Genomic DNA, 130448 nt, shown 5'->3' with positions numbered 1-130448 from the left:
CAGGCAGGCTGGGTTACAAGCCCAGCGCGACTCCCCGGAGCCGGTGGATGGAATCCAACGTATGCCTCGCGGCGGGCGGGTTCCCCCACAGTGACGGACCAAGTATGCAAGCCATAGTATGAGGCAATGGAATGAACGAGCCAGCGACTAACAAAATGAATAGGTGAGTGTCGACTCACAAATGCAAGAGTAAAAGGTAAAACTTACCCAAACCCAGAGGCCCGGTCATCTACTAGGCTCTCAAAGACTAACTTCTCCCCATCCCGTTCTCTGTTGGCATGCATTGCCTCCCGCATTTGCTGCAGTTTTTTCTTGCGTTCGGGGGAGTCGTGCATTTGTCCATTTCTTCCCACGAATACAACTTCGTCCTCGGAGTCCTCGTCTGACGATGCTGGGGCGTCTGCCAGGCCATCCTTCTCGAGCAAGAGTTGTTTTTCGCTCCATCTCTGGATGAACTGTCGGATGTCCTCTTCGATATCCTGAAGCATACCCCGTGCAGCACGCGCATGCTTCAGCTTGAGGCGGAGATCCTTCGGAATACGATGCTTCTCCCCCTTTGTGCCCTTCGCGGTCTGCTTCGATGAAGTGTGATCTATGTGCTTGTAATGGACGTCCCAGAGAGGAGCGAGGTAGTAAGGCATCGGGTCATGTCGAGTGTACGTAGGCTCCACAGCCCAGTCCCTGGAAGATGGTGGTTCGGCCCAAGGATTGTTCAGGAGGCGATCTTTTATGAAAGGGTCCGTCAGTACAACACTGTCGAAGAAGCTCGCCACTCGGGATCCGAGGTGCATAAAGTCGCGTAGAGCAATCCCTGATAAGCGTAACGAGTCGGTCAAGACGTACCATTCTCCCAGCGTTGCCTGCGACGACTTCCATCCTTGCCCTTCAGCAACGCCTCGCGTCTCTTCAAACTATCACGACGGAGAGGTTCTCGACGCCGGAAACTGACCGAAGGGACTTGCTGTGTCTGGGTGGAGGTCTGACCCAGGAGTTTGACCTTCGGAGCAGATGTATTCCCCGTGTTGGGGACCGAGTCATCCAGTGGGATTGACAGTGTGACCGTGGTCCCTCGCAAGGCGCCGCGTGTGGAAGGTGACTCCGGACCAGCACAACGCTGGTCGGCCGTAAGAACGGTATCCGAGATGGTCAAATTCTCCAGATGCGCAGCCGCCTGTTCTGACCAAGCCGATATTGCCCGGGCTTGCTGCGGGGACAAAGGTCCCTGGGTATTCGATTGAGGGCGCAAAGTCGGATGAATGGCCATGGCGCAAGAGACAGACCTCGGTAGGATCGCTCGGAGTCTGGGGTTGGTGGAGAGGGGGAATGAGTCGTGTAAAGGTCGGCGGAGAAAAACACGTAGAGCGTGTCGCGATTCGTATAGAGTCTACCTCCCTTATAGACAACCACTGTAAGCGGAGTTGAGAAAGGAGCGAAAAAGGAGGAGAAGGCGGGGGAGGAACTGAAGGCCAGAGAAGGAGATAAGAGAGATACGGACCAGAGTCCTGGATCGCTCGCGCTGGCGTCCCGGTCGCGTCCGGCGATTCTGGAATATTACGGGTTGAGTCACGATGGGGCACGAGTCCTGAACACTGGACCCAATTGGGTAAGGGGTCTCTAGCCCTAGCCCTAGGAAACTTTAACCGGGGTAAGGTTTCCCAATCAGGATTTGTAACGCGACACGAGTCAGTGTGATTCATCTATGATTGAATGTGAGTCGTATTATGAAGTCAACCTTGTTTGGATACCATACGGAGTTCCCATACGGGCCAGCAAAACATCCATTACGGTTATCTGGGCTCACATTGGCCAACCCCTTTTGAGGTAAACCAATATCACGCTTCATGCGAGAGACAATCCAATAGACTTCACAATCGCGGTGTGCAATGTAGACGACGTTTCGACTCCAGAGCTGCCAGGTTTGGTCATAATATAAGGACCCCCTTACCGCTAACATTACGGAGCACTCCGTGTGTTAAACTGCCCAGTTCTACGGAGTACTGCACAGTGTATGCTCTACCTAAGTAAAAAAAGACCCTGTCAACGGGGCACGGACTACTGTCTTTTTGAGGTGGGACTACAGGGCGCTATTCAGCGTTCTTTCAAGCTGCAGGAACAGCTCCTTCAGAACATGAGACAAACGAGACAGCCCCGAGTGGAAGCCCCAATAAACGATTGCCTGATCTGAAAGGGAGCTTTGAATGAATCAATACCTACTCCGTAGAACTCCCTATCTGTATCCTGGAAACTCCCTTTCTTGCTTTCTTTCTCTCTCTCTCTCTCTCTCTCTCTCTCTCTCTCTCTCTCTCTTTTCTTTTCTTTTCTTTTCTTTTTCTCTTTTGAGCGATTGAGCTTCTTCTACGGAGTACTGGAGAAAAAATAGATGTCAAAGTCAAGACCAGACAAGACATAGTGGATATTTCCCGGGCGGAGTTGATGTGTACAGCCACTTACTCTGTACAAGCTCCTGTTATTTCCGACACGGTCGCAACGCGGGGTGAATCAAAAGATTATTAATAGCGTTCAGGTCTTGGCCGGTGGAGTCGGGACTTCAACCTGTGATGGCCTTGGATTTATTTGGACAGGGAAATGCAAGTAGTGTTTGTATATGACACGGTGACATGTTTAAAGGAGAACTTGACTAGTAGTAAATGACTAGGAAACGAGGAATGACCATTCAACGGTCTTGAAAACGCCATCGCAGTATCTTGTTTGTATGCTGTGACAACCTCAACAAGTGCAGTTTGTGGTAGCATGTTGATAAATAACTAATACAATTTCGGCATGACTTTTGGACCCTACTGAGTACTCTCTGACCAGTCCATGTCCAGTGTCCACTACGTAGTACATTCTCTTGTCTCCACCGGAGCGGCTAATGTGCCTGCGCCTTCTGTCATTAAGTTTGGAGATTCTCAATTTAAGTGCCCTACTTTTTGTGCTACTACTACCTTACCTTACCTTATGCCTGCTAGTCCTTCTGATCCGGAACTTATAAGTATGATACGATGTCACCCCTAAGCGTATCTCTGACGCATGAAAGATCCGAACCCCGTCTCTCGTGCTGAGTTTAGTCGATCGAAAACCAAGCTATAAAACCCCATTTACATCCCCGCCATCATTGTTGTTAGGGTAGTAGTCAGCAGCGCGTGACTTGCACTCTGCTCTTGCTTATCATTTCCCTATTCCTCCAACTCCTGTACTCACTCGATCGATCGATCATTTACATCACCGTTGGAGAGAGCGGGTACCTCCAGCACCCCCTTCACCGTCCATCGAATACTTCTCTGTATACATATTTTCTCCCTTCCTTTTCTTTATTTTGTGATATAGTCTTTTATTCTCTAACAACCACGGCCCTCCCCTACCCCCTATATCGACGGTCATTTCATTGTGACGATTTCTTCGCAATCAGAATGAAGCTCCGAGCAACTCTTGCGCTGAGCGCAACGGCATCCGCAGGCGTTTTAGCTGCCGTAATCCCACAGCAGGCACTGCTGAATAACCCACAAATCCATCACGAAAATGAAAAGTATCTCATAGAGCTGGCACCCTATCAAACAAGATGGGTGACGGAAGAAGAAAAATGGGCTTTGAAATTGGTATATTCCCAAGATTCGGTTCTGCGTTGCAGACGGTTCGATTAACACTGGTTTAGGATGGCGTGAATTTCATTGATATCACCGAGGAACGAAACCCCGGATTTTACCCCACACTGCACCAAGCTAGTAACGTCCGATATCCCTCGAAGATGGAACATGTCGATGAGGTTGTCGCCTTGACCCACGGCCTCACTAAGGCCAACATGGAGCGGGATCTGGAGAAGTTCACCTCCTTCCACACGCGCTACTACAAGTCCCAGACCGGAATCGAATCGGCGACGTGGCTCTACAATCAAGTCCAGACGGTTATCGAACAATCTGGGGCAGCGGAACATGGCGCGACCGTGGACCAGTTTGCCCATTCATGGGGCCAGTTTAGCATTGTGGCTCGCATTCCAGGTAAATCGAACAAGACGGTCGTATTAGGCGCCCACCAAGACAGTATCAATTTGTTCCTTCCGTCTATCCTGGCTGCCCCGGGTGCTGATGACGACGGCAGTGGAACGGTCACGATATTGGAGGCGTTGCGTGGTCTGCTGCAGTCAGACACCGTGGCCCAAGGTAAGGCGCCGAATACAATTGAGTTCCATTGGTACTCTGCAGAGGAAGGTGGCATGCTGGGCTCCCAAGCTATCTTTTCTCGATACAAGCAAGAAAGACGCGACATCAAGGCGATGCTCCAGCAGGACATGACCGGTTACATCCAGGGGGCTTTGAATGCTGGTCGTAAAGAAGCCGTGGGCATCATGATCGACTATGTAGATCGAGGTCTGACACAATTTCTCAAAGACGTGGTTACTGCAGTAAGCCCTCTCAATTTCCCTACTTCTACTCATACGGCCTCGCTGACAATGTCTCCCAAGTATTGCAATGTGGGGTATCTAGAGACGAAGTGTGGGTACGCTTGCTCCGACCATACATCAGCAAGTAAATATGGCTACCCCTCGGCCATGGCAACTGAGGCTGAGATGGAGCACACCAACAAGAGGATCCACACGACAGATGACCGGATCAAATACTTGAGCTTTGATCATATGTTGGAACACGCGAAGTTAACTCTCGGCTTTGCTTATGAGTTAGCGTTTGCTTCGTTTTAATACTGGGCAATTTCTCTAATTTTTAACCCTGGGTCATGATTCACGACTTATCTCTAACAGTCAATGTGTGCCGTACTCATCCTAAGAACATTGATCTTAATCTACTAAACTACTTTCAGGATTAGCCAATGACTGATGAGAAATATGGCTAGGACTATGCAATTCAAGAATAGACTAGTTCTCCAACATACTCATTTTGTACACTTGTAGACTAATGCTTAACACGCGACTGGATGGATGGCAACTTCAGGCATTCAAGGGTTCGTCACGTGCCCCATGCCATGCTTGTTCTTCCCTTCTTACTGCAATCTCTACCAGTGAGACGATTATTGAAATCGTATCCTACATGAATGGATTTGAGCGCTACCGTTGCAGTCAAATCATTTCTCCCCATGATACTTCCATCATCATCGTAATTGCACAGGATCGTGCAACATGCACCACTTTCGGCATTTCTTAAGATCGATCTTCGAAGTGAAAAGCTGAGGTTGGTGGCTCAGTTCTGAAACTCTTGGAGCCGTCAATGATCTCACAGGTCTTCACACCCTTCTTTATTAGATAACTTCCATAGCGTGGCTATACTGGAGACCTTAGTACTCTGCCATTGGTTTTCTCCATCAACCACTTCACAATGTGGTCTATCGTTGGATGACTCCAGGTAAGGTTCGGCGGGACTAGCACTCCCAGACTATTTTGCAATCGCCCACGTAAATGGACGGTCATCACGCTGTCCATCCCCAAATTGCTCAATGGCTCCTGGCTGGACACCTCGTTGGTCTCCATCTGCAGCACCCTCGCGACACACTCTCGTACCTGTCTACTAAGAGTATCGAACCGGTCTGCAGGAGTCCGAGGCGGAGTGAGTGAATCGCCGGAAGCACTCAACGTGGGGCTTGGTGGTGGAGTGAGGATTGCGGAGGCATTCTGGGTAGCAATATCGAAGAGCAGCGGACTGGGAAGTGCTTCGTGCTTCTCTAATGCACGGCTCCGAAGTACCACAGCGTGATCAACGTCGTATTTGGAGACGTGCATCCAGGCCTGGAACGCTTCGTCCTGTGAAATATCCGTGATTCCCTTGGTGGCCAGCTCTGCCTTAACGAACTCGGAGCCAGCCGCCATTCCTATTTCGCGCCAGCTCGTCCACTGTATGGCGATAGTGTTATCTCCCTGAGAGCGACGATAACTTGCGAGAGCATCGAGAAATGCATTGCCGGATGCATACGATGCTTGCCCCGGAAAACCAAAGAATTGGCCACACGAGGAGAACAAGACCATGAAATCTACTGTTTTCGGCGGGAAGAGTTTGTCTAAAGTGAGTGAACCTGCAATTTTTGGTGCGAGGACACGCTCGAAGGCGTCTGGAGTGACAGACAGGACATGTTCATTGTGTAGAACCCCGGCTGCGTGTACAACTCCTTGAATGGGAGGGAGGCACAGGTCATCGATGCGGTTGGATAGTTGCGAGGCTGCGTTATGAGAAGATATGTCGACAGCGATTGCCTGAATTGTGGCTCCGCGAGACTCCATTGAAAGGATTTTTTTGATTGCCGGTGCTAGTGGCGAGGCCGAGTGGATAAGAGCGGCCCAGTCTTTCCGACGGGGGAGTGTACGACGAGAGACTAGAATAATTCGGCGTGCCCCTTTCTGGACGAGAAAGTCTGCTGTTGCTAGGCCTAAGTCTCCCAGGCCGCCAGTGATCAAATAGGTCCCAGATGGACGAGGAAGAAGCGAATCCTGTCCTGAAGGTGGCAGTACTTTGGTGCGTGGTAATGGACGTAGACGTGCAACGCGTGGAATACCGTCCGAGATCCGGATGATATCCCCATTCTGAACATACTTTATGATCGCCAATGGAAATACTGGCATTTCCACATCGATTAAGGCCCCCCAGTTGTCGGGTACCTCCGATGAAATGATGCGTGAGAGCCCGTGCAAAGGCGCCTGGGCTAATGAGGTGGCTGTTTCGGCCTTTATCACATGCTGCGTGAGTACAAAGACCCTGATTGAAAGCGCAGAAGAGGAGATAAACTTCATGATGTTCACAAGATCAAAGGCATAGTCCCGAGACGCAGAAGGGATGCTATCAGGACTGGGCACACGCCCTGGGATATAGGTAACTATCGTGTCCTTTTGATGCAAGACGTTTTCACTCTCTGTAAGTTTGGCCAACTCTTCTGGAGTGGTTAATACGCTGACTGTTTGTTTTCCTTGATCTATAGAAGCCGCATACTCATTAGCCAGACCCCCGTCTCTTGAAATGAGAATAACATGGGTGATCACCAGGGGGCTCTCGCTATAAGTGGCGGGTGGCCACGCCAACTGATGCACAAGGCCTTCCAGGCCGCCTGTGTCCCCGGGCGCACCGTTAATTTCAGAAAATCTCATCGAATTTACTTGAAGAAGGACAGTCCCGCTCTCATTGCAGATACTGACATGTGCCGCATAATCGCTGGCCGTGGCTTTCTTGACATATAACCAGGCTGTTTTAGGAGGTGGTTGTTCGACTAGGATTTTGACTTCCTTAACGTGGGCAGGCATTCGAAGGCGGGGATTGTGGAAGAATAGCGTTGAAGCCACTGATGTTGCCGAGTCTAAAATTGGTGCCCATGAACCTTCATCCCAGGGTACTTCGCCACTGCCATTGTTGGGGCTCACATCTACCCGGGCGACCATCTCGTCCAAATCACCATGATGCTCAGTGATGACCCATGGGAAGCCCATGGCCGGAACCCCGACAGAAGCAAGGTAGTCAATGCTGAAGTTATCTCCTAACTTGTTGTTAATACGGGATTTGACTGCCTCAATGTCTATTTCCCTGGTTGTCGGCTGTTCATCCCGTTCTACAGCCCAGTGGCTGGTCGTGTGCGTTAGCCAGCCACTGTCGCCTTCGGCGCCGTTACCTTTGACAAGGCGGGAACATAGTCGGGACTGATTCGACTGGACAATAAATTGAACCTCACGGGGCTCACTGGTAGCAACAGGTACACGCAAGCAAAAGTTATACAGCACTTGGGCCCCAGTCCCTTGAAGAAAGGTGTTCACTAGGACTGCGGCTGGGATAATCTCACAGCCATGCACGGGATGGCTACCCGGAAATGGCTTTGTCTGTTCGTCAATCCTGGTCTCGTAGATGATCGTATTATCACCCGCGATGCTAGTTCTATGGCCGAGCAAATTATGTTTGTCGACGTCATGCATTCTGGTAGGTTGCTCAGACCGTGCATTGACCTGCCAGCATATCGGCCGGTGGTTCCAGGTCGTTGTAGGTACATTAGGGGCCCAGGGACCTTGCATATGCTGACTCCAGTCGATCTTGGCCCCTTGGCAATGAAGCTGAGCCATGCTATAAAGAATGGTTCTCTCTGCTGGTGTGTCACGCAACATAGTGTTGGTAACGGTAAAGTTCCCAACGCCAATATCGAGCAAGGTCTCCTCAATTGAATGGGAGACTATACGGTGTGAGGAAACCTCCAAGAAGAGTCTCATCCCATCCTCTGCAGCCGCAGATATGGCTGAAGTTAGCTGCACTGGGTTGATCATGTTATCCAACCAGTAACGGATGCCGCGATCCATCGTGCTGCGCGGATCGCGTGCTGAGGTAGAATAGATTGCTACCTTTGACGGCAAGGGAGAAATACAACCATCCAGGGCTTCTGCTAGAGGATCCATAAGCTCACATAGTACTGGGTGATGAAACGCAATATCGGTGTCTACGTGGAATGTTTTGACGTCTTTGTTGTTCAGATTCAGAACGAAAGCCTCGATCTCTTCCTTTGGCCCTGAGACCACGCACGAAGACGGAGACGAATTGATTGCTGCTACAAGGTTATTGGCATTCTGGGTGCTGATCTCAATCGTCACTTGTTCGAAGGGGGCACGAACTAAAACCATGGCTCCAGCTCCCATGAAACGACGGTAGAGCTTCGCACGCCGAGTGACAATGAGGGTTCCTTCAATTGGAGTAATGCACCCCGCAGCGACTGACGCTGCAATCTCCCCAACTGAATGACCTATGACTGCACTGCAACTCACACCTAGGGAATGCAGCACCTCACTCAGTCCTATTTGCATGAGGTAGGTCAAAACTTGGACTTGATCTGAGCCATTGAGTACTCCCACCTCCATGGCCTGAATGGCTGAGAAGCCCATCTCTTCCTGTACAAGTGCTTCCACCGATTCAATAACACCACGAAAGACTGGATATTTAAGGAGGTTTTTGGCCATATCTGTCCACTGGGCGCCGTGGCCTGAGAACACCCATACCACAGGCCGGTCATCGCCTTCTGGTATTCCACCAGACGTTGTCCACTCTGTAGGCGTCTGGCAGGCAAACGCATCCAGTTTCCCGGCTGCATCATCATGACTTCCGACGACAAACGCTGCCCGATACTTATGGTGGCTTCGACGTGTTCCCAAGGTGGCTGCCACACACCTTAGATCATTTTGCTTTCCAACGGTGGACATCCACTCAGCCTGTGTGGCTGCCTGGGTTTCAAGTGACCTTCTCTGCGGCGCTGAAAGAAGAAGGACCTGCGTCACCTTCGGCCATTGTTCCTTTGAGCCGATAGATGGATCTGTTTGGATATACTGCTCAATGATTCCGTGAGACACCGTACCGCCGTATCCATAGGAACATACGCCGGCACGGCGTGGATTACCCGAGCTAGGCCAGTCTTTAATCTCTTGCACAACCCGTAACCCCTCACTCCAGTCCACTCGGGTGCTTAGTGTCTTCAGATTGGCTTGAGGGGGTAGGATGCCTTTCTGTACAGACATGACCGCCTTAATGAAACCAACAGCACCTGCGCCTGCTTCAAGATGTCCAACGTTTGGTTTGACTGAACCAATGTAACATGGCTTATCTGGACTTCTACCTTTTCCATAAACAGCTGAGATGGCGGAGACTTCTGTTGGATCTCCTACTGGCGTTGAAGTCGCATGGGCCTCCACGTAATCGATAGTTGACGCGTCAACTCGAGCTACGTCTAGTGCCTTCCTCGCTACCAGCTCTTGTGCCTTCTGATTTGGGGCCATAATACCATTTGTGCGCCCATCCTGAGCAACCGCTGTCCCTTTCAGGGCAGCTAGGATGTGGTCACCGTCCTTGACTGCTTCTGCCATATTCTTTAGAATAATCACTGCGACTCCTTCACCACGACCGTAACCGCTGGCTGCGTCATCAAACGAGTGGCAGCGGCCATCGGAGGATAAAGCACCGGCTTTATCAAGTACACTCGTTAGACCTGGACCGAAAATAGCGTTTACTCCTCCTACAATGGCGACCTTGGACTCTCCACTCAAGATTGCCTGTCTTCCCAAATGAATGGCGACCAGTGAAGATGCGCAAGCAGCATCTACTGCAGAACTTGGACCCATCAGGTTGAGATGGTAAGATATTCGGTTAGCAACGCCACAATAAGCGGTCCCTATCCCCATCCACGGCTCAACGTGGGGCAGGTCTTCGAGTAGCAGCTTTCCATAATCATCAGAATTCACGCCCATGAAGACAGCAGCGTCGGAGCCGGACAGGCTACTCAAAGGAATACCTGCATTCTCTAACGCCTCCCACGTCACTTCTAATGCAAGGCGCTGTTGGGGATCCATCTGCTCCGCCTCCTTGGGCGAAATACTGAAAAAGCTTGCGTCAAAATTCTCCAAATTCTTCACAAAATAGCCCCGACGGGGCAATGTACCGATACTCCTTGCGTTCTGTGCGTTCCGCTGGTATGGCTCCCACCGCATACTAGGTATTTCACTTGAAGCGTCGACTTTTTCGAGGATTGACCGCCACAGTTCTTCAGGGGTGTTATTGTTCCCGGGTAGACGACATCCCATACCCACTACCGCGACATCGTGTGAAAAATCCTGGAAGGTATCAGCACACTAGTCCTTGATATGACCCGTTTACCCGACGGGATGAGTTCTCACGCTGGTCTCCATCTCGACTCCCGTTATATAGCCTAGAAACAAAAGGACGTTGCAAACTTCAACCAACCAAATATATATAGGGATGTCCTGGGCTGATGCTAGTGTTTGTTTGAATGTAATGGCCCTAGGTGATGGACCGCGTATTGATGAGCGCAAGGAACGTTGGATAAGGGTTGTGGAACTATTCTTGCAACATTTTATATATGGTGTAAGCCTTGACCGAGTCGTGTGCGTTGAGAACCCAACACAGCTCAGCGGTGCAAGAGATTTACAGGCTAGATATACAAAATTCGTGTCAAACGGATTTTAGCATCGTTAAGCTGCTGCCTCCTTGCCGCCTGGTGCGAGGATATTCACTAGTCATGAGTACATAGTTATCTTAAAGTTCGCATGATATAGACTCCTGGAATCAGGGCGGACCTACCCAGCACGAATAAAAAACCGCTATGCATGGGAATGCATGCAGCTTTAGGTTTGCTTTTGTCTCTGGCTGCAGCCAAAGTGGCAAGACAAAGAACTATAGTCAGTACATAGTCAATGGACCATTAGAGTCCCTTCAGTTTATCATGCTATAGGTCATATGAACCAAAATTTGAAAGCCAAGCGAAAACCACGAGTACTGATCTTTCCCGAGAGCCGCCTGAAACCAGTTTGAACGTATCTCACCGACAGTTAGCCATCCTTTTCCGACACTTACTCGGTGAGCAACGCAGGCAAGGAGAACAGGAGGCTAGCCTGCCACCACGAGAAGCAAGCATAAGCATAAAGAGAACATCGATAGTGCAAGGTGATGGAAATAGAATAAAGCACAAGTTCTAACAGATGCGACGTGCCCTTCATGTAACTCAGGGAAGTGTTCGGGCCATGATATGTCTCGGTCATGATCGGCTTATCTGACAGCTATGCAGTGTTGTAGTACATGGTTCATATGATTGCAAAACCCACGCTCCGCTGATACGTGTCAGGCAGCCATAGATCCACACCAAAGGCCACGGAGGAGTAGTGGTATAATCCTCGCGCGAACGGGTCTCTTAGCAGCGCTTGTATACCTAGGGAAGGATGCCATTGACCGATTTCGGGTTTAGACGGTTTGAAAGCCATCAGCGTGGAGCATTAGGTGGGGACCACCTAGCGTATGCATCAGTACGTGAAAAGAGAAGGGAATTTCAAATTATTGAGGGGACCTTTAGATTCGAACTTTATGCTAGGCCTAAGCTGCATAATCCTTTCTTTGTTGCGTATGCGGGCAATCGATTTTGATCAGGCAGCAAAGGACCACCGATGATGTATTAATTGTGCAAAATGAAACAGAAAAAAAGACGACGAAGGGAGAATCAGATGATAAAAACGACAACGGGGAACAAAGAAAAGGAGCACGGACCACCTGTACTATTGTAGAGTGAGGCACTGATAGTCGATTTCGTCTATGCATGAGGAACCCTGACAACAGAGGCCAGGAATCTCCCTCAGCTAAAGATTCGTGGGAATTCTTACCGTATTATGCAGCGGAACAGGGGCAATGCAGACTTCGTGTACAGTGAGACATCTAAATTAATAGTTCGATCAAGAGAGGAGTATGTGGAGGAGGTACTTTTACTAGTTGTCTGTACCTAAAGGGACCACTACCACTAGTACGAAGTACGGAGCCGTTAGGTTATGCATGGGTCATGTGCTATGTATGCCTCGCTCAAGTTCACTCTGTTCTGGTCTGGTTTCGTCTCCACCACTCAAACTTTGCTTGCAACTTCTCACCATGTTTTGTCCATAGATGACACACCTACTTTTAAAGGGGAGCGATGGCCATTCGGTCATCAAAGCTTTCCTGACTGTTGCCTGAGTAGGAAGGAAGTGCATCCAATCTAAACAGTGAGTTCTTCTTCTGGACTCCTAATGACCTCTTAAGTTGACTCTGATAAATCTCCAGGGGCCAACGTACTCAAAGCGATGAAACTCTTCTGATCTAGCGTTATGTTGATACTTATCGGAATATTATGCCTCTACATTGGTCTTTATGTGGCCCGGACGCATTGGAGGCTAAGGCACTTTCCCGGTCCGCTTGTAGCACGGTTTACGGACCTAGGAAGGCTTTGGTGGGTTAAAACTTCTCGCTCGCACCACCACCATATGGACTTACACAGTCGCTATGGCCAATATGTTCGATTAGGACCAAGTATGATATCTATCTCGGACCCAGATGTCATTTCGCTGGTATATCCGATTCGCCCAGGGGTTCCAAAGGTGAGTAAGATACAAACACCTTGCTTGTGTATCAAGAGATGGCATTTGTGCTGATGTGGATGGGTCTGCCAAGAGTGATTTTTACCGGTCAATGATGCCATATACCAGAAAAGGCCGCTCATTGCCGCTTGTGTTCAATACCCGGGATGAAGCCCTTCATAAAAGACTCAAGACTCCTATTGCACACTTGTACTCCTTGTCAAATATCCTGACATTCGAGACCTTCGTTGACCAGGTTCTTGAGATCCTGTTTCGCCAGTTTGAGGAGCAATTCGTTCCCGGTCAGGTGGCCTTCAATCTCGGAAACTGGTTGCAGTATTTTGCATTTGACGTGATGGGGACTATGTCCTTCTCTCGGCGATATGGATTCCTAGAGAAGGGGCGAGATGACACTGGTCTGCTTTCGGCTATTTGGGGTTTTATGAAGGCTGCTGCACCGGTGAGTTTGAACAACCATGGCAGCCATAGAACAAGCCTAGCTAACTTGTAATAGGTCACGCAGATGCCATGGGTTGATTTGGTGTGGAATAAGAACCCCATTATCGCTCTATTTCGGGCTACACCAGCACAGCCGATTTTGAACGTTGTGCTGTCAAGGATCAACGAACGACGAGAGGAGCTCTACAATACCGAGAGTAAGTTGGAGAATGTAAATGAAAGGGATTTTCTATCCCGGTTTATGCACATCCAGTCGAACAGCGATACTATTCCGCCCTGGTGAGTGAGTCGTGGAAATGATGTTCGAGCCTGACTGACCCGACAGGGCTGTGACGGCGTGGTCATTCTCTAACGTGATTGCGGGCTCTGACACAACCGCCGTGGCCATGAAAACACTGTGGCATAACTTACTCTTGCATCCAGTGACTATGCGTCGCCTACACAAGGAACTTGTCCAAGCCCAGCAGCAGTCGAAGCTGTCTTCTCCGTTCCCGGCATGGAACGAGATTTCCGGATTACCGTACCTCAATGCTTGTGTCAACGAAGCACTCCGGATACATCCACCATTCTGCCTTCCCTTCGAACGAATTGTTCCTGCAGAAGGGATGACTATCGGCAGCCATTTTTTCCCCGGTGGGACAGTGATCGGTATGAACCCTTGGGTAATCAACCGCCATCGGCCAACATTCGGCGAAGACGCGGACGCCTGGAGACCTGAAAGATGGCTCGAGGATCCAGCTCGCACTCGACAAATGGAGAACACTCTTCTAAGCGTGAGTTCATAATGCTATTCTCGACACGGATGAAGAGTAACGGTAAACTGTCTAGTTCGGCGCTGGGAGGCGAGTGTGCCTTGGGAAAAACATTGCGCTGCTAGAGCTGAAGAAGCTCACTTCTGCTCTTGTGCTTCATTACGAGGTCTGCAATACTTCCCGTGCCCTTGAAAGATTTGCGAAATATATCTAATTATGTACAGTTGGAGATCGTAAATCCGGAGCAGTTCCAGTCCCAGAATTTCTTTTTCTTCAAGCAAGAAGGATTATATGCGGCGGCCAAGAGACGGTCGGCAAGTTCGCCAGAGCTATATGCGGGTGATGCCCTTCCTCATTAAATCTTGCACTAGGTGGGACTTGAGGGGTTGTGGATCGATGAGAGTGGCGTGGGTCTAGAAGCTGCTGGATAGACACCGCTATTCTTTGGCGAGAAGGAAGTCGCGTAAGGAGTAGGTAGTAAGTATACGCTCTACACTATATGGGAAGGTGGATATATATGTATCATACAATACCGTACAGTACACAGATAGAAAAGATCGGATCATGATGACGCTATTCCCAAAACAGAAAACGCTAGACCAAACTTGGCCGACCGCAGGGCAAGGTTCCAAGTGACTCAATTCATCGCCACTACATTTCACACCGAGCCTCCTCGGAGGCATCATACGTATTATTGGAACCCGGGCTTTTTCTATTGAGTTGATTTTACCCAATTGACAACCTAAAGCTGTCAGTTCGACTGGAATTTTTTGCCTTTCGAGAGTCTGGATTCAGAAACCGATCACTAGGTAGACGCTCCCAGAATATACCCACCGTTCTGACTCGCTAAGCTTTGAGATAGAATTGGCACTCAGTGGTGTCTGAGATTTGCATTCACTATACCCACAGGATTCTATTGTTTCTGGGTACAGACTTCGACTGTTTCCGAACTGCTGGACAGTTGATTCTGGCCTTGACCTACACTTTTGAGGGACTCATTGTAGTAGAGACTTAGAATTATGGAGCCAATGCACCCGTACACGAAGGAGCTCGAGATTGCTTGTCTAACGGTGCAAAGAGCTACCCTTTTGACGAAAAAGGTGCTCGACGCGGTCGACAAAGGGGCCTTGGACAAAAGCGACTCGAGCCCTGTGACCATTGCTGACTTTGCTGCCCAAGCATTGATCATTGGGGCAATCCATCGGGCCTTCCCCGACGATGACATTGTGGGTGAAGAAGACTCCAAGGCTCTTCGGGGGAACGAGGCCTTGCTTGAGCGTACGTGGGAACTCGTCTCCTCCATTCATCTTGACGATGAGATGAGTGAAGCGCTCCTTTACTCCCCGAAGAGCAAGGAGGAGATGCTTGATTTAATTGATTTGGGTGCCCGCGGCAGCTGTAGCCGGGAGAACCGTTCGTGGGTTTTGGACCCGGTGGATGGCACCGCAACGTTCATCAATGGACAGCAGTACGCGGTCTGCCTGGCACTCGTAGAGAACGGGGTCCAAAGGCTCGGCGTCTTGGGGGGACCGAATCTCAACCTTGAAACGGGCCGCATGCACGAGGATATTGTGGACCGGGATGGGTTTGGGTATCAACTCTTCGCCGTTGCCGGTCACGGTGCATTCATGCGGAAGATGGGGACCGGGACCCTCTTGCCGGCTAATCGCATTGATGCCAAGCCTCAGATTACCGACCCTAAGGATCTTGACTTCGTGGATTGCGTGGCGGCCACCTCCTCGAACATTGTGGCGCATGAACGCCTTGCGTCCCACCTGGGTGCGCCGTGGCCACACACGACGGATCTTTGGGCGGCCCAGCTGCGATATGTCGCCATTGCGGTCGGTGGCTGCAATACATTGATCAAGATCCCACGCAACGCATCGTATCGATCGAAAATGTGGGATCATGCAGGGGGGATGTTGATCGTGCAGGAGCTAGGCTGTATCGTCAGCGACCTTGCCGGCAATCCGGTGGACTGCGGCCTAGGCAGGACCCTGGCCGGTTGTTATGGAATGATAGTGGCGCCGGCCTCCATCCACGGACGGCTGGTTGAAGCCGTAAAGCAGATTATGTAGAAAGAATATTTGATTCCCTAAGGAGTTTACGTTGGGGCTATTATGTTTGCACTTTTCTTAATTTCTATTTCTTATTGCATCAAGTTACAGTATGACGGTGTAGAAAAAATTTTTTATTGGTTTTGGGACGCGCAGAAAAGTTTGCTAGTACGAGTATAAATCACTAGATGAGGGAGAGAGCATGACGGGTCATATTTATCACCACATTTGGAAAGTAGAGATCGACTGAGGTGGGGTTTTGGGTTTATGCATATCTTTATTTTTTTTTTTTTATTTTTATTTATTATTAATTTTTTTTACCGTGTATTTAGTGATCTGAATTTTTCCCTAATTTTCCCTAATTTTTTTTTTCCCTGGATCTTTTGTTGATGATGGCATGATCTCTTCATGACCAGGCCCATGACGTCATGACCCATGTTTGTCAAAACGACGTGTAAAAATACAATACGATCATGGCTGAGATGGAAGATGCAAAAGAACTGAGAAACAAAAAACAAGAAAGACAGAAAGAGAGACAGAGCAAGAACCTGAACAATAACTATACCAGAACGGTTCAAGTGCGTGGTGAGAAGGTTGAACCTAAAACCTAGAAGTGAGGAACTAAGGTAGTCAAAGTGGTGACATTTGGTGAGGGTGAACGTCAGAAGATCTGATGAAATGCGGGGGTACGACTACGGAGTTATTATTCTTACTACAACGACTACTTCGTACTAGTAACTATCAGTGACCCTATTACTACTTTCTTATATTTTGAATCCTTCGCCCCGTGATATTATTCTGAGACCTCCTTTCTCATCCCTCCTTACCCCCGCACGTCGTACATACTACTGCTACTAATACCATCCGACATTACCAGTAGTGATCCATATCTCCTCCCAGTGAGTAGTAGTAGAGACGGTGATGGCTTCTTGTAAGTCGTGTTCCGGAGAAGGCATCCGCCATTTCCACCCCCTGCTAACCATATCACACTGATCAAGACAATCCATTTTCCCGACAAGAGTCGCACGGATCCTATTCCCTGGGGTCTTATCGTTTGCTGGTGCCTTTGTCGTGGTTACTGGTGGTGGTGGTCGGGATCTACTATACCATCCATGCCCCCGCCGATGTCAAACACGGCCATGGCATCTTCAACCAGGCCAACCACCATATCACGCCTTTCAGCCAGAGCACAACGGTTACTGGGATTTACTGGTACGTTTTATCGCTTCGGTTTTTTCTTTTTCCTGTACTATTTCCTCCGGGTCGGAGTAGTTAGTTATATGTTCCAACCTCCACGGAAATATAAAAGACATAAAACTGACGGATATCGATCGCCATAGGATCCTTCTCCTCATCTCCCAACTCAGTTATGTCTACCATCTTTTCCATAAAGATGCCTCGATCGTGACGGCGACTGCCAACGTGGGTGCGCATTTTATTCTGAACAACCTGTTCATCTTCGCCTGGATCCTCCTCTGGACTCGGGGCCACTTCTGGGGTTCCGAGATTATCCTGATGGCCCACTTGGTCAACCAGCATACGGCTTACTGGAGACACCGTGCATTGCCCCCGCTGGTTCATTTGTCCGCAATTGCGGGGCCCTTTGCCTGGACGCTAATGGCGCTGTTCTGGAACGGTGCTGTCGCCGTGCATAGCAACTCGTTGCCGGCGAGGATCGTCGCCAATATCTTCATCTGGGTGATCTTCGTTATCGGGACCACTCATATTACAGTGGGACAGGATGATCTCTTAGGTTACTGCTTGAGTTTCTTGTTTCTTGGTGAGTAATACATCGTCCCGTAGGATTGGTATATAGATGAACGGCTGACCCCAAATGCAGGACTGGCACTGAAACAAATTGCCGTCAAAACCATCGCCCTGCAGTGGATTTTTGCCTTTGTAATCTTCGCGGTCTTCCTGGCGGAGTCGCTCTATATCACGGGCACTAAATATACCGGCCGCGACGTTCTGTTTCGCAGACTCACCCACCCAGAAACTGCTGACCGGGAGCGCGAACCGTTGCTCAACGAGCAGTCAGGAGGAGCGGCGGCGGCGGCTTGAGGGTGGGTCACCCACCAAGCCCTTGTTTCCACGACGGTGCCGTCAGGCGTCACCTAAACCTGTACCCCAAATTGACCTGTTTAGTTTTGTTCTGTTCGTCTTAAATCAGGTGGATGCGATTGGAATTGGACGATGCACGGAGCCTTGAACCCCCACTCTTTTGTTCCACTTGAATTTCATGTACTCTGTTGTTGTGTCTTGTGCTGGAAATTGATCGTCTCCCAAACCATTAATATTGTAATAATTGTCGGTGAAGGCTGGATTGGTTTTTTGTGGATTTCGCAAGAGGCTGTTTTTATCTATCTATCTGTCCATCTATTTATCTATTTATCTATTTTATTTAGTTGTGGTCACTGCCGCCGCTAAGGCATAAATTCAATCTAATCAGGTGCTCCACCCGTGATTGTTTTGGTCTTGTAGTACAACTTCATCAGTCTAATGCGATCGAACATCTGGACCAGTGCCACTCAAAACACGGACCAACGGAATGAAGACACACTGACTTGGATTAATCTCGTTAGTCTTCAAATGTCTCGGGGTGAGGAAAGGGCACTGAGGATATTTTGCAACCTCCACTGCAAGGACGGCTGACGATTTGGCTCCTACAAGCGCCCGTTGCCTGGGCGACGGCAGCGCCTCCACGTTGCTCCATTCATTGCGATCGGACTAACAGGCCGGTATCCATGGGAGGTCGTCAGGTACGGGGCCTGGATTTAATTGACTAAATTTCTCCCTCCTTCGACGCGTGTGATATTGACGTCTGCACCGCGATCGTGGTTTGTTTATGAACAAGCCAGCACCCAGCCGATTGAACCACCATCTAAGATCTTGGAGAGAGCTTCGCATATAGACACTGCCTCATAGTGATTTCAGGAGTCTTGTCGTGGCGACTTGAAACATTCCTGGTTTGTTTACCTACCCTGGAACAAGATCCAGAAAGTCTCCTGCTGTGAGTTACATTCTTGAAACCCCATTTGGAGTGAAGTACATTGCAGACCCACAGAACTGACGACTTGTTGGTACCCGTATTCTAGGTTATCGCTGCAGACTCCAATTGACGTTGCCCTGTGATCGGGGTGCTATCTCTGCACGACAGACACGCCCCCAGCCCCCACGCGCCCACTAGCTATCCATTGATCATGAGAAACTGATCCCGCAGCGTCTGTAATCATGAATCCCAACTCGTCGCACATGTATCCGGCGGCGCCGAACAACGAGGAGGAGCCTCCAGCATACGGCTATGGAGGTTCGTACATCTCCGAGCACGAATCCCCTCGTCATGCTGCGCCGACCATGCGACTACTGCCTACGAGCACCACAACGATAGATGATGGCTTCAGGGAAAGCGTGGGAAATACCTCGGCCTACCACTACGGCGAGGCGTATGAAGAGGACGAAGATTCTCCGTAAGTAATGCACCTGTCATGTTCTGCCCGCATACCAATGGCTTCGTTGGAATCTGGCCCAACGGTTCGGTTGCCCAGGTTCCTCCCTCTTGTTTTGTATCGAGCCAATGATGACTCTGGGTGCAATCATTGCAAGTCGTCCGCTGGGGGAAACAAGGAAAGCCACTGAGATACCTTGTTCCCGTACAGCTGACGATATATGCACGATTGCCCCTCTGTTGTCTTTCATAGCTGGGAAAGGTCTATGAGCTCTATACACGAGTCTCAGACTATATCCCGAGGATTATTTCACCTGCGTCTTCCAGAATGGCGCGACAGAGAAGAAAGAGATTTAACGCTCGTATCCCTCGTAATAGGACAGACCACCACCCGAGGCAATTTTCGAACCGGTACTATCAGTATGCAACGGAGGATGCGCCTTCACGACCAGCTTCCAGCATGCGGAACGCTCCGAACATCCCGCCACCCGCAACGTCGGTAGTAGATGTGCCCGAGTACTCATCGCGCCCTGGTTCCCCAACCCGACCTTGGTCTCCCAACCACGTCGGCGAGTGGGCTAGGGCCCCAAGACCCCCATCTGTTTTGAGCTCGCAGTATGAGCGAGCCGACCTCAATGGTAGTCCACGCCCGGGTACGCCGAGCTCGAGATATGGAGGCAGTCCACGACGACCGTTGCCACCAGCCCCGTTGTTCACGGCTCCACGATCTACGATGGGTGAGCAGGATACGAGCATCGACATTGGCGATCCGGACGACGATGTGTTCGGTGGCGGCGGAAGGACGATTCACCGGCATGGCCAACATAGCAGTGTGCATTCCTTCATGAGCGAATCGACCGTGATCACGGACGAAAAAGAAACGATGAATAAGTTTGATCTGGATGAGGACGACGAAGCGACGGGAATGGTGGACCCGAACCTGCATTACGGACCTGCCCCAGAGAAGCAGAGCCGTCGAGGCGTTCGCGAGGCCCAGATGACCAAGAAAGAAGTCCAGCTGGTCAACGGTGAACTGATCCTGGAGTGCAAGATTCCGACCATTCTCCACAGCTTTTTGCCGCGTCGAGACGACCGAGAATTTACCCATATGAGGTATACCGCCGTGACCTGCGATCCCGACGACTTTACGCAGCGAGGATACAAACTGCGACAGCAGATCGGTACGACCATGCGTGAAACGGAACTGTTTATCTGTGTGACCATGTACAACGAAGACGAGATTTGTTTTACTCGGACCATGCACGGCGTTATGCGAAACATCAGTCATCTTTGCTCCCGCTCGAATTCGCGAAACTGGGGAAGAGACAGTTGGAAGAAGATCGTGGTTTGTATTATTGCAGACGGCCGTAAAAAGGTCCATCCGAGGACCCTTAACGCACTGGCGGCTCTTGGTGTATACCAGGAAGGCATCGCCAAGAACGTCGTCAACCAGAAGCAAGTCAATGCACACGTCTACGAGTATACCACCCAGGTATCTCTCGACTCCGACCTGAAGTTTAAGGGAGCCGAGAAGGGCATCATGCCGTGTCAGGTTATCTTCTGTTTGAAAGAACATAACAAAAAGAAGCTCAACTCGCATCGTTGGTTCTTCAACGCTTTCGGTCGTGCCCTCCAACCGAATATCTGTATCCTTCTAGACGTTGGCACTAAGCCTTCGCCTACTGCCATTTACCACTTGTGGAAAGCGTTCGATGAGGATTCAAACGTGGCCGGAGCCGCTGGTGAGATCAAGGCAGGAAAAGGCAAGGGCATGCTGGGCCTATTGAATCCACTGGTTGCAAGTCAAAACTTCGAATACAAGATGTCGAACATTTTGGACAAGCCTCTGGAGTCCGTGTTTGGATACATTACCGTGCTGCCTGGTGCGCTGAGTGCCTATCGCTTTTTTGCGCTGCAGAACGATGCCGAGGGCAACGGGCCGTTGAATCAGTACTTCAAGGGAGAGACGCTACATGGACAGGATGCGGATGTGTTTACGGCAAACATGTATCTCGCCGAAGATCGTATCCTGTGCTGGGAGCTGGTGGCCAAGCGAGAAGAAAGATGGGTCCTGCGATTCGTTAAGAGTGCGGTGGGAGAAACCGACGTTCCCGACAGTGTTCCGGAGTTCATCTCGCAACGAAGACGATGGTTGAACGGTGCTTTCTTCGCCGCTGTGTACTCCATCGTCAACGGAAAGCAGCTGTGGAAGACCGACCATTCCCTGCCGCGAAAGATCCTCCTCCAGATCGAAGCCGTCTACCAATTTGTCCAGCTCCTTTTCACGTATTTTGGATTAGTGAGTTGTCTATGATTCAAGTGTGAATGGGGGTTAAATACTGACATGTGCCAGGCCAACTTCTACCTAGCGTTCTTCTTCATCGCCGGATCACTATCGGACCCGAAGATTGATCCCTTCGGCCATGGCATGGGCAAATGGATCTTCATCATCCTGCGATATGCCTGCGTATTGGTCATGTGTTTGCAGTTCATTATCTCCATGGGGAACCGTCCGCAAGGGTGAGTGATCCTATCCATATGGCACGACCGTTCTTCGCTAACTATTCGCAGAGCCAAGAAGTTGTATCTCTCGGGAATGATCGTGTATAGCATCATCATGGTCTATACTATTTTCTGTACGCTCTACCTGGTTATCCTGGAGCTGATCGCGAAAACCGGAGGGGATTCTGATCTCCCCGTAAGCGACGGGCTCTTCATTAACATCGTGGTGTCACTTCTTTCGAGTGTCGGTCTCTACTTCTTCTCCTCATTCCTCTACCTGGACCCGTGGCACATGTTCACGTCGTCGGCGCAGTACTTCGCCCTCTTGCCCAGCTACATTTGCACGCTGCAAGTCTATGCGTTTTGTAATACACACGATGTCACATGGGGTACGAAGGGAGATAATGTGATCAACACCGACCTGGGTGCGGCGCGCATCATCAACGGGTCTATTGTCGAAGTCGAAATGCCATCCGAGCAGCTCGATATCGACAGTGGCTACGACGCAGCACTGCGCAATCTTCGTGATCGAGAGGAGGTGCCCGAGCCCCCAGTCTCGGAAAGTCAGCTGCAGGAGGACTACTACCGGGCGGTCCGTACCTACATGGTCTCGATCTGGATGGTTGCCAACGTGATTCTCGCCATGGCGGTGTCTGAGGTCTACGGAGTGGACTCGGGCGGCACTAACATCTATCTCGCCATCATCCTGTGGTCCGTGACCGGATTGGCGTTGATTCGTGTGATCGGCTCGACGACATACGCTATTCTGCTTGTGGTGCGGAAGATTGTGAAAGGAAAAGCCAAGTTCGACGCGGGCAACCTCGCTCATGGCACTGGCAGTGCGACTTCCAGTGCGGTCAACGGCAGCGCAGTGCGGTATGGCGGCGGCGGCACGTTTAGGGATAAGTTCACCGAGGCCAAATGGGGGATGAAACAGCAGGCGGGGAAGGTAATGTTTTGGCGGAAATGATTTATGTTTTCTATGCTTTTCTGCCTTTTTTGATGAAAATATTGTTCATGCCTACGGTTACGGTTTGTATGTACTGATTGATGATGGGATCTATGGTATAATGATGTAAATGCACCTCTTCAACGATCTTTTCCTAATCATGAGAACCCGTATATTACTCGCCTTTATGATTCAATGTACAGTCATATCTCACCAGTATGCATGACCCAGACCAGGTCACCGGTCAATCAAGCTCTGAGTAGTTGTGATATTCACAATCTAGCCCTTCCTTCCAGCCCCCGAACCACCTCCTCAACCACCTTCGCCGCCGCGATAGTCTCCTCATCCTTGAAATGTTTCCCGACAACCTGCAAGCCCACAGGAGCCCCTACAAACCGACCAGGATCAACCCACCACTTCCTCCATTCCCTCTCCTCCACCTCATTCCTCTCCATCCAGCCATCCTTCTTCTTCCCCTCTACATCCCCATCCTCAACCACCATCCCAGAAGGAAACACCACCGCCGGCAGATCAAGAACATTCCACACAGCCGTATAATTCCAATATTGCGCCTCATACAAAACGGGTGCAACGCCCACATAGGCCGGACATAGAATGAAATCCACCCCCGTCGCTTTCATCCGCGCATGGTATTCATCTCTGTATTCATCGCGGGCGACATTCAATGCCCATGCTTCGGCGATGGATAATGGTGTCGGGTGTGCGTAGGAAAAGGCCCATTTTGTTAGTGGGAGGATTGGTTCGTTGGTTTGTGATATTAGTGTTTTTTGGGAGGTTGCTGTGTCCGGGAAGTAGAGTTTTGACTGCATTTATTTATTTTAGTTTGCGTTTTTGGTTGGTGAACGAGCCTTTGGGATTGCAACAGAGTTTTTTTTTTTTTTTTTTTTTTTTTTGGATGTTTGGGAAGTGTAGATGGAGGTAAGGAGAAAGTAACAAGGTGACATACGATTATATCCCAGCCGTGGGCGTGTTTATATGGCTCCCAGTCTACGACTTTGATGCCGGCTGCTTGGAGTTTGGATTTGGCAGCTTTGAGTGCTCGAATGATGGGAGGGTGCGGACGGACCGTTCTGTTCGCTCGTTAGTAGGGTGTTATCTCTATGCGCTGAAACATCTGAAGATAGAATGAAGAAGGGAAAGATGTGTACCCGTCATCCCACATGATTCCCACAGTAAACTCTCTGTCTTCCTTCACCCTCCTCCACGGAAGAGGAACCAGGGAGGTCTCGATATCCCACGGCTCCGCATCAAGAACCACTCTCTGGAACAGCTCCAGATCATCCAGACTCTGCGCCGCCAAAGGCCCCACAACACCGAGGATGGCCTCCTGGCCGGGCTCGGGTGCCTTAATCCCTGAGCAGGGGTTCCGTCGCATTGTCGGCCTGAATCCATATGCATTGCAGAAGGCCGCGGGAGCTCGGATCGAACCCCCGATATCCGTGCCTATGCCTAGCGGGGCGCATTTGAAGCCCATTGATGCGCCTTCTCCACCGGATGAGCCGCCCGGAGTGAGGTTGCGGTTGTAAGGGTTTGTCGTGGTGCCGGTGAGGTTGTTGCTGCAGCAGAGGTGCTATAGTAGTTAGATATGGTAGGGGTGTTGAGTTTCTGAGCAACTGGCAGTACATACCATGAGGGACTGGGGTTGATTTGTCCGGACGTGAAAAATGGCGCCTGCTTTGTGAAGACATTGTAGTATTAGGGCATCCTCTGGCGCGATGTCATTTACCCTGTGCTTGTTAGTGGGTTTCTTTGCGATGTGTAGTGAACTTACCATGCTACGTAGCCGCCATTGCAGGTCAGGTTCTTGATACCGATATGCTCTTTCACGCTGATTGGGACTCCGTGCTGTGGATGTTAACCTTCAGTTCATTGTAGTATCTGACATGAGGAGACATACCAAGGGTCCAACTAACTTCCCCGTCCGCTGGTAGTAAGCGTCCAGCTCTTTGGCCCTGGCAATGGCTTTGTCTGCCATGAACTCCGTCGCAAAGTTCAGCTGTCCTCATCAGCACATCCTATAGAAGCTCAGCAGATAATGTGTAGGATAATGCGTACCAATTGGTGTCCCAGAACAGCCCTCTTCAGGAACGCAACCACCACCTCCTCGGCACTTAGAAGTCCAGCCCCCATACCGGCAACCAGGGCCGTGGCGGACATATCCGTGATGGATAGTTCTCTATTGGTGAACAGTCCGCTGGATCTGGGGAAATCAGCGACATTCTTCTGGTCCGATGGGGGTAGTTTGTCTTCGGGGAGAAGCCATTGTGTCGGAATGGAGTTTTGTAGGATGGTTTTGGCTTTGAGGGCTTCCGTTTGCCAGGTGGACATGGTTTCAAGTTGTTGGATGGATTACTTGGTGTGGAGATGGTGATGGTGGAAGGTGGTGGAGGTGAAAGAAGATGGAATTCGAGGGAGGAATGTCCCTTTATAGTTACTCCTTCCTCCTCTCTTCCTCCTCATTCCATATGTATGTGTAACTTGTTCATACTCCGAGACGGAATTATGGTCCAATGAGAAGGGGAGGTGGTTGGTATAGTAAGAGAAGGATCCCCGCAGGCGATAAGAGTTTAGAAGATGGTGGAGAAGCTTCGGTCTTATCTCTGGCATAGACTCGAGATCAGATCCTGGACCGAGTCGAGAGCACATTCGGAAATAAATTGTCCTTCCATGTCGCTGGCGGAATTGGTTCCGCCCCTTCTATCCTTGGGTTCAATTTCATGACTAAAACGAATTCTATCCGTCGCGTGTGCTGGTCCAATTCTATATACGCATGCTAAATAACAAGATTCGTGATACTCGAGTCAAGATCGTGAGATGTAATGTGGTTGCCCCAGAACCTCAGGCCTTCGATTCCTTCCTCTCGACACAGGATGCCGCGATCCTCTGCCATTTCAAGCTCTTCTGCCGCAACTCCCACGCTCCATTTGAACCGCTGTGCTGTCTCCTGTGCGGTAATCGCACGCCCGAACTGGCGCCAATCCCACGATGTAGGTTCAGCTGGCGGAATCTGTTGGAGCTCTAAGAGCCAGTCTTGCAGCTGTTGGATGGTTTTCTCGTCGCTCCAATCGTACCGCTGGACAACGAGCAAGCCGCTCTTGAATCGGCGCAAGCGGACTGGTAGTCGTAACGATTCCCACAACTCGGCTGCCCTTTGGAAATCAGCAGGGCTCACCAGCTCCACCCCGTTTCGGGACCGATTGAAGAGGGCCCAAAGATCGATAAGACTTATAATCCCACCTTCCTTCTGCAGGATGCCCTTGGTATCATCGGTAAGGTATTCAGCGAGATTACGAGATAGCTCCGAGAGGTATAGGTTCTCCGAGCCCGAGCTCAGCATATCCTTCGTCGTAACCATGCCCAAGGCTGCTGCTGATTCCGAGAGAAGCGCACTGGTTTCGCTTGAAGTCTCATCACCCATACCTGACTCTCTGGCCAGCGTTTCCGCAATCGTGACGATTTGCTTCGCCGATGCCATAAGTGCTTCGAGGTCTTCGAATGCGTTGCCAATCACAACCTCATTGTTGCGGCGAGCTTCCAGTCCCCGTTGCTCTAGGCCTGCAATTCCGGGAGCGGGGGACCGAGCTGGGGTAGACACCAATCCATTCGTGGGTAACGCTGAATTCGGCGATGGCTGTTGTGGGACGGGTGGGGCATTGTAGAGCAGCCACTTTCTCTGGACCAATGCACCTTTCAGTCGCTCGTAGAAAGTCTTCTCGCCACCTCCGCGGAAGGATAATTTGATGTTGTCCGAGATCTCAGTGTTCTTAATACTGCCCTGTAGTTGGATAAGTGGTGCTGGTGATTCGGCGCGATGCTGATTACTGTTGGGAATATCTAACAAACCCGACAATGAAGCACCGCATATTTCACACTCGTGGAGAGACGGATGATTCACAAAGGTGCACCTTGGACATGATACCAGGGACTGTGCTGTATCCTGACCACTGCCTTGAGGCGCTGAGTTTATGGAAATCCCCTCGTGGGAAGATGCCGCAGCGGCGATGGCCGCCTTTAACACCGTTGTGAACGGGGGCTTGATACCGCAAGCCAGACAAGGTGGTATGTTTGTCGCCGTCGCTGTGGACGGGTCGAAGTTTGAAGGTATGGGATTGGAGAACGTGCAGATCGGGCAGATCCATGTGGCATTCACCAATGTTGATGCTGATGGTTTCACTAATGGCGCGGAGTTCTGTACCCGAGGAGACTGCGACCTTGATAGACTGTTGTTTTTCGAACCGGAGCTGTTCTTGGGTGGTTTGGGGTGCAGTGTAACCTTGGGGGAAGATTTGAGGAAGCCTGCCTAAGATTTGGGTATGGATAAGCACTAGACAGGACTAGAAATCCAAGAGTAAGATATTCATACTTGATATTCAGCTCTATCAATATCTTTTAAGTCGATAGCGACGGAGTGTTTGCGTGGCTCCTCCACCGCAACATAACAAACACGGTGGGAAGTGAGGTATGCATGGCCGTCCTGATAATGTGGGATCTTGTATTTGCTACTCGCACAGATATCAATCAGTACAGCTACAGGGCCGGTGGAACCCACGGTCACTCACCCCTCGTACAACCCCACCGCATCCTGAACGAAGAGTAGAGTCTCATCGGGTAACAGCGAGGGACGTAGTGCTGTACTGAGATCCAAAGGCTTGAAGAGCATTTAGTAGATTGACCAGCATCTCTCTTATGACTTCAAAACTTGTAAAGAGGTGAACGAATGACTTATGGATGTCTTATCTTGTCGGTGGAGGAGATCGTACAGATAGGTATTGATGTCAGATGCCGGATAAAGAAGGCGGTCAAGGCAATCCGCGCCAAGCATCTCCGCCACGAAACGTAAGCGAAAAAGGAACGTTCGTCCCTCATATTCCATCTCGACATCTTCATCTGGCGCCCTGTACTTTGCTCCCTTCCCAGCGTCTTCCTATACGCAAACACTTCGTCTTCTTCTTTTTTTCACCTTTCTTTTCCTTTTTTCCTTCCTCCTCTCTTCTATCACTTTCTCCAGCTTTCCCTTGTGTAGGAGTGTTCTGAGCATATCCCTGTCACATCAGAATCCCGTAGTTTTATACACAGTCAAACTATCAACTTTTCCTCACTTCTTTATTGCCTGTTTGCTTAGACTTCTTTCTCAATAATGAGTTCGGGCATTCCACCATGGCGTGTGTCTGCGTCAGCCACCGCAACCGCTCAAACATATCCCACACATGGTATGCTTCCCTCTCACCGGTCAATGTGGCCAAGGTTGGTTAACCGTATGATAGCGACCCCAGCGTATATCCCAGTTCAAGCACGCCGTAGCCTTGCCCATACAGCCGTGGCGAGTCCCACCCCAGCCCCAGCGTCGCAGCCGTCGGATACCGAAGCCGCTCGCAAACGAGTAGAATGGCCAGCCCCAGTTCGCTTGTATGTACAACGAAGTTTTGCTCCGGAACATCAAATGTCCTCAGTTAGCAGAGAGGAAATGGAATCGAAGTTAAAGGCCGTCATTACTGAGGCCGCAGAGAATAACAAACTGGATAAAATTGATTGGGCAAGCCTGCCATTGCCCCAGGTCATGGTCCAGAACGAGCGCAACCGGATCCTGGCCAGCCCAAATGTGCCGGCTTGGAGCGCTGTTACTGCCCAGAAGTATGAGAGCTCCTCCGACGCCTCGTCGAGGAAACGGAAGTCGGTTGAGTACAACGGGGACGCGAACAGCTGTCCACCATGGAGACAAACTAACAATCACAATGCATTTGAAGACCGAATCACTTATTCCCCCACAGACAAACGCCAACGGATAGATCATAAGAACACAAGTAAGTCCAAAGCTAATCTGGAACTGCGGAGAAAACGCTTCGAGGAACCACGGGCTCGATATGGTTCCTCGCCATCGTCGCGCGATGATTCCCCCTCTCCTAGTGCAAACCAGGGCCCTGTTGTCGGACGGTGCCAGGATCTGGAGAAAAACTATTTCCGTCTGACGTCCGCGCCAAACCCGGATACCGTCCGCCCTCTGCCGGTCCTGGTCAAGACACTGGATCTGTTGAAGAAAAAGTGGAAGAGAGACAACAACTATAACTATATATGCGATCAGTTCAAGTCGCTGCGGCAAGATTTGACTGTGCAGCACATTAGGAATGAGTTTACTGTCAGTGTCTACGAGATTCACGCGCGCATTGCGCTGGAAAAAGGAGATCTTGGTGAGTATAATCAGTGTCAGACTCAGCTGCGCGCGCTGTACGCACAGCAACTTGGGGGCCACCCTACGGAGTTCAAGGCGTATCGTATTCTGTATTTCATCCACACCCGCAATTGGACGGCCATGAACGATGCCCTGGCCGATCTAACAGCAGCAGACAAGCGAGATCCTGCTGTCAAACATGCCTTAGACGTCCGCTCAGCTCTTGCGCTTGGCAATTACCACCGTTTCTTTCAACTCTACCTGGACACCCCGAATATGGGAGCTTACCTGATGGACATGTTCGTGGACCGAGAGCGACTGTCTGCGCTGACAGCCATTTGTAAAGCGTACGTGATTGCCCGTCGAGATCCTCCCATATGCACGCTGACCACTTACTTGATCACAGTTATAAGCCTGATGTAAACATCCGTTTCATTACTGAAGAACTTGGTTTCGAGTCTGACGAGCAGAGCGCACACTTCATCCTGGACCATACGTCGGAGGACTTGCTCCAGGAAAAAGATGGAGCGGTGAGGCTGCTTACCGGAGCGAAAGCCGCACAGCTTTTCGAGACCGCCAAGGCTGATGCTCATCGGATTGTCGACATCAAGGGTCAGATATGAAATCCTTGAATGGCCCATAGGACACACAATCGGGATACGGCATGTCAATCACCCCATATCCACTTTTCATATCTGCTCTTGGTGGTTCTCATTTTCTTTTCCCCCGTTCTGGGTTTCTTTTCTTTCCCCCCTCTTTTCTTTTCTATCTTTCATTGTTCGACTCTTCTTTTTGGAGCGCCCCTGCGTCTATATTTTACAGCTTCAGGAGATCTATACCCATTTCGACCGCAAAAGCGTTGGTAGTGTTGCTGAATTCGACTAGGCAATGTTTTTCTTTGGGCAGGAGCTGGAGGGAACGAATGATATCTGGCATTGGATTTGATTAGTTCTTAGCAATCAGAATTAATAGCTAGGCGATTTACGTGTATACCTTCCCGACCGTAAGCAACGACAGTACTCCGGTAGATGATAAGATCGATTAAATGCCTCTTTTCATCGATGACCGTGGAGGTGGCCCCACCGGGTGAGGGAGTGGGCCGCCGAATATTTTGGTCCGTCGGGTCCCCGAGAACATCGGCAGACGCCACGATTGACCTTGCCGCGAGGCTCAGGTCTGTCCGTACCGGGAGGAGGAGGAGGAGGAATGATCTGGACGAAAGATACTATTTTCCCTTGTGAGACACACACCGGATACTGTTATCTTTGTCTCTGAATTATACATTCCTAGTCTTTGCACGCCCTGTTTCTCACCAACGGTGTGCTCAAACATTGGAAGTACACCCGGGGACCCGCAACGAGGTTCTCGAACGTGTCCGGCCCACATGGTCGGGCAAAGTCCGTCGACTGAAATTACCAGGACGTCTTCTGGAGAAAGACAAGTCAACATCCGTCCACTGTCAGCACGTTCGTACCTGGATATGTCGGCTGTAAGCTGCCAGATCCTTGTCGATGCATGTACGCATTGTCTGATTTTGTTCTAGAATCATTTCGACGTCGGTGGATTATCGTTTCCGACGCAGTCACTTTGCTCTCAGTGATCTCCGAGTATGTGCCTTCCTGGATTGAATCCCACGGATTTACTGAGAATGACATCTACCGAAAGATTCTGCTACTAGTGTCGAGTCTATTCTTCTCTTGACCTAGTTGAAAATTTAAGGTATGTGCTGGTGAAGGTAGGGCTGAGCTTTCCGATCCGATTTCATTTATATGATACATCGATTCCATTTCCCCGACTTGCTTGATCTCCCATGAGTCATGCCAAGTGAAAAAAAAGTCGAGATGGATGGGTCTGACAGCCGCACGAGGCGATGAGTTAACTGACGTCCAAATTGGACCTATCAAGTTTGTACCGCTGCTCAGTATTCAAGTACCTCCTTCTTCGGCGTACTAGTCAAGGAGCCAGTGGGGCCTGTTCAGACATTTTCTCCTGTATGGTACTTTGTCAGTGATTCGTACCTGGCGGTCAGTCGAAGGAGACCAACGCCTGCCTTTCAGCTTGGATGTCCCGAGATAAACCAGCAAACTCCCTCGAGATTGGTAGAGTCGGTCAGTTTTGACACACTAGTACAAAGTCTGTTAGGCCTTGACATCATTAAATAGGTAGTGTATCGCGAGTAGCTTTGTAAAATGTAGATCCTGATCCACGGCCACGGGGCTGGGCTGTGTCCTCAGCTCTTGTGTCCACGATCGAGGGGGAAAATCCTTCATAGCCAACAACCCAACTGGTCGGTATGCAGTCGCCCTGCAAGGGCACTGATCGCCGGAATGACTCAGGGCATGCATCGGAAGCATAGACGAAGCTTGAGCTGGGAGGGAGCTATGCATGCGACCTACGAGAACTGTATGGAGTCGACCCGGTTGGGCCTGCATCAGTTGGACTATTTTGGGCTACAGGATTGGACAAGGGGTCCTGACTAAGATAGATCGAGATGGGATCCAGTCGGTATGCATCTTCAGCTGTACGCTGTATGGAGAAGATGGTGCGGATTCATGTCGGACGTCAATCCCGGACCTTAATTTCCCTTTTTCTTCTTTATTTTCACTTTCTCACCAATTTAGGTTATCCTCTTACATCGTCTGAAAGTTAAAAAGATGCGGGAGGATGTTTTAGAGTGGAACGAAAGGGTTTGGAACCAAGAAAGGATGATAGGTAGGAACGGGGGAGTTGGAGAATCTGAGGCTAAGTGAGCTTAATTGGCGACTATGATGCTGAAAGAAAGAGATAAGAATCTCTAGTGTCGGCACACATGACTGATACGTGTCGATCATATAATCTATTGATCAGGGTTGACTTTTGCGAGCATCATTCTTTGTTCGGGCATCTATCGGGATTATATTGACTGCCTCGATCATTGACGGGTTATGTACAGATTACATACCATGAATGAAACCGAGGGAAAGCACAGACTTGGAGAAGTCACCCATGGCAGTTCAAGACTGAACACACGGACCACAACTTGGAACTTGACCCCCGCTGACTGAGGTCTGGTTCATCTCCAATAAGCTGCCGAGGGTGTGGCAATTCCACATGGGGATCTCCATCTGAACACGCGGTACGCAATGCCTTTTGTTCTTAGCGTCCAGAGATTTCAACACTGGTACGGATCCTTCTTTTCTAGTATGTTCGTTCGTTCCAATATTTCACAAGGAAAGGGTAAACTTCCTGGACGGTCAACCAACAAGGTAAGATGTCGGGGACAAGGACCGCTGCCCAACCGCGTTGATACCAGGGATTGCCGGTTGGACTTCTTGGTCTTTATTAATTTTTTCTTTTCTTTTCTTGTTTTTCCTTTTTTTCTTTTCTTATTTTTCCCCTTTCTTCTTTTTTCGGACAAAAAAAAAACAAAAAAAAAAAAATAAAAGAAAGGAATAATTAAAGAGCGTACGAGGACGAGTGAAACTAGCAGGGCTGGAGGGAAGCAGACTAAGGCAGCATCGGGAGTATCGACATCAAACTAGTGGGTTTAGTTGACGCAGCAGGAGCCACGGGGAGACTCTCCCGTCTGGTCAAGGAAAACACTAAAATCGAGGGTAATTTTAGGCATGCAACGGTCTCGGTTGGATTCTTGAGGCATTATTCAGTATGTGCTTTTTCTTTTTCTTTTTATGGTTTGGATGTTTGCTCTTTGGATTTCCCACTCGGATTTGTCTTCAATTTCTTGCCTCTTTAATTTCCCTAAGAAATTTTTGATTGAAGAAACCAAGATTTCCAGTTTTTAAAGTTCATGGATTTCCTTCCAGAAGGAAAAGAGAAAAAAAAAAAAAAAGTTGTTCATCCATACGATAATGTGAGTTTTTTCAAACGGATCCCACGTCTCCACCCAACCACACTGACTGTACCCGACGGAGTAGATCCATACAGTGACTAACTTATTACTACTTACCGTTCTCTGGTACCGTACCACCAATCAATCCAACGTGCTTGGGATGTTGCAGATGTGTTAACAGTAGTTGACAGTCGACGTACAGCCTTTTTGTTCGCTTTTTCCATCCTTCTTTTTTTTTTTTTCTTTCTTTTTTCTTTTTCTTATTCCTTGATTTTGATCTTAGCTTGACTCTTATTTTGGGAGTTCCCAGAGCTACCTCCCTGCTTCTCCCTTTCCTGCTTTGCGATCTATACATCCCCGTACATACATCTTGCAGAATAGGGATCCATATTATCAACCCAGTCGGAGGATTGAAAATTCCCGCCACTACGAACCCACGAAATTTGGATACAGCATACAGAACAGAACAGGAACAAGAACAAGAACAAGAACCCCACGGTCCCATTTTCCCTCACCACCACCACCACCCCCATCCACCTTGAATCGATTTACAGCCACCAGGTGCCTTTCCCTTGGGTTATGCAGAGAAACGCAGGAATAGCATTCCAAGAATAACAATCAAAAAGAAGAAAAAAGTGGTTCCAGTCTGGGGCTTTCGAGGACAACCCCAGCTGTCACGCGTGGACTGTCAGCTCCATCCTTCATTGTTACTCGCCCCATCCAAATTCCTCCTACTCCGTAATATCAGGGGCGGGCGACACAAAGCGGGCCCCTCGCTGCTTTTTTGGAGTCGTCGCAATCCAGAACGTCCATTCAGATTGGTTCACCCAGCGGTGGTTGTAAGATCTGACAAACGGGCGAAAAGCAGAAGAGCGAGAGAAAGACAGTCAGTGTCGAGCGAGCGAGCGAAGTTCTCCAAATAGAACGGAAAAAGAGACCATACGATTGGCATCCATACATACTCATACATACTTACATACGTACATACAGTACATGCGCCTCTCTCACACTCTCACACTCTCACTTTGCTCACTGATACTCTCCATCTCTTAGTTCTTTCTTTTTTACTATTATTATTCGCCTTCCCCTCTCGATCTCCGAAGTCTTCCTCTTCATATCATTATTATTTTGACCCTCTACATTCATTCATTCGGGTTCCCTCTCGCCGACTCCCCTCTACACATTCCTTTTCTTTGTATTCGACCGTCGGTCGCCATCGCCTGTCGTCATTCCTTGTTGGTGGCGCAGATTGGGTTTTATAGCAGGCAGATCCGTTGTTGTATATCTTCGTCTCTTCGGCAGTCCTCAAACCTACACGACTTGACAACCATTGGATTTTTTTTATTTTATTTTTACTTTGATTGTATTTTCTTGTTCTATTTTATTTGGACTGGGAATTTTTGAGTTAAAGTTGTTACCGTTGGGTGAACATCTCTCTCATTCTCTCTCTCTCTCTCTCCTACATCGGATTTACTAGTTGGTCCGTTTTGGCAGCAGCCATGAAGGTATGATGGATCGCATTTCTCCCCCCCCTTCTTGTTTCAAGTTCTCGCGCTTCTTCTCTTCCCGCCCCTCGTTTATCTCGATTATCGCTTGGAACCATACTCCGTACATCCCCAATTTTTTGGTCGGTCGTTGAAATCTCCGATCAATTGATTAATTAATTTGTTCCATTAGGCCCTCCGACGCTCCCTCAAAGGGGAAAAAGACCCCAAACCCCACCACCACCACCACCACCATCATCTTTCCATTACACCAAAGTCAGCGATCGCAATCCTGCCCCCGAAAAAGGTGTGTATCTCGCATGTTCTAATCTTAGTTTTTACCCTCTTCGTTACATTTCTGTAATTGCCTGTGTTTCTTGCCATTCATTTTGCTTCCCCTGTTCGGTCCTGCCTTTCTTTTTTCTTTCGTCCACCCACCCCCATTCTCTCTCTCTCCTCTTTCTCCTTCCCTCGGCTTTACTAGTCGGATCGTCCCCCTCCTTGGCAAAAAAAAAAAAAAAAAAAAAAAAAAAAACAAAAACGACTAATTGATCAACCACCCTCCTGGGTGGCGCGCAGGTCATCAAAGCTCTTTACGACTACCAACCAGATCCTGGCAATACACAGGAATTGGCCTTCAGCAAGGGAGATTTTTTTCACGTTATCAGCAGGGAGGACGACTTAGATTGGTACGAAGCGTGCAATCCCCTCATCCCTACCGCTAGGGGGTTGGTGCCTGTGTCGTTCTTTGAGGTCATTGGCAAGAACGAAAGAAATAGCGCCGGCTCGCTGGACCTTCATAAGAAGAAGGAATCCCACGACTCCGGTTTCTCTGATCGAGCTCCAGTTGCCTTCCCTGGTCCCGACTTCGTCAACGGTTCGCCGAATCATAACCCTCCCCCCGCCTTCCCCAGAATGTCAACTTTGGGCAAGGGCTCGAGCCCCATGGTCTACGGTGTCGTCCAGTATGACTTCCAGGCTGAGCGACCCGATGAATTAGATGCCAAAGCCGGCGAGGCCATCATCGTCATCGCCCAGTCCAACCCGGAATGGTTTGTCGCCAAACCCATCGGTCGCCTGGGTGGCCCGGGTCTCATCCCGGTCTCGTTCATTGAGCTGAGGGACATGCAGTCGGGTCAAGCGGTGACGGATCCCCTGGACGCCGTACGCCGTGCCGGAGTACCCAAAGTGGAGGAATGGAAGAAGATGACCGCCGATTACAAGAATAGCAGCATCACGCTGGGTAAAATCGACTCCGCGGCGGCGGCGGCGAATAATGTGAACTCGGTGACCTCCGGCATAGAGAAGATGTCCATGAGTCATCAGAGCACTGCCCATTTGAGCCAGAACGGTAATTCTTATGTGAGTCGCAACGCTTCCCCTGCCACCCCGTTCAGGATACCGGGGGATCGCCGTGCTAACCCATCCTGTTAGGGCTACCACCATCGCAATCCCAGCAAGGGTTCTCTCGCACAACATATGTCTCACCAGTCGATGCAAAGTTACCAGCAGCCCCTGGTGGCCCCGGTCGCCGCGTCCATTCCTCGCTACTGCTTCGACAACGATAAATACTGGTACATCATCGAGGCGAAGATGGAGGACGGTCGCTGTTGGGAACTCTCCCGATACTACCATGACTTTTATGACTTTCAGATCGCCCTCTTGACGCAGTTTGAAGAAGAAGCCGGGAACCGAGGCAAGCCACGGACCTTGCCGTACATGCCCGGTCCGGTCACCCACGTTACCGATGCGATCTCCAATGGCCGCCGCCAGAACTTAGACGAGTATATTCGGAAACTGCTGAGCATGCCTCCCCACATCTCCCGGTGTCAGTTGGTCCGGGAATTGCTTGCTCCTCGCGCCGGAGACTTCGAGATCGACCCCAGCGCGTTTGGAGAGGATGTGCGGTTCTCCGGTGGGTCGCACCACTCCGCGCATGAGGCCCCCCGCAGCGCCTCCCGCCAGTCCTCGCAGGCCCAGATCAACCCCTCGCACGACCGTAACTCGCACCAGCGGGCCCAGGCGTCGATATCGCACAGCAACAGCATGCCTCCCCCGATGAACCGACAGGCCAGCTCTCTGACCCAGGTCTCCAGCTCGAGCAGTGGCGCACTGAAAGTGAAGGTTTCCTTCCAGGGTGACCTCATCGCGATTCGGGTCCCGAACGACATCAGCTTTCAGCAGCTGCGGGAGAAACTTATGGATCGCCTGAAGATTAATAATGAAATCGCGGTGCAATACAAGGACGAGCCGTCGGGCGCCTACGTCGATCTGGTCAGCGACACCGATCTCGACACGGCCATCCAACGCAACTCCAAACTGACGCTATTCGTTGAGCTCGTCTGAGGCTCCTCTCCGGATTTACCATAGAAACTTGATTCCCGTGGGCATTTTGCGATAGATTTGTTGATTATCTGCATTGACATGCCTGTTTTCTTCTTTTCGACCTCCCCAGGGTCCTGGTGGACACGGTGCAACGGTGTTATGGTTCCTTTCTCTTATGAGCCATCGGCCGATTCTACGGAGGCTGATGGATGATAAGAATGTGATGTCCGACATGTTTATGCCATTATGTATCTCTTTATCGTGTTTGTTGTCTTGCATTTGGTTTTTTTTTTTGGGCTATGGTTGATTGTGATTTTCTCATACCCTTTTGATGCACAGTCGATCCCATGTACATAACTTGTTTTACATATACATATTGTATGGTAGGCTTCATAACCTACTATTTTACTCATTGACTCGGTTGCTTGTGCCGACGTAGACTCATTCATCTGATGGGCATCCAGGTACCTTCCAGGAAGCTCCAACTTGCTCCGTGTAACTTTCTCCGGTGAGCGATCAATGCCTGATCCTCAGGTCAGGGTAATTACAAGCTCTGAGATATCCATGGTCTCAATTGCTTCTCAATTCCGCCTCAGTTGTCAGTCACCGAGCACTTGTCAACTCGAGCCGCGAGCGATGTCATAGTCTAGAATGCACTCCAAGCGGCCAAGCCACTGCATTGAATGGGATTTCGTCTGATTCCTGCCTCATTGAACATTATGGGTTAATTTTTAGATACATATATCCAGACTGAGGCATGTTGTCCTTCTATTCTATTGCCAAGCACTTGCGTCAACGCTTTGTGTGTGTGTGTGTGTGTGTGTGTGTGTGTGTGTGTGTGTGTGTGTGTGTGTGTGTGTATGTAAAGAGGGTGGGTGTTGGGCCTCGTCACCAACACATGCAGTAAGCAAGGCTTACAAAATATGACCAGCGAAGCAGGTAAACGTAAGGCAGGATTCCCGAGTACGCTTCAAAAGTCTTGTTTTCCGCTCGGCAAGGATATATCTGCTCCCAAGCAAGGTGTGTAGTGAAGCGAGGCGTTTATTTTTCATTCTACACTGAATCAACTTGACCAGACTTGCCTTTGCTGATATGCATCTTGTCATTGATACACGGATGGAATAGGTCTATCTACACATGAAGGGCATACATACTCTGGTCGTAGAGACCTTACATCTATATTTCTGGAAGCATTCCGTGCATACGGTTCCCACCCACTGAAGCCGTCACAGTCTTGATACCCTCATGTCATGGGTGGGTTTGTCTTTTTGCAATAAAGAGACGAGGAGATGATGGTACCTCTATACATATAGTGGTGCTCCTTTTTGGACCAGGAGGTCTTATTGTACCAAAGGACACGATATCAGTGAGACTCTTCTCAGCCATTAATCATCTTGATTTACTGAAAATATATAATTGAAGATAATTACATTTCTCTGTGCTATAGGCCTTACCACTTCAATTATAGATATCTTAGCATTAAACTGTGGCATTACTCCAGTCGGTTTACTTATACACAAGGCTGGATAACCCAGTCAACCGCCCAAACAAACAACAACGATATCCGCAGAATCGTCGACTCACTCCACCTTAACCTCCCACTGCGTCCGCCTAATAATCGCATGCTGACTTCCATCACTGTCGATACTTCTCATCTCAGCATCGTCAATGGGACTATTCCGCTGTGTCTTCTGTTTACCCACCCCATCACTCAGTCCCCCTGATACTGTTGTGACAGTCTGACATGGTCCTCTGGGGTTAAATCGAGATTTTGCACCGGGGAACTCCTCCTTTCCTACTCTGGAGCCTTGCTCCATCGACTGAAGCGCATAGCTCCCTGCCGAGCGAGACCGACTGTAGTACGTGCCGCCCGGCTCACAGTCCATATGTGTTGTGGCACCCATGTTCAAGTCGAATACCTGGAGGAACTTGCGAAGACACGGAAATGTAGCCGACATGAGGGAAAAGTGCATTGCCACTTCTGTAACTAGGACGGTGTCGGTGATTGTGAACGTCGGGTCGGCGGCGTTGTCTCCTGTCGTGCTCTGCTGGAGGAATACGAGACGCACAATGATGGGAATCGTTGCACTTGATGATGATGGTTAGTGGCGTCAGAATGTGGACGGTGGATACGTACAGCAACTGGAGGGAAAAGGCCATGACCACGGTTATTTTGGTGGCTGAGGCCACGCGTAGATCCCACACCATGAGAATGACAATGCATGGAAGGAGAAGCTCAATGAAGATGTTTCCCGCCTCAACTGCCGTCCATTGGGCAAACTGATCGCATTGTTAGATACAGCCCTGGTTCAGTAAAGACGACTATCATACCATGCTGCCACAATGATCCACTGCCCCGACATTCCATGGCATGGGAAGTTTGCATTGGAACGCAATCAGGAACAGCGAGATGACGCCCCAGAGAAGGATGAATCCGGTTAGAAGACGGCTCGCTTTCAGGTGGAGTTTTGTCCTGGTGAGACGCGCGATGAGGAGGGAGATTGAGACCTTGGACGCACAGACGACGACAGGATACAGGAGCCAGGCGATGTAGATGCCCTAAGACAATGTCAAAAGTCAGTTGCCAAAATAACTTGGCCCACAAATACTTGGCTTGCTTACCTTTAGTCCAGATTCGACTTGATCATCGGTGAGCAAAGCTTCTTTCTTACCGATCCCATTTCGCACTGCTTGGAGAATCACGGCTGTTTGCACGGTCCCAATGACCTGAATATCATCTCGTCAGCTGGTGATGACTGGATTGCAGAGTGTTTCATGTTTACCGTCCCGAATACGGCGGCTACATCGTCTAAGCCAAAGGGAGGATTCAGCTTCAAGCGGAGATACACCCTGATGCCAATGATGAGAATTGACCAGCTCAGGCCAATGAGAGCCGCAATAATGATGAAGGCGCTATGGTCATCTGGTGTCACCTGGACGTAGGAGTCTCCATCAGCGTTGCTGGACGACATCAGGAACGCACATTCCCGGAGTCGAATCAATCAGAGGATCAATCCAGCAATGAAGACCCGGAGAGCCAGACGAAAGCATTATCTACTTCTCAGCAGGCCACCTCTTCTGAGCCAGGGGATATCATCCAACGTTCCAGATGGGGAAAAAATGAACTATACTAGTGAAGTTTCTCTGGTGCGGTCCTCCGGCATCGGGCTTTGTTCACTGTTGGATACTGGGTCCAAGGCACGACTAAAGTGCCCATTGGTGTTTTAGTCGAGGGGGATTGAAATTAAGGTGAAAAGGGACCCTTTTCCGATGTAACTCTCTTTAATTTATGCTCGCCGAAGGAATACATCCCTGCATCTACATAATACATAATAGCTGCAAGACCCCTAACACTGCCAGTGCCATGGGCAGTAGGCGCATAAACTTCGTCGGTTGGACGTTTCCCTAAAATGTAATAAATGGATATCATTTCAATGCTTTTTCCCTATAAAGACCTGTCTTTCTTATCACTTCTCCGTTTGTTCTTTCACTGGTATTTTGTCAATATTCAAAAGCCAACACGGAGTCGTAACGACAGCCGTTGGACCAGAGACAGACAACCCACGACAAAATCGCCCCCATGTCAGAGAAAAGACTTACCTTGACGGGAGTTACACATTTGTCACTAGGATCTTGGCTCGGAAGATTTTTGCACGGCAGATCCCATTCGTGGCGGGGCGATCCTGTATCTATTAGTAGTTAAATGCAACGTTATACGGGTTAGTGAGCCCATTCGTGCCCTAACTCGCCGGCCTAGACTGTCAAAACCGTTTTGGCGCAACCTTGACAGAAAAGTTCCACTATAACCCCCTGTCCAAACCCTTCATCGTTCCTTATAGTTTCCTGCACTATTTACGTACATGTTTTTAGCCCCGTTGTGATTTGAATTCGGAACTGCCAGAGAAGAATGTAAAAAAAAAAAAAAAAAAGAGCAAACTCAACAACACCCTCTCTCTCTCTCTCTCTACCAACTCACCCAGTTCTCTTACCTTCGTTGTAGGCCCTCTATCTCTCCGTCAATATGTTATCCAGTGGACAGCTGGAATTGAAGGAGGTCGGCTCGGCCCGTTCTCCACATGTAGAAGAGAGAAATGGTTCTCTTGATCCCGACTTGTCCGACGATGTTAAGACAGGTTTCACCGTGAACGATCAACGGGACATGCAGCGCATGGGCAAGAAGCAGGAGCTACGGGTCTGTATATCCTGGGGCGTATGGTTTTCCGATAGTACTGACTCAACATATAGAGGAACTTCCGCATGGCCAGCACCATCGGTTTCACGACTTGTGTCATGGGTACATGGGAGATCTTATTGACGTACACTTCCCGTCTCACACGTTTGATTCAGCATTGGAGGCTAATGCGAAGCCAGCTCCAATACTCCAGGTCTGACAGCTGGTGGACGACCTGCTCTGTTTTGGTCCCTAGTATGGGCATACTGCGGGCAGCTTTTCATCGTGCTCTCCATGGCGGAGATGTCATCCATGTAAGCAGAGTTGCTACTCTTTGAACTCTTTGGATTGTGATCTAACCATGTCTAGGGCACCTACCGCGGGCGGACAGTACCATGTAAGTCATGTATATAAAAAAGTAACTATTAGACACCGCTGACATGTGTGCCAGTGGGTTTCCGAATTCGCTCCTCGGGCCTACCAGAAGTTTCTCAGTTATGCCTCTGGTAAGTACATTGTAGATGAGTCTCAACCATGTTCTGTACTGAGTAGGATAGGATGGCTCTCAACGATATCCTGGCAGAGCATCGTCGCCCTTGATGCTTACCTGGCTGGAACGATAGTACAAGGTCTCATCTCATTGAATGATGACAGTTACTCGCCAGCGCGCTGGCAGGGAACATTGCTTGTTTTTGCTGCAGCGATCGGCATGTCGTTATTCAATATCTTCGGTGCGAAGCATTTGCCCTTGGCGGAAGGGATCTTCGTTACCTGTCATTTCTTTGCTTTCATTCCAGTGATTGTCACCCTGCTTGTTCTCGCTCCAAAGGCAAAGGCAGAAGATGTCTTCACTGGGTTTACAGATTATGGTTCCGGATGGCCATCTGTCTCATGGACAGTCATGGTCGGCCAAGTATCTTGCATGTTTGTCGTGTTAGGTGAGAGCTGCACCTTGGAGTTTCAGACCTTTTGTAGCAGCTAATCCTTACGTTCTACCTTTCTAGGTTCTGACTCTGTTGCACACATGTGTAAGTGACATTTGGCACATCGTACAGAGCTTCTTGCTGATATATCGATAGCGGAAGAGATTGAAAATGCCAGCGTCATCGTTCCAAAGTCGATGATCTGGGCGTTCCTCCTGAACATCCCCTTCGCCTTTGGCCTGCTCCTCACCTATCTGTTCTGTATGCCCGACGTGCAAAGTGCTCTCGACTCTCCCACGGGATTCCCTTTTATCCATGTCTTCCGCCAGGCAGTTGACAATACTGCCGGCGCGACTATACTTGTGGTGATTGTGCTTGTCTTGATTGTCATGATCACGATTAGCTCTCTGGCATCGGCTTCGCGTCAGACATTTGCCTTTGCCCGCGACAATGGCCTACCTTTTTCAAACTGGCTAGGAGAGGTAGGTCCTATCCTAACCCTAATCTAATGTCTAGTTGTTGTTCGTTATAACTTACACATAGCATTCTTTAGGTTAACCCACGACTACACATCCCGGTCAACTCTATCATTGTCACTTGTCTCTTCTCGATGGCAATGTCTCTCATTAACATTGGCTCTACCGTCGCGTTCAATGCCATGCTCTCCCTATCGACCACTGCGTTGATGGCCACCTATCTCATCTCCATCGGTTGTATTATTGCGCGGCGCATTTCCTGCGATCCACCGCTTCCACCCTCCCGATGGACACTGGGACGCTTCGGTATGCCCGTTAACATCTTGGCCATGGTGTATGCCAGCTGGTCTTTCTTCTGGAGTTTCTGGCCCAATGCGTACGATGTCAATGCTGAGAACTTCAACTGGGCGTCGGTGTTGTTCGTGGGACTGATGGGAATCTCAACGATTGTGTATTGGACATATGCGAGGAAGCACTATGATGGGCCGGTGGTTAAGGTGGAGGGAAGGAAGTTCCAGTAGTCTATCTGAGGTGGGGACCAAAGTCTCACAACTGGGGAAGTCTGGGTCGTGTTGATGGGATGTTCATGAAACTGATATCGATGGTCTCGACTAGGGGTTTAGTGGTACACGTATGATGCACATTTCCATTTATTCTATTCGCTTATTTTCGACTTCTTCAAATTTAATTATATTGTAATCTGGTTCGAGCCTTTACTACTCTTATAAGATCACACTCAGATTAGGATCACTGGCCCCTCAAAGAATTGAGATTGATCATTGCAACCACCCCTAAGCCTATATGAGTAGACTACTGTGACTTGGATAAAATGAGACTTTGTCCATCGGTATGATTTTCGGCTCTGGTTCAACGTGAATTCAAGTGCGTGTTCTTGGGTTGCTAGATTATTTACACCAGGAATCAGATTCCGACCTTCGCTTTTCAATACATAAACAACTGGCCTACCACCAAAGATACGATGGTTATCATATATGATGACTCTTAAGAGCCGAGAATGGAAGTTTAACCTGAGCAATTGTATTTTCTCGTTAACATCTAGGATGCGTCACTGCCCTAAAATCACTCTGAAATCACTAGTCTCCCAGCAAAATCGAAAGCTAGACCCAGACACATTCGCCATGGAAAGTTCTTGGTTTATAGGAACGAAAATTTCGCTCACTATCCGACGAGCTGTCTTGGGAAAACGGTCATCAGCAGGTTGGAACAGACGATGAAAGTCAGCTAATGAACATCTGTGTGTGTAAGTGCGTTTGTGGATATACCTCGACATGTTATGTGAGAAGGAGGTGCTGATGACGAGGCCCATCAAAGGCAAGGTTTCTGGATGTGAGAATATCCGATGAAAGGTTATCTTGAAAATAGTTTCAGGGTTTCCCAGGGCACATCCTGTCATACAGATTACTGTTTATCAAGACATTTAACTGTCCTTATGGTAATGCGGGAGGGGCAGCAGAGTTATGTCACCTTACCCTGATCCGTGTTCTCTGAGCTAAACATGGGTAATCTGTAGGAGGGATTCAGAGTCCCAACCTATGAGAGAGGCCTTATAGCTCAAACTATCGCCCACGAGGCAGATATTAAGCGAAGACCCTAAAGAAAGAGCCGAATAACTACTGGTTGTGAAGTATGTACAAGAGATGAGGCTTACAAATGGAGGATGAGTGTATCAATCAAGGTAGCATGGATTGGGCTTGATGGATGGACTTTGCTCTTTGTATGCATGTTTTCTTGTACGGGTAGAAGTAAGAAATAGTCCATCTGTTGAACCTGATACTTACTGTCTCGATATCTCAGCTTCCCGTTGATTCGTTATCTAAACCAAGTAGTCCGGTCATCACGGTGTCCTTGGGGGGTTTTCTCTGTTGCAAGACGACTGATTGGAATCGCCTCGGAGGCGAATCACCAGTAAAGCTTAGAAGGAACAAAGAAAGAAGATAATAATATATAAATAAGTGACGTTGAATTCTTCTCTTTCCTTTCACTTCCCTCGATCGTCGGCTAATATTGTTTTGTCCATATGGGCGACACAATGGCTTCCTCTCCCCCATAGGTACAACAAGCACGACACTCGCGGATTCTTCTCTCGATGGGAGGGGATCCACTGGACCTAACTGCGAGAAATCCAATATCCCCAGGATTCATTTCTAGTCTTTGTCTCTGAGAAAACCCTACATCCATTCGTGTCTTAACCCAGTGGAGAGCTTGAAAAGCGCTGCTTACGTGCCTTACCCTTAAAAGAAGGCTAGCCCTAACCAGGACAATCGAGGCAAGGTAGTCCTCGTCTAGTCCTCAACTGCGTCCATGGTCAACAAAAGGCACCGGTTCAACCGACCCTAAGGAACAGAAGGTACTGACTTGCTCCAGGTCGAATTCGGAATATATCAACACAAGAGTAGCCTATTGCATAGATGCATTAAAGTAATAGAATTCAATGCTTTATACCGTGAATGAAGAAAAATACTTCTAGACTCCAACTGTTGGTAACTTTTTGAGTCACGTCGGGTAGTTGATCAGCGGGGTACTAGTCATTGCCTGAGTCATCGGCCTTGGAAGTAAATCGATAAACAAGTCTAGAGGTGAGTAAGAAGATGGGCAAGAAGGGACACTAGTAAGGAGTACGAAGTAAGCATAAGCAAGCAGGTAAGCAACCTGCGTTAGTTAAACTAGCGCTGTCCGTTCGGTGACTCAAGGTGCACGTGATGTAATCAGGTTCATGATTGATGGAATTAATTTAATATGAATAGATAGACAAGCGATCACCTGACGCACAGTCAATACAATCAAGGCTTCCCTTTGTTCTATGACTCAATCGATCTACTGCCTCCAGTCAATCGGAGCCCCAGAGATCGATGATCTTCTTTTTTTTTAAATCTACCGCTATATACAGTATCCTCATATAGAAGGTATCTACCCAGTTGGGAGTGTATTCGTCGGTATCCAACAGTTCAGCTACAGGTCCCAAGTGCACATTAAACAATCTCTCTACTGCCCTGTCTTCTAACACGATATATCTACTTCTCCTTCCTACCAATCTTTACATCTAGTCCTGCGGCAAGATGTCGGACACCCCTGAAGGTATTGTTGAACACACCTACGACAATATTACAGAATGGTACCTGCAGTGGGCGACGAGTCAGAAATCACCGCGAGAAAGATATACCCAGATGCTCCTAGACAAGCTGCAACCGTCACCCTCTATTCTAGAGCTTGGTTGCGGTCCCGGAGTTCCTATTTTGAAAATGCTTCTCGACCACGGCGCTCAAGTGGTCGCAAATGATATCTCAACTAAGCAGCTTGAGTTGGCTAAGGCCCGTTGCCCCGGGGCTAAGCTGGTTGCAGGCAGCATGACTTCCCTTACTTTTGAGCCTGCGAGCTTCCATGGTGTAATTAGCTTCTTTGCGCTATTCCACCTTCCACGGTCGCAGCTGAAGGCGATGCTGACCACGATCTATGATTGGTTGAAGCCCGGAGGTGTCTTCGTTTTGAATCTTGCGACTATCGACGAAGAAGAAATCCATGGCGAATTCCTAGGACATGGAATGTTCTGGAGTAGCTATGATGTGGATCAGAATCGAGCAATGTTAACAGAAGTCGGATTTGAGGTCTTGCAGGTGGAAGTATTACAGGCTGGCGATGGGAAGTTGGAGGAGGATGATCCAGACTATGATACCGAGTTTATGTGGGTCATGGCACGAAAGAAAGAACCTTCTGACGATCCAAGCAGTGGACAAGTAGTGTGATGGCGCTCTCTGTGTCTGTTCTGGAGTAGCCCGGGTTAGAAGATAATCGTCATCCGTGACAACACTAGAAACCCAGTATATTCCTATCTAAAGGTGCTCTAGCCCTCCTTCTCAATCTCGTGGTCCCCCAACTAAAGGTTCAGGGGCTGAATAGGTCCAGCTACTGTAAGGAAATAACTAAATCATGCATGTCAGGAGCCCTGACTGACCAACGCCACGCGAAGTGGCAGAGATGGAATACACATAGGGGCTTCCTGGCGATACTTTATGTTTTTAAAAAAGGATCATCATCATACAATTACACTAAGATGGATTATATCTCAGGATCAGGCTTGTGTCAATTCATCAGTTCTTTACATACGTCTAGCTCTCACGTCATATGCCATGTCTCTATATTCTTTCCCCTTATCCCGAAAGGTGGCACCAAATTATATACATAGTATGTTCCACACACTCACTATGACGAGAGTTTTGACACAATTTTCTCAGCCAGAGCCAGTAAAGAAGGGGCATTGACGATATCCAGAGTGCTCAGCGTAACGTCAAGCTTGTGTCGTACCCAATTGCGCAGCTCAACACCCGACAACGAATCAAGTCCATATGACATGGGTGACTTGCCCGGCTCTACCTCCTCGCTGAGTCGCAAAATGCGTGCAAACTGCAAGCAAATGACTTGGATGCAAGCTTTTGTCAAACTTGTAGTATCGGCATCTGACTTGTGCAACGATTGTAGAGCGCGAATTCCTTGGTCGATGTCGTCGCTGCCGCTGCCACTGTCCGCGCCTCCCTTGCGTCCAGCGCCACGGAAAGACCACAAATGGCTAAAGCGGGGGTTGAGCGAAGTGTCCGATCCGTCTTGCGGATATGGGTAGGCAATTCCAGTTACTAATTGAGCAGAGGTCTTCTGGTTGATCGGAGCATGTCTATCTTGCTGCAACACGGAGTAGGTGAAGATGCGGCGTAACATGCTTTCGTTGATAGGGATCCAGTGGGCTCTGTTGATCTTCGCATCCAGACCCGTCTCGTCTTCGGCAACATATCCAACGTCTTCGATCAATCCAAGATCGACTGAGTTGGCACATAGACCCTGGCGCTGCCGCCAGCTGGCGAAAGCATCAAGGAATGTGTTGGCAGCGGCATAGTTGGCTTGACCTACACGACCTGCAACGCCCGAGGTACTTGAGAGCATGGTGAAGAAGTCCAGAGGTTGCTTCAACAGCTCTTGAGTGGCATTGTGCAGGTTCCAGGTGCCCTCAACCTTGGCATAGATTGTGTTCTGGTACTGTTCCTGGGTCATCGACTCGTAGCTCGTGTCCTGCGCATCATGGTGTTAGAAGTTGACCAGTAAATATACTTGTTCGCCCCTCCCCTGGGGCTATAGGCACTTACGTTCAGCGCCATGGCTGCCTGGACAATGCCACCAATCCTTGGAAAGGTGTTTTGCACCAAACCTTTCACGAAATCCATGTTTCCAATGTCACCCTTGGCCTCAGTCACCCGGCATCCATACGACATGCAGTCTCGCACAATCTCAGCCGACGCCTCATCACTGATACCGCTGCGATTGCTAATGACAATGTGTCGAGCACCATGCTGTGCCATGTGCACAGCCAGCGTACTGCAGAGGCCCTTCAGACCTCCCACAATGAGATACGAGACATCTGGAGATAACCTGAGTCCACGGATGGCGGGTCGTGTGGGCACAATGATCTCTCTGTCATTCTTGTTTGTTATCACGACCTTACCAATATGACGTCCAGTGCGAATGAAGGCCAGGGCTGCGGGGACTTCTTCAAAGTCGTACGTGGTGACCGGATGAATCGGTTTGATGTGACCTGCGTTGATGAGAATAAAAAGTTCAGTCAGGAGCCTATATGGTCTACAGTTAGCGCTCGGTTTGCTAGACAGAGAGAGAGAGAGAGAGAGAGAGAGAGAGAGAGAGAGAGTGTGTGTGTGTGTGTGTAAAGTCGGAGTGAGACAAACCTTGCTACAATTTTCTCGTTGAAGTGCTTGGTGTAAGAGAGGTCAATGGCTCGGAATGAACAGTTCCTGTCGAAAGGTTCCATGGCCAAAGTGTTTCGGTCCACAATATCTCTCTTGCCGATCTCGACCATGGTGCCACCATCTGCCATAATTCTCCACGAAGCATCAAGCAGTTCCCCAACCAGTGAGTTGACAATGGCATCGACGCCGCGACCATTGGTCTCTCGCATGATTTCGCTTGCGAATTTGGTGTTCCGAGAAGAGAACATGCGGCTTCTTGGGATGCCGTATTCTTTTTCCAAAAATTGGCGCTTCTCCTCCGTGCCCACGGTCACGTAGATCTAAGTAGTAAAACACAGGACGAGTTAAATTGGACTCATCAGCATGAGACTTGGCTTGGGCTTACCTCTGCCTTCTTGTGCCGAGCGAGCTCGATGCAAGCGATACCAATGCCCCCCGTTGCAGAGTGAATGAGGACAGACTGCAGAACCGAGTTTTTGTGTGAGCGTGAGTCGTCAAAACAAACGATTCAGTACCAAGACTAGCTTACCTGGCCTTCTTGCAAACCTGCCAAGTGATACAAGGCGTAGAGAGATGTCAAATATACACATGGAATAGTGGCAGCATCCTCGTAGCTCATCGTATCCGGGATGACGTGGCAGCGGTCAATATGGACTCTGATACGGTTTGCGTGACTGCCTTGCTTCATCATACACACACGATCGCCGACATGGAACTTCTTCACTGCTGGCCCGAGCCGTCGAACAACACCAGCGCACTCGTAGCCGAGGCTGTATTCGTTATCGGGAACGATCCCCATGGTCACGGCAACGTCCTTGAAGTTGACACCGACCGCCATGATTTCAACCTCAATATGGTCCTCTTCAACTGCGGGCTCAGTTACTTCTGTCTCGCACCAGGTCAGACCCTCGAGTGTGCCTAGCTGCTCAGCTCTCAGTTGCACCTGCACCTCATTACCGTGGAATGATTTGGGAATGACCTCCAGCCCTTGGGTCTCGGCACGCTTGAACTCATTGATGGGCACATCGGGAATGACTCTCTGGATGTGCAGGACGCCTTCGCGCTCCATGAGTTCGCTTTCCGTCAGCGCACCTGCAGCCAACAATCGAAGCACTTGATCGATAGCGAGCTCCATTGCACGGCCTGTGCTGGACTGCACGTCGAGGATGGTGAGGTTGGCGCCATGATCTTCTCGGCGAGCCACGCGGAACAAACCGTAAACTAAGGCATGATCGGGATCGGTTGCAGAGGACTGCGCTCCCTTTGTGACCCAGAGTAGTGGGTTGCCGGAGCTGACCAGTGCCTTGATGGCATTCCACTGATCTTCGTTCGCATATCGAAGCAAGGGGCCTGTCAATTCATCCAAGACAACAGCGATTTCGCCTTCTGCGAGCTTCAGGAACGGAGCCGAACGCTCCTCTACGAGCCAGCCTGCCGACTCGAGGCTAGATCGAAGCGACGCCGTCAGAGCTGAATTGGCACCGTCGATCAATCGAGGGACCACAAGCGTTCGCTGGCTGGTAGATTTGATCTGATCTGCTCGAGTCGGTGCCAAGAAATAGGCCGATCGTCCATCCTCAGTGGTGTCTCCAAGCTCGATGGGGCCTGCAACATTGTTGTGCTTGAGGTAATCGTGATTCCAAGCAGCTGAATCGATGGAACTGGAAGCCTTTTCGTCCTCTGATCTGGAAGATCCTGCGGCTGAACCCGCCGACGCTGTGTGCGACGTTTCGGCGGTGGTGACATGCTCGAATCCATCCGATTCGCCTGCACATCCATCCTGCTCTGCGGTCGCCGCATTCTCATCCCTCGCACGCACTACAAGCGTGCAAGCATTGGCAGACAGCAGGGGAAGAATATTGTGCAGGATATCCTCGGCTGTGGATGCCGTTTTAGAAAGTTTGATCAAAGCCAGGTCGTAAGGCTCTGGAGATGGCGATATGCCGAGACCCTGTTCGTCTGGGACAATGAGGAGGAAGGCGCTGTTTTCCTTGCCTTCGTACTTGGCCGAGACGCTTGCCAGAGGACTGCTGTTTGACGCGCCGAAGTCGTACTGAGTGTAAGATTGTCTGTACGCCGCGTTGCCAGAATCAAACCACAAGCACGACGAATCTTCTTCGTCGAGATTGACCTCCAAGACCCTCAATGCGGGATTCTTGTAAGCAATGAGATCGATGACTTTGTTGAGTCGGTTGCCTGAGGTTACAGGGTCAAGGTGCAGCATCTGGTCCTGCGTCAAGAGCGAGACATCTGGTGCCCAGCTAATCTGGTCAAACGTGTGAGGGTCCGGATTCGGAGGCACATCCAACTTGATGTAGTGGAGGCCAGTGACACGAACCATCAAAGCACCGCTTTGGGAGTCGAAAACGGAGCTACTGGCGACCCAGGATTTGTCCTGGTCTAGTCGGCCTCGTTCCGAGTATACAGAGCTGGCATCCGCAATAGCATGGTTAAGTTCAGTGGGAAGCTTGTTGATGATGACCTCGTCGACGATCGTTGGGATCATGACATCTCTGACATTGACGATATCTCCTTCCATGTTTGCGGGGATGGGAGTCTGGAAGCAGCCATCAAGTGCAGCTGGATGAACTGGATAGTAAGACTGAGGCGAATGCGCCGACTCTGGCGGCTGCATCGTGAGGAGCACCCGACACGCACGTACACCACTTCTCGACTCCACCTGGAGCATTCTCTTGAAGGCAGGTCCGAAGCCCATACCGATATCTCTGGTAGCCTTGTACCACCGCTCGACCGGGACGGTGGATTTCAGGGGTGTGAGATGCTGCGAAACGTCGTCGACGGCATCTTGGGTACGAATCAGACCGAAACAATGTTCCGCAGTAACGTCTGCCTCAGACGTGGAAGAAATGCGGAATTCATGCCAGTCCTTGCTACCGGGGACTGTGGTGAGGGTGAGCATCATGCGGACGTCCTTGTTCTCCTCGACCACCATCGCTCGTTGGAAGCGCACATTGCGGAAGCAATAGCTGAGCTCGTTGGGACTTGCGGGACACTTGTCAGGGTTCAGGGCACGGAGCTTCTGGAAGAGTGCTTCGACGGCTATAGTCAGGTAACCAGCCGCGGGCATGATGGCATCGCCTCCCATCTGATGCTGCATGATCCATGGTACATTGCTGGCGTTCAGTCGATTGCGCCAGACCGGAGTGTGCCAAGGAGCGCCGAGCACTTTACTACCCAGGAGGTCGTGAACAGGGAACTTCCTGAATCGCCAGTCCTTGCTCGAGGCGCTTTCATGCCAATACTTGACGGCATGATTCCATGAATAGTTGGGCAGGTCAACTACAGTATGTACCGTTGTGTCGTTGTACCGATTTACCACCGCAAGGTCAACGTTGCCGCCTTGGATGAAGAGCCGGCCGGCGACATCAAACAGCGACTTTTTAGCATTGGCCCCGCGACTCCATGCAGTGGAGTATGTTATGTGTCCTGCATTGGCCAGAGATTTCAACAATTGCGCGACCGGGCCAGCCAGAGCCCCTGCCGGCCCCAGTTCGATTAGGATATCAGGAGACTCTTGCTTGATCATCTCCTCCAGTGCGGCATCAAAACGTACAGGAGAGATCATGTTAGTTTTCCAATACATGGATCCCGTTCGCGTCTCGTTCTTTAAGCCTGACACCGAAGAGTACATTGCTATGCCAGATTGAGAGCCATCTTGGCGTCCAAATTCTTGGTCGTTGTCGAGAAGCTTCTGGTAACCTTCCGCAGCAGCAGCCATGAATGGGGTGTGATACGCCATGTCAACTAACAAACCCCGTGCAAAATGGCCAGCTGCCTTGAGCTCCGTCTCGATTGCTTTGAGAGCAGAGGTTCTACCCGAGATGGTGAGACTGGTAGGACTGTTATAACATGCTATGTATGCATTGCCGGGGTGCTTCTCCACGAATGGCGCAGCTGCCTCGGCACTGACACCAACAGCAAGCATACCTACATCGGTTTCCATCTGATCACTGATATTCTTGGCCGCTTGGCCCCGGTAGAAAGCGCATTTGATACAATCTTCACGCGACATCCAACCAGCGGCGTAGGCCGCGGCGCCTTCTCCGGATGAATGGCCGAGAACGCTGCTTGGCTTGATCCCCCACGATCTCAATACGTCCACAAGACACACCTGAAGCGCAGCGACCAGCGGTTGTGCCAGGTCGGGTTGGCGTACATGTTCGGCAGACCGATCTTCCGTCAACTCGGAGACAAGGGACCACTCGGGTGGATTTGGTAAGGATTGAAGAACCCTATCCAAGTCTTCCAGCGTGGAGCGAACCCATGGAACAGCCTCCACAAGGGCCCTACCCATTCGAGGCCATTGGGCTCCTTGACCTGTGAAGAGAAATGCAACGTTGGGTACCTTGGGGCTCTTCTTGGCAACGGTGAACAGATTCTCGTGAAGCTCCGTGGTTCGCGTAGATACGAACGCTCGATGGAACAAGCGTGTACGACGTTCGGAGAGGGTATATGCCACATCTGCGAGATTGACTTTCACACTGGGGTTTATTAGATGAGCGCAGAGAGCTCGGGTGTTTGCGGCAAGGCTCGCGCTGTCGTTTGCAGAGATAACGAGAGTATATATCTGATTCGCTTCCTCGTCGTCGTCGTCATCATCATCATCATCATCGTCCAGTGTGAAGTCACTATTTGCATCGCGATATGAATATACATGGTTTAATCTGTGTTCTGCCTTGGCCACCTCCACTATCGCATGCGCGTTGGTGCCGCCGATGCCGAATGAATTGACAGACGCTCTCCGTAGCGCGTCCTTAGGCCATGGGATTAATGTTCTTGTAGCCCTCAACTTGTTTCCAGCAAAGTCAACTGTCAGGAGTATATCAGCAAAAAAAGGATTCCCTGAGTGTATCCATTTGTGGTCGGGGGTCAGTCATATAAAACTCACTTTTGGGGCTCGGGTTAACGAAAGTGGGATTGCCGGGAATGACCCCCTTCTCGATAGAGAGGACCGCCTTTATGAGACCCGTCAAGCCAGCAGCTGGCTCAGAATGGCCGACGTTACTCTTGACAGATCCTATGATCAACGGACTTTCGGCCGCTCGGGTCGCAGAGAAGACAGATGCAACTCCCTCACTTTCTGCGGCGTCACCTGCTTGCGTTGCTGTTCCGTGGAACTCAAAAAAGGCAGTCTTATTGAAGTCAGTGATCCCTGCGTTCGCATAGGCCGCGCGAATGGCCATCGCTTGAGCCTCCGCGCTTGGACTGGCGATGCCCATCGTCCTTCCGTTATGGTTCGCGGCCGTACCTAGAACCACGGCACGGATAGGGTCCTTATCGCGAATGGCATCCGATAGTCTCTTCACAATGACTGTGTTTACCGCCTCAGCCTTGACGTAACCGTCAGCAGCGGCGTCAAAGGTATGGCACAAAGCCGTAGGCGAGTGTGCTCCTCCAACGCCGCCAGCATCAATCAGATGTTCTGGACTCATGTACACATTGGCCGCGGCCACAATTCCCGTATCAATTGTACCTGCCCGCAGAGCCTGACAGGCAAGGTCTAGGCCGACTAGACTACTGGAGCAAGCGGTGTCAAGGGTGATGCTAGGTCCGTGAACATTTAAAAAGTGACTCAAGCGGTTGGCCAGAATGGTGCGTGCAATTCCTAGCCCATGGCCAGGCGCTCGGTCTTCGGGGTCTCGAGCACCCATGTCTGCATAATCTGAGGCGTAGTTGCCAACATAACAGCCGACAAGTTGGCCATTGATCTTATCGAGGGGAATGCCAGCATTCTCTAGGCCTTCGTAGACCACCTCCAGCATTTGCCTCTGCGCAGGGTCCATCGCAGTCGCCTCGGCAGCTGGTAGCTCGAAGAAGGTTGCATCGAAGTCCGCCAAGTCAATATCTTTGAGAAACATGCCACCGGGTTGGCGCATGGTCCGGGGTTTCAATGACCCATCATAATGAGCCGCATGGTTGAATCTTGACTCTGGCACCTTGTTGTATGCAATCTCGCCTCGTTCCAAAAACTCCCAGAACTTGTGTGGCGAGTAGTTACCACCTGGGAGGCGACATGCAAAGCCTACAATAGCAATAGGCTGTCGACTGTCATGCATTGGTTGGGTCATGTTGTCCGAAAAACAAAAGCAAAAAAAGCTTCAGAAAAAAAAAAAAAAAAAGGCAAGGTTAAGGAGGTGAAGATGGATGGAGGAGGAAGTATCGGAGCAAGCAAAAGATAATGATGTGCCTGCTTTAACTAATGCGTACAAGCAATGTAGTGAGTCTATTCGACCTTGATTAACCATAGGGCATCAGTTAGGGGCTGCGCAGTTGACTAAATATAGAAGGAAATATAAGGAAGACAAAAGTTTTCACGCTGATAATATGGTGTAAATAATAAGGATTCTACAAGTGGCGGGCCCGTAAGGCTCTAACGAGTAAGCAAGTATTACTATTCCCTCTCATTTCACTTTTTATAATCGGTCAGAGCTTTACTCTTATCGCTAACGATCTTGAATGACAACAGCGCTTATTAGATTGACCTCGCATAAGCTACATAGGGTTGCGCTGTGCTAAACCCGCCCGTTGGCCATGTAATCGAGCGGGCCACCTTAACGCCTTTTGGCCGCGGTCGAAACCCTTAGCATAGTCAACCACCAGCCATGCCAGCAAATGCGTAGGAGAATTCAAACTATTCAGCTGAAAAAAAAAAAAAAAGAAACATGCAAGTTTTGTGAGGTTGCATGTATATATAATGTGTCCTGTACAACCAACTCCTATCCTGTCTGTTTAGCCTTGGTCTATCACGACAGAACATCGTTCTTACCTACAGTATATATTCAACCTACTATCTAGGCATGACTAGATAGTCTACAATAAACGGCAAGCGACTAGACCCTAATTTAGAACCATTGAGAACGTACCGGCCCAGCTACCGCTCGGTATAGTGATTAAACCAGTTACTTCCAGTCTGTGTCAACAACTCTATGCTATAGTCACGCTGTGTTGAGGATTCCACACCGTACACCAAAAGCTGTGGTAGAATAAGTTGTCTCTCTTCTTAATAGATCAACTCCAAGCGCAAGTAGAGGATCAGGATATAACCCACTTGAACGAGGAAGCTAGGTAATTAAAACAGTCAAACAATCGGAGAGTAAACGTTCAATCGCAGATATAGGCCCGCAATATGACTCCCCCGGCCTGAGCGATGTAAGTGACTACAATAATGTTTGAAAAAATAATAACTAAAACAAAAAACAAAACATACAACAGGAGGGATTCGCTGGTGGTCACCCACCCAACTACTAACCTCCCGGCGTGTGGCTTAAGTACGGCTGAGCGGACGGGAAGCCCTGTTCTCCACACCCTATGGTCGTATGTACTAGTTCAGTACTGGTGGGGAATTATATTTTGCATGGAGTCACTCCATAAGTGGACTGAAAAATGAGGAGGATCTACTTGTGCAATAAATTCTATCTCTAGATAAGCGTAGTGCATGTCCCCAGCTGTCTCCATGGTTGAGAATCGGCCAATATCTCAGTAGCAAAGCGTAGTACAGCTCCTATCCAGACTGTTGGAGAGTGTTACAGTTCGGCACGTATGTATGGACGATTATTCCACATTCTCAATATGAATGTCTGGTTCCTCTGACCTATCAACTATTCTGCACTACATATACGAATGTAATGGATAGAAACGATCTCAAATATGCTCAGCTCGACGCCGACTAATGTTAAATTCGGCTTTGAAACGGAACCCTAGTGGTCAACTCAAGTTCCACGTCGCGATAAACTAAAACCTCGCTTTTCTCACTGGTACAAGAAGTACCAGGTGTTAAATGTGACGATCCAAAGTTATTCACAGAGTGGTTTAATGTACCATACCGCCTTCATGCGTCCGGCCAGCTTAATCACGGCTGCCGCCTTTCTGCTTCTTGACGCTGTACCACCCCATACCCCAAGCAGAGAAGATCATTGCGATGTAAGCAACTGCTGCCAGATAGAACTCTCTCGTAAAGCTCAGATTGTAAGCTTTTATGACGCCAGGCAGTTCTCCGGGCTGTACCACATCTCGTAGACCAGCAGCCCCAGCATCAATCACAGTTGGTATATCGACTGTAGGTGCAAATCTCTTGAGACCATCTACAAGGCTGTAGCTGAAAATGGCTTGGGCAAACATGAGGAACATGGAACCGCCGAATGATTGGCAAAATGCTACGAGAGACATCCCCAATGGAATCTGTTCGGGTGAGAGGATATTTTGCGTCGCCACCATAGGCTAAGAGCCTGTCAGCTTCGGTCCAACAGGATGCAATAAGGATATAGCTTACCATCGTTGTACCGCATCCTCGCCCAATTCCAGCAATAACCTGGTAGCTGATCCAGGCGGCCGGGCTGGTCTCAGGTGTCAAGGTCGACATCAATACTGACCCGACAAGGCCGAGCATTCCGCTTGCAAGGACCCATGGAAGATAATATCCCATCCTCCCGACTATATAAATCTCAGTAATCACAGCAGGCCGTTTAGCTTTCGAGCTATGAGAAGAACTTACCCAAGACACCAGATACTGCAGCCAAGAGCATTTGACTCCCGATACCTGGAGAGTTATAAACCCCACTTGAAAGTGGAGATGTGCCTTTAACAGATTGAAAGTACATCGGTAGATAGTATAAGTAGATGAGCGCACAGCCCTGTAAAAGAAATATGGTCAAGCAGGATGCCCAGACAACCCGCTTGCGCAGCATCGAGTATGGGAACATGGCATTCTCACCAACTACGAATCTTTCCCACCCGGCAAACAAAGTGAAGAGAAGGATTGAAGCACCTAGCAGTCCAATGATGACAGGGCTCATCCACTCATAGATGCTTCCACCCCACTGAAGGGTCATGAAGAGCGTAACGGTGAAAGCAGTGAATAAGACGAATCCAATTGGGTCAAGGCTAAAGAACACGGCCAACTTTGTCTTTGCTGTGGATCGAATAAAGCCATCCGGGATGTAAAGGCTGGAAAGAATGATGGCTGAGACGGCGCCAATTGGCAGATTGATGTAGAAGCCTAGTTCGCCTGGTCAGAATTTGTTAAGTAGGAATGATACACCAACTTACACCATCGCCAACCCGCATATTTCATGAGCAAACCACCGAGGACTGGCCCACCGACCATCCCGAGTTGGCCAACTGGTGTAGGGAGTTGTTAGTTCTGGGAGCCGAATCCGAGTTTACTATCCGGTTGGAGACATACTTAACAGCATGAAACCAATGAGCGCTAGATTCGATCTGCTTAGCTTCAAGGACATTTGCTATTTTCAATTATACGCTTGAGCCTGTCTTACCTGGACGTTTATGCATTGGAGCAATAGCAGCGATTATGCTGAGTGCTCCATTCAGTAAACCAGACGCCCCTAGACCTGCGACGGCTCGTGCAAGAATGAACAACTTGGTGCTTGGTGCTATGCCACAGAGCAATGAACCCAACTCGAACACTGTGAGAAAGGTGAGGAAGGTATACTATACTATACATTAGAAGATAATATATAAGTTACCTGAAGTTTTTGACTTGCCTTTAGACCAAATCGCAGGTAAAGCTTCCCTGTCAATGGTTGCATGGTTGAACTGAGGCTTCTGTTAGATGTCTACCTTGGGCCCCCTCGTAGAAACAAACTTACCTTGCCAACAGGTATGCACTACCGAACCAACCGATGTCTCCTAAGGAGTGGAACTCGGTCGTGATTTGCGGGATGGCCTAGCTCGTTCTTCGGTCAGCTCATAGCCAGGTACATTGAGTAGTTCTTGACCTACAGTTGGAAGAATGGACATGTCGAGCATAACCAAAAACGAGGTGGCGGTCAGGGCAGCGACGACCAATACGACTTTGGCATTTGTGACATCATCATTCTCATCTTCATCTCCATCTTGAGGGACATCTTGTCCCTGACTGGAGGGATGTTCCAAATCGGAGTACCGACCAGTATGGAAGTCCTCCTCGTCCTGGACGATGCCCTCTGGACGTGGGATATCCAGTGATTCCGATGAAATAAGACGTTGGCTCTCCATAGCGCAGTTCATTCCAGTCTGGCGAATAGTCCGTAGCAAACCGTTGATGGGCCCTTGTCGAAGTTCCTGGTCGAAAAGCCCAATGTAGACAGACCTCGTTGTCGTATGGCTGTTGTGTGCAGAGCCTGGAGAATGTCGATAATGCGCTGGTGGCAGAAAGTAATCAACTTACAGTCCAGCTTACGAGTACATGTAGGATTATGTCCCAGATCAAGGTTAAAAGCTGATTATGCAACGGGTCTTCTGTCATCGTAAGGCATAAGCATTTGTGATTGCGGCTTAGATGATAATCCTGGTAATACCTAGCATAGATTAAGGAGAAGTAGCCTCCTATTTCGTTAGCCAAGCACTCCTACATTAGCATCATCAGCAGTAAGACACGCTCCGTATTGCCTGCTCTTTTAACTCTCACATCTATAATATTACTGAGATCCAGCCTTCGGTTCTGTATAACGCCAACAACAACAACGCCAACAATGGACAGGTCCATTGCCATTTCGGGTCCTCCTTTCGACCTTAAACTGTCGTATTGGGATCGGACTTACCCACCAACACACTCCAAACGAATGCTATGTTTCGCTCTTCCAAAAGACGTAAACAAAGAACAGGTTGTGGACCAACTGCATATTGCGCTGCACCACACTGTACAGCGAGTGCCCTTTCTCGCAGGATCTGTGGTACCAAACTCAGAACAAGAAGGCGATCGTCCTTGGCTGCGGAATATATCACCAAATGGACACGCTTATCTCGACGTGAAGGACCTCTGTGATCAGATCTCCTATGCCGACCTCGCCAAGGCAAACTTTTCTCAGGATCTGTTTGATGCTGACCAGCTCTGTTCTTTGCCACAAGTTATCTACATCCAGCAAGAGCCTGTTGAGGTCTGCCGTTTTCGTGTCAACTTCATTCAAGGCGGCGTCATCCTCGTAATACAAATTCTGCACACCGTGATTGACGGCACCGGAGTGACTGAGTGTGTGAAGATCTTCGCCGAGAACCTTCGCAAAGCCCATGCAGGCGAATTCGGACATCCTTTGCAAACAACCAACGAGAAATGGGTCTCAGATCGGACTGCCTTGGTCTCAGGCGAGGGCAGAATGGGAGACATAGAGAACCATCCCGCGTTCACGACGTCTGCATTCGCTCACGGCAATATCACAGGGGTCGAACAGGCCTGTAGAACCTATCGCATCAGTCGCGATGCTCTGGTAGAGCTAAAGAAGGCTGCATCTCCTTCGTTCCCCCGTGATGCCGAGGATTGGATCTCCACGGGTGATGCCATTGCTGCGCTGATCTGGCGAAGTATTTTGGTTGCTCGGCATCGTGCAGGAGCCCTCCCCGCTGACGCTGTCGCCAAATTTGGCCAACCAGTCGACTGCCGTAAGCTACTTGAGCTACCTAAGCCGTACTTCGGGAATGCGTTCTACATCATGCGGAGCGATATGCCATTTGATGCGCTCAGGGATCCACAGACTGGCCTCCGTGCCGCTGCCCGCATTCTACGTGCGGACGTGAAATCCGTGACGGCGGACAGGATCCGAGATCTGGTTGCCTTTATGGAGAGAATCAGACTGGAGAGCCACACCCGTCTGAGCTTCCAAGAAGATTTGGCCTCGTCTGCTATCGTATACACCAGCCATTTCAAGTTCAATATCCATGAAATGGACTTTGGTCCGGCTTTTGGGGACGGCCGTGTGAAGGCCTTTCGCCACCCGGCACGAGGCACGATAATAGGATCAGTGATCGTGATGCCAATGTGTTTGGATGGTTCATGTGAATTCATGATTACAGAGTCAGCCGATACTCTGAGATATCTCGAAACGGATGACTTATGGACTCGTTATACAGGTAAACAAAACAGTTTGGGGGTTGTCGGTCGTACGGCCTTGTCTCTCCCAGAGCACACGGCGCTTTCGGATGGTACCAACGCACATTCTCAATCTCAGCCCATGCCCAACGGCACCAATGGATCTATCGTGAAAAATAGCTGCCCTTTGACACCCATGGTAGCAACAGAACCAGAGCCAATCCAGCCTTGTCCCACGATCCTGTATAGCAGTGTCGAAGCACCACATGGTGGACAGATTGCCATCATTGAATTGAACCGCCCCAGGGCAAGTAACGCCATTTCACGGCAGCTGCTCCAGGAGTTGGACCGGGAGCTCGATTGCGTCTACGTCAAGGCAAGCCAGAGCCAAGTGAGAGCCGTCATCATCGCCAGCACAAACGACAATGTCTTCTGCGCTGGAGCGGATCTCAAGGAGCGGAGCAACATGAGTGGCGATGAGACTATGGACTTCTTAACGGAGCTCCGCCATGTCTTCTCCAAGCTGGCATCGCTGCCCATCCCATCGATTGCTTGCGTATCCGGTTTAGCGCTCGGCGGCGGCTTGGAACTGGCCCTCTGCTGCCATCTCCGGGTGTTTTCCGGCCATGCCGTGGTTAGCTTGCCAGAGACTAAACTTGCCATTATCCCTGGCGCCGGCGGGACGCATCGACTACCGCGAGTTGTCGGCCAGTCACACGCGCTTGACATGATCCTTACTGGTCGCCGTGTCAAGGCCGTGGAAGCCGCTCAAATGGGCTTATGCAACCGGCTTGTGTTTTCTGGTGAAATGGACTGTGCGGATTTGGGCGCGGTCAGAAGGCTGACTCTCGCCAATGCGTTGTCGTTGGCTCATGATATCTGTGCTGGAGGCCCCATCGCTGTCCGTGCTGCCTTGAGCGCTCTGGCTATGGCCAATGAAGAAGCTGAAAATGCTGCTTATACCTCGGTCCTGGGAACCAGCGACCGCGCCGAAGCTCTACATGCATTTCAAGCCAAGCGTTCGCCACAGTACTTGGGGATATAGACACCGGAGCCAACGAGAGAGCGCCGTGCGTACATAGGCAGGAGACATAGTAGGCTGGCTTGGATGATTTGAGAGACTGACTAACGTATCCCAGTGATCTAACAGGGCGATTGTTACGTCGCCACAGCATGGGCATGGTCCAGAGAACAGACGGGTCGTGGAACGCATCCACCCACGCTCCATTGGATATACTACGCGCGAATGAGGGGAGCACCATTGGTCAAACATTCATGTATGTTATTAATAAGAGTATACCTTATCAATAAGAGCATCCCATAGTTGTATTACGTTCCTATAGTTCAATTATCGTAGGAGGTTAGGGTCTATCATAATAATAGCACATCCATGCGAAGTACCAACGAGATATAATTGTACTAGATAGACAATCGATAGCCGTTATACAATATCCTCTTCACGTGAAACCGAATCAAAGAACTCTATCATCGCCGACATGTTCTGCGTGAACTCCTCTCCTGATAAGATATCCATATGACCTTTGTTCTTGGCCAAGTAGAATTGTTTTGGACACTTGAAGCTCTCAAACGCTGCCAGTTGATCCGCTGGCAATGACATTGTATCATTCTCCGGCACAACCATCATGATTGGCTTGTCGGTTAACATCTCCTGCAGGAAGTCTTGGGGACGGAACAGCGCCAGTTTGTGGAATGTCTGAAGTGTGATGCGATTGCGGTACCCATAGCGCTCGACACCGAGTTCCATCAACGTGTACGCTTCCTTGGCGCCTGCTCCCCCGGAGCCACCGTAGCCCGCGGGATTTTCCCCGTTACTATCGTAAGGACGGAGGTAGAAAGGCTCATTGCCTCTGATCTGAGATTGACGGTCCTTCATCAGCTGTGTGAACAGCTTCCTGCGCTTGTCCGGCCGAATGAACTTGAAGATGGGCGCGACCATCAGAACGGCCACCACGCGAGGATCAACGGCGCCAGCGCATGCAGTCACAGTAGCACCGAAGGAGATCCCCCAGAGTAGGATTCTCTGGGAGTCAACAGACGGTAGTGTGCTTGCGTAGGTGACGACATCTTGCCATAACCAGTGTCGTTAGTCCAACTGCCAAGCAAACAAGCTCGTAACCATCATGACAGTAGACATACCTGAAATGTCCTCAGAGTGCTGCCACGGATCAGGCTGGTTTCTGGGAACACCCTCGCTGCCTCCAATGCCTCTTGGATCGTACAGAAGGACGTTGTAGCCTGCTTTGTGGAAGGCCTCGGCTGTCTCCTCAAGACTCCACTCTTTAACGCAATTGAGCTGCGAGAGAATATTCAGTTATCAGTCTTGCTGTACAACGGTAACATCTTTTCTCCACGGGAACCTACGCCGTGAGTCATGACAATTATGGGCGCGGGGCCTTCGACCTCCCACAGCCATGCTTCTAGTGAAATCCCATCAATGGTTTTGCAATTAACTGTTCGACGGCTCGTAGCTGGAGACATGGTGGACTTCAAACGAGGAACCTAGCTTTTTGAAAATCCTGACCCGTTTCGCTCCTCATCTGCAGTGGGAAGCACTCATAGCTTTTGTCTTCTGCATCCCACATTCATAGGGAAATGTAGTAGGCTGCGATCGTCATAGGAATAATCAAATGGCTGAAGTAATCATCCTGCATGTAAGCAGTTCAAGCGTACAAAGTTGGCACCCAAAGGTAAGCAAAGGCTTTCCAGCCGCATCAGCCATACAAAGCTTAACATAAGACTATTCTTACAATTACCTATAGGCTAGTTGCGGGGATTCAATAGCCAGGAGTGAGGGCGCAAACCATTTTAGGCACCACCGCCGGTAGCGATAATCTACAACACAACAGGCCTCATTTTAAAGATGGACACCATTTCTTACATAGAATATTGATGATTTGCAGTCGAGGCCCTATCCCAGTTTAAGAAGTGCATTATTAACAGCAGAGCTATAGACAGAGATTACACGTACTACAGAGCAGAGCCGTAAAGCCACATCATCTAACCCTACCCTGTAATGGACAATAGACAAAGGAGCACCCAGCTTGACATAAGAATACAGATTTTAAGATTCTAGTCCTCAATAGCATCCTCGAAGTCTGTGGAAGAGGAAGGGAGGGTTACGTTAACTCGTACAGGAACGAAGTAAATCACATGAATACCTTACCTCTACATCAAGGCGAAATCTACACCCTATATTTCGATAGCTTTCTGCTCTAACCTGAACATACTGCCTTTGTATCGACTTGTAACCCATTAAAATGAGGTGTATCATGTAAACATCTACTGCTGTTGACAGAAACCGGCCTCTACTGTGTAAAATGCAGGCTAAGTGTGCTGAAATAACTGCATCACTACGCTGGCTGATATACAGTTGTTGTTTGTCCACAGCGGGATGCAACAGGAAACAAACAATAATGCATCATAATTCAAAATCTTACGCTTCAATGTTTGGTATGAAACAGGTTTACTGTCCTCTATAGGTAGTCGTGGCGGAGCTACAGGCAAGTATGTTATCCTAAAGCTTTCTATAAGCAGCCATGATTTTATAATCCTATTAGATCGTTTTCACTCCTTTCCGTAAGGAATGGCACCTAAAGACCTTTTCATAATCTCCGGCTTATCTCAGGCATAAGCGTATTCGGACGTGCCAACATATCTCATTAATATCCAGCGCATGGTAGCGAATAGCACTTATCGAAACACGGGGATAAATAAACCAATATCAAATATCAAATCTTGACCAGAATCCATTTCCTTCGATTTTAACAATGAATATCGAATTTTGATCTCAATACTTTCCTTTTTCCCCTTCCTCCCCTTCATTCCTTCTGCCTTGTTACTGGACACAACGGTAGTCTTGAAGATGCTACGGAAAACGCATACGGGGACATGGTTGCCGGCGTGGGTGCCAGAGTCTACTTTGGTCTTGTCGCTCCTCCTCATCATGTGCTCGTTTGTACAGTCCTGTGTATGTGTCCTAGCAAAATTTGCCGTGTGCAATTCCATCGAGAGACCGAGATTAACAGAAAAAACTTAACAGACGGTTGGCTACGACACTGCATTGCTCAACGCGCTCAACATCCTGCCTGCATACAACAACTACTTTAGGCTCAGCGCAGCAACGACAGGCCTGAACACCGCTTCTATCTTCATCGGTGGCATTCTAGGACCTTTGTTCGCAGGCACGATGGCGGACAGGCTAGGGAGAAGACTAGCTATCTTCTGGAGCAGCCTGGTTGCCATAATTGGTGTTGTGCTGCAAACAGCTTCTCAGAATATTGCCATGTTTGTCGTTGGCCGCATTATAATCGGACTCGGAGCAGCTTCTTGTGGGATTGCTGGCGGCGTGTACCTCTCCGAGAGTTTCCCTAGTCGATTCCGAGCATGGGGTGTAGGATCTCTCAACGACTTCTACTGGATTGGTGCAATCCTGGCGGCCGGAATTACCCTCGGGACTGGTACTTGGACCAGTTCTTCCTGGGCTTGGCGAGTGCCGTCGCTCATCCAAGGCCTCTTCTCTCTGCTTTGCATTCTCATCTTGCCGTTTGTCCCGGAAAGTCCGCGTTGGCTTCAGTACCAGGGCTACTTCGACGAGGCTCGCCTCGCCGTTGCACAAACGAATGCCAACGGCAATATATCCGATCCGGTGGTGATAAGCATCTATGAAGAGATTGCGGGTGCCCTGAAATCGGACAAGGAATGCAAGAGCTCCATCGTAGAGATTTTCAAGGATCCGATACTGCGGAGGAGGTTCCTTATCGGAACTTCTGTTGGACCCATGTCCACTGTGGTTGGAAATCTCATCAGCCTTTTCTATCTGGGGCCGGAGCTCAGCATGGCTGGAGTCACCGACAGTCGCGCCCAGCTACATATCAACCTTGTTCTCAACGCTTGGTGTCTATTTTGCTGCCTGTTGGGCACCTTTCTAGTCACCTCGTGGGGTCGGCGTCCCACAGCTCTTGTTGGCCAGAGCCTGCTTATCGCCTGCCTTTTCATTATTGGAGGTCTAACGAAGGTGTACGCGGACAATGGTCCGAATGACACATCTACCAGCCTTCTATATGGGAATGTAGCAGTGATTTTCCTCTTCCAGGGATTCTACTCCCTGGCCTGGACACCGCTCATCTATCTCTACCCAACTGAGGTCATGAATTATAGTATTCGAGCTAATGGTGTGGCTTTCTCGGAGTTTATGCTGAGCAGCCTAACGTAGGTGGTGTCTTGTCCCCCTGTCCGGCGCATGGTACTAAATACAAGAGCAGACTCCTCCTGGTATTTGTCATGCCAATCGCCTTGGAGAATATTGGTTGGAAGATGTACATCATCAACGGAAGCTGGGATGTCATCGTGCTTCTGATTGTGGTAGGTAAAAGAACACTGGCCCACCTACAGCGGTTAATGACGTTGTTTACAGGCATTGTTTTGGGTTGAGACCAAAGGCAAAACTCTAGAAGAGGTCGACACTATCTTCGAGCGAGGGAGTCCGCACTCAAATGAGTCTGACATTGAAGCCCGCCGTGGACAGAAGACCATTCATGTGGTCGAAGTTACACTTCAGCAGAACCCATCATAGGTCCACGCCTCCTTTTGGACCTAACGCCTAATTGACACAGATTTTCAGTTTAGTCTCCTACAATCTAACCTATCTTGAGGTCTATATGGATAATCTATAGATTGTCTATAAAAATCAATTGTTATACGAAATACTGGTCTGAATCTATATAAAGCCATTTTAAAAAAAAGAATTAAAGACAATATATTAAAATATATAATATATCTGTGATTCCATTCCCACTTGGGTCACCGCTATTGTGAATATATTTGATACCGGGACGTGCTTCTCTGATCATTCGAAAGTGGAAACCGTTCAATCACTCACTGAATAACTTCAATTAATTAGCGAACGGATTTTCTTGAGCAGAGGGATTCACTAGAGCAAATGAGGTAATGAGTCTAGTAGCTAGGTCCAGCTAGGTCCCGCGCGACCGCGTATATGCGATATAAGATTTAATGGAGCTAGTAGCTACCGTCTGGCTGTTCGGCCTAGCTGCCTTAGTGGACTCTAGTCCCTACGATTACCTGGATAAAAGTCTGCTTTATATCTATATGAAATATAGTAATTCAATAATCAATCATTACCATGTTAGTATTATTGCACCTATAGGCGTACAACTAATCTGTTTACTCTCGATATACGTACTACTGTCCTACAGTATTCAGTTACTAGCGTTGGTCTCAACTCTCTTGACTCTTAATCAACCTAACTGGATAAGTATTCTATGAAAATCCAGCCCAAACCATATCAATCAACTCGTGAGTCGTGAGTCGTGTGAGGGGGGCTTTGTTAGTTGTAAAGGTCCAATTTCACACAGATCGAGCACCTTTTTCCACGTGCTACAGAGTATTATTTTTCTCAGTCCATTCGATTCTTCTCACGTCATTTGAAGTACATCTTGCGTAGGGTCTTGCCCATTCTAACCTCTTTCCAGCATTGTCCTCAGTAAATGAATCTCCGGCCGATTGCATTGCTTTCCAGTTGCGAAAGAGGAGTTGAACTGAACGAATAGGGATCCTTGGCAGTAATCTACTTTCGTACTAATCTGAAACAGGAAAAGCTTTAACCTTGCCGAACACGGTTAGCCGAACCCCACTACTACTACTAGTAGTAGGCAAGGTCAGCGAAGGCGGCGCAGATATTAGCCAATCAGAAGGCTGCCTCACGAGTTATTCTTCTGGTCACGAATATTTGGAAGTGGGGTGATCCATAACTTGTAAGATTGATTACCTTGTTGTACCTCCCGCCCTGTCTAGATATATATAATTGGTTAGTATATTATATGTAAGTTAATCACGACGAAGCCAATTAGATAAAAGCTAATAAGGGCGGAGGGTATAGGCAATTCAACCTTACAGGACGTTCCGCTTCAAAAAATATCCGTGGGGCCAGAAAAGAGTAAAAACAAAAATTCCTCCCCAGCTGCTTTTATCTCGACTCTCTCAACTCGCGACAGTTTAGGATTTACTACTACTACCAGTGGAGAGTAAAATGGTTAAATAGCCCCTCATCTAGCCTTAATTTGACACGGGGATGTGCAGGTGACTAAACTATAGCGCCATTTTCAGTAGAATTTACCCGGGATTTTACGCGACTTCCGTGTTCTAAAATTTATATATTGTCCGGTGCTATAGACTTACCCTGCCTAATATGGTTAGTTATAGATACTTAGGTTAGTCAAATAGCTGTCTGTATATCTATTTTAAGATTGTTAACTATCTTATAACAATGAGAGTTTTTTTTTTTTTTTTTAATCAATCTCTTAAGCAAAAGTGCCCTTGGGGTAGGACGGTTCATCGTACCTTGGATAGTCCTTTTGCCCGATACTATAGCGTGGGTCGGGTCTGCGGAAGGAATCCGAAGGATCAGATTCCCCGGCTGACAAGAAAATCATTAGGCGGTGGGGTTAGGCCGCAGAACGCTAGGCGACCTGTTATCTTTGGGGGCTAGCGATGCTGCTAATATAGACCACGTATATAGACTATAGTGGCGCATAGAGCCGCCACCCTAGAAGGTTTGTTAGTATAGGAGGGAGGAGAGGGAGGAGAGGGAGAGGAAGTGGGGGGGGGTTGGGTTATGGGACGGTTCACTTTACCCTATACAGTGAGAGAGGTTCAGGTTGAGACGCCTGAAACTCCAGTCTTTGACTAGATAGTGTGGCGGTTGGTCACCAGAACGCTCCCTCGTGTTGACGCCGTGACATTGAGTGTCACAGGTGGGGTCCTCTTGAAAGTTCCCGAAGGGGATTGCATTAGCAGGGGTCAGAAATCGATAGAAATTTACATTTTAAAGTTTCTATGTCTTAGAGAGTAGGGTGCCTTGAAGTGTAAAATCGGGAGTGGAACTGTCAGAACCACTGTGCCCGTCTCAGTGAGATCTGCCTACAGCGGGCAAAATTCATACAAGGAAATGGTAGACAAAGTTACGACGATAAATCTAACGTCATTCAATGAGCTCCGGTTGAGGAAGGGCGATTCTAGACTGAAAGGAACGAGTCTGAGTACGGAATAGTGCATGAAACTAGGCACTAGGGAGTAAGGATTAGGCGATGACGCCGGTTGGTTACAAAGTACCATTCTCAGGAATACCAATCTAGTCTTATCTTAGTACTGGTTCCATACAGTCTTTATAATATAAGAGTACTCTGACTAAGAATAGTTATAACTAACTCTCACTTGGAAGGGTGGCTACACACACGGAATGTTGGCTGTGCACACGTGGATCCGGGCTGTACCTGCGGCTGAGGGCTACAATGACATGCCCCATACTTCAGCATAACTGTTGGAGCACGATGCGTGGCATGGTAAACCAATGCCACCAATCCGCATTAATTCAATTTCTTATATTTTGTAGCTTTTTCTGCCGGCGGAATGGTTTCCTTCACTGAGTCTGCTTGAGCTGCTTGTATTTACTTAGTCTATACTCCGCATAGTCGATCTAGTGTACTTAGTCTGCTTACCTAGAGTGGAGTGTGGATGTGGATTGGCGGCATTGGCTTGCCGCAGTGGGGTCGCTCGGGCGGGGGATGAGCTCGCTAAGAATCCATGCTCATGCGTTTATCATTGCTATGAAAAATATATTAGATAAGCTTTAATTAAGCATTTGATAGGTAAAGGCATAGTAATTAGTGGTCATGGGTTGAAGGAAGTTCATTTGTCATTGGTTCTCACTGTACCAGGGGTATAAGGTGACCAACGCAGGGAGGGACACAGTTTGGGCAATGGGGGCCAATCCCTTCGTCTCAACTGCATACATTAGCGAGGACCTTGTCTCTGAGTAAGATTTGTCCGTCCAATGAAACATACTCGTCCTGCCTCGAGTGAGGCCGAAGAGAACACACCGAGATAGGCCGGACATGGTGTCGGCCAGTCGAATTTAATGACAGGATACCTCTACCTCATATGGCTCCCATGTACCGAAAACTTCCCAAACGCTCTCTGCAGAGATTGCCATATACGAATCGTAGCCCCATGGCGCCGAAATATTCTAACTCCACTGAGGCGAAGGAGCGTCGTCGCGAGCAAAACCGACTGGCTCAGCGACGATTTCGACGTTAGTGAGATCCACAACTCATCCGTCTGAGGCTCTTTGGGCATTGCAAACGCAAACTGACTTCTTGATACTTCACAACTAGAAAAGCACTATCAGCAGAAGACAATCGGACCTGAGCGTGTGCGGACTCCGAGCCCGAACCCCCTCCCCGACGGCTCGGATACTCAAATCACCCACGACAGCCTGCGTAATACACCGGTTGTATCCCGGATGACTTCCATCAACCCCGCTACGCAGGGTTGTGATCCGGGCCTCGACACTGTGAACACAGCCATCTTCCTGGATTCATTTGACTTCAGTGCAGCCAACACTCTCTTTGCTTCAGAGCTCAACTCCGTGGACCCTGCGCTCCAACTCACCCCCGCCGCATCAGACTCAGCCGTGCAACTCCCATCAGCGGTTCCTTCAGACGATAGCGGTGGTAGCGAGGCGACACATTGCAATCTTGGGGGTGATGCAATTAGAAGGGGGAATAGCAATCATGGCAAGACTGTGGGCAAGTGTTGTACTAGTCCATTGCAGCGGGCAGTACAAATGGGCCACGGCAAGATTGTTAGGCTATTGCTTGAACATCATGCAGATTACAATGAGAAGGACCCCGAAGGCAGGACACCTTTGATCAATGCCACTATTGCTGGATTCGAAGATGTCGTCGATCTGTTGCTATCACACGGGGCTGGAATTGAATATGTAGACCACCAGCATCACTCTGCCCTACATTGGGCGGTAATACATCGCCAAGATCGGTTACTTAAAAGACTCTTGATGCATTGTGCTGGGAACAGCAAGGTGATTAATGAATGCACCAAAGACGGGAGAACACCCCTCCTGATTGCCATTGATGCAGGTTTTGATGCAGCAGTGGAGGCCCTGCTAGAGTCTGGGGCGGATGTGCAATGACATCTAGTTAGAGATAAGTTAGCAACAACAGTGCTTTTATATACTAGTACACCCGTATAGTTTCCATTGAATCGGTGATATGCGGGATTAACGAGTAGTCTAGGCCTGTACCTAAATAGTAAAGGGTGGAAGGAATAGTAAATTATGTCTGATTCTTCATATTTTGTGGCCTACGTTGCCCAAATACTGATTGTAGATCAGCTAACTATTGTCAGAGAAATGGATTACACTGATCAATAGACCCGACCGAGCATGTCAGACAAGGACGTCAGGATATACTGAGCATATTAAACAAGGAGATGAGGGTACACTGAGTACAGCGTCCTTTAGGAACATATTAAGTATGCGTAGTATAGATTATAAAGGAACGAGCTTTTTATATTCAAGTTAGTTTTACTGCCTCTTATTCTCAATGTATAAACCCGCCCACCTTTTAATATTTGTGCCTTCATCTTCTACCGAGCCTTTCCGGAGTATCCATAAGACTTCAAGTCTTGTGAAAGGTTGATATGCCTTGTTTGACAACTATCGGCTAAGCAGGCGGCTATCTAAACCGTCTTTGTAATATCACCATTCTACGGCTGACAGTCAGCACAGCAATGCTTGACGTCGTTAGTTGACGATTCTAATAGAATACTGTAGTCCGCGCACCTAGGCGTGCAAATATTCACCCCTAGAGTCATTAAGTTAGTTTAAGTTGGTTTAAATACTGAACACTATTAGATGGAACGAATTGACATAACAATTCCCAATGTTTCTTGGAAATGACATCTATTTCCTATCTAAATATGCATAACAAGCACCAGACACATCAGGCCAGAAATTGCTAAGGTAGGATAGAATAACCATTATACTTGATTTTATCTATAAACTTTAGGTTCTATAGTCTACCTTAGGAGAAAGGATAATAATCCTTAATAATGCATGATTACTTGATACTCCACATTTCAACGATTACCGATTACCGATTACCGATTTATTGATTAGATCCTATATTGATTATTTATCAGTAATAACCAGTAATCAGAATTAACTTGGTTACTAGGGTATCTATTAACTTATAATAAGCATAACAACCCTTAGGGCTCAAAGCAGGGCCAAGCATAACCCCAGACACCCATGCAACTAGAAAGCACATGTATGAACTGTAACACAATAAATAATTGTTACCTGAATAGTATTGTTATTATTATTATTGTTGTTGTTCTTGTGGGTGTTATTATTTGATCGTCGGTATCATAAATGTTTCTAGAATTTTATTTACTGCATAATTGTTGACGACTCTGTTAGGCTAACCTGTCCTTTAGTCTTGATAGATATCTATCGCTTGATAATTCCATTATTGATGTTAGTCTTGATCCGTACCATATTTTGGTAGCAAAAGAAGATGAACACATGTGTCATGAAGGCAGCGATAGCGCATTTGGCCATTCTATTTTCATGCGTGCCTCATGCCTCGTCAAGGCTAGCTGGCTCGTCTTTTGGACTCCCAACTTTTGACATCTTCAATGTGAGCGCATCAGTGACTTTTGATTACATTGTTATTGGAGCCGGCACAGCTGGAATCCCCGTGGCAGTTCGCCTGGCTGAGGCAGGCAATACCGTCGCTTTGATAGAAGCCGGCTCTCTTCACCACCTGGGAAATGGCAATTTCAGCCAAGTGCCATTGTATGCTTCTGCCTTTCAGCACACGTATCCAGGCTCTATGATAAATCCAATAGTCGACTGGAACCTGACTACTACTCCGCAAGCCGGTTTGAACCGACTCTACCCACAGGGAAAGGCGGTTGGAGGGACATCTACTCGGAGCCATCAAGCCTTCACGTTTGCCCCTAAGAGCAGCTACCAGGAGTGGGCAGATGCCGTAGACGACCAATCCTACACGTGGGAAAACTTTACTCCTTACCTAACCAAGCCCATCAACTTCACCGTTCCATCGTTGTCATACCGCTTCTCAAACAGCACTCCAAGGTCTCCGCCTCATTGGAAGAGCCATACCTCGGGCCCGCTGCAAATCACATTCAGTAATCATGTGTGGCCGTGGGCGACTTGGATCAGGAAAGCCCTCATTGGACTAGGTTTCGAAGAAAATCGGGATGGCTTCGTCGGTGGCTCGCTTCACGGCGTCGCCCATCAGCTTTCAACTCTTGATGCCACTTCTTTCACCAAAGAGACGTCAGACAGTAGCTATCTCAACCGATTAGGTATAAACAATGAGAACCTTGTTGTTTACACCAACGCCCTGGCGACCCGGATCCTATTCGACGCTTCCAAGACTGCGAACGGTGTCGAATTTGACTATGGCGGTCTGTTACTCAAGGTATCTTGTCGGAAAGAGGTCATTGTGTCAGCCGGCGCTTTTCATTCTCCACAGCTCCTCATGCTTTCCGGGATTGGGCCAAAAGCGACGCTGGAGCAATATGGAATCAACGTTATTTCTGATCTTGCCGGTGTGGGTCAGAACCTGGGTGACCATGTGTGTGCTGGAATCAGTAGGAAGGTCAGCGTACCTACTACTGCCGAGCTTCAATGGAACGCAGATGCAGCTGCACAAGCTCTGAAGGACTATCAATCAAGCCCGCCAAGAGGCCCGTATACTACGTACGCAGCTGATCTGCTTGCATTTGAGAAGTTGCCCCAGAGATACCGGCGGAATCTACGAAGATTTACACGCAACTCCCTTGATAATATCGACGCCGACAGGCCCGAGTTGGAGTTCGTTGCCTTATCAGCATACGGCGGTCCTCATTCGGGCTTTCTTGGGAGCCCTGATGGGCACAATTGGGCAACCTTGGCAGTCGCGCTGGTTTCCCCATTCTCCCGTGGCAATGTTTCCATCATATCCGACAGAGCACACGACAATCCTATTGTCAATCCAGCTTGGATGAGTGACCCCCGCGACCCTGAAATCGCCCTCCAAGCTTTCAGACGTTTGCAGGACATCCTGAACAGCACATTTCTTGCGCCTGTGTTGGTCGGTCATGAAGCCTTTCCACCTGCCTCTGCATTGGAGACCGACTCGCAGGTCCTGGCATTTGTACAGAACTACGCCAACCCGCTTTTTCAAGCTTCGGGGACAGCCAAAATGGGTCGAAAAAGTGATCCGATGGCCGTGATTGACTCCAAAGCTCGAGTATTTGGGGTCAAAAATGTTCGCATTGTTGACGCATCCTCGTTACCGATACTTCTACCAAGCCATATTCAGGGAACGATTTGTAAGTATCAGCCACACTGTTAAATGGAGGAAAGTAAAGCACACCGAAGTATCAATTGCTAACAAAGGTATTTAGATGGACTGGCAGAGAAAATTGCGGATGATATAATTCGCCAGGACAAGTATGACATCCCTGGACCAGAGCTATATTCCCCTGATGCTATTCCTGGACAAGTGCGACTAGGCATGCATAACTGATGAGCATTTGATATTTGGACACGCTACTTCCTGCGTTACCCCAGTACTCTATTATGATAATCACACAACTTCTATATAAGATATAATAGTTTGAAAGAGTGCCGTTCACTCAGCCGTTACACCCTACATAATCGGCCTTCTGCGTCTTCCTGCCAGTAAAGGTCTGCACCCACGGATGTATGCTGCCAGAGCGTGAAGTCCCCGTCATACTTCTTCTTGACTTGAAGAAGCCTTTCATAGTTGCTACCATAGTAATCTGACTTCCAGTCGGGATTGTCATATGTCGCTTCGTTAATGTAAGAGCCACTTCCTGGAGTCAGGGCTTTGACCCAATCTTGCCATGTATTTACCTTGGCCTGAATGAGTTGTAGACCTTGAACAGTTGTGTTGTCCGGGAACGAGATGGCAGCACTTGAACTTAAAAGAGCGCCTCGCCAAGCTGGGAGCACCGCATTAGAGCCCGGACTCACACCAACATTGACATGGGATACGTTGTTACTTGTGCCACCGACCACAGTCACACCACCAGGTAGTGTTTCGTCTTGAAGAATGTCCCGATACACGTTCAGTAAGTCTGTCAAATTGTCCCGAACAACCGCAGTAGGTACTAGTCGACTTCCAATGGTGTTGTTTGCAGGGAATGATGCATCGGCCTGGCTGGGTGGAACGAGCGTGTCGTATAGTTCAACAAACGATGGCTTCACGATGGTTTTCTTGCCAACAAATGTCATGTTGAGCTCTTTTATGACTTGATAAAAGCCTTGAAGGATTGCATCCATGTCTGCCACGGTACCACCAGGTAAGGTTGCCGCAGTGAGCCGGAAGTATTCATTGCTGAAGAGCCACGATGCCGTGAAGCCTGGTATAAGATTGAACCGGGGACTCAGCTGGTACCATGTTTGGATCGCTGACCAGAAAGCCGTGGAATTCGTATTCACAAGTGAAAAAGTAGTGCCCGTAACCTGACCATCGGGGTGTGCTTTGATGATCTGACTGAGAACCACGGCATAATTGCCCGACCCGCCGCCGCTGAGTGCCCAATACAAGTCCGCATTTGTTGATGGCGTGGCGATCAAATGCCTGAGATCAGTCGTGACTACTTCATATTCGAGCACGTTGTCTGCAGCCAATCCGTATAGTGAAGCTAGCTGGCCATAGCCTCCGTTCTGGGAAAACCCTCCCGCTAGTCCTACACTCGGGCACAGGCCGCCTGTTACTCGCAGGCCATGCTTTGCCGCGATCTCCTCTACCTCATGCGACTGCATACCGGCTCCAATCTTGACAGCAGAGCCCGAGTATTTTGAACTTGTGTAGTTCTTGATGATTGCCATGTCTCGAAGATTATGTGTCCATAGTGCCAATGAACCCTTCCCGCTGGAACGTCCAAGATAGTCGTGACCAGTATTCTTGATGGATAGACGGATATTCTTTTGTTGTACGAATTTGATTCCCGCTATGACACTCGCAGCATCGGTGACATTGATAGCGTACGAGGCAACATTGTCTAGGGTGCAGGTATTGTTGAGAGAAGACAAAAAAGGATTGCATGAGTTGTTCAACCAGAATGGGGACATGACATTTACTGGATCATCGTAGCTACAGCGAGAGTAAGTAAGCATTTCACCGCAGACACCGAGTGATACTTTAAATCATCTCCATGTATGTATGTATGTATGTATGGTACTTACTACAAACCGTCGAGACCCCAGGCTTGTTGAACCTCGCTGCATTTGGCGGGATCCTCATGCGGTCGGTAGCAGGACTGGGCCAATGGCTCTCCACGCAGAAGCCTGCCCCCGACTGTAACATTCAAAGTGTCCCAGTCTGCTCTGTTAGGCCATTCCTTGTCGGTAGGGAGGTACCGGCAAGATGTATTGGTAGTATTGCGTTGGATTGGCGCAAGTGCAAGGGCAGTAGAGCACAACCACCAGGCCATTCCAAGAACTACGTAAAAAGAAACCATATTCCTGTTTTCCTGTTCTGAGAGGAGATACCAAGTGAGAGAAGCGAAAACACAGTTACTCGGGTGGGCAAGATGGTAAGCTCCTTCTTTTAAGGAGGTTTCAGTTGAGACCATTTATCTGAGTACATGACTATATACAGTAATAGTTTATGAGGAACGAATAGGTGTATTGATTACTTATCTGGCGTAAGCTATTCAAAGCTCACATAACTAAGATCGGGGGCCAGAGGCTAAGGATTACATCTCATATTGATTACACTTGTCATATCAATGAACGCACCAGGAACTGTATACTGTAGTATACTCTTTCAATGCTTAGCATATGGCCTTTCTACTTTAAAGGGATTATGCATGTTTAATGGATTCACGTACGATGAGATTCAAGTCCAGAAAGTATAACCTATTCTACCTCCGTAGCCATCCCCAAGATTAGACTTTGCAGCTTTGCCTCTGGACGGGATCCATCAGTCCAGTCTACGTGGCCATACCCAGCAGACTTTAACATGTTTGCCCAAGCTTGTGGTGATTGCAAAGCGTGCTGCCGCCCATCGCTGAATCGCCACCAGCCTTCGAACAGACCGAAAACCACGTCAGCCCATGGCATTTGCGTGGTCAACTCGTGAAAGATGAGAAATCCATCCGGACGCAGCATCTTGTGAATGTTTTTTAACGAGGATGGGACGTCTGTTGTTGCATGGACGACATTGGAGCCCAGGACGATGTGTTGGCTGCGTTGCAGCTCCAGCGGTGGTTTTCTCTCGATATCGACGACTTTGTATTCAACGAATGGGTATTGCTTGAAGGTTGAGGAAGCTTGTGTCACCAAGCTCGGACTGATATCTGTCATCGTGTAAACCGTCGGAACGCCCAGCCGAGCCAGAGCCGGTAGTAGTACCGAAGTTGTTCCTCCTGTTCCCGCTCCAATTTCAAGGACTCGCAAAGGCTCGCCTGAAGCTGACCAGCCGCTGGCTACCTCCTCTATGAAAGCCCTTAGCGGCTGCAGGAGGCTGCTTGTCGCGTCGGAAGTGGCATAGAGCTTATCTAGGAGCAAACGACTTTCAGCGGACTGAAAGAGCAACTGCACCGCATCGACCTTTCCGGCGAGGCAGTTGCCGTAGCTACCCCCAACTGCTTGCATGAGCTTGATTTCTGCATCCTGGGCAGCTCTATCACGCATAAGGCTTTCCAGTTGGGAATCAATGTCTCTGTCAGGACAGGGCTTGGAGGTACGAGTGACGAGCTTGCCGTCATCTGCAATCAATCCAGCTCTATTCTCCAAGATGAGATATATATGGTCCACCAACTTCTTGTGCTCTGCTATCGGTTGGACACGTTCAAGCTTGGATCCAGATGCTGCCGATCGGATTGAACAGCCCAGATCTTCCAAGGCATTGCAAAAGATCGCAATCGCGATCTCCTCTGATCTCGGGAGGAACTCAGCAGAGTAGGTGTCAAGATTGTTGGTAACAATAAACTCGTCGGTCCGACCTTTAATATCGGAGAAGGCATCCAAGATAGCGTATGCATCTAAAGACATGATGAAGTGTGACTGTTTCAAAATATAAACCAATGTAAGTTAGCCAGACTCGTAACGAAGAGACTACTACGGTACATGAAGTCAGTCCTATGAGAGCACGCACATATAATAACCAAATCGTACGCACCCATTACATGTAAGACGTTGATAATAATCGACCCCATTTCTGTCTTTTTCTTTTTTTTTTTTTTTTTTTTTTAGACTGATAAGCTTAATATTACGTAGAAACAAGATGACTGCATTGGTCCAGAATTTACATATAATCTTGGCTAATGTATTCCTGGATTTCTTATTACACCTATAGAGCTCATAGAGACGAAACAGGACCAGGTCGAATTGATATCTCTACAACATTAGGGCTTCAAAAAATCGGCCCTTGAGTTCTGTGGCAGGCAGGTAGGCATGATTAGACTTAGGGTAAGCAAAGACCACGTAATACGAATTTATGACCATATAAGCAAGTTTATATAATCGTATTCCAGATAATGTTCAGGTCACAGAGAACTTGTTATAATATATAGAGATGCACGTTTATGACAGGCGGAGGGTAAAAAAAAAAAAATCATTAATCACTGAATATTGTTCTAGATCATCTCCCTTGCAGTCATGAGCCGCAAAAGCGTTCTGATCACTGGCTGCTCAGATGGCGGCCTCGGCGCTGCACTGGCAACCGCATTTCACGAGGCCGGTCTGCACGTCTACGCTACAGCTCGAGACGTTTCCAAAATGGAAAAGCTCTCGGCGTTAGGTATCGAGACAATTGCGTTAGATATCACATCATCGTCATCAATAGCAAGCTGTGTCAGCAAGCTGCAGAGTCTTGATATCCTGGTCAACAACGCAGCAGTCATGTTGACCATGACAGCCGCAGACGTATCCGTACCAGAAGCCAAAAAGGTGTTCGACACCAACCTTTGGGGTACAGTGCAGATGTGCCAGGCATTCTTACCGCTGCTCATCAAATCCAAGGGCATGATCGTCAACCATACATCCATCGCTTCCATGCTACCTGTCCCTGGAGGAGCAGCATACGCAGCCTCAAAATCTGCTCTGGCTATGTACTCTGCCATCCTACGAATGGAAGTCGAATGCCTCGGGGTCCAAGTCGTCGATCTAAAAACCGGAACAGTTGGACCAACCAACCTTATCAACAACAACTACACCAGGACCGTGTCGTCAACCTCAGATTCGGATCGCTCCATATTGCCTGCGAGCTCACCTTACCAGCTGGTGAAAGACCTGCTCGAACCGATCCTAAGGCAGGATAACTTCAAGGGCTCAGGCATGCCACCGGCGGAGTGGGCGAAGCTTGTGACACGGGACTTGTTGAATAGCGCACGACCGCCACCTCTTATCTTCAGAGGGCACTATGTTATATTGGCCAAGATCGCCTCTTGGCTTCCCTTCGGCGCGATGGATGGAGTGGTGAAGAAAACAACCAAGTTTGATCAGGTGGAATCAGTGTTAAGACAGGTGGCGTAGCGTAGCGAGACTCTACTATTGAGGGTAATAGTACTTACGTTCAGTACTTAGTCAAGGCTGAGACTGTTCTACACCGAATGTATTGGCCAAATCCCCGTTTTCACATATTTAGATCGATATTATTGAAGAAAAAATGTAAAAAAAAAAAAAAAAAAAAGAATATGGAATTAAATCTTATATTCATATAGATAATTAGTAGATCCGACTCTTATATGTTTAAAGCTTTAGTTAACTTCTTGAATAAACAAGCTAGGGGGAACTTAGTAACAATAAATATCTCCAATTAAATAAATAAATAAATATATATATATATTTTTGGGCTTTGAAATTTAATACCTTATTTTAATCTTTGTAGCCTTTTTTCACTCTGCTATATAAGTACTTCCATAAATGAGAATAAATATAGATATATAGATATTATTTGCTACAGTCGACTGTAGAAGTTCTCAATAGTCACATATAAATAATATAATTCTATTGTTGTCACGGGCTTGATATAGAATCAGCCCATGCGCCATATTAAAACCACTAGCTTCCTTTGCATACGATCCCGGTCTGCTATGCAGTATTGAAACGGCCCGAAAAGGGGCCGCCTGGCCGTTTAGTCCTTTCCCTAATTTTGAATATCTATTGGATAGGGGGTTCCCAAGGTATTCAGGGATGATAAAAGATATCAGGAAAGACAATAATCAGTGTAGTAGTAATGTATTCTACTATTCAGGCAATGATAGATATTTCCCTTTCGTCTTGCTCACGTATTCTTAGCTAGCTGAGAGAATATTTATCCTGGATACAGTGAATAGTAGTTCTAAAACTATAAACATTGCGATTGGAATTAGTAAGATTTATTATGAAATAGGCACCAGGTTATAGCTATTTCGATTCTGGAAAATGGCCAATACTTATTTTTCCCAGGGACTGTAAGATAAAGGAATAAGCCCAAATCAAAACATGCCCAGTTTCTTCTTTTCAATTTCCTGCATCGTGAAGACGATATGTACATCTATCATGCCGACAATCCATCATGTGAATTGATGCATGGCGGGATTCATGAAGCTGAGGTACAAGATATATAAAATACACAAGAGCCATAAAGTCAAAAAGATATATACTGTGCCGTTACTTTACAGAGTGTGTTGCTAAGCGGTCTATCAAAGGCCTCAAAACGCTGATAGGTGGAACACCTCCGTTACTGCTGTCTAGAACCTGGAGGCGAGGATAAAAGTGCGACGGTGAAGACCAGAATGTGAAGAGAGCAACCCATACCCATCCCACAGCTTTAGACCACCAGCGTGAGCGGGGTTCATGTGAGGCAAAGGCAGTCTGCACGAGGTCCTCCAAGAGAATACCGAAAGCCTGGGTCACGAAGAACCTCGTGGTGCCGCTACGATCCCAGTCAATGCCCCAGGGATACTCTTCCGCGAGAAGGTGTATAACTGCAGACATAATGAATGTCAGCAAGAGGTGAAAATAACGCGCGATTGCTGTTCTTTTGCTCAATCCGAGGACTGAGTAGGTGATGTAGTAGGCTGGGCTTCCACTTTTCTGACGCAAGGTTTGGTGCCAGAAGATACCCCAGAACCGGCGTAATGTATATGTTTGGCTTAAAGGTCCGAATATAGCTGGCCAGCGATGAACATCTTTAATGCCGGTAATTACGCCCACGATGGCCAGAATATGGTGCATGACTCGAATGGAGTAGTACGTTCCTAACCAGAACCCCAACAAGGCCTTGAGCCTAAGGGAGATCTCCTCCCCTGATATTTGCTGCAATCGTGACAACAGCCGAACCCTGTCCCATGCGAAATTCAACGCATTTTCTTCTAGTCTCCCTCCTTTTGGCAGGCTCAAAGCGTCGAGGATGAGTATTTCAGACGTTAAATAGAGCACAGTCTCGATAAGAAAGCGTCCACGGCTCGGCACTTGTTCAAACCTTGGAGTGCCTCTGACCTCCCAAGGGGTACCCGCTGCTCGCCACGAGGTGACAAGTGAAGTACCAAATCGTAATCGTGCCAACACATCCCCAAAGCTCGCTGTGGCTCTGCCTGTGCTGCCTTGCTTAGGTTCCGATCTTAGATTACGTTGTCCTCCTCTGGCGGAGGTCGGCCCACCGGCCAAGTATGACCATCGACTGATGCAAGCACAGTCTAGATATTGAAAGAAAACGCCAACTGTATTGAAGTTGACTAATCCGTGGACAACAGGGTGTGGGATTGCATCATTCAGAGGAAGGGTATATAGAGTAAGTAGGAAGAGTAAAGGGAGTAAAGCTGGGCGAGCGATGGAATCCACGGCGGTAAATCCCAAAACCCATATAGCAACAGCATGCTGGAGTGTATTGCAAGAAAGCATGAGTGGTATAGACATGATGATGGTGATCAAGCGGAATATGTGAGGCTCGACGTGTTACATTTCGTTGGCAGACATATAGCAACATTTTATTATCAGTTGAAATTAGATATCGAGGTCTGATGACATCAGCACGGTAATCAATACATAAATCTTGAGGTTTTTCCTTCCTTCAGGCTATCAGGAATGACTTGTTTGAGATGTTTATTGACCTCCAATATCCAAGCACACCGGTCTTTCTCGCTGCTTCTAATAATGGAGAGTATTCAGATAATTAGGAAGTACGGAATATAAAATACATTATTGTAATACATCAATTGAAGCGTTCCGAATGCTTAATTGGGTACAATTTAATTATATTATATGACCCACAGAAAATAAGTCCCATAAGCAATCGCGCTTCCTGTAAGCATACTCTCAAAACGCTTACCAAGCCGGATAATTGAATTGCGCTTCTTCACCTTGGCTCGCAAAGTGAAAAAGGAAATAAAAAGAAGAAAGAAAATACAATCCAGGTTACCAAACGGCCGATCTACCAAGTAGCAGTATGCCAGCTCCATCCTCCAAGCCGGAAGGCCGAATCGGAGACGCAACACTCTCGCCTAGGACAGACTCACGCTTCAATCCCAAGCTGGTGAAAGCCTTAGCGACACAAGGATGGGACAACAACCTTCCAATTGGCATCGCCGACGAGAACTCGCCATTTGACCAACTGACAAGGGAAATGCGAAGCCAGCACTATGGCTTTTCAGAAGGCTTCGCTGCGTTACCAAACGACCTACCACAGGACGCGAATGAGCCTCCAGTAGACCGGAAAACCTTGGTTGCGAAAGGCGTCGATGGGAACGATGTCAGATTGTATGTGTTTCGGAAGTCTGGGACGCAGGGTCAGGTCCTGCCGTGTGTTGTTTATAGTTCGTATAGTTGAAACCACTTGAACAAGCCAACAACTGATTTTTTTTATGATAGTACATGGCGGAGGCATGACAACTCTCGATACTTTGCGACCTGGCAATATTCGCTGGCTTACCGATTTGGCCCAGCGTGGCGTTGTATCCATCGCCATAGATTTCAGGAATGCCTGGTCAGAACATGAGTACAATCCCTTCCCGGCTGGTTTGAATGATTGCGCAGAAGGCGTCAAATACATTGCATCGCACAAAGATGAGCTCGGTGTAAGCAGTATCATCTTGGAGGGCGAAAGTGGTGGCGCAAATCTGTGCCTCGCAACCGCGCTGAAAGCAAACCAGGAAGGCTGGGTTAAAGACATAAGTGGTGTTTATGCCTACTCACCAAATGTCTGCAATGTCTATGGCTGGTCTGCAGAACGAATTGCAAGCGAATTTCCGAGTCGGCTTGCAAACGACGGATATATGCTCGATACCACCGGTGCTGGCGCTATGCAAAGCTATTACGCACCCAATGTCCAGGACCGGACCAATCCGTTAGCATTTCCATATTATGCGACTATTGAGATGTGTGAAGGGTTGCCGCCACATATCATTAAGGTAGATGAGCTAGATCCGCTGAGGGATGAGGGCATTGCTTATTATCGAAAGCTCTGTACGGCAGGAGTGGACGCAATCGCGAGCGTGAATCTAGGTGTGACGCATGGAAGTATGGTCTTGTTTAGACGGGCACTTTCTGAGCTTCATAGTGCTGGTATGCGTGAAATAGTTGGCTTTGCGAAAAGTCTGTAGAGGAAGGTTGGTGGATTAGAAGAAACCATCATTGCTCAGCTTGTACACAGTGAATGGCACATTAGCAGGCCTATTACCACAAATACAGCATAAATAGGGACATAGTCAAAGTATTTGATTCATATGGCAGCATAATCGACCTTGTCAACCTGAGAAGGCGTTATGAATTACCCTATAGAGACGCCTATGGTGTCAGGGCATTTTTAGGTGCTCGAATGGGATGATCTTTCGTTTGTTAGAAATCTTAAATTGCTGAAAGACTAGATGTGCATTTCTAATTACTGAAACTGATCTTCTGTAAACGTACGTAGCACGTTTTCGGCCTGTTGGTCACTATCAAGCTGGAGTTATAATCCGACAAGTTCTTCGGACAAGGCAGAAGCTCAAAATTCCACACGAGCAGTGCAAACAATACTCTCATGTTCAGATACGCCAGTCGCTTTCCGCAGCAGGCTCGAAGTCCCAGACCGAAGGCCAGCTGTGGCCCTGCTCCCGGATCAAACCTGTCGTCTTTGATCCAGCGTTCGGGTTTGAAGACAGCCATGTCATTGACATTCCAGTACTTCGTCTTTTCTCCCGCCGCCTCGCGGCTTATCTCATGACGGCATGTCTCATCAACATCGAAGCCAGGTTCCATCATGCTTGCTCCCATTGTCAAACATGCAACGTTGGTTTTTTTAGGGATATGATGGCCAAGAAGCTGCGTGTCGACCATAGCTTGGCGATCGACAATTGGAGTTGTGCCGCCACACCGATGAATCTCTTCAAGAGTGGCTTCAAGGTAGGGCACATGTGTTCTGACAATCTCTTCAACGGTTGGGTTCCGATCCTCTGAGATTGCGGCTACAAATGACGCTCGTAGGGCTGCCCGTAAACATGTTGTCACTCGGGGGTTGTCAGCCAGGAACTTGACTCCCCAAGACATTGCTGTGCTGGTGGTATCCATTCCCGCGAATATAAACCCATATAGCTGTAATAATACGTCAGTACCCAAAATTTTAAACCATAGAATATATCAAGAGACCACTGACTTCATCCATCATGACTCGAGATAGGTAGCGAGGCTCGCGCTTGTCCTTTTCCGCAAGGCTTTTCTCGCGCAGGACCATATGATGAACGGCCGACTTGCCCGTATCGTCCCCTTTACTGTCCTGTAGATGTTCAACTGCATGCTGTAGCTCCGCGGCGATGTATACGTTTTTCACTCGAAGTGCATGGGCATAGCGTGGCTTTCGCAAGATATAAGCCCAAGTCCAGCTTGGCTTGGGACTTCCTCGAATCTCTCCGACTGATTCAAAAAGGGTGTCGAGTGCACTGAGCAAAGGGCTAAGTGTCGTTGTGGGAAATTTGACTGGATGCTCGGACTCGTCTAGGTTAGCCAAGCCTAGGCTTTTGGCTTGCAATGCTTCGAGCGCAGGGCCAGTTGCCATATCTTGGAACCTCTGTCCGAAGCAAAACGACATGACAGCATCCATTGCCATACGACGTAGATCTTCGGAAGCCTCAAAAGGTCTTCCATTAGCAAGTCTGGCTTTGAAGTCCCATAACTCAATCATTGAGAGCGCATGCTGACATATCTCGGGAGCTGCAACGCCGTGAAGCCACGACGGAAGCATAAGGCCCTTGGTGAGTAGACGTTGAGCTTTCCACGCTGCATCAGTCTTCAACCTGAGATGATGCTGCGGCATCAAACCCAGGATCATATCGCCCATGTCGTCGGAGCGATCAAACTCCTGGCGGCGCATCAGTGCTTCGGTTTCTCGGAAATCTGCAAGTACCAGAAGTGGTTGTTTGAAAGGCTGGATAAAGATCTGCACGAGTGGCGCGTCCAAAGATTTGGCCACTGATTGACAGTAAGTGGCGAAGTTCCCTCCATATTCTTTGCAATGCTTAAGATACGCTTGGCCATCACCCAATAGTTTCGAAGCAGAGGCTTTGTTGTAGGGAATGCCTGGTATTGGCTTGGGAAGAGCTAGTCGATACAAGCTGAGTAAGAGACTTATGGTGACGACCAGTATACAAGTTGCAAAGATGGTGACTGGTGAGTACTGGCGGGCGTGGTCGAGCAAGACAGACAGCTGCGCCATGTCTCCGACGACTCCTGACTCCGAAAAGTGGAACAGTTGGAATAGGATGTCGGAATTTGAAAGGTGCAAATTACAACAAATCTTAATGGCCGAGAAGACCGCATTCGAATAAACTTTGTGATATTTCCTTCAAACGCTGACCATAGGACTTGTAATAAGATTATGCTTATATTTCATTGTTGCTTACTGGATGTGATGACACGATATCCAGGTAATATCAACACAACACCCAAATACATAGCCACCTTACATTTTACACAGCGAACAGCTCAAACTGAATGTGACTGGCATCTTATTGTACGGCCTTCCCTAGCCCGAAACCCTGCTCAGCAGTGTAGTGCTTCTCCTACTTGCGGTCTTGTCTTTACGCGTGATTTCTACAGGCAGAACACATCACATCATGCCTCCGGATATGTCATTATCAACGCCTTTGACTCAATTATTGGGCATGAAGCATCCAGTGATTTCCGCTGGCATGTATGTTGCTGGAGGACCAGAGCTTGTGGCTGCTGTGAGCAATGCTGGTGGGTTTTGCCAAATTCCTAGTTGCTATTCCCCGTTATCAAGGTTTATTAAACTAGGAGTAACAGGCGGACTTGGTGTCATTGGTGGACTCTATTTTACGCCAGATGAGCTGAGAACGACCATTCGAGAAGTGAAGGTAAAAAAAAAAAAATATTACACGAGACCGGCTCAAACTGGATCGGAGCCGATCATGATTAGAGTAGAACACATTTCTTACATATCATCCATTTCGGCAGATTCGACTCCAGGACTCATCACTTCCATTCGGAGTGAGCCTTCTTTTGCCCCAAGTTGGTGGATCAGCACGAAAAACAAATGTTAGAGGTTCCCCTACATGACCCCAGGCTGGATGAAACATTTCTCAGTGCTCTAACTTCCTTCCAGAGGGATTACACCGGAGGCAAATTGAATGAGCTTATTGACATTGTTGCTTGCAGCGGCGCCAAGCTATTCGTTTCCGCAGTCGGTGTTGCTTCCACAGATGTCGTTGCTAAGCTTCATGCCAATGGCGTCTTTTACATGAATCTAGTTGGTCACCCAAAACATGTCGCCAAAGCCTGTGCCGCTGGTGCCGACATCATCTGTGCCCAGGGTTCAGAAGCCGGTGGTCATACTGGGGAGATCCCAGCTAGGTGCGTCTATCATTATCATCATCATCATCCATTTCCAAGAGCCAGAGGATTACGGAAAGGGGGGAGATCTATTTATTGGATCACTGAGACTGAGAATGTCACATTTGCAGTGTCTTGGTGCCGGCTTGCGCTGATATGGTGAAAAAGTACAAGTCTCCTTTGACTGGGCAGCCCGTACAGCTCGTCGCTGCTGGAGGAATTTGCGATGGCCGAGGAGTTGCCGCATCCTTCATGTATGGAGCTTCTGCCGTCTGGGTCGGGACGAGGTTTGTCACTGCCAAGGAGTCTAGTGCTCTTGAAGAATCAAAGAAAATGTAGGTTGCCTCTTTTATTGAGAAGTACGCTATGCCAGGGTGCTGTACTTCATCATGATCTATAATGACAATCACCTTGGGCGACAGGATTATCGACGCAAACTTTGATAGCACCATCAGATCAACTATTTGGACTGGAAGACCACTGCGCGCGGCTGCTACCCCTTACGTTCGAAACTGGGAATGTAACCGTAGGCATGAGCTCGAAGAATTGCTGTCCAAAGGTATCGTACCCATGGACCATGAGATCCAAAAGATTCGCGGAGCTGGCGGTGTCCCCACAGAGATCCTACAGCAGTCGGCGATGAGGTGTGTAGCAACTAATCTTTCTCACCCAAACCTTACGGTTATTGCTAGCTAACCGCAACAATCCTCTCAACAACAGACCCATGAGCATTGCATCTGGCCTGATTAACAATGGGCAGCAATCTGCGGCGGACATAATCGAAGAGATGGTAACAGAAGCAGTCCAATGTCTCAGTGGTGCTAGTAGCTTTCTTGTGAAATCAGACTATGTGAATTGACATGACGGCGGTTGTACACACGAAGCTATGTTAGAGTAGAATGGACAGTGCAGGGAACCTTTTGGGTATGAGATATCTTTTTTAGCCACTGTGTAGCTGATGCGGACACGAACTCACGTAGAACCAACCTCACTAAGTTAGTGCTGGTCGGATAGGTATTACAGGACACCATCAGAACAGATTTAGATAGCGATAGCAACCTAGAAGATATATTTGCTAAGCGTATGAACGAGATCATACTACCTATAGTCCGAAGCACCTTCCGAGGACGAGACAATAATCCACAGCTTTTTTCTACAGGTTTGATAAACGGTCCTTTGGTCCTTGAGCACCTCGCTTGACATTTTTCTTCATACTCTTATACCTCTTCCTACTGACATCTTGCATTGGGGCCTTGCTTATCGACCCTGTACACGACTTGAAGATGATATTTTAGTTCCGGATCCTTACGCGTAGTCCCAAACTTCCCTTGGCAGGCAGCGGGGTGATATAGTCCTTAGCTGCATCAATGTCCCTTGCGCGGACTGTATCGTAGAGTTCCAGAGTTGGGCCTTGTTGACCGCGGTACAGGTCATACTTGATGAATATAGTCGCCAAAGTAGCTGTCAATTCACGCCGAGCCAGTGTTATTCTAAAACTAAGGTCAGCGACTTGGTCGTTAAGTAGTCGGCCGGGCTAGGGCAGCTTGGATTATCAAAGATCTGCTTACCCTACACATGCTCTTGTGCCTCGAGAGAAGCCCATAAATGCTTTTGAAATTTCAGGATGGTCAATCCACCGCTCTGGGATGAACTCGTATGGGTCTTTAAATACGTTTCCGTTCATATGGCTAGTTAGAGGCGATATAGCATAAACTGTCCCGGGTGGGACGACATGCTCTACACCTCGTGCCCTGTCTATGTATATGATGGGGTCGTTGGGGCAGACGCGTATTTGACGGTGCATTGCGCCAGGATGTAAGCGGATGACCTCGTTGATCACCGCATTCAAGTATCGAAGTCTGTCGAGCTCTTGAAACGTTGGAATCTGACGCCCATCACCCACCACCGCGGCGAGCTCGTCCTTGACCTTCTGTAGGATCTCCGGTTTTGCCAGCAGATGATAGATAGCCGATGTGAGGGTATACGCTTGTGGATTGTGTCCAGATTAGCACTTATTCAGCTTTTACACGAAACGCAACTCTCACCCGTTGTGCCTTCTCCAGCAAAGACGACCAATTGTGCCTCATTTGCCAATCTCTCGTCCGTCTTATCCGCGGCCGATAGAGTACTATCTAGTATACCCCCGAAGATGGTATTCTTCGCTCGCTCTGGGTCATTAGAATTTCTAATTTCTCGGACCTTCTGAGTCCACCACTGTATGCGCAACAAATCAGCAGCAATCTTGAGGCGAGAAAAAAAAAAAACCATCTATTTGAGTCAGGTACCTACCTCTCGGCGGTCCACAAACTCAGTCATCTCTGGTTTGAGATACTTAACTAACCATCCCGGCGCCGTTGTCGCGAGGGTGAGCAGCCATGGGAAAGCACCGAAGATGTGCGTCATGCTGTTAAATGCCTCTCCTGCCCGGAAGTAAGGTTGTCCATAATCAGGCCGATCCATAAAATGGAAAGAATCTCCAAAGGCATAAAGTGTGATAATGTCGCTCGCGCACGCTTTAAATATGTGATATGGTTTAATAACTTGACATTGTGCGCCGGACTTTTGCATCCGAACTAGCAGCTTGTCCATGTGCTCTTGGATGATGGGCTCCAACCGGCGAACGCTTGCACCAGAAAAGAAAGAGTTGAGCGCGTTTCGGCGTCGTCGATGGACATCATGCTGTGCGGTGGCAACAATGGATCCAGGAGCTGAAGACGGGAGCTCATTAGCAGGTGAGCTGAAGGAAGAATCCACCCCAGTGAATTGAAGACTTGGAACTTACTCCCAGCCCTCGCCGCAGCATATTCGGGCCTGTCTATCTTTCTCTTACCCGCACTGGGATAAAGTACATCATTGAACTCTGGATCATCAAAATGCAGCTCATTCGGAGTGATTCGCACAACCGGGCCTGGAGTCTTGGAAGTGAGCAAGAAGGCGATGGGATAAATTCTCATGATGGACAATATCCTCACCATATTTAGCATGCATGTCATCGATAACGCGAAAGTACTGCCCCCCCTTGTAAACTTCATAGTAGGTCTCGTACCAGTAGGTCAATGCTGAGAGAAGATTAAGATTCGACTTTCATAATACTCATAGTGTATCGCCTTGTCTTACCGGCGAGCTTGGGTCCTGGTATTCGAGAGAGCGGAGAAAGATACACTTAGAAGAATACTGTTATATTAGTATATGGCAAAGACCTCCAACTCCTCTTCTGGGACTTTACTTGCATACCACGATAAATAGCCAAGCACAGCAGATACATCAACGCCGCTGCGCCAGACATGTAAATTAAACTCATACTGTTATGTTGCTGAAACATGATCCCCGGCGTGTGCAAAATGGAGTGCCAGCTAATTGCAGCGATAAAGCACAACAGTCTGGGCCGCTTTTACAACGAATAACTCCACGTTTAACCTTGCCAATTGGTGATTACAGGTTACAAGACTGATATTCATAGTTACGCTAAGTAATAAGCATAGTAGATCGTTGCCGTGCTGGAAAACGCTTATTTCTTATCACCCAGTCAGCATGCTTACAAGTCAGCACACACTCTGCATCATCTTTTGGCAGGTCATGCTACATGCGTTTATAGTGTCGTAGAATAGGAAGATGTAGCGTTGAAGTTCAAACAGTGACCATACGTCTCAGCATGGCTGCATTGTAATGTCAGGTCTTCCGATTCCACAAATTTTCCGCAAGTACCAATTAAGCGAGCTATGCAGGTGTAAATACAGTCATATTATTTGACCCCATACGTCCTCCTAAACATCTTGTCAACGTGAGTAAGATAATAAGTATCCTTGGAGAGGCCAGTCAAGCTTCCGATGGGTTGATAAGGGCTTTGCTGGTGAGCAAACGCTCGAAGACGGCATGCCTGGGCAAAAAGACATAGTTAGGTCTTTGGGCCCTTTCATCCAGATGTTTTGAGATGGAACTTACTTCATCATATGCTTCAGGAGACACAACTCGCCTCTCGCTTAGTCTCTTCTTCAAGTCGAGATTGGCTCGAATATTTTCGGTACTCCCAACGACCCGCCAGCTGAACATGGTACTAGCAAGCCCGCTACCATAGCTGAACATGCCAATACGCTTGCCTTGTAGCTGATCGCTGTGGACAAGACCCAGCAGACTGCACAGGCCGGAGTAAAGACTTCCGCAATACATGTTGCCGCACTGAGTTGGGATATACATGGAGGGCTCTACCCGGTTTTTGAAACGTTCCCGAGACAGCGTCATGAAAGTCTTTTCAATCGTCTTGTCGTTGAGACTGGACGCATAACCTACAGATCTGAACTCTGCAGGAATCGCTTTGAAAAGTTCGTTATCCGGATCAGACAAGAAGTCGCGGTAGAATAAGCGAGCGTATGACTTGGTCACTAATTTGCAGGTTGGGGCATGAAAACACATGTAGTCGAACTTATCTGCAGGCAATATCTGTTGACTTTTGTGGCCATTAAGGCCAGTGTAGCCATTCGTAGTTGCCTGCATGGCCTCCCCAACGGCGTGGCCTAGGCCTTCAGTCTCAAAACGTTCTAGATAAGCTTTATAGCAACCGTCGACAGCCTCCGTGTAGCAGTTCAAGGACAAATGACCATCAACGTAAGGATACTCAACCGCGAAGTAGGGCTTGTAGAAGTCATAAGCATGTCGAGAATAGGAACCCCGCAAGCCAGGCTCGAGAGCTAGGACAGCATTAGGGCCTACTAACATGGCTACACAGCCTGCACCTCCAGTTGGCCTTGCGTTGCCCTTCTCATACAGTGCAATATCCCCTGCGACGACAATGGCGTCTCTGCCGTCCCAAGCACGCGACTCTACCCAGTTGACAGCGTTGAAGAGCGCGTTCGTTCCGCCATAACAAGCGTTGATGGTATCCACGCCCTCGATGTTTGTGTTGCAGTGTTCAAAAAGCTGCATGAGAACCGATTTGACTGACTTTGACTTGTCAAGCATCGTCTCTGTGCCCACTTCAAGTCGGCCAATAGATCTTGGATCGATATCGTACTTGTGCAGGAGTCCCGACACTGCAGTAAGAGCGATGGAGTTGATGTCTTGATTTGAACCACCTTAGCACTCGAGTTTGGGAAGTATGTCGCTTTTTGCAAGTATCTTACCCTCTCTGTCATCGCAGAAGCTCATTCTCGTCTGTCCCAAGCCAACAGTGTACTTTCCTTTGCTGACGCCATCATACCTCTCAAGCTCTTCTTGGTCGACACACTACGTTCACTCATTGTTAGGAAAAGAAAATATTCGGCTGATCTTGGTTTATATCTTGTCTTGGATACGGACCTGAGCAGGAAAGTATATCTCAATGGCCTTGATCCCGACATTTACAGGTAGTGCCATATTGATCCAGATTGGTTGGATATCGAGTTGCGCATAGGTTTGGATCCAAAGGTGATACGAAGCTGCAGGCCTGAGGGACAATCTTGATATTTGCACCTCTAGCCTGAGTTTCCAAGCATTATGCGAACACGTTGAGAGATGGTGATTACATCGGAAGGCGCTAAGATTCACATCATCTGCATAAGCCATTCGGGTCCTCCCATCTCCACCTTGGTAAGCTAAGCGAGAGGGTCACCATTCTGATTCTTTCTAAATTTACAGCACAGCCCAATTATCGGCAAGGCTTTTACGAGGATGGCTTACTATTCCTGGCAATACGTTCGCTGCGCACTCACACCAAGGAGTTCAGTTCTAGGGCGTTTGTGGTCATCAGTCTTAATGCTGACAAAAGGCGCTTACATTATTATTTATGCCTGGCAGCGTGTTTCATTTAGCGTAAATTTCTTGAGATGCAAAAGGGCCTACACAAACAACGTAGGCTTTTACATCTTCAATCCACTGGTAAAGTCTCATCGCCCAAAATGTCACTTCAAACGGTGTACCAGGCGCTATACCATGTCACTGTAGTCTATCTGCCAGTCGTGGCAGCTGCTGTGATACTTGCTGTCGCTTATCATGCGAAGAAGCAGGCGGACATAGAACGACCTTTGAAAGGCTTCCCGCTCGTCGGCCTCGAAGAGGAAGGCCTAAGCCCGAAGGATTCATGGATGAAGCATGGCCCTAGGGTTATGGCAAAGGGCCTGAAGGCGCATCAGGGTGCGTTTCAAGTCATGACTGGAACAGGGCCAAAGGTACGAAGAGGTCGAGGATGCACTTTTGAAAAGTAACAGTATGAGTTCGGCTGGCTATCTGGGCGCTGACACGGTTCTTTCCTTTAGATTATGCTACCAAATCGCTTCACCGAGGAGTTCCGAAAGAATGAGGTGGCGAACTTGATCCAAACCCAGACTCGCGATAATTTTGCGGGCTGGCCAGGATTTGATGGCATGACTTTTCTTAGCAACCATGAACGTGTCGTTGTCGATGCGATCCGCATTAATCTCACGCAGTCCATGGGAGCTGTGACAGATTCCTTGGTCGAGGAAACGAGGTTGGCAACTCCTGCAGTTTTCGGGGACGAGAAAGAGTGGCAGACCATCTCCATCAAGTCTCGGGCAGGCTACTACATCTCCCGCCTTTCCTCGAGGGTCTTTCTTGGCCCTGAGCTCTGTCGCGATCCCAAATGGCTTGAGATAGCGCAGAGCCATACCGTCAATCTGTTTCAGGCATCCATGGCAATGCGTCAGGGTTCCAGTCTACGGCGACTGCTAACATTTTGGTTAAACCCGCTCTATAAGCAGCTTCGTAGCCAAGTCCGTGATACACGCAGAATAGTGCAGCCAGTGATCGAAGAAAGGAAAGCGGAAGTGCGGAAGGCACTTGCAGCAGGAGGAAAACCCGAGAAGATGACAGACTTGATCGGATGGATGGTGGCTCAAGCACGAGCTGTCGACATGGACTATGCGGCAGGCCAGCTGGGCATGAGTGTTGTTGGCATTCACACAACGACCGAAGCTCTCTCGCAGGCTCTCGTCGATTTGTGCCAACATCCGGAAGTCTTCCAGGCTCTGCGAGAGGAGATTGTGCGGGAGGTGAAAAGCGAGGGTTGGACGCGGACTACCCTGCCTAGGATGAGGTTGATGGACAGCTTCCTTAAGGAGTCGCAACGCATGCATCCTGCTTCTGCAGCTTCCGTCAACCGCTACCTGTACGGGGATGTCACCCTTTCGGACGGCACAGTGTTACCCAAGGGATCTCGCATCTGGATTGCAGGACGCTTTAGCGATCCGGATCTGTACCCGGAGCCGGAGACGTTCGATGCTTATCGCTTTTTGAAGCTGAGGAATGAGGCCGGGAAATCTAACAAATGGCAACACACCTCCATGACTCCGGAGCATCTGGGATTCGGCTACGGAGATCATGGATGTCCAGGAAGGTTCCTGGCGAGCAATGAGTTGAAGATTGCACTTTGTTTCCTGCTGTTGAACTATGATTGGAAGTTGCCTGACCTTCAAGACAACCCGACCTTCATTCATTTTGGCATTGGGAATCTTCTTCATCCCATGTGTTGCTTGAGTTATCGTCGGAGAAAGGCAGAAATCGAATTGTAATGTATTATAATTTATGTTGGTGTGGTGGGTTGTTGGACAAGCGTGCATAACATCGTATTGTGCGACTCGCGAGCAAATACTAAGGATGTCATCTATGATAACACACTAGATAATATACTAGTAGTTGAAATCTTATATATAAATATTACTAAGCTTACTTTCATTCTTTTGACAAAAAATATGGAATAGCATCATATGAACAAGTATATTGATAATCTCTTTTTGATTTTTACAGGTAATGCAAGTTATACAGTACAACAATATAGTGGCATAGGGGTAAAGTGATATCTAAAGAGTCATAATTCTAGTTCTGTATATAGGAATAGATCTAGTTGATAAATACAAGTTAAAACATATAAACACTGGTTGTTCCTTGAGCATTATGAACATCAATTTTACTGGAGACATCCGAGATGTCAACATTCAGATGAATGATCATGCAGTCGGTGCGTATTGAGAACGGTGAATTTACCGTGCTTATCAACTTCCAACAAGCACTCCAAGGTCACCCAGGCTGTTGTCTTCTCCGAACCACTGAAGGGATTAGAGGCATCATCAAGAACATCCATACAGAGAGTCCTAGGAGGGAACATTTACTCCGTCTTCTCTCGGAATGCCTGTGCATCCAATTCATTACTCACTCTGTATTAGTAACGTTGGACCGCGGCCTGCCGAACCAAACCGTCTTTCTCTAGGCTTCTTTGTTCATCATAATATTCTTAATTAGGGGGTCTAGATATATACAGGCTATCTATATTCCACTACTCTTGGTCTCTATATTCTCTAGTCATCTCTTCAGTGGAAGGGGAGGAAGATATATATGTTCTATCTATATCCCACTACTATCAACCTCTATATTCTCTAATAACTTCTCTTTCGTAGAAGGGGTCAAATATATACTTGTCTTTTGTTAATCTGTCTATCCTGCCCAGGTCCTGCGACCACAAAGGCGGTAAAGATAAATGTAGAGAGGAGAGCAATGATCTTCATCCTGCGAACATCTTGCTTTGTGATCTTAGAGGTAATAGATTGTCTTAAAAGATATGTGTTAAAAACAAATAATCGAGGCCTACAATCAATAAAGTACTGTTGGGGTAAGTGTAGGCTATATATACAAAGAATATCAGTCTGATTAGAAATACTATGGCTAATACTATATTGATCCTTTTCCTTTTTATATATCTATATATTTCTCTTATATTTTAGTTATACCACAGGATACAAACTCTCGGTGATCTAAATATACTTAATACCGTAAAGGGATCAATAGCCTGTGTTGGCCAGGACCTAGTACAGTGCCCTAAATTCTAATAGGCCGCTATTTATGATAATTAATCATAATAAGCATTGTATGTATCTACCAAGTATCCCATCCAGTATATATCTCGTTCTTTCTACTAAAAAATGGTAATCTAGGTCGATCAGCTAAAGGGATAAAAACTTTCCAATAGAAAGAGATCCAATACCCCCAGCTAGATAGCTGCAGCAGAGTTCGTTACAACAAACTTTCCCACTACTAAAGATCCATTATCGAAAGACGGAATGCCAAAAAGGCTAAACAGCTATTCTCTTTTCGCATAGCACGAGACTGGTGTCATCAATCCAATAGCATACTATCGCGGTAACAAATAAGAGTAGAGTAAAAGAAGAAAAATACATTATCTATATCTATATTACAGATTTTGTGCGGTGGTATAGCTAAAATATGAGATAAATATGCAGATATTGAAAAAGGGAAAACGATCAACGTATATTAGCCATGAACCTGAAAAGCGGTCTGGAACAAACGCTTCATTGGTAAGAATGGAGCAAGGGGTCTTCAAAATTAAGGTTCACGGGATCACAGTATACAGAATTATATTTGATCTATCACTCAAGGTTAAGCTAGCTGTGCAAGATATAAAATGACGATAAACCCCCCTCATTTCTGCCAGCAATCCCCAAGCAATTATTAACGTCATATCTATCAGAATCGATACTAAACCAAATCCCACTTGGCAGTTAAGCTATTGTGTCCCAGAGAAACACGTGTGAGTTTAACATGCTCAGAATTAAGCGGATTATAAATAACTCGATTCAATAGCAGACTACACACCCATACACGGAGCCGTATATCCTTTCACAGAGCTCAACACCGTCAACCACGCAACACAGATATAACAACATAAACAGTCGCCATGCGTTTCTCTCAGCTCCTCTCTATTACCTTTGCCAGCGCCGTAGTCGCTCAATCTCCCGTCGTACGTTACTCTATATTTCTTAAATAAGGGGACAAGTTTCTAATTTTGCTTTACATAGGCAACTGTTTACCTCGACCCTCAGTTTGCAGGGCCGTCGCAGCAAATCAATTCTATAGGACAGTGTACCGTCATCGATCCCAATACCATGCCTCTTGAGGTGGGATCCATCCAAGTCGCCTCGGGTGTCATGTGCACCACCTACTTTGACCCACAATGCCATGATCAAAATCAGCACCTCACAGGCAGCCGGTCTAGCATCCCGGGGCCACCGGACACGCAGTCTATTCTTTGCCAGCGGCTAGACTAGGAATCGATTATCATATCATGAATTAGACCAAGAGTTGCCCGAGCGAGGGTTGGGCGCCATTGGTGATGGTCACAGTCGGCCGCTTCTGAATAAGATAGAGTATACAAGGGGGAACTTAGGTGGGAAACTTGTAACTTACAGCTCTGTATCTACGTTGATATCGCTACCGTACGTTACCACGCCATGACCTACAGTTCTTTTAAACCTTCCAAAAAGGGAATAGTATATCTTGGTATTAGGGCTTGGGAAACTATGAAAGAGTGTAGGTGGTGAAGCCGTTATGCAGCCGAGCCGATGGCGATCTACTATGCCATCAGCATGGTTCTTCAGCTGGCTACGACAAACAAGAACCCCCAATTATGCAACACGAACCGGCAACTATCCTAAGTGACAGCATGTCAGCACTACAAGCCATAGCGAACCCAAGAATAATTCAAGGTAACGAATCATCCAGCGTATTACCCACTCCGCTAGAGAACTAGATGAACGGGGGATCCTTCTTCGCCTCCAATAGGTTCCAGGGCACTACGGTGACCCCGGCAATAAAGTAGCAGATCAACTAGCCAAGAAGGAGGCAGTCAGTCCCAACAAGTAGCACCCATTTCAGCACCTTCTCTCGCGAGAAAAGGGATTCACCCGCAAAGGAATCCAGAAACAATAGGAAGATAAATAGGGGGCGTCCCCGAAAGATAGCCACCTCCGGCAGATAGACAAGAACCTACCCTCAATCCATACCCGGAGCCTCTATGGCTCACTACCACAGAACCGAGCCTACCTGCTCATCCAACTCCGGACTGGCCACTCATAGCTAGCAACACACGCCAAGATACATCGCTTTAGAGAAGACAACAAATATGAATACAGAGCAGCAGAAACAGTCGTTCATATCCTAGTTAACTGTCCAGGATTGAATAGTCCCCGCCGAACACTGCGGACGAAGATTAGGAGTACTTTCAATAAAATGTCAAGTATGCTGGGAGGAGGATCACAACGTAAGCCAGATAAGCAGGATAATATACTAGATGGTAGCATTGTCGGCGCAGTACTGGACTTCGCAGAGGCAGCGCAGAGGTTTCAAAGCCGCGCGCCACAGAGCAACAGAACGTAACGCCAGGCATCAAGGCCACCACAGGCCATAACAAGACTCTAAATTTGTCGGAAAGTAATGGATCATGTATTTAGATATATATCACAGGACTAGATAGTGGGATCCTGCATATCGCCTAGGCGAGGGGTCATCGTATGAATTCAACCAACCAACCGACCAAGTCTGTATTACTTACCGAGATCAACATAATTAATTCCCTAGGGAACTGCCCTAGTTACTATAAGATAAACAGTTACAGAACAATATATTATCCTCATATAGATAGCAAATCCAGGGCCTTACACAATAGAGATAAAAAAAATATTCCAAATTATATTTATTATTGTCACCCCCATCAACCCGTCGCGCGAGCTCAGGGCGGCGCTGCTCACCAATTAGAACCAGAAGGGGAGGCGTCGAGGTGCTCGTAGGCTTTTGTTCGATAGGGCTACTGGTGTCACCAGTCAGAGATGCTTTAAATAATGCATTCAGCAGATCTTTTTATAACCACCTAATGTAACCAAACATCATGCCGTATGCTCAATTCAACTCCGATATAGCTTAATAACAGACGCTCATATAGCTTTGCCTTCTCTTCTTCGTATATGGCTCTTTGTCACGTAGTAGAAATTCTCACATAACTTGAAGTTCATTTCGAATGACCCATATATAGATAACAGACAGCCACGATGTGCCACGTAACGTAGTATAACAAAATATTAGCCACTCAAAAATTCTTTACTTAGAAAGTCCTGTGAGAGGTCGGGGATCTCGATACCCCACACATCGCAGCCAGACTTGTTTTCATCCTCGCAGTCCATTCTCTACGCAAGGGCACCACCATGATCATGGCTTCTCAAGAAATTTCGTTAGAGTTCCGCTCCATGCTGGTAGCCACTGCGTGTCTAAGGTATCCACAGAGATGCAGCTATTCCAGGCAGTGGAAAAACTAGGATACAGTACTAACCGGTGTGAAGGAACAGTTTCTGTCACTTCGGATATTTTTATTGAGCCCTATATTGACAGACCGGAGGTTGATTTGAACTTTGTTCTCTGGGACAGAGAGATTCTGTTCTCTAATATATCCAATAACTTTCCAAGACAGTTCAGAAGCTATAACAGCTGATACTTTCTAAGAGACTGCGTTTATCTATCTATTACAGCTACTACCCAGCGAGCAGGATCTTCTGTACCAGGTACTATTGGACCGCATTCTCTATATAAAGTTCAGGAGTGGACTCTTCTATATTAAAGTAAATGACAGGCATTCCACTATGAAATATGTGAAAGAAAATGGGACACTGGACCTGCGCTACAACGTAACGAGGGATGAGAAGCAAGGGTTAATGCCAGGCGTGTTCCTCCTCGAGGTCAACCCCCACCCACCTAGATATTATGGCCTCATGTCTATTGCGTGGACTTACGGGGTCGACTACTTTGCTCTCCATGTGCTCTATGCACTGGGGGACGAAGCCCGCATGCAAGCTCTATCCCAGCCATGTATGCGGGGACCGCAGCATGACGGTGTACTCATGTTAGTTATCCCGGAGCGTGGGGGGATTCTCACTTCAGCTAACCCGGCAGAGAAGTTCAGGGACGAGTATCCAAAAGTCATGGACGACATCCTCTTGCGGCGAGAAGCATGATAGGTTGTGCTGTGCCTACAGCCTGGGAATAAGTTGCTCAGGCATAGGAAAAGCAGCGTGATGTGCCTGATAACTTAATTTAGGATTAGAAAACAATATCATTTATTAGATTAGGGATTGATGATGTGGTAATAGGGTGTTAGATGGCTGAGGCCGCTGATCGAGAGGCGTTGATACGGAGACTGTGAAGTTATAAACACTGCATTATTCTACACAAATAACAATGGACAGGGCATATTCAATCAATGTGCCCACATACGCTGTCGTATAAAGCTTAAATAGAACCTGATAATGGCTAATGCATCTACTGCCACCGAAAGAACTCTGGCATGCTGGTGTCCAACCCCAACTCGTCCAGCCACTTTAAGAAGTCCTCACTGGTTTCAAGAGTATCCACGTTCGGTAATGTCTCACCTTGTTCGTAGGCATTTAAGGACACTCCGATCGAATGGGAACTATCCCGGATTCGATCACCGTGGTTCGATGCAGGCTGATTGCCTGTGCTGGGCTGTGATCCATCTGTCGTCTGCGCGCCTGATGGGTAATCTAAAGTATCATCTAAGAGCTTGACCATTGCCTTAGTGACTTCCACGCACGCCTTATGTGTCCCACTAGTCAGTAGATTAGCACTTTCAAACCAGGACACAAGCAGGCTTAGATCACGGATAATCCTGGATCGGGGGATGGAACATGGTAGTGGCACACTGGACACTGTACAGCGATGGAGTTCCGTTGCAACGACGCCTGCTGCCGGGAGAGCATAAAAGAGAAACTAGTTGGCCCCTACAGGTTAGAGTGTGGAAGACAGAGATGAAAACAGGTTGTAATAACTTACAATCCACGTGTACTGCTCCCGGATGCTGCTTTCCTGATCGCGTTGCTTTGCAAAGTCCGTGACTGCCGAGACGATCTGCATGGCCGAGTCCAGAAGATCTCTCATGGCATCGGGACTCTCACTGCAACGGATGCGCTCGACCTGAAACACCGTATGGAGGTACTCCAGATGGATGACCAGACTTATTATGGACAAGTGCGGGCCTAGAACCTCCCAGGAGTGTTTGCTGTAGTGAAACTCACTGGGGACTCTATCCCACAATCGCTTACACTCTTGGTAGGTAGCCCTACAAGCATATTAGTTTCGCTAGACTGAGCGAGAAGTCTACGCCATTCATCCTACTGGAGTTCATTTTCTCTGGAACCAGTTGAGCCCCGCCCCAAGGACAGTTCCATCACCTGCTCTCGCAGCCTCGCAATCATGTATCGCAGCCGGATGACTGTAGCAGGCCGAAGGCCACCGTTGAACGTACCCCACCCATCCGCTGTAAGCTGCCTAACAGCCTTATCGAGGGCAAGACTATCCAGGACGAGACTATGGTCATCGAGATCCAATGGTAGTTCCACGTCACAATAATGGTAGGGAAGTCGAGGCGGCCGTCCCAGGAAAGTAGCGAGGTTCTTATCGGTGCGATATGACGCTGCGAAAACCCTCCTGCGGGTCTCCGAGAGGAAAAATGGGATAGACGACTCAGGAGGGTGTGAACGATGTTGGCCCATGGCGTGAATGCAGGAGACCAAGTCCCCAAACTGCGCGTAAATCTGATGACCTATTCTCTGTTAGCCTTTCGTATTGCGTTATGCAGTGTATTGGCATTACTTGTCTCTCCCATTATATTTGATGCCAATACGTAATACGCGTAGTTAAGCCAAACAACCAAGTCATTCACATTGTCGTACTGCCTGCAGATTTCAAGACACGCATGACTTGCAGCTGCCATCTCCATGGCAAAAGCATCTGAGCTGATTTCATCCTTGCCATTCAGAGAGTACAATGGGGAGGAAGACGACACGCTGGCACCGAGTCCCGCCATGGCGAATATGAGGCCGACAAACTCCCATCGCAGATTCGCACCCGTGAACGAATGGTAAAACTGGTCCGTTGTCATGTTCGCTTCCACCTTGATCGATTGGGCGGCTGTGTTCTGAGTGATCTGGGATCCTAAGCCCTCTTGCGGCCATCCCTCCCTGTCCCAGTGGTTTCGAAGCAACCTTATAGGCGTAAGCATAAGAGGAGCTGGGATTACCGTGAACGAACTTCGATAGTATTTGTCGGTCACTAAATCTTCATAGAGCCTAAGGGGCCGCAGAAGCTGCACCAGTCGGGGAAATACGTGAGTGAAGTCGGCACTCCAAGCCTTGCGCAGGGTAGATGCATGGGCTGTTTTCGGTATTGAGAGGCTCATATCCTGTTGATCCTGGTGAAACGTTGACATAAAGCTGGTGGGTCCCAAATAAGTTGGCTGGGAGGTAGGCGTCGATCTCATCTGGGGCCCAGTTGGTACGATGCTATCACCCTGGCTGGTAGAGGCGTCGAAGACCTCATCCTCACGCGATGCGTTGGCAGGAGATACGCTACGATGTGCCCGTGTCTTCTTTCGTGGTCTGGTTAAAGGGGCTGGATGATAGTAGCACTGGTACTGTTAGTCTGCGTTTTAAAGGCCCTGGGTTCATATCCATGTTCAGAACGGCATTGAATTCAGAACCAGGATCAAAAGAGTTTGTGTATACCTTAGAAGTTAAACCCCTGATATCACATCGTCTACATGTCGGTTGTTGATGATCACACCGGATTTTGGAGATGCGACACGGTTCACAAGATATTAGTTTACCATTCTTCCGAACCATGCCTCGAGAAATGTTCTTCATAGTAAATAGACCCTGTGATTGAGTATCGCCTTATTCTCTTATTCTCGGCTTGTCGATGGTAGTCATAGCGGAGGAGGTAGAAAAAGAGTCGGAGTGCCTCTCGGTTACTAATCGCAGATTTACTCCGCTCGGGTTGAACCCTATCTTATCTAAGGTTATATTCCGAGCCCTGTCGGGATGAAATAAATACAACACCTAAATAAAGGGTTCATACCAGATCCTCCCACTAAGTTGGTTGCCTATTATAGTTGTTCGGCCGCTTCAATAGATTCTTCTCTAATTCTTCCCCTCAATCAAATGGATACTTGCCCAACCTGTTGTTATCGATTCAATCTCTACTTTCCACTGGTATCAAGTAGGTATAGCTACGCCAGTCAGATACAATAAGCATGTCAGACGGTATCGAAGGACAGAAAGTAGTCATATCCAATAAAAGTAAGGGAAACCTATAGTAATTTTAAACAGGAGTAAGTATATATAACAAATTAAATTTATCTTCTGTGGTTGACGACGTATCCTTCCCAGTATGGCTGATTATGTTTATAGCAGCTGTCGAGTAGTTTACTTAGTTTAGGGTAACCGGCCCTTTATATAAGTCTTACTGTCATTTGACTTAATAGCTGGACAAGGCATTCTAATCCCGAGCAGAGAATTATATCCAGCATTCTCCTCTCAGCAAGACTCTTACTACCATGGGATGCAAACTGACGGAAGCACTACGGGCTTAACCCTATGACGCTTAGCTACCTTGTGCATATAAAGGACGTAGCGACTTCCTATGCTTCGTAGGAGGTTGGCACAACTTTTCACCTCTCATAGCATACCGCTACTTGGGACCACACTTGTATCTAATAATATCATATAATTTCAATGTCTGAGTACCAGCTCCAGCTCTCAAGACATCTTGTTGCTGAGATATCAGACATATTAAAGTGGCCGTTTTATATGGGATACAGGAGATGCGCCGTTATTTCTATCGCATCGGAGGAAAGATCAATGATATTTTACTTTATGGCCAACTATTTGATGGGGCAAAGACCTCGAAACCAAAACCTGACAGTGATGCGTGCGGTTCTCCGGGTTGTGGTGAAAAAGGAAAGACTGGAAAAGGGAGTGTAAGGTTCAAGGTCAAATGAAAAGAGGCGCACATACAAAGTAATATAGCTTTAGCTCATGCTTACTAGATCGCTACATGTGGCCATCAGCTTGGGGAAGCAAATGTGATAGAGATTATCTGTTCTGCTTTCCTGCGGCATACGCTTAGCACATAATACCAAACAGAGTACACTTAACTCAGGATAATCCTAACTCAGTAGTATAGATAATCACTAACAGCACTGATGATTTTAGAAATATCTAGCGCCTAATGAATGACGAGTATATTGGCACAAAAACTCAGTATTGCACAACAAAACCAAAACAACAAAAAAGTTTCAGCAGAGATATAGATGTTGAATCCTTCCACTGACTTGACCTCAGGGCCTTTACTAACTAGACCGCCCTAGTAGTTGCGGCTAACATACCACTCCAGTACGACTGGTAGCGTACGCAATGGCCTCTCGACTTAGCAAACAGCTCCGCCGTTATTGCCACCATGGCAGGTGCCCCGGTGGCAGTCTTGGATCTCAGTCCACTTGCCCCCCTTGCACTGGACCTGTTGACGGAAAGGCATGTTAGCAAAGATGACTTAATCCTTGATCAGATTGGCCAGAATACGATAACATACAACGCCTGTCCTATCACAGCCGCAGAAGTGTCTATCTCCGTTGGACGATGCACAAGGGCTATTGGTACGTCTCTGGTCACCACCATAGCCAGAGCCGCAGGTGTCCAGGATCTCGAAGTCGTTTTGAGGCATTGCTGAAGCGCTGACGGCAGTGGCAGCAAGAAGAGTGTAGAAGATGGCGGTGACCTTCATTGTGGAGGACGTGAATGAAGTTTGATTTGAGGTTGTTGGTTGTTCAAGAGGGTTTGTTATCCAAGAGGCTTTGGTATTCAAGAGGCTTTGGTATCCAAGAAAATCTCATTCCTTGGGGGGAATCTTTCGATATATTTATACCTCTTGGATGAGCGAGGTCAGCTCCTCTTAGGACAATTACCTAAGATTCAATGGATACTAAAGTAGAGTGGCCAATGCTGCGTGATGCAATGGCATTACTCCTTCAAGAAAAGCCATATGTCATCACTTCCACTTTTCAAGAGCCCGCTTACGGGCGAAATTAGGCGGATTGCCACCTTGGAAGGATCCGTAACTTTTCCTACGGAGATGTTCGTAGATTAGTTATGCAGGTGTTTTGCCGAGCCTGGCATCAAGACCTGCACAAAGGAGTATATGGCCTGTAATACAGGCCAATATGCGATAAATTTCAATGCGATGCAGTTATTCAAACACTAGGTTCCGGTAGGTATACACGAGCACCTAACACTTTCCATATAAAGGTTGCTATAGTATACCATGAGCCTTATTATGGTTCTGGAGACACGAGAGCATTGAAAGACTATCTTCCGTCCTTGATGATAGACCACATTCTCCCGGGCCTTCTATCTTAGTCTAGCACCATGGACGGAAGTATGGTGGCTTCCTCGGTGCAAATGCTAGATGTGGGGTGTGTCGACTACTGTATTGGAACCCCCTTGCCCTACGTACCCTGAAGGGTATCACCTTGTAAGACCTAATCAGAAGGATCCTGCCACCGTTACAGAGACCGAAGGTCAATGGCAGTTAGGCTCGGCAGAATAAAGAACAAAAGTTCCTCCTGACCTGTATTGTATTCTATAGCTCCGTGGGAGGAAGGTCCTTGCAGTAACGCCAGATAACATGTTCCCCTCAATATGCCCGCGGCGGATCCACTGGCAGTGCGAGACGGCAAGCAAACTGACCTTTGAGCAAGGCTCGGTTGTTGCGTCTGACCTCCCCACGCGCAAATATCTAAGAAAACCAAAGCGAGAAGAATTCCTCATCTGACATAAAACCTAGGCAGTTTGTGTAGTGCTAGAAGAGGTATTTCTGCCAATGATCGATTAGGGGATGCTTAATTAGTGTGCTATACCCAGCGGTTGGATAATATAATGTGCATGACAGGGGTTGTGCCTCCTATACTAGCGGAGCAAGACAGGATATTATTACGATAAAACGTATGAATACTAGCATGAACCACTGAATGCATCGGTTGTATGCGGTTTTGCTCCTGATCTGTCAGCTCCGATATCAAGCACATGTGTCAATTTGTGGACTGCCCACACTGGCGGGAGTGAGTGTGTTATCAGTGCGTAGTCCTCACGGACCGAAATCTTCTACTACTACCACCCAGGACTCCTTCTAGAGAAGCTGGCAGCCTTACAGCCCCGTCTTGATGAAACGGTTCGGATTTAGGTCATAGATATTCAATTTCTTTTTTGGAATAGCGGCATATATATTACCAGCCATCAAAGCGTCCGCAACTAAACATAGTATATCTTGGAAATTCCAAAGGTGGCGCGTTAGATATGGTTAAGTCAATGGCAGAAATAGTCATCGTTTTGCAATGAACCATGTCATTGTCCGCGAATCCTTCTTTGGGTAGACGAGAGATCCGGCAAACTATAATGCCAGGCGCCCTTTTGTACTCGAAATGTTGCTTTACGCAAGTTATGGAATCCTCAGACTAATCTTTTAGTATGAACATGTCTATCAAGTGGATGTGTGTCCCTGAGGAACATGTTTTCTCCGAGACGCTGGACTCTGCATAGGGTCTGCTCGGGGCCAACTCAGGAGCAGACGACATTGATTGACAAATACAACCATAACGTTCTCCAACCAATAGCAGGTATGGCGAACAGGGACTTCCCACTTTTCATCTGCTCGAACAAAGTACTCAATTCGCGTCCATTATGCACTAGTCATTCTTTTTCCTTTTCTTTTTTTTTTTTTTTTTTCCTTTTTAATATTCTTGTTGCCTTTCTCAACTAATCACACTAGCAAGCTAAGGTACAAGGAATAGATGGGGAGTTTAATCAAAAAATGGCAGGTTCCGATTACATAGTACGTTATTTAGTGTTGATCCTCTGTGGGGCAAAGGTAGCTATGTAGGTAAATGGCCTGGGCAAACTTTGCAAAGTATGTGCTTGAGTAGGGCATACAGCGTCGTATGATAATACTTGTTGATTTCCATCGGTAAGTTATCCTTTGTTTTCTTTTTTTTCTTTTCTTTTCTTTTCTTTTTTTTTTTGTGGAAATATCTCGCGAGCCTGTCTCTTCTGCCCTGGTCATCCAAAGTGGCGAAGCCCTTGCTATCACGGAGGGAAAATAAGTGGCCTACAGGGGTGGTCCTCCAATGAGAATCTACGCAAGGGCAGTGTCAAAAGACAAGGTTACATCCGACGCATCCGTTCTCTTTTACTTTGCCGTCTAAATCATAAGTGGCATGGTGAGTTTTGTTGGATTCCCTATCTGCATAAGCATTATCGTGGAGCGACGCCGGTGCTGAGGTGCTCATTCGCTGGTGGGTTTGGCTTGGGGTGTGCACGCTTTGAATGCCTGTGTTCCAGAAATGCGCTTCATGTCTTGATGGGTAGTTAAGTTGCTGAGCAAAAGATTAGATTATCTAATGGAAACTGGCTGGTCAACAGTCGTGATGTGAAGCCCCTTCATCAAAAGGTTTGATCAATCATCAACCAAGCAGGATTCTGCTTCCTCTTGAGCCTTAGTGAAACGTCTACTTAGCCAGGTAACCATAATGGATCGGGGAGCACTCGGTAGAAATTGAGGCTTAATCAATATGCTATAGAGCTTCATATTCGGAATACATTCCGTATAGAATCAGATTGATTTCCAATCAATCTGATGTTCAATTTGTACAATAAACCCTCAAGGTTCCAGAAGAGAGCATCAATTAATCAATCAATCAATCAATCAATCAATCTTCCTCTGAATAGCAACAGCCCTAAAGCCAAGGTCAGGATTGGGAGTAGGTAATAGAAACCGACTAACATACTCATCCTTGTGATGTCTGCTTACTAAGTATGTAGCTTGTAGGTTTAAAGGGACGAATACCATGGGAATAACTGGAAAGTTCGACTAAGGCCTATACTAGCGTGTAGGGTGGTCCAGCTTTGAACGCTAAACCCGGGGTCCGAGCCTAAAACTATAGCTTCCCGAACCTATGCTGACGGCCCTTCCGCTCGACGGACGAGGTTCCGCTGCACCCTACTCAAGGACTCACTGCTTCTCCGCATGATAGTAGAGATTTTAACAAATACAGAGCCACTGACGGTGCTGTACGTATGTCCTCGGCATGTCCGGTCCGACCACCAATGACTGTAGTAGCATGTTTGTCCACGCGCTAAATCTTTATGCCTAACGCCCAACTTTCAGACAGCAGACGAGCCAAGGCAGTAATGCAGGAATAAAATCCGGACAAGCAAAAGAGGCGAGTAGAAGAAGTGGCTGTCCGACGGAGTTATGTTCGTAGAAGAACGTAGTGCGGCATATGCGCAAATCAAGGAGCCTCACTTGTGCCCCCTCAATCACGCCTGGCCAAAATTCCTATCCGCACTCTAGATGTACCCTTGGGCCGAGTCTTAAGCGTGGTAATTGAGAGTAAGCGTACATCAGACAGGCAAATGCCTGCCGTGGAAGGGGTGTGCGCTCTTAATAGCCTCAAATTGTCCCAATATACTAACGCTAGTTTACAGCCATAAGACTCACCCCATGGAAGGCTATCATCTATATTTACCTCTATCAGATTCCTCGATCACGGTACTACAACGCCGAGCAAACATTGTCACCATGTCCAATACGTAGAGTACACCATGTAATCAATATATCAAATACACAAGACATGTTCGAATAATCTACGCATTTTCATATGTCAGACTCAATATTGCTTGACTTTCCAGTATTCAAGTCGCTCTGGCTACATCACAGTATCCAAAAGGGACCTGTTGGCGTTATGCATCGTTCCTTATTTTGTCCCCAGTTTTCCCAGAAAATGAAATGCCACCCTGCTGGCGCCGCTTCCGACATGACCTCGCTGTCTTTATGATGACCATTATAAGTAATATCGACAGAACAATGTTCCACATCACTGAGTAACAATTGAGGCCAGTGCCTTCGCTGAACCGACCTCTCCATTTTCCATTCGCAATGGAATCGTCGAGATTCTGCCTGTCTGGTCCATATACTGGGCGAGATCCTGGCCTATAGTGTCTATCTTGCTCTCGAAGCCATCGTTCATAATCGGTTTCCGGCCTGAAGGACTCCCCCAGTTGTGCAGAAGCCATCTGCAGTTTTATAACTATTGACGTCGGAGTGACTGTTAGTGGCGTGGTATGGGTTTAGAGAGATGAATTTGCATTCCCACCTTGAGACCAAGAGAATATACGTACTCTCAATCTACTTTGGACTCTTCCTCGTGTCGTGTACCCAACTACTGATTATGAGGTAGTTGTACTTATAAGCATGGCTGTGATCTTTCCGCAAATTATCCTGATCAATGGCGAGGGGGTTGCTGTCGCTGGGATGAGCTAGCCGAATCTCCGCTAGTAACGTATGTAAACGGCTCGGCTAAACCAAAAACTCCTTTGCCAGATAGAAATTTAAAACCAACACTACAGCGGTTTCTAATTCTACGAGTGACATTCGCTGTTCGGATCCCCCGATAAGGCCCCCAGCGCCTAATGCAATCCCAGCATGCACTGAATCTTTCAGATGGGGAGGAGAGGAGCGGATCCCTGTAAAAGCACAGCGCTGGACGCATCCCCATTTCTTCTTCACGAGCGGACCAATGATACTGAATCCCGTGTTTCTATATGCTGGCCTTGGTTCCATCCACATGCTTACCTTTCGCATCCTAGCCGTAAGAGATCTGTTGCATGACGTCCCAGTCAACTAACGAAATCGTAATACGAGACGTACTATAGCATCAAATCATGGCAGTGCAAAAATCACATTAGCAGGACCCACAGACAGGGTATATAACAGGTCTAATAGAGATATTGACAAGGATAAGGGTTAACAAACCCCCAGCGTCGTAAGAAGACGACCCGAATCTCGCAGATGATTGTCATGTTCTCAGTAATACTGCTTAACAGAATATGGAAAATCAAACGATTGACTTGGTAAATATCCCCATGTACTGTTGAAGGGTATGAAAAGAGCTTTCATTCTTATAAATTTATGTGATTTCCTCGCACATCATCACCTGATCGCGCGCATCTCTGTTCACCAAGCTATAATCGTACCAGAACCTACAGCACACTGTGCTCCACTGCATGCTGAGCCTCTCAGTTCCGTCTCTAGTTGACCTTGGCGATAGACCCCAGAATTGGACTATATTCGGCTATGGGGAAAGATTTAGCGAATAATGCTTACGCTTCCGATCATATACCAACGGGTGGGTCGCCTCCTGATCTGGCTAGTTACCCTTGAGAACTAATTTCTATAGTAAATATAGGTATGGGTTTGAAATCACACTACAATCCAATTTCTATGTTCACTCCGTCTCTCTCTCTCTCTCTCTCTCTCTGTGTCTGTGTGTGTGTGTGTGTGTGTGTGTGTGTGTGTATACGTGTTTTGTTCCACCATTTCCCTTCCCTTTCATCACAACAGTGGAGCCATTTCAAGAAGCTGCAAGCTGCACAGGAGCATTAGTATAGTGTGAAAAGGAAAACCCCCACTACAAATTTATATCCTATTGTCCCTGGACGATAACGACTTTTAATTATGATTGTATAGTTAGGATCCCTAGCGCATTCGCAAGGTGCCCTGCGTCGAGTTCTGAAGCCGGATACGCCCCATAGGCTGAAGGCTTTATTTCTCCGTTATATGGTGGCTAGGGGATTCCGTCTGGCTGCTGATAGGCCCGGTATGAGAGTTTTTCCGGCCGCTATGCGGTCCCACAATAGAGAGCTTCCTAGGCTTAGATAGCTTAGAGAGCCAAGAATAAGAAGCTTCATTATGGGCACCAGATAGTGCACCGACATTATACAGTATACAAGTAATATCAGGATTCTAAGAGAGACGTAATGACTGTTTTGAAAACAATGCATTCGCCTTAAAGTTGCATCATAGCCGCATTGATTTGGTACAGAAGGGTCCAGAAAGATGCATTAGCCGCATCGGATCTGAATTCCATGCTTGTCAATACCTTCAGACTGACACGCTTTCGCCGGATTGATTGGTTGGGCCTTTGCTTGAAGTTCTGTTGACCACATGAACAGCGTAGACCAAGAGTATTCAAAGATATCCTCCTCTGTTACCATCAATCGGGCAACAAATCCCATCTCGATTGATAATAAAAGACATAGTCTCCTCCCGGCCGTCTAAGGGAAGATTCTGCGCAATATATATACTGCGCTCATCGCAGAAATACTAGTCAAGTATAGGAATATTCTTCCAAGCCTGCATATCATACAATAGCAGGGGCTTTCTGTCCCTAATGATATAGTACCCGAAGGTTGAGGAGATATTAAGGATATTGACAAGCTTATTCTACTTGATAAAAAAAAAGTTACCCATTTATCTTACTCTGCGTCCAATAGATTATATTTTAAAATACTACTTCCTAAGCTTATACCTGAATTGATGGCTTATATGAGCTTTTAAGGCGTGAATAATATCCTATTCTGCAACTGCTTAGATTATCAAATACGCGAGCTAACTAGGGCCGTAGTTCTTCTCTGCCAATATTTTACAACTGTTACACTCGGGTAGTCGTCCAAGGACTCTGCTGCCAATTAGCTATCTTGGTTAGAAACGACTTACCTCGATGACAAGAGTCTCGATGCCCACTTACGGGAAGCCTTCGTCCCATTTGATACCAACCCACTTGGTGACCGACTAACCCGAAAATTGAAAGCGCTTCATATCAATAGCGTCATTGCCAGAAACAACAGACTGGTCACTGCAGTAGCCAATGTAGCAGAGATACTTGGGTGCCCAATGTCGCCCGTGGCAGACTTCGAAAAGGCCACAAATAAGTATACTACGCAATTATCCGAGATTGAGCGCGGCTTCGCTCTATGTGTTTCCAGCCCCTCAGATCTCCAAGAGAGGTTTGCATCCGTCTGATAGGAGCAAACCGATTTGTTTGGAATATGGACTGGTAGTGAAGTCATGCGAGGGCTACGGAAGCCACTACCTTCTTCCGTGATCGAGTGAAGGGGGCCGGATGATAGTAGCACTGGTACTGTCAGCCCGCACCTTACAGGCTCTGTGTTTATATCCAGATTCATATCGTGATCGAATCAATAACCAAGTCCAGAGAAGTCTGTATATATCTTAGAACTTAAGAATCTCTGATATTATATTGTCTATATCGGTTGTTAATAGTTATGCCGGATTTTGGAGACATGACACGGCTCACAGAAGATTGGCTTACTATTCTTCCGGATCACATCTTAAGAAATGTATCTTATAGTAAAAAGTCTCTGCGATAGAGCATCATCCTATCTGGAGTATTATCTTATTTTCTTATTCACTTGGATTGTTGGTAGTAATAGGAGAAGGCAGAAGAAGTATCGGAATCTCTGCTAGTTACTAATTACAGATTTACTCCGATCGGGATAACCCCATCTTATTTTAGCCTTGTACTCCGAGCCCTGTCGGAATAAAATAAACATATCAATAAAGGATGCATACCAGATCCTCCGATTGAGTTGCCTATTAAATGTATTCAATTGACCATCGGCTTCCAATATATTCTGTTGTAATTCTTCCCCCTCAACCAAGTGGATACTCTCCCAACCCGAGGTCATCGATTCAATCTCTATTTTTCACCTGGTATCGAAGCATAGTGACGCCTGTCAGACACATTGAGCATGTCAAATAATATTGAAGGACAGAAAATGATCATATCCAATAAAAATAATACGGAACTATATTAATATTAAACAGTAGTAAGTAGTTATAACAAGGAAGATCTACTTCCCATAGTAGATAACATGCCATTCCCAGTATAGCTGATTGTAGTTATAGGTGCTGCCAAGCGCTTTATCTGGGATAGGGCGACCAGCTCTTTGTGTAAGTCTTGCTGCCAATAGACTTAATAGCTGGATTAGGCATTCTAATCTCGAGTAGAATATTACATCCAGCATTCTCCCTCCAGTAAGATTCCCGGTACTACAGAAGGTGGGTTAGCTGTCGCTATCATGGCCATCGCTCCATTGATCGGTATGTCGCACGAGTCGCCTGGAGTTGACGATCTCTTCGAATTGACCGGCCACAGTGGAGCAGCACACCGAAATAACTCCCAAGGTCAAGGTGCTAAAGAACGGACAAAAGGTCATCACAGATCGAGGGCTGACAGTTCAAGGCATCTACAATGTGTACTATTGGTATTTCCTCCCCGTGTCTCGTTTCGTCATCTAGCGCTGTTGACACCTTCGGGCTAGGGTGGTGAATGTACGTGGGCTATCGGCCCTAATCACCACGATTCTTGAGAAGTATGTTGGATACTGGGTCGCGTATCTGGTGCCCTTGTGCGCGGTGGCTCTGTCGATTGTGCCATTGCTGGTGTGGCGACATACGTTTGGTAAGTAACGCCTTACACCGACGCCAGAAATAGATGTCAATCGTTCTCACAATCAGTCCGGCGCCCACCAAGTGGCTCTGTGCTGCCACAAGCCATCAGAGCAATGGTGTATGGTATTCGTGAAGGGTTCCAGATGGACGAGGCCAAGCCAGGAAAACAACAAGAGAAGCACCACCGACAGGTGACTTGGACCAACACATTCATTGACGAGTTGAAAAGTGGATTGCTCGCATGCCGTGTTTTGTACGTCCCCAGCGTAAAGGTGTCGATTTAAGGACATTGACAACTAACATGATATCCTCTTCTAGTCTCCTCCTTCCAATTAATTGGTTGTGCCTGAATCAGACCTTCAATAACCTCATTTCCCAGGCCGGACAGATGGTTAATTCTGGGGTTCCGAACGACACCATCAAGTCACTCAACCCTATTTCCAGCATTATCCTGACTCCGGTGGTCTCAAGGGGCCTATACCCATTCTTGACCCGGCGCAGGATAGGATTCGGGCCCATGGCCCGGATTGTCATGGCATTCCTGTTTCTCACCCTCGCTATGGCCTACACCGCGATCCTGCAGAAATTAGTTTACTCCGCGGGTCCCTGTTACGACCGTCCCTTGGCGTGTGTGGAGTCAGATCATGGCCAGATTTCCAATCAGATCTCCATGTTCCTGCAAGCGCCAATCTACGTTCTCGGTGCGATTGCAGAAATCTTCTGTTTCACCACGGGCACAGAATATGCCTACAATCAAGCCCCCAAGTACGATGGAATCGGTGGTTCAATCGGTGTGGATGGCCACGGCTGGAGTTGGGGCATGCCTGGACATGGCGTTTACGCCCATCACCAAGGACCCTTATCTGGTTATCATGTATTCGTCGTTGGCGGGCGTCATGGTCGTGACAACGGTTTTGTTCGGGGTATTATTTGGAAAGCACGATCGGGAGAAGGCTGTCCTTTTCTGAGTCAAGCCACAGGAGCGATTGGTAAACATTGAGGGAATCTAGAAGCTTTAAATTCTAATTGAGAGTAGACGCAGGTATTAAGGCTGGGGGCGGCTGTTTTTGTTCTTCTCTTCAGCAAGGATGGACACGATTATATGCGAGAACCAACGGAACCGTACTCAAGATTGGTCTCTATTAAATGTTTTGATTAGTGCGGTAATCGACCTTTGCGTCTCTTATTAAATCATGAATTGTTGGGAATGTACATTGAGAACAGTCATCCCATACCCAGACTCAAAGTAATATACGCAGCCCATCCATGAAGCCATTAATTCCTTTTCAGTACTTATGGTCTCTGTCAGCAGCCTGAACATTTGTTGTCTCTTCTACCACTACACCCCTCTTAAATACCGCTAACACTGAGACGGCGTTCTAATACCAGTGGCCTTTCACAAAAGTTAGCGAAGGCTAAAATGCTGATATGTACATGCTATTCCATTTCCTGCTGCATTACGCCCTCACCCACAAGGTCCTTCATTACCGGTGGTTCCTAAGGTTATGCCCGAGAATAAAGCTACCATTGAGCTGTATATCCTTATTAGCCCTCACATAATATCGCATCTCTAATAATCTTTGGTATTGTGTGTTTACCAGGTTATTGGGGTCAGCTGCAGGCCCAGTCCATTTCCAGTTGGACCGGGCCTGCAGTGCTACCCACCACAACGCCTCGGTGGCACTGACCTGGGGATTGCGCCCCCCCGGCGAGGGCTGGATGGCTTTAAATGGCTCGGACACCATAAACCTGTACGTCCCGACCCTTTTCAGGAGTATAACGGCATCGTATGTACACACAAACCCGAACCGGCAGCTATACGCATTCATGTAGCCCGCAATTTGCGCTAGTATTTATCTCTTATTAATAGTACTCTTTCTCTATAGGTCTATTAACTTGTAACTTACCAAGGACTTGAAGCTCGTCATCCGGGTCGAGGTCGGACAAGTCGGTGGTCCAGGGGGTTTTAAATTCGCCCGGTACACGGCATGTTCCATCATCCGCCGAAATCTGAACTATGCAGTCGGGTTCGAAGCCCTTGATTGCCTTTTGCCCTGTTGCTCGATCGGCAATCGTAGTCGAAGCCCTTGGTAGGCGAAGAGTCGGCCTAGCGGGTCAAGCATTCGGCCGTTAATCCGGGCGGCCACTCCAGCTTCTGTGGCTTCTACATAGTGCTCATTGTCTACTGGCACCGCGGGATTGAGAGGTGGCGGTGGCCCGAAGCTCGTGATAGACACTGACCGTATTTGGGCTGCGAGGCACTTCCATTCTATCACTTGATCATCTGATAGAACTTTTCCTTGTATCCGTAAACGACCAGTTTTTGATCCTGGCCGGAGGAGGAGCTCTGGGACGGCGGTATAGGGTGATAGGATAGACATAGTAGCTCTTAACTTTGAGTAAAGCGAATAGATAGAATTTGATCAACATAAGCAAGGTGTATATATATAGGAAGCATCAATATATTGCAGCGCAACACGTTTCATCCGCTTAACACAACACAACTTGATAACACAAACCTCCTTCCCAAAACACTAATGAATATTCCCACATAGCTAGACTGGTCAGTCTAGTCAAGTACTAGGATTTGTATATACAATAAGTGAGTCTGCTCTTCCGGGTGTCGTTTATTGTGGGTTTGTCGGGTTAGGGCTGAGAATGAGTAACTATCAAACAAACTGTACCAGTTGGATCGTCACAATTCCATCACCTGACATCACCTGGACCCTCTCCCGCCAATATCTCAAACTTGGCCAACTAACACTTCTCACTTCGCATCATCTTCGTTTTTCTCATTCGCCCTTCTCTCCATAGACTCGTACTCCCACTACCCAGAACCTGACACCATGAATGAACCGGCTTCTGAGCCCGAGGGCTACCCCGAACTAGAGGAAGAGACATTGGGGCACCTAGAAGGAAAGGTCTATGTCGTTGGCACTAAAGGGTTTCGTCTGGAACGTCTTGTGGGAGAAAGCATGAACGTCTCTTACAATCAGCGACGCGCAGTGCTTTGGGCGACTAGGACCAGTGACGGCTTCGAGGTTATTATCAAGTTCTTTATTGAGTGTGGCTCCACATTCTCCCCTATTTTCAGTGAATGACAGAAGGTCTAGACATCCTGAAGCTAACCGAAAGACAACCATAGACAACACCCCATTCTCGCCACTGTAGACGTACGCCGGCGCATATTCCACAGGCTCGGACGTACCGCCATCGAAGCAGAGGTCCAAGCACTCGAGGCAGGGAAAGATGTGAAGGGCCTCCCGCACATGCTCGAGCGTAGCAGCGAGGTGCAAGGCCCGGAATTTGAGTATCCTGGGGGCGTACTGGACATCGTGGCTATGACCCGGCTGCCCGGCTATCCGCTAAATCTCTTTCAAGGCCAGCTTGAGCAGTGGGAAGTGGATTATGTCAAAGACGAAGTGCTACGGATTGTCAGGTAAGTAAAGATCAACTTACTTATCAGTTGCCCCGCCCCCCCTCTTAGGTCATGAGGATCGGATTGCTAATCCCGGAGGGTTTGACAGGGAGCTGAGGCAACGGGGCCAGGCCTATACCCAGGGGGACCCCGATAAGGTTATCTTTGACAGACAGGGCCTACAAGTGTATGGAAGCTGTTATTTATTCTACCTGCCTTCACCATTGTTTTGACTGATCCTTAACTAGGGGAATCTGCTCTCTCGGGCGTGCAGTCGCCACCGCTCGCCGCGAGTGGTCTATTAGCGAAAACACTAATGTGATCAAGCAGCTGGGGAGGGACATTTGGTGGTTTTACGGACGATCGTGAGGTACATAGTGCTACGCATTCAGATAACTTTTGCAGTATAATTTATCAGCTCTCCTATTGACCCTTGTATGCTTCAACCTTTACGGATTTTAAGTATTATGGCATAATGATAGCTCTTCCAGTCCTCCTTAGCTCAATCGGTATCCATCATAGCCTTATATGAAGTAATCGGGGCTGCCAGCTCAAGGACCTGACAGAAGGCATGCGCAGGGAAGGAATTACTACATGGCCTTTTGCTTACAATTCACACTCCCCAAATTAATAAGAAAGATTATCTAAATCAATTGTATCAACTACCTAGATAGTCCGAATCGATTATACTACCTAGGTCACCTATCTTACCTAAATAAGCACTGTAATGTATTTACCTAATGATCTAGGAACCTAGCTAGGTATCGTAGCTGATTTAAATAAGACAAAGCGGCAAGTAATACATAGCATGGGAGGCGTGAAATTCCAGATCGCTCAATAAGGAGCCATTAGCCCGTCAAGGTTTACTATTTAGGACCACGCAGGCCACTAGCTGGAAAAAACCAGAACTTTACCACTCAATAGTCCAACTCTCGATCTTAAGCGAACTGCTCCACAGGGATAAATACGATCGTTCCCCACTCGACTAAAGTAAGTAAAAGCGCGCCGAAGCCATCGAGATCGACAGATCTACAGAACTATAACCCTAATAGGCTAAATAGCAGAGTAAATCACTTCTAAACTTGACTAGTCTGATTATCGGAGAGATTTATTTTGATTCTTCAGCTGAAAATTGCCTGGATACGAGGAGACAAGAAAATGTCGACTTATTATATTTTAGTTCGCTCACCCCTTAGTTTTTGCTTGATCCTATTTTATTTCCTATTAATATCCAAAAAAAAAAAAAAAAAATCTCTCTTTTTGCAAACGCTTCACACCTTTGGATACAACAATTGGCAACATGGTCAAACTCATTATCCCCTCCCTTATGGGCGGTCTTACCCTTGCCCTGGCCGCCAACAGTGCGTTCCCCGTCCCCTATCATAATATTTTGACAATTTGTCAATGCTAATGACCATTTTGGCGAAAAGTCCCTGTTGTTCCCGGCTCTGCAGATAATTTGTTACGACGAGACCTCGGATGTAACATTTGTACACAGGTCTTGGAACCAATTCTGGCACTTGAGCCCGAACCGAATGCTATCGTCGGGGCGTTGGATAATGCTTGTCGCTCGCTCCCGGTGGATCGCCAGAAGTGCGAAAACTTTGTTAGTGTATACGGCAGTTTGATAATTAATCTTGTGCAGCAAGATCTAGGCGCCAACGCTATATGTGCCGCCGTGGGATTGTGTGAAGCCTGAGGTGTACGGGCGGTTACCTATTTAGATCCCGGTTAGGACCCCAAGTGATTCGTTCTATTCCAGTCCAAATACATTCTTCCATAGAGCCCTGAGCATTCCCTCTTACCCAGAAGATACGGGGCGGGGCTTCTTGGTCTGCGAGGAAAGGAATCGATACGTGAATGCCACTGAAGTGTTGTTCAGTAGTGTACAATAATTGTGAATACGTTATTTGTAGTATAGTTTATGTATTTATATTTGCTTTGGCACACCTACACTTGACCTCGGAACTCCAAGGTATGTTTTGGGGTTTTTATCCAATCTAAACCCTATAGGAAGAATTACTACCAAAGGCCTTTTGCTAAGACAGTCAATCGACCTCCTCGGTCCCCTCTTTTTTTAATATAACTAAGTTCGTCTTTAGCAACCTTCTGATACTTATTATAATACAGCTCATAGATCTTGTCTAAATCATTTTCCTTCTTATAGTATAATATCTTAATTTATTATATCATACTATTATATTCCAAGTCCACCGCCTATTTTATCAAATCTTCTGACTGTAAATCGCCGAAGTAGACACTGATAGGTATACTTTACATATTGGGCAGTATCCACAGTGCTCTGGACTAGTAAGCTATTAGTAGTCTAGATAGCCCATAGAAAAAATTAAAATAATATAAGATAAGTAAGTAGTTTCCGTAGCCTTAACAAAACTTAAAACTTAATATTATAGGCAATGGCGGTAATAACACTCGTGCCATACAGAATTCGCTCATAGCTGTTTATCTTTTTCTAGAATATACTTTTTAAACAGAGTACTCATACTAGTTAAATTAGGATAAGGTAACAAAAGAGAATCTCCCTCTTCTATAATTGGCAGAGTTGGCCTACCTATTTGAAATATAGATGACCCCCACTGTTGTCCTCCTTGCAGTTGTAGTATGTTTCTTCTAACTGAATTACTTATACTTTAAATTTTCCTTTTTTTTTTTTTTTTTTACTTTGCCTACCAGCTATAGTTATCATTATATCTATAGTGGTATATTCTTAATTCGAACTTCATAGAGCAGACAAAATAATATAGTTTACTCTATCAAAAAGTATCTATATACTCTTCCAGGCACATAACCAGCTATCTGAGATAATTATTGCCTTGGATCTATTATTAAAGCTATTGATAGGGAATTAGAACCGCCCTTTTATTTATAAGACTAGGGTCTACTTTCCTAATATGAACCAGATTTTTATTACCTGTTAGTCTAGAGAGCCAGTAAAAGGTATATATTCTTTAAGTTTATCTAGGGTACCAATCCAGTCACCAATAAGGAGATTTTTGTAGAGATTCATATAGCTAATCAAGGTATTAACTATAGTAAAGATATCCTATTCTGCGCTCAAGGGCCTAGGCCCGGCGGCTTGTATTGCATGTCCACGAACCCCTCCATACAAGTGAGAGCTGCGCGCACGCATGTACCTCATCATCGTAGATAAAATCACATATTTGTGTTTATATTATATGTACAAACACATAACAATTGTAGGATGAGTTGATCGCTGCTAATGAAGAACGACGATGTAGCACAGGTAAGTCATGCAGAAGGGTTACGAAGACAGCAGTCTGAGGCTTACCATAAGCACAGTTAAGGACAGACTCAGTGAGTAGATACAATTGTCACTTGAGGCCGTCCAAGCCGAGGTGCACTGAGGAAAGGTTTTATCCGCACATAATGAACTGAGCCCTAAGCTAGGTACCTAAGCCCTTCCCACCGGATTAAAAAAGCTATCACACTCGATTCGGCATTCGCTGAATGATGGCAAGATGCGGTGCAATTACACTCTGCAGTCACCGTCACTCACCTGGCCGACGAGATTAGGTGTTCCATCCTCACAGTTATTGGGCCACGTCCTAGGCCCAGGAGCAACATAGCTTGTTGGAACAGGATTGCTAATATTGACGAGGATACCAGGCTCATAGCCGTTATAAACGCCTGGGATCTTGACCATGGGGCTGGGAGCCCCCGTGCCATCTCCTATGACGTTCAGTTGTGCACAGCCGATGTAGAACTGAGCCTGTCCATATGTGCCAGCCTGGTGAATCCCAATGTGCTCCCCATGCATGAGATAATTGCCAGGGGGCAGATCGGATGGAAGCTGAAAAGTGAAGTTCCGAATTGGCTGACCACCATAGAGATTTGCCCAGTGGATATCCGATTCATCAATATACGTGTATGTCATAGAGTAGACCTTGAACCAGTCACGGTCGCCTTCGTAGGAGCTTGCTTCGATTCCATCCGGTGCTCGGCTGAGGTATACAGCGAGTGGACCTGGGTGACCCAGTTCGATGTTCACAGTAAAGCCAACCTAATCACCGGGGGGAACGATATGGGTCTTGGTGTTCGCCATGAAAGTGTCCTGGAGACCGCCTTGATTGTAAATTATGTCCTGGGTGTTGATGTCGCCGATGGGACTCCCGTCGTTTGTTGTGCGGCGGATATATTCGTAAGGCTAGATGATCACACCGACGACGATAAGGGCTTCGAGGTTGTAATGCAAAAGGGCACCACCTGCAAACCCGGAAACGGCCAGAAGAAATAAAGAGAAGTGTCTCCTTGTGACGGCAGATATGAGAGAGATAAAACAATCAAAGTGATGTGTAGCAGCGCAGGACAAATAAGTAGAGAATCTGAGAATTACGTTCGAATTATGGCACCTGGCTGGGAAAATATTAGCGCTTTATACTTTGATTAGAATGCAGAAATAGAAAAATGAAACACTCCACCGGAATCAGTCACTGCAAGTCTCACGCGATGATACTACCCCCGGCATACTTATTCCCGAGGAGAGGATGGTAGAAGGAGCCCGTAATACAACGAGCACCAGCTGATCCTTTGGAATATCGTCTACACGCTTAGCAGCATCCGTTGTGAAAAGTTACGATAGGGATAATCGTCCAGGGTTTCTATGGGCTCCATTCGCCCACTAGGTTGACTCGCAGGGCCAAACTTGGGGTTTAGGAGCTCAAGCCTCCACATCCTTACACCTACGAGTCAGGTTAAATCAAGTCAGGCTCAACAATATCTTCCTAGGTGATAGTGACTGTTCTAGGGCTTCTTGTTCAGCAATATACTTTGGATAGGATAGAATGCAGTCTGTCGTGGTCAGCTTTAGTCGGTATATGAAACTCTCTTGGTAAAGCCATCATTCGGCTTGTATGTGACTGGAACAGCACCAAGATCCCCAACGGGGATATGATTTAGGCCGATGCGAAACAACCTTCCGTGCTTCCAATCAAGAGCTATCTCAGTTTGATGATTATTGCCCCTCCAGGCACTGTTTAATTTCCATAATCGTGTAAACTTGGCTAGTGTAGGAGCTGTATACCATGAAGAACGCGCTTATACCCATTCGTGGGCAATTTGAAAAAAATGACTACAGTAGCTATGTAAAAAACCACGCAAGGCAATCGCTCAGTATAGAAAATAGCATATTGAAATTGCATTGGCGAACAATTTACCCTCTCTCAGATACAACGGGATATGAACTAAAGTCTGAGACATAGAACTAGATTCTGAAAATAGAGACTTCTCGTCGAAGTAATTCCCGTGTTTAAATAAGAATATATTAATCCATTCCAAACTCCGTTCATGTACTTGTCGTTTTTTAGGACGCCATACGCTCAACACGACGCTGCAGCTCCTTGACCAAATCTATCCCAGCCTTGGTAGACTCATCCAGGTTCTCATCTGGTAATCCAAGCAGGTCATTCTGTGCCTTCTCCGAGAGGTCATTGGAATCATCCGGATAAAACGCCCTTGCGTACAGCATCTTGCTAAAGCCAGCCATGTTACCTACTTTAACTTGCGCCAGGCCATCCTCGTATCGCTTCTTGGTGTCCTCATAAGTTATCGTCCAGTCATCGTCAGTAGTGCCAGTGACGCGCTTGACGCTCTCAAACATGTCGTTTTGGCTGACTACAAAGCTCTTAATGTACACGCCCTTGTTGAGAAATGTCGACAGAGTCAGGCTCTTATCGTTTTCGTCCTCAGGCAGCTCATTCAGGCTCAGTACCTTGGCCACAGCGCGCCCCACCTGCGATAACGTCGAAGTAGAGTTCTTGGTATTGCCATTGTCGTAAATTGTCAAGGAACGCTTGTCAAAGTCGAACCCAAAGCGCGCATCCCCGCCTGCCAAGCTGTAATCGTACCAAAACCCACAGCATACTGTGATCCACTGCATGCCGAGCCCCTCAATCTCGTCCCTGTTCGCTTTGGCTACGGGCCCCAGCAGCGTATCCACGCCGAGTTTGATGTTATCAATGTCGCCGCCGTACCCGTTAGGCATAATGTAGGGAACACCGGCTTTGGCGGCTGCCTGGACGAGCTTACTGTGGGTGTCCCGGGGAGCAGTAGGGGCCAAGGTTATGATAAAGAATTGCTGGCCCTTGAGGGCAGCAACAATGGTGGCCTCATCATTGTAATCGACTGGGGCGACTAGGACGCCCTCAGGCAGTTTGTTACTGCTGTCCTTGCGGGAAAGAGCCGTGACTTTGTGTCTTCCTGTCTTTAGAAGGGCGTGGGTAATGTGCGACCCAATTGTACCGCCAGCCTAAGTATATTCGTCAGTGTTGTAGTATACATAACAGTAGCTAGTTGCGTTTTACTTACACCAACAATAGCGACTCTTTCAATGACGTTTTTGAAGTCGACGGACTGGTCTTTGGCGTACTTGGGCATGATGGTTCGGTTGATTATTGCAAATCGATTAATTGTTGTTGCTGCTATGGTCGAATGAGGCGGTTGAGGTAGTACTTAAGCTTGTGAGAGAGTGGTGGTGATTGTCTGGCTAATTCTCTCTGGAGCAGAGAATGCTGGTCTATTTATACCTTCCAGAGTTCCGATTGCTCTCTGAATCCCTGAATTTCTCTCCATCTCAGTCAGCCTTGGTTATATCTGATCGGGCTCAGAAACGGAGAATATCCGAGTTAACGAAGCCAGAACATCAAACTTGATTCGCCAGGAGATACTAGAGCGGAGAACTAAGAAGCTACAGCGGGCGAAGCCTGTCAAATTAAAGGCAGCGATGGTGTTGGTTAGGGCTCTGGTGCGGCGTTAAGTGATTAAGTCCGCAGTAGCCGCAGGTAAAGCCGCAACTAAAGCCGCATGGCAGTGATTATACGGACCGACGTACTGGTGAATCTCCGATCATATCTGCTATTTCCGGGATGATAATAATAGAAAAGAAATCCAAACTAGGAGTGCAAATTTATATATACTCAATTGCGCCTCGCAGTGAGGCGCTATATGTCTATGGGCCTGCTATCCAACACTCCCTCATTATTAATCTCGTGTATGTTGACTGAGCAGCCTCTGCATACAACTCCCCAAGTAGATGCAACAGCGTGATGTCTGTTAGTCAATTACGAAGGAGGACAGAGGAGTAGGGTCACTGGAGAAGCAGTCAGTCGTGGCTGATGTGCGAGAGCCTCGTATATCTTGCATATAGAGTTACGCTTTGTGCTATTATGAGAACTATCAATCTTGAGGCGGTCCTCAGGATATTGGGTCATAGCAGTCCTCCTCTCCATTATCATCCTCTAGAACCCTTGAGCAAGGAATGTATCCTTGAGGAATCTCAAGGCAAGTGACACATCGCTACTTGCTCATTCATATCGGTTTTGTTTTCCGCATACGTTTTCAGTCGACTTTCTTGCTCCATTATCCGTTCTAAAGTCGCGGTGTGCCATGATGTCCATATTGGAAGCACCTAGATCGAGACACAAGAGCCAGGTCAACCAGAAAACCCCGGGTTTGTTTTCAATATGTATTTTCTCTACTTACACGGTGCTGGATTTCACAGCGAGGTCAGTTGGCAGATCAAACCTCCCCCTCGAGAAATCTCCTTGGAGATATACTGCAAGTATTGGTGACGATGATTAACGTTTTACCCGCAGATTTTCAAATCACAACCCGGTATGTTTCTCTGGAAGCCAGTACTATACAGTCAGGTATCAACCTGTGTTTCTGCAGCTGCTCTGCGCTACGAGCTCGGAGGAGACCATACGTATGGGTTCGTGGAAGGGGTAGAGGAGCAACCAAGTGCATCAGGTGCGATTTGAACAGTTTGGCCCCGGTGAGCCCTGTGCTGATTGTCCTCGCTCCAAGGATTAAGACGTTTGTGGTGGCGGACAACGAGGATTACGCATATTACGACTCCAATAGCTTGGTGTCTTCCGCACGGCGCTGAGACACTTGAGCACATATTAATCGATAGTGTCAACACCATCAAACGCATGTTTGCTATACTTTGACAGGCTATTGTATTGAATAGCCATATCATCCGGTGTCACGTGATGCGTGTGCCTTTCAAGTGCTCGCTTGTATTCTCTAGAAATCTCCCTCATGAATCACACGCACCATAAGTGCATCAACTCCATCCACGAAATGCTGGGCCGGAAGATTATCTCTACTCCAGTTGTATGCCCACAGCAGTAGGCTTTTGAAGCTCAGAGCCGTTTGCCAGTCATGTCGACTACGGTCGGCAAGCGTAAGCGCGCGAGAAAGGCATGTATCCCGTGCCATCAGCGCAAGCGGAAATGTGACACTGTGTATCCTTGTGGCATGTGCACTACTTATGGATATGACTGCAGGTACACTGAGGACGACATCGCTGATACTACGGGTGGTGGTGTACTTTATCCGCCCTCAGCCAAGCGCGTCAGCCTCGAAGGTGAAAGTCGTCTGACGAACCAGGCCCCCTCAGCGCGCAATCCAGGCAGCTGGTCTCACATAGAGCGAAGCTCCCGCGAAGCCGATAGCTCGTCGACGAAGAGTCCCACCGTTGTGGCCGGCGCGTCCCCGGGCATCTTTGACGAGCAAAAGTTTAGACACTCTGGGGCATCGGCGGCCATGGCATTTCCACACATCCTGGGTGTGGCTCTTGGCTCCGATAGTCCTCCCAAAATGCGGTCCTTTGCCTACAACTTTGGCATTCGTCCTGAGGAGGCATCGAACACTCACTGCTTTCTGGGGAATCTCATCTCGGAGAATGACCTCGGCTTCTTCTCAGGAGTGTACTTCTCAATATTGGGTCCCGTCGGTGACGTGATAGACCCGAGAATCTATGCCCAGCGATGTCAAGATTATTATCATAGTCCCTCCGGCAGCAACGCGGTCGCCTTTGCCGCTGTGGCTGCTGGTGTAGCCGCTCTCGGGTCGTTCCTGTCCTCTAACAGTCATCCGCGGGAGTCTGACCTGGTGCAGTACGCCAAAGCCATTCTCGATGATCCGGCCTCTATGCGATTGCATGGTATCGACCATATTGTCGCGTGGGGCATGCGAGTGTTTTACCTACGGGCCACAACCCGCCCCAGCAATGCCTGGATCGCTTCGTGCACCCAAATGCACCTCTGTGAAGCGATAGGGCTGCACGAGGAAGAGAACATCAAGAAGATGGCGTCGATCGCCGGCGCCGCGGGCCTTGGACATGATTCCGATCGACTGAGAAGGATTTTTTGGATCTCGTGGGCTGGGCATAACATGCTGTCCTATGAGTACGATCGTTCGCCTGTACACTTTCGGGCCGTGACTTGCCAGTCTATTATCCCAGTATCAGGTTCCATTGCCGACCAATTTGTTCAATTAATCCAGATTATTCCATCGCCCAACTCTCCGTTCCAGCTCGAATGGCAGCCCCCGACTCCAAGTGAGGAGCTATTTGAGCGTCTCAAGGTATTGGGTGTGTTCCAAACCACACATCCATTCCTGGTGGTGACTAAGGCGGACATCGCGTTCTGCTTCTATCGTCGCCTTTACCAGCTCAAGATCCGCATACCGGACGAGGTTATCGAGCTTATTATTAATAGCGGCAACGCTGCTGTGGAGGCAGCCGAGCAGCAAGCTAACCAGGGTCGTCTGTTTTGGAACGTCATCGGCAGCGTTTTCCAGTATGCCTGTATCCTGTTGGCCATCGACACGCCAGCCGCCTCTGTCCACATTGGCACTGCCTTCAACGGCTTGGAGAACCTTGTCAAGGCTGCCGATACAGGGCTGACGCGTGAAGCGTTGTCGATGGCGCGGCATCTACTCAGTCTTAATATGGCGAAGAAGCGAAAAGAACTTGCTCAGTTGGAAGCTGTCGAAGCCAACTATCAATTCTTTCCGGCGCAGCCTGCATCCGAAACCAACGCGACTGTGCCAGATATGGACTGGGCGGTGGACTGGGACCAGTTCTTTATCGAGCCATATCTATCGATGCTCGGTCCTGACATTCAGTTATAGGACCAAAGAGGTCGTTGAATATATCGATTGACCTCACTCAGCGGGTATTCAATGTATAAATTACCGAGCCATGTTGTGATATTCTGGGATGATCTAATGAAGTTCAGCATTGTATTTATGATAGACTATGATACCCAAAGGTGCCCCTCTTGCATTTGCCTTGTTTCCTGTATTATGCTCTTAGACCTCTCGGCAGGTGTTTGCCCGAAAGCCTCACCTCGCAACTGCATGCGCCCTGTCGATGCTCCCTGGTATCCATCTGACCACTCTACCAGATACTAGTCAGAGAGCCAAAGCTACCGCCATAGATCGCATGGATATGTTAAGCTTCTGGGCAACCCGTCTCGTGAATGGGATCCATTGGCACCGAAGTGGCGGTGCTGTGTCCAGGTGACTGACATCTAGATCACAAACTCAATGGCCGAACTGTCTATCCTGCCGCTATTCAAGTTTCGTCTAATATCGCTGTCACTAGTGGCACGGATCTTGAGACGCGTCCACGACGGAGTCCAGTGGAGACGGCGAAGAGCTATGAGGAGAGCCGTTGGAGGTTCAACCTACATTCCTCTACGGCCAAAGCCTGGACTGGAAATTGCCATGGCCTTATCGGAATATAATATGGCCATGACAAGGAGACAACACTAATGGGGACATATTACCAGAAGTGCTGCGTGCGTACCGTTGAATCTTCCGACGTCTACCAGAACTTTAGAGATCATGGGTTCCAGTATGGTCCCTTCTCCGGCAATGATCTGGGGCAGTTCTTTGTCACGTCTCAGACCTCGTTTTGAGCATCCTGCATGGATCAACTGATATTGTGGAGTTGCTTTGTGAGAGCAATCTCGCAAAACTTTCTATCGGGACCAGTCGTCTGGATTTGTATGTCATCGGAAGTTGGCCACTTATCTCAAGGGCCACTCCTTCAAACGTCTCAACATGGACATCATGAAAGTCGGTGCAGGGACAGAATGACTTGAGCGGATTTGAGTCGTCTCCAGGTCGTCTTCCCCTTCATATATTAATCCCACGGAATATATCAAACGTGGGAGCAAGTGGTCGCTTGACGCTTTCTTTCCTTTCATGTCCTTGATTCCATCCCTACCTTGTATTAGCGGTCATGGGCGTAATGAGATGACCGGGAAACACGGAACTACATACTTTGGTCTGTTTAACAGGCTGCTGATCCATAAGGACAGGACCTATGGTATAGATTAGTCAAGGTGCCCCTCCAATTAAGATACATTCACTGCCACCTACCTGGTCACCCTGTGGCTTGAATGGCTAGTGCAGCGCCAACCCTAGGGACTCACTCGCAAGACTGAAGGCAAAGCTTGGCTAAGACAGAAAGGTTTCCTCAAGGACATGTTATAAATCCCGTAACAGTCGTGGCGAGGGCCATAGTTCATAGAATATCATAATCATATCCAAGGCTCACTGAGCAAAATGAAACAACTTGATAAGTAGCTACAGATGGTAGCTCGGTATGGCTCCAGCCAGATATGCATAACTGTATCTCTAGATATAACATCGACGCCTCGCAAATTCCATAGTCTACTGCCAAAATGCCAATTTCTTCAGCTCCTCCAACGGAATCGACCGAATCTGCGTCCGCGGAAAACGCTCGTCGACGGCCGGCTCATCCGCCAAATCCAGGTAATGCAACGTCAAGATGCCCACGTCTTCCACAAAGGCTAGCACACGATGGAAGTTCAAACCCACCTGGTCGAGTCCATGACTATCATCGGACAAACAGAAACGACCTCCCCGGGCCAGAAATTCCTACACACATTAGTCTTCGCTCTGTCGTTTTCTTCAAGGGTGCATAGCGTACCTTGCAAATCTCCGCCTTGGGATACGGCTCCTTCATGCCCTTCCGCAGCGCAGCCGAGTTCAACTCCAACAGCCCGCCGTACGAGGCGACGAAATCCAGATTCCGCAGGATGCGCTCCCAGACGGCAGGCCACTGGGTAAAGCTCCGCTCGGGATCGTCGCTCTTCAACCGGATGAGATCGAAATGTCCCACGACGAGCGGCTTCAGCTGTCGGAGCATCTCGTACTGTTCGTCGAAGTACACCTGGAAGAGCTGCTCGTCCGTGCCGCCGGCCAGATCCCGCGCTTGCACGTACATCTCCCGGTCGTAGTCGATGGGGATCGTCAGCGTGTGGTGGACAGAGCCCATGAAGAACTCGAAGGGGTGACGCGCCAGGGACGCCTCGATGAGCGTACGGGATTCCGGACGGATCCAGTCGATTTCAAAGCCGATTAGGATCTTGATCTGGTCTGCATACTTCTCGCGCAGCCGTTGCGCTTCTTGAAAGTACGCGGCTTCGTTGGCAACCAGGCTAGTCTCCGTGTTGCCCGCTTCAATCTACTGCCGTCATTAGCTGTGAGAATTCACGTAGACCGTCTGACGCAGTACCTCTTCGGGATAGAAATCCTCTTTGCCCCGCGGCATGTGTTCGGTCAGGCAGAAGACCTGGAATTTCTTTTGGATGGCGAGCTGGATGACCTCCTCCAGCGAGTCTTTGGCGTGCCCCGGGCAGAATTGCCCGGAGTGACTGTGATGGGAGAAAGGCATTGCCGATGTTTATCTACAGAGAAAGGAGTGAGGTGTTTGGATGCCGAATGTATTGACAGACTCTTTCTTTACCCCGCGATAACTCAAATCGATGCGGGCAGTTGGTTGAGATGTCGATTACTGCTATCCAATACGCCCTGGTGGACACTCAAATCTGATATCACCAGTTGAGTTCGAATATCGCAGTCCTAATAGTATGCATTGGTGGATATGATTGGAAATACTTGTGGTCCAAGAGGATGGGGAAAGAGAGATGATGCGCGGACAAATCGGAAGACTGGTTCATGTCCCCGTCCCACCGGATCAATAAATACCCAAACTACACTCTACAAAAGCGTCTTGGATTCAGCTTCCCCGTTGAGTTGTTCTGTTCTCTGTTGAACTGCTAATCAGTCCATACAGGACGTCGTAAATTTCGTTCCATGGTAGGAATGTACCTCGGCTCGATTCTCGTCCAAAGCACACATGCGGGCTGCAGATGTGCCAAGTGCCTGGTCGGACTATAGCCATATCGCCAATTGCGTAGTGATTTCCATTAGATCGCTGAGCTGTCGCTGGGTTTGTCGCAACGAGCGCTCCACGGGTGGACGCACCGATGCACCTCGTCCTCAGTCCCAGTGCCCAACCCTGCTGCCAGTAGATGAGACGCGTAGCCACCAATCTGACAAGCGGTCTGAACCAATTGAGCAAAGCTAGTATCCCACCTGATTCGAGCTGTGATCTCTCAGGCAGAACGGATTGTAATCCAACGCTATAGAGATCAACCTCATCCGGCTGCCAGCACCGTAGCAACAACGTAGTCCCCGTCGTGCGAGATGGACAGCTTCCCAATGCGGGCCGTCTCCCCGTCCAGATAGACCACTTCCGGTCTGCCCGTGTCCGTTTCGCTGACCCGCACCATCACGTCCTTCCATCCCAGGCTCGCGGCTCCGTTCGGTGCAGCCTTGCGTGCGGCTTCCTTGGCGGCGAAGCGACCGGCGAGCCAGCGGGCCATGTCCGTGGAACTCGGAAGGGGGCGCTGATTCGGCGAATTCATAGCAGCGGGTAAGGCGAAGCGCGTGCGGAAGTCATGCTGTTCGTGGTCGTTGAGGATACGCCGCGTGAAGCGAGTCAGGTAGTCGCGGCGGTGGATGAGGCGCGTGATACGTGGGAGATGAACGATGTCCGTGCCAATATTCAGGGCAAGAGGGAAGGGCAGCGGTTTCATGGTTGTTACGGTGGATTGCAGTTGGCTTGAGGGGTCTGCAGATGTGAAGGATGAGGACTGAAAGGATCGAGAGAATCTTCTGGCCGGAAACTACAGCGAGGTCAGGTGACTCCGGTGGTGATGCCTGATTCTGTCGACTTTGCGGATGCGCGAAGTCAGATTTGATGATGTATTAGAAGTAGGTTTATATTGCTGCGGCAAAGGTGCATCAGAGGTGTCGCCCGTCAGCGGTCTACACTACACAGGAATCGGCGGTCGAACCGCCCTACGGAACCAATAAATGGTGCACGGAACACGATTCTCCAACTCTCGTTGATGATTACCAGCATAGAAGAACATAGCTCAATGCGGTGTATACCTCTATATGTACAGATCACACACCTCGCCGCTGGCACAAGCCGTCCAGCAGTCCGACACACAATACAAGACCCGCCCCAGTTGCCATCCCTGTTTCGGATCATACAAGTGACACTCATGAAGTCAGGGAGAGTCGCCGTCAAGGTTCTGTTGGCACTGGGGCGGTCCTCGATTCATCTCTCATCGTTCCGAGACCTTAATGGCCGCTCTTCTTCTCCTCCCCGCTTCCGTTGACTTGTTTCAGGAAGTCCCTGTGGTAGACCGCATGGTTAGCAAGGTTGCACAGCTCCCGTTGCACGGTTTGATAGAAGATTGGCCGGGTGGTGCTTCTGTTTCCAGGCGTTGTACTAGCTCAATGCTGGCACATGGGCACTGTCGTAGCTCATCGCTCTGAGACAATCGCAAACAGCGAGACAGCATCCGACATCACCCGCCGGGAAAAGGGTAGAGAACGGAGACACAGAGGACATACTGGATGAAGGTCTCCTCATCCTTGGAAGAGGCCTGGATCGGGGGAGCGGCCTGCTTGGGCTGAGAGCCACCGCGGGTTGCGAGGTAGACACCACCGAAGAGGGAGCCGAGAACACCCATGGCGAGCTAGGGGAGAGACAGGATCAGCAATGGAAACCTTCCACAGGAGGCCGTTGGGAACGTCGCGGTTCCGTCACGCGGCGAACAGAATTTGGAGCCAGGAGAGCCGACGAGGCAGCATTAGGGACATACCACGTGGGAGCCGACCTGCTTGCCGGCGAGCTGGTAGTAGACGACCATGATGACGGTAGACGGGAGTTGATTGACACGGGAGTGGAGGGGCAAACAACGGCGGAGAAGCAGCGAAACGAAATGATCTCAAGAAAGGCGAGTTCGGGTTCGGATGGCAGGAAGCGGATTGATTGAAGTTGGCCGACTTGTGGTCTTGCCTGCTTTGGGCTTAGCGTGGGCGGTGTGGTCGGATGGCTGACTCAGCCACTGCTTCGGGTCCATGTGTACACAATATCTTAGTCATGTTCATAAACAATAATATTCATAACTAACTATTCAGTACTAGTACTAGCTAGTTAACTAGTCACGGGAATGGGGAAACAAACTCCGGGTCTATCCGAGGTTCCGCGGCCATGACGTCGGAAGAGATCGGCCTTGCGCTCATGCCATCCATCATGCCCTAATATTTGACTTCTTTCGGCCTTTAGGACGAATAATCGCGGAGGTGTGGATGTGTAGGTAAAATAGACAACTTATAAAAAAAAGAAAAGAAACGAAACTGGAGGAAAA

General features: G+C 48.2%; 46 protein-coding genes across 46 annotated transcripts in view; 23 read left to right on the top strand and 23 right to left on the bottom strand.

Moving 5' to 3' along the window:
* Positions 1–1534, bottom strand: part of BDV27DRAFT_126716 (uncharacterized protein) — a 2260-nt gene extending 726 nt beyond the window's left edge. Inside the window, exons 1-3 of the mRNA XM_032066608.1 lie at positions 844–1534; positions 208–724; positions 1–147 (exon numbers count right to left, since the gene is read on the bottom strand). The exon at positions 1–147 is cut by the window's left edge and continues 726 nt beyond it. Coding sequence (XP_031928627.1) covers positions 1–147; positions 208–724; positions 844–1264 — 1085 coding nt within the window. The 5' untranslated portion in view covers positions 1265–1534. The remainder of the gene's footprint in view (positions 148–207; positions 725–843) is intronic.
* Positions 1535–3213: 1679 nt separating this feature from the next.
* lap1 (putative aminopeptidase) lies at positions 3214–4889 on the top strand. Its single transcript, XM_032064309.1, has 3 exons — positions 3214–3596; positions 3653–4399; positions 4460–4889. Exons 1-3 carry the CDS (start codon positions 3411–3413, stop codon positions 4691–4693), a joined length of 1167 nt encoding a protein of 388 aa, XP_031928626.1. The 5' UTR covers positions 3214–3410; the 3' UTR covers positions 4694–4889.
* A 322-nt stretch (positions 4890–5211) lies between these two features.
* BDV27DRAFT_102722 (type I polyketide synthase) lies at positions 5212–10973 on the bottom strand. Its single transcript, XM_032064310.1, has 2 exons — positions 10622–10973; positions 5212–10558 (listed from the first exon to the last, which is right to left on the bottom strand). Exons 1-2 carry the CDS (start codon positions 10631–10633, stop codon positions 5270–5272), a joined length of 5301 nt encoding a protein of 1766 aa, XP_031928625.1. The 5' UTR covers positions 10634–10973; the 3' UTR covers positions 5212–5269.
* A 1980-nt stretch (positions 10974–12953) lies between these two features.
* Positions 12954–14408, top strand: BDV27DRAFT_156830 (cytochrome P450; the record flags this gene model as incomplete). Its single annotated transcript, XM_032072404.1, has 5 exons — positions 12954–13298; positions 13353–13576; positions 13623–14070; positions 14126–14215; positions 14274–14408. 5 exons carry the CDS (start codon positions 12954–12956, stop codon positions 14406–14408), a joined length of 1242 nt encoding a protein of 413 aa, XP_031928624.1.
* Positions 14409–14713: 305 nt separating this feature from the next.
* On the top strand, positions 14714–16367 carry BDV27DRAFT_126709 (uncharacterized protein). Its single transcript, XM_032066607.1, has one exon. The coding sequence runs from the start codon at positions 15069–15071 to the stop codon at positions 16125–16127; it is 1059 nt and encodes a 352-aa protein (XP_031928623.1). The 5' UTR covers positions 14714–15068; the 3' UTR covers positions 16128–16367.
* Positions 16368–16872: 505 nt separating this feature from the next.
* BDV27DRAFT_102671 (DUF1774 domain-containing protein) lies at positions 16873–18570 on the top strand. Its single transcript, XM_032064308.1, has 4 exons — positions 16873–17037; positions 17105–17318; positions 17447–17886; positions 17947–18570. Exons 1-4 carry the CDS (start codon positions 17028–17030, stop codon positions 18165–18167), a joined length of 885 nt encoding a protein of 294 aa, XP_031928622.1. The 5' UTR covers positions 16873–17027; the 3' UTR covers positions 18168–18570.
* A 30-nt stretch (positions 18571–18600) lies between these two features.
* Positions 18601–23134, top strand: chsB (chitin synthase class II). Its single transcript, XM_032066606.1, has 5 exons — positions 18601–19116; positions 19202–19573; positions 19930–21850; positions 21905–22071; positions 22123–23134. The coding sequence occupies exons 2-5, from the start codon at positions 19338–19340 to the stop codon at positions 23021–23023; spliced, it is 3225 nt and encodes a 1074-aa protein (XP_031928621.1). The 5' UTR covers positions 18601–19116; positions 19202–19337; the 3' UTR covers positions 23024–23134.
* A 22-nt stretch (positions 23135–23156) lies between these two features.
* Positions 23157–25596, bottom strand: BDV27DRAFT_102642 (amidase signature domain-containing protein). The gene is made up of 7 exons (XM_032064307.1): positions 25079–25596; positions 24921–25019; positions 24795–24868; positions 24651–24750; positions 24172–24593; positions 23970–24093; positions 23157–23826 (listed from the first exon to the last, which is right to left on the bottom strand). The coding sequence occupies exons 1-7, from the start codon at positions 25349–25351 to the stop codon at positions 23275–23277; spliced, it is 1644 nt and encodes a 547-aa protein (XP_031928620.1). The 5' UTR covers positions 25352–25596; the 3' UTR covers positions 23157–23274.
* BDV27DRAFT_102581 (ESCRT-II subunit protein VPS36) lies at positions 25574–27888 on the bottom strand. Its single transcript, XM_032064306.1, has 3 exons — positions 27583–27888; positions 27387–27522; positions 25574–27323 (listed from the first exon to the last, which is right to left on the bottom strand). The coding sequence occupies exons 1-3, from the start codon at positions 27681–27683 to the stop codon at positions 25797–25799; spliced, it is 1764 nt and encodes a 587-aa protein (XP_031928619.1). The 5' UTR covers positions 27684–27888; the 3' UTR covers positions 25574–25796.
* On the top strand, positions 27583–29499 carry BDV27DRAFT_126705 (SAC3/GANP domain protein). The gene is made up of 3 exons (XM_032066605.1): positions 27583–28232; positions 28287–29392; positions 29478–29499. Exons 1-3 carry the CDS (start codon positions 28161–28163, stop codon positions 29479–29481), a joined length of 1182 nt encoding a protein of 393 aa, XP_031928618.1. The 5' UTR covers positions 27583–28160; the 3' UTR covers positions 29482–29499.
* A 5531-nt stretch (positions 29500–35030) lies between these two features.
* BDV27DRAFT_126694 (phosphatidylinositol-3-phosphate-binding protein BEM1) lies at positions 35031–37242 on the top strand. The gene is made up of 2 exons (XM_032066604.1): positions 35031–35864; positions 35937–37242. Exons 1-2 carry the CDS (start codon positions 35418–35420, stop codon positions 36846–36848), a joined length of 1359 nt encoding a protein of 452 aa, XP_031928617.1. The 5' UTR covers positions 35031–35417; the 3' UTR covers positions 36849–37242.
* A 1165-nt stretch (positions 37243–38407) lies between these two features.
* BDV27DRAFT_171557 (uncharacterized protein) lies at positions 38408–39859 on the bottom strand (the record flags this gene model as incomplete). The annotated part of the gene is made up of 5 exons (XM_032075630.1): positions 39611–39859; positions 39450–39554; positions 39159–39386; positions 38965–39107; positions 38408–38915 (listed from the first exon to the last, which is right to left on the bottom strand). The coding sequence occupies exons 1-5, from the start codon at positions 39797–39799 to the stop codon at positions 38408–38410; spliced, it is 1173 nt and encodes a 390-aa protein (XP_031928616.1). The 5' UTR covers positions 39800–39859.
* A 989-nt stretch (positions 39860–40848) lies between these two features.
* On the top strand, positions 40849–42947 carry BDV27DRAFT_171555 (amino acid transporter; the record flags this gene model as incomplete). Its single annotated transcript, XM_032075629.1, has 9 exons — positions 40849–41019; positions 41073–41143; positions 41199–41312; positions 41368–41395; positions 41450–41504; positions 41556–41936; positions 42003–42026; positions 42078–42403; positions 42475–42947. The coding sequence occupies 9 exons, from the start codon at positions 40849–40851 to the stop codon at positions 42916–42918; spliced, it is 1614 nt and encodes a 537-aa protein (XP_031928615.1). The 3' UTR covers positions 42919–42947.
* A 2237-nt stretch (positions 42948–45184) lies between these two features.
* Positions 45185–46363, top strand: BDV27DRAFT_102527 (class I SAM-dependent methyltransferase). Its single transcript, XM_032064305.1, has one exon. It carries the CDS (start codon positions 45475–45477, stop codon positions 46156–46158), a length of 684 nt encoding a protein of 227 aa, XP_031928614.1. The 5' UTR covers positions 45185–45474; the 3' UTR covers positions 46159–46363.
* Positions 46364–46615: 252 nt separating this feature from the next.
* BDV27DRAFT_156818 (type I polyketide synthase) lies at positions 46616–54251 on the bottom strand (the record flags this gene model as incomplete). Its single annotated transcript, XM_032072403.1, has 6 exons — positions 46616–47473; positions 47548–48028; positions 48142–48482; positions 48548–48622; positions 48692–52992; positions 53072–54251. 6 exons carry the CDS (start codon positions 54249–54251, stop codon positions 46616–46618), a joined length of 7236 nt encoding a protein of 2411 aa, XP_031928613.1.
* A 1777-nt stretch (positions 54252–56028) lies between these two features.
* On the bottom strand, positions 56029–58176 carry BDV27DRAFT_144377 (MDR family MFS transporter; the record flags this gene model as incomplete). The annotated part of the gene is made up of 9 exons (XM_032070255.1): positions 56029–56400; positions 56453–56613; positions 56675–57178; positions 57229–57300; positions 57365–57388; positions 57456–57630; positions 57684–57735; positions 57789–57865; positions 57922–58176. The coding sequence occupies 9 exons, from the start codon at positions 58174–58176 to the stop codon at positions 56029–56031; spliced, it is 1692 nt and encodes a 563-aa protein (XP_031928612.1).
* A 566-nt stretch (positions 58177–58742) lies between these two features.
* On the top strand, positions 58743–61028 carry BDV27DRAFT_156816 (ClpP/crotonase-like domain-containing protein; the record flags this gene model as incomplete). The annotated part of the gene is made up of 1 exon (XM_032072402.1): positions 58743–61028. One exon carries the CDS (start codon positions 58743–58745, stop codon positions 61026–61028), a length of 2286 nt encoding a protein of 761 aa, XP_031928611.1.
* A 396-nt stretch (positions 61029–61424) lies between these two features.
* BDV27DRAFT_171550 (alpha/beta hydrolase) lies at positions 61425–62482 on the bottom strand (the record flags this gene model as incomplete). Its single annotated transcript, XM_032075628.1, has 3 exons — positions 61425–62068; positions 62141–62297; positions 62366–62482. The coding sequence occupies 3 exons, from the start codon at positions 62480–62482 to the stop codon at positions 61425–61427; spliced, it is 918 nt and encodes a 305-aa protein (XP_031928610.1).
* Positions 62483–63866: 1384 nt separating this feature from the next.
* BDV27DRAFT_171549 (general substrate transporter) lies at positions 63867–65576 on the top strand (the record flags this gene model as incomplete). The annotated part of the gene is made up of 4 exons (XM_032075627.1): positions 63867–63971; positions 64044–65212; positions 65266–65365; positions 65418–65576. The coding sequence occupies 4 exons, from the start codon at positions 63867–63869 to the stop codon at positions 65574–65576; spliced, it is 1533 nt and encodes a 510-aa protein (XP_031928609.1).
* Positions 65577–68998: 3422 nt separating this feature from the next.
* BDV27DRAFT_126683 (ankyrin repeat-containing domain protein) lies at positions 68999–70047 on the top strand. The gene is made up of 2 exons (XM_032066603.1): positions 68999–69110; positions 69193–70047. Exons 1-2 carry the CDS (start codon positions 69029–69031, stop codon positions 70008–70010), a joined length of 900 nt encoding a protein of 299 aa, XP_031928608.1. The 5' UTR covers positions 68999–69028; the 3' UTR covers positions 70011–70047.
* Positions 70048–71397: 1350 nt separating this feature from the next.
* Positions 71398–73422, top strand: BDV27DRAFT_156812 (GMC family oxidoreductase; the record flags this gene model as incomplete). Its single annotated transcript, XM_032072401.1, has 2 exons — positions 71398–73225; positions 73301–73422. The coding sequence occupies 2 exons, from the start codon at positions 71398–71400 to the stop codon at positions 73420–73422; spliced, it is 1950 nt and encodes a 649-aa protein (XP_031928607.1).
* A 116-nt stretch (positions 73423–73538) lies between these two features.
* BDV27DRAFT_171548 (uncharacterized protein) lies at positions 73539–75358 on the bottom strand (the record flags this gene model as incomplete). The annotated part of the gene is made up of 2 exons (XM_032075626.1): positions 73539–75018; positions 75111–75358. 2 exons carry the CDS (start codon positions 75356–75358, stop codon positions 73539–73541), a joined length of 1728 nt encoding a protein of 575 aa, XP_031928606.1.
* Positions 75359–75785: 427 nt separating this feature from the next.
* Positions 75786–76922, bottom strand: BDV27DRAFT_156810 (S-adenosyl-L-methionine-dependent methyltransferase; the record flags this gene model as incomplete). The annotated part of the gene is made up of 1 exon (XM_032072400.1): positions 75786–76922. One exon carries the CDS (start codon positions 76920–76922, stop codon positions 75786–75788), a length of 1137 nt encoding a protein of 378 aa, XP_031928605.1.
* Positions 76923–77513: 591 nt separating this feature from the next.
* Positions 77514–78434, top strand: BDV27DRAFT_171546 (uncharacterized protein). The gene has a single exon (XM_032075625.1). The coding sequence runs from the start codon at positions 77529–77531 to the stop codon at positions 78402–78404; it is 876 nt and encodes a 291-aa protein (XP_031928604.1). The 5' UTR covers positions 77514–77528; the 3' UTR covers positions 78405–78434.
* Positions 78435–79523: 1089 nt separating this feature from the next.
* On the bottom strand, positions 79524–80771 carry BDV27DRAFT_156808 (wax synthase family protein; the record flags this gene model as incomplete). Its single annotated transcript, XM_032072399.1, has 1 exon — positions 79524–80771. One exon carries the CDS (start codon positions 80769–80771, stop codon positions 79524–79526), a length of 1248 nt encoding a protein of 415 aa, XP_031928603.1.
* A 529-nt stretch (positions 80772–81300) lies between these two features.
* BDV27DRAFT_156807 (Alpha/Beta hydrolase protein) lies at positions 81301–82453 on the top strand (the record flags this gene model as incomplete). Its single annotated transcript, XM_032072398.1, has 2 exons — positions 81301–81667; positions 81723–82453. The coding sequence occupies 2 exons, from the start codon at positions 81301–81303 to the stop codon at positions 82451–82453; spliced, it is 1098 nt and encodes a 365-aa protein (XP_031928602.1).
* A 184-nt stretch (positions 82454–82637) lies between these two features.
* On the bottom strand, positions 82638–84540 carry BDV27DRAFT_156806 (cytochrome P450; the record flags this gene model as incomplete). The annotated part of the gene is made up of 3 exons (XM_032072397.1): positions 82638–82678; positions 82736–83423; positions 83485–84540. 3 exons carry the CDS (start codon positions 84538–84540, stop codon positions 82638–82640), a joined length of 1785 nt encoding a protein of 594 aa, XP_031928601.1.
* Positions 84541–84940: 400 nt separating this feature from the next.
* Positions 84941–86535, top strand: BDV27DRAFT_171542 (NAD(P)H-dependent flavin oxidoreductase; the record flags this gene model as incomplete). Its single annotated transcript, XM_032075624.1, has 7 exons — positions 84941–85064; positions 85131–85201; positions 85302–85382; positions 85450–85697; positions 85808–86011; positions 86099–86320; positions 86397–86535. The coding sequence occupies 7 exons, from the start codon at positions 84941–84943 to the stop codon at positions 86533–86535; spliced, it is 1089 nt and encodes a 362-aa protein (XP_031928600.1).
* A 432-nt stretch (positions 86536–86967) lies between these two features.
* BDV27DRAFT_144368 (cytochrome P450) lies at positions 86968–88962 on the bottom strand (the record flags this gene model as incomplete). Its single annotated transcript, XM_032070254.1, has 8 exons — positions 86968–87166; positions 87245–87662; positions 87722–87890; positions 87966–88384; positions 88459–88584; positions 88649–88735; positions 88794–88838; positions 88911–88962. 8 exons carry the CDS (start codon positions 88960–88962, stop codon positions 86968–86970), a joined length of 1515 nt encoding a protein of 504 aa, XP_031928599.1.
* A 456-nt stretch (positions 88963–89418) lies between these two features.
* BDV27DRAFT_171540 (hydroxymethylglutaryl-coenzyme A synthase C terminal-domain-containing protein) lies at positions 89419–91100 on the bottom strand (the record flags this gene model as incomplete). Its single annotated transcript, XM_032075623.1, has 4 exons — positions 90969–91100; positions 90794–90896; positions 89619–90730; positions 89419–89553 (listed from the first exon to the last, which is right to left on the bottom strand). Exons 1-4 carry the CDS (start codon positions 91023–91025, stop codon positions 89419–89421), a joined length of 1407 nt encoding a protein of 468 aa, XP_031928598.1. The 5' UTR covers positions 91026–91100.
* Positions 91101–91546: 446 nt separating this feature from the next.
* BDV27DRAFT_156802 (cytochrome P450) lies at positions 91547–93175 on the top strand (the record flags this gene model as incomplete). The annotated part of the gene is made up of 2 exons (XM_032072396.1): positions 91547–91816; positions 91904–93175. 2 exons carry the CDS (start codon positions 91547–91549, stop codon positions 93173–93175), a joined length of 1542 nt encoding a protein of 513 aa, XP_031928597.1.
* A 2177-nt stretch (positions 93176–95352) lies between these two features.
* Positions 95353–95722, top strand: BDV27DRAFT_156801 (uncharacterized protein; the record flags this gene model as incomplete). Its single annotated transcript, XM_032072395.1, has 2 exons — positions 95353–95415; positions 95474–95722. The coding sequence occupies 2 exons, from the start codon at positions 95353–95355 to the stop codon at positions 95720–95722; spliced, it is 312 nt and encodes a 103-aa protein (XP_031928596.1).
* A 2361-nt stretch (positions 95723–98083) lies between these two features.
* On the top strand, positions 98084–98455 carry BDV27DRAFT_156800 (uncharacterized protein; the record flags this gene model as incomplete). Its single annotated transcript, XM_032072394.1, has 1 exon — positions 98084–98455. The coding sequence occupies one exon, from the start codon at positions 98084–98086 to the stop codon at positions 98453–98455; it is 372 nt and encodes a 123-aa protein (XP_031928595.1).
* Positions 98456–98722: 267 nt separating this feature from the next.
* BDV27DRAFT_126679 (uncharacterized protein) lies at positions 98723–99556 on the bottom strand. The gene is made up of 2 exons (XM_032066602.1): positions 99291–99556; positions 98723–99227 (listed from the first exon to the last, which is right to left on the bottom strand). The coding sequence occupies exons 1-2, from the start codon at positions 99393–99395 to the stop codon at positions 98760–98762; spliced, it is 573 nt and encodes a 190-aa protein (XP_031928594.1). The 5' UTR covers positions 99396–99556; the 3' UTR covers positions 98723–98759.
* Positions 99534–101213, bottom strand: BDV27DRAFT_126678 (uncharacterized protein). Its single transcript, XM_032066601.1, has 3 exons — positions 101021–101213; positions 100110–100923; positions 99534–100059 (listed from the first exon to the last, which is right to left on the bottom strand). Exons 1-3 carry the CDS (start codon positions 101156–101158, stop codon positions 99629–99631), a joined length of 1383 nt encoding a protein of 460 aa, XP_031928593.1. The 5' UTR covers positions 101159–101213; the 3' UTR covers positions 99534–99628.
* A 1268-nt stretch (positions 101214–102481) lies between these two features.
* On the bottom strand, positions 102482–103128 carry BDV27DRAFT_126677 (uncharacterized protein). The gene is made up of 2 exons (XM_032066600.1): positions 102885–103128; positions 102482–102812 (listed from the first exon to the last, which is right to left on the bottom strand). Exons 1-2 carry the CDS (start codon positions 103074–103076, stop codon positions 102723–102725), a joined length of 282 nt encoding a protein of 93 aa, XP_031928592.1. The 5' UTR covers positions 103077–103128; the 3' UTR covers positions 102482–102722.
* Positions 103129–106969: 3841 nt separating this feature from the next.
* Positions 106970–107745, bottom strand: BDV27DRAFT_126675 (uncharacterized protein). Its single transcript, XM_032066599.1, has 2 exons — positions 107525–107745; positions 106970–107433 (listed from the first exon to the last, which is right to left on the bottom strand). Exon 2 carries the CDS (start codon positions 107417–107419, stop codon positions 107087–107089), a length of 333 nt encoding a protein of 110 aa, XP_031928591.1. The 5' UTR covers positions 107420–107433; positions 107525–107745; the 3' UTR covers positions 106970–107086.
* Positions 107746–111286: 3541 nt separating this feature from the next.
* BDV27DRAFT_156798 (uncharacterized protein) lies at positions 111287–112659 on the top strand (the record flags this gene model as incomplete). Its single annotated transcript, XM_032072393.1, has 5 exons — positions 111287–111308; positions 111364–111472; positions 111530–111669; positions 111726–111912; positions 111978–112659. 5 exons carry the CDS (start codon positions 111287–111289, stop codon positions 112657–112659), a joined length of 1140 nt encoding a protein of 379 aa, XP_031928590.1.
* Positions 112660–113143: 484 nt separating this feature from the next.
* On the bottom strand, positions 113144–114040 carry BDV27DRAFT_156797 (uncharacterized protein; the record flags this gene model as incomplete). The annotated part of the gene is made up of 4 exons (XM_032072392.1): positions 113144–113191; positions 113258–113505; positions 113567–113766; positions 113901–114040. The coding sequence occupies 4 exons, from the start codon at positions 114038–114040 to the stop codon at positions 113144–113146; spliced, it is 636 nt and encodes a 211-aa protein (XP_031928589.1).
* Positions 114041–114505: 465 nt separating this feature from the next.
* Positions 114506–115446, top strand: BDV27DRAFT_144362 (uncharacterized protein; the record flags this gene model as incomplete). Its single annotated transcript, XM_032070253.1, has 3 exons — positions 114506–114752; positions 114795–115098; positions 115326–115446. The coding sequence occupies 3 exons, from the start codon at positions 114506–114508 to the stop codon at positions 115444–115446; spliced, it is 672 nt and encodes a 223-aa protein (XP_031928588.1).
* Positions 115447–116322: 876 nt separating this feature from the next.
* BDV27DRAFT_126672 (saposin domain-containing protein) lies at positions 116323–116881 on the top strand. Its single transcript, XM_032066598.1, has 2 exons — positions 116323–116438; positions 116508–116881. The coding sequence occupies exons 1-2, from the start codon at positions 116378–116380 to the stop codon at positions 116774–116776; spliced, it is 330 nt and encodes a 109-aa protein (XP_031928587.1). The 5' UTR covers positions 116323–116377; the 3' UTR covers positions 116777–116881.
* A 3537-nt stretch (positions 116882–120418) lies between these two features.
* BDV27DRAFT_171536 (aromatic alcohol reductase) lies at positions 120419–121491 on the bottom strand (the record flags this gene model as incomplete). Its single annotated transcript, XM_032075622.1, has 2 exons — positions 120419–121363; positions 121423–121491. 2 exons carry the CDS (start codon positions 121489–121491, stop codon positions 120419–120421), a joined length of 1014 nt encoding a protein of 337 aa, XP_031928586.1.
* A 1252-nt stretch (positions 121492–122743) lies between these two features.
* On the bottom strand, positions 122744–123125 carry BDV27DRAFT_102449 (uncharacterized protein). Its single transcript, XM_032064304.1, has one exon. The coding sequence runs from the start codon at positions 123092–123094 to the stop codon at positions 122795–122797; it is 300 nt and encodes a 99-aa protein (XP_031928585.1). The 5' UTR covers positions 123095–123125; the 3' UTR covers positions 122744–122794.
* A 35-nt stretch (positions 123126–123160) lies between these two features.
* On the top strand, positions 123161–125166 carry BDV27DRAFT_126670 (C6 zinc finger domain protein). Its single transcript, XM_032066597.1, has 2 exons — positions 123161–124296; positions 124348–125166. The coding sequence occupies exons 1-2, from the start codon at positions 123280–123282 to the stop codon at positions 125032–125034; spliced, it is 1704 nt and encodes a 567-aa protein (XP_031928584.1). The 5' UTR covers positions 123161–123279; the 3' UTR covers positions 125035–125166.
* Positions 125167–126409: 1243 nt separating this feature from the next.
* On the bottom strand, positions 126410–127844 carry BDV27DRAFT_102431 (histidinol-phosphatase). The gene is made up of 3 exons (XM_032064303.1): positions 127454–127844; positions 126866–127402; positions 126410–126813 (listed from the first exon to the last, which is right to left on the bottom strand). The coding sequence occupies exons 1-3, from the start codon at positions 127610–127612 to the stop codon at positions 126586–126588; spliced, it is 924 nt and encodes a 307-aa protein (XP_031928583.1). The 5' UTR covers positions 127613–127844; the 3' UTR covers positions 126410–126585.
* A 499-nt stretch (positions 127845–128343) lies between these two features.
* Positions 128344–129947, bottom strand: BDV27DRAFT_171534 (uncharacterized protein; the record flags this gene model as incomplete). Its single annotated transcript, XM_032075621.1, has 3 exons — positions 128344–128876; positions 129636–129773; positions 129900–129947. 3 exons carry the CDS (start codon positions 129945–129947, stop codon positions 128379–128381), a joined length of 684 nt encoding a protein of 227 aa, XP_031928582.1. The 3' UTR covers positions 128344–128378.
* Positions 129948–130448: the final 501 nt, after the last annotated feature.

Source organism: Aspergillus caelatus, assembly GCF_009193585.1.
Source record: "Aspergillus caelatus strain CBS 763.97 unplaced genomic scaffold BDV27scaffold_67, whole genome shotgun sequence".
NCBI classification, from domain to species: Eukaryota; Fungi; Ascomycota; class Eurotiomycetes; order Eurotiales; family Aspergillaceae; genus Aspergillus; species Aspergillus caelatus.
The sequence above is the reverse complement of the archived record's forward strand: the minus strand, read 5'-3'. Positions and strand labels throughout refer to the sequence as shown.

Bases quoted from the DNA above. Each gene is read 5' to 3' on its own strand.
- BDV27DRAFT_126694 (XM_032066604.1), top strand. From the start codon at position 35,418: ATGTCAACTTTGGGCAAGGGCTCGAGCCCCATGGTCTACGGTGTCGTC. The intron at 35,865-35,936 runs GTGAGTCGCAAC...CCATCCTGTTAG, and splicing joins GCCAGAACGGTAATTCTTAT to GGCTACCACCATCGCAATCC.
- BDV27DRAFT_126672 (XM_032066598.1), top strand. From the start codon at position 116,378: ATGGTCAAACTCATTATCCCCTCCCTTATGGGCGGTCTTACCCTTGCC. The intron at 116,439-116,507 runs GTGCGTTCCCCG...TTTGGCGAAAAG, and splicing joins CCTTGCCCTGGCCGCCAACA to TCCCTGTTGTTCCCGGCTCT.
- BDV27DRAFT_171546 (XM_032075625.1), top strand. From the start codon at position 77,529: ATGAGCCGCAAAAGCGTTCTGATCACTGGCTGCTCAGATGGCGGCCTC.
- BDV27DRAFT_126678 (XM_032066601.1), bottom strand. From the start codon at position 101,158: ATGAAGAACATTTCTCGAGGCATGGTTCGGAAGAATGGTAAACTAATA. The intron at 100,924-101,020 runs GTATACACAAAC...TAACAGTACCAG, and splicing joins TCAGGGGTTTAACTTCTAAG to TGCTACTATCATCCAGCCCC. The intron at 100,060-100,109 runs GTAATGCCAATA...AACAGAGAATAG, and splicing joins AAATATAATGGGAGAGACAA to GTCATCAGATTTACGCGCAG.
- BDV27DRAFT_102671 (XM_032064308.1), top strand. The intron at 17,319-17,446 runs GTACGTTTTATC...CGATCGCCATAG, and splicing joins ACGGTTACTGGGATTTACTG to GATCCTTCTCCTCATCTCCC. The intron at 17,887-17,946 runs GTGAGTAATACA...CCCCAAATGCAG, and splicing joins CTTGAGTTTCTTGTTTCTTG to GACTGGCACTGAAACAAATT.
- BDV27DRAFT_102581 (XM_032064306.1), bottom strand. From the start codon at position 27,683: ATGCTCTTCAAGCCTTTGGATCTCAGTACAGCACTACGTCCCTCGCTG. The intron at 27,523-27,582 runs GTGAGTGACCGT...CTGTGCGAGTAG, and splicing joins GCGGTGGGGTTGTACGAGGG to CAAATACAAGATCCCACATT. The intron at 27,324-27,386 runs GTATGAATATCT...CCCAAATCTTAG, and splicing joins TTGATAGAGCTGAATATCAA to GCAGGCTTCCTCAAATCTTC.
- chsB (XM_032066606.1), top strand. From the start codon at position 19,338: ATGAATCCCAACTCGTCGCACATGTATCCGGCGGCGCCGAACAACGAG. The intron at 19,574-19,929 runs GTAAGTAATGCA...CCCTCGTAATAG, and splicing joins GAAGAGGACGAAGATTCTCC to GACAGACCACCACCCGAGGC. The intron at 22,072-22,122 runs GTGAGTGATCCT...AACTATTCGCAG, and splicing joins ATGGGGAACCGTCCGCAAGG to AGCCAAGAAGTTGTATCTCT.
- BDV27DRAFT_126679 (XM_032066602.1), bottom strand. From the start codon at position 99,395: ATGAGAGATCTTCTGGACTCGGCCATGCAGATCGTCTCGGCAGTCACG. The intron at 99,228-99,290 runs GTAAGTTATTAC...GGGGCCAACTAG, and splicing joins GGGAGCAGTACACGTGGATT to TTTCTCTTTTATGCTCTCCC.
- BDV27DRAFT_102642 (XM_032064307.1), bottom strand. From the start codon at position 25,351: ATGTCCACCTGGCAAACGGAAGCCCTCAAAGCCAAAACCATCCTACAA. The intron at 25,020-25,078 runs GTACGCATTATC...TGATGAGGACAG, and splicing joins CTGTTCTGGGACACCAATTG to CTGAACTTTGCGACGGAGTT. The intron at 24,869-24,920 runs GTATGTCTCCTC...TAACATCCACAG, and splicing joins GGAAGTTAGTTGGACCCTTG to CACGGAGTCCCAATCAGCGT.
- BDV27DRAFT_102449 (XM_032064304.1), bottom strand. From the start codon at position 123,094: ATGATATGGCTATTCAATACAATAGCCTGTCAAAGTATAGCAAACATG.
- BDV27DRAFT_102527 (XM_032064305.1), top strand. From the start codon at position 45,475: ATGTCGGACACCCCTGAAGGTATTGTTGAACACACCTACGACAATATT.
- BDV27DRAFT_126705 (XM_032066605.1), top strand. From the start codon at position 28,161: ATGAGTTCGGGCATTCCACCATGGCGTGTGTCTGCGTCAGCCACCGCA. The intron at 28,233-28,286 runs GGTATGCTTCCC...AACCGTATGATA, and splicing joins CTCAAACATATCCCACACAT to GCGACCCCAGCGTATATCCC.
- BDV27DRAFT_126709 (XM_032066607.1), top strand. From the start codon at position 15,069: ATGGAGCCAATGCACCCGTACACGAAGGAGCTCGAGATTGCTTGTCTA.
- BDV27DRAFT_126683 (XM_032066603.1), top strand. From the start codon at position 69,029: ATGGCGCCGAAATATTCTAACTCCACTGAGGCGAAGGAGCGTCGTCGC. The intron at 69,111-69,192 runs GTTAGTGAGATC...CTTCACAACTAG, and splicing joins GGCTCAGCGACGATTTCGAC to AAAAGCACTATCAGCAGAAG.
- BDV27DRAFT_126677 (XM_032066600.1), bottom strand. From the start codon at position 103,076: ATGAAGGTCACCGCCATCTTCTACACTCTTCTTGCTGCCACTGCCGTC. The intron at 102,813-102,884 runs GTATGTTATCGT...TTCCGTCAACAG, and splicing joins GCTGTGATAGGACAGGCGTT to GTCCAGTGCAAGGGGGGCAA.
- BDV27DRAFT_102431 (XM_032064303.1), bottom strand. From the start codon at position 127,612: ATGCCTTTCTCCCATCACAGTCACTCCGGGCAATTCTGCCCGGGGCAC. The intron at 127,403-127,453 runs GTACTGCGTCAG...TGACGGCAGTAG, and splicing joins AGGATTTCTATCCCGAAGAG to ATTGAAGCGGGCAACACGGA. The intron at 126,814-126,865 runs GTACGCTATGCA...TAATGTGTGTAG, and splicing joins CCAAGGCGGAGATTTGCAAG to GAATTTCTGGCCCGGGGAGG.
- BDV27DRAFT_126670 (XM_032066597.1), top strand. From the start codon at position 123,280: ATGTCGACTACGGTCGGCAAGCGTAAGCGCGCGAGAAAGGCATGTATC. The intron at 124,297-124,347 runs CTGTCCTATGAG...GCCGTGACTTGC, and splicing joins CGTGGGCTGGGCATAACATG to CAGTCTATTATCCCAGTATC.
- BDV27DRAFT_126675 (XM_032066599.1), bottom strand. From the start codon at position 107,419: ATGGCTTCTGCACAACTGGGGGAGTCCTTCAGGCCGGAAACCGATTAT.
- lap1 (XM_032064309.1), top strand. From the start codon at position 3,411: ATGAAGCTCCGAGCAACTCTTGCGCTGAGCGCAACGGCATCCGCAGGC. The intron at 3,597-3,652 runs GTATATTCCCAA...ACACTGGTTTAG, and splicing joins AAAAATGGGCTTTGAAATTG to GATGGCGTGAATTTCATTGA. The intron at 4,400-4,459 runs GTAAGCCCTCTC...ATGTCTCCCAAG, and splicing joins TCAAAGACGTGGTTACTGCA to TATTGCAATGTGGGGTATCT.